General features: G+C 44.3%; 1 protein-coding gene and 1 long non-coding RNA gene across 2 annotated transcripts; one reads left to right on the top strand and one right to left on the bottom strand.

The window, feature by feature from the left end:
* Window positions 1-63,471: 63,471 nt before the first annotated feature.
* PARD6G (par-6 family cell polarity regulator gamma) lies at window positions 63,472-134,464 on the top strand. The gene is made up of 3 exons (XM_070453022.1): window positions 63,472-64,062; window positions 101,151-101,373; window positions 133,555-134,464. Exons 1-3 carry the CDS (start codon window positions 63,991-63,993, stop codon window positions 134,373-134,375), a joined length of 1,116 nt encoding a protein of 371 aa, XP_070309123.1. The 5' UTR covers window positions 63,472-63,990; the 3' UTR covers window positions 134,376-134,464.
* On the bottom strand, window positions 80,417-105,948 carry LOC139030414 (uncharacterized). The gene is made up of 3 exons (XR_011482795.1): window positions 105,798-105,948; window positions 82,652-82,739; window positions 80,417-80,717 (listed from the first exon to the last, which is right to left on the bottom strand). It is a non-coding gene; the product is annotated as an uncharacterized lncRNA (long non-coding RNA).
* Window positions 134,465-144,179: the final 9,715 nt, after the last annotated feature.

Here is a 144,179-nt window from a genome sequence, read left to right as displayed (position 1 = left end):
ATGAGTTTGTAAGTTTACCTTCTTCTGCAATTTTCTGGAAGAGTTTGAGTAAGTTAGCTATTAGCTCTTCCCTAAATTTTTGGTAGAATTCAGCTGTGAAGCCATATGGTCCTGGGCTTTTGTTTGCTGGAAGATTTCTGATTACAGTTTCGATTTCCTTGCTTGTGATGGGTTTGTTAAGATCTTCTATTTCTTCCTGGTTCAGTTTTGGAAAGTTATACTTCTCTAAGAACTTGTCCATTTCTTCCAAGTTGTCCATTTTATTGGCATAGAGCTGCTGGTAGTAGTCTCTTATGATCCTTTTTATTTCAGTGTTGTCTGTTGTGATCTCTCCATTTTCGTTTCTAATTTTGTTAATTTGGTTCTTCTCCCTTTGTTTCTTAATGAGTCTTGCTAATGGTTTGTCAATTTTGTTTATTTTTTCAAAAAACAAGCTTTTAGCTTTGTTGATTTTTGCTATGGTCTCTTTAGTTTCTTTTGCATTTATTTCTGCCCTAATTTTTAAGATTTCTTTCCTTCTACTAATCTTGGGGTTCTTCATTTCTTTCTTCTCTAGTTGCTTTAGGTGTAGAGTTAGGTTATTTATTTGACTTTTTTCTTGTTTCTTGAGGTAGGCCTGTAATGCTATGAATCTTCCCCTTAGCACTGCTTTTACAGTGTCCCATAGGTTTTGGGTTGTTGTGTTTTCATTTTCATTCATTTCTATGCATATTTTGATTTCTTTTTTGATTTCTTCTATTGATTTGTTGGTTATTCAGAAGCGTGTTGTTTAGCCTCCATATGTTTGAATTTTTAATAATTTTTTTCCTGTAATTGAGATCCAATCTTACTGCACTGTGGTCAGAAAAGATGACTGGAATGATTTCAATTTTTTTGAATTTACCAAGACTAGATTTATGGCCTAGGATGTGATCTATTCTGGAGAAGGTTCCGTGTGCACTTGAGAAAAAGGTGAAGTTGATTGTTTTGGGGTGAAACGTCCTATAGATGTCAATAAGGTCTAGCTGGTCCATTGTGTCCTTTAAAGTTTGTGTTTCCTTGTTAATTTTCTGTTTAGTTGATCTATCCATAGTTGTGAGTGGGGTATTAAAGTCTCCTACTATTATTGTGCTACTATTAATTTCCTCTTTCATACTCGTTAGTGTTTGCCTTACATATTGCGGTGCTCCTATGTTGGGTGCATATATACTTATAATTGTTATATCTTCTTCTTGGATTGATCCTTTGATCATTATGTAGTGTCCGTCTTTGTCTCTTTTCACAGCCTTTATTTGAAAGTCTATTTTATCTGATATGAGTATTGCGACTCCTGCTTTCTTTTGGTCTCCGTTTGCGTGGAATATTTTTTTCCAGCCCTTCACTTTTAATCTGTATGTGTCCCTTGCTTTGAGGTGGGTCTCTTGTAGACAGCATATATAGGGGTCTTGCTTTTGTATCCATTCAGCCAGCCTTTGTCTTTTGGTTGGGGCATTCAACCCATTTACATTTAAGGTAATTATTGATAGGTATGGTCCCGTTGCCATTTATTTTGTTGTTTGGGGTTCACGTTTACACCACCTTTCTGTTTCCTGTCTAGAGAAGATCCTTTAGTATTTGTTGAAGAGCTGGTTTGGTGGTGCTGAATTCTCTCAGCTTTTGCTTGTCTGTAAAGCTTTTGAGTTCTCCTTCATATCTGAATGAGATCCTTGCTGGGTAGAGTAATCTAGGTTGTAGGTTATTCTCTTTCATTACTTTAAGTATGTCCTGCCATTCCCTTCTGGCCTGAAGGGTTTCTATTGATAGATCAGCTGTTATCCTTATTGGAATCCCTTTGTGTGTTATTTGTTGTTTCTCCCTTGCTGCTTTTAATATTTGTTCTTTGTGTTTGATCTTTGTTAATTTGATTAATATGTGTCTTGGGGTGTTTCGCCTTGGGTTTATCCTGTTTGGGACTCTCTGGGTTTCTTGGACTTGGTTGGCTATTTCCTTCCCCATTTTAGGGAAGTTTTCAGCTATTATCTCCTCGAGTATCTTCTCATGGCCTTTCTTTTTGTCTTCTTCTTCTGGGACTCCTATGATTCGAATGTTGGGGCGTTTCACATTGCCCCAGAGGTCCCTGAGGTTGTCCTCATTTCTTTTGATTCTTTTTTCTTTTTTCCTCTCTGCTTCATTTATTTCCACCATTTTATCTTCTAACTCACTTATCCTATCTTCTGTCTCTGTTATTCTACTCATGGTTCCCTCCAGAGTGTTTTGATCTCATTTATTTCATTATTAATTTTTAATTGACTTTTTTTAATTTCTTCTAGGTCCTTGTTAAACCTTTCTTGCATCTTCTCAATCTTTGTCTCCAGGCTATTTATTTGTAGCTCCATTTTGTTTTCAAGATTTTGGATCATTTTTATTATCATTATTCTAAATTCTTTTTCAGGTAGATTCCCTATTTCCTCCTCTTTTGTTTGACTTGGTGGGCTTTTTCCATGTTCCTTTACCTGTTGGTTATTTCTCTGCCTTTTCATCTTGTTTAGATTGCTGTGTCTGGAGTGGGCTTTCTATATTCTTGTGGTCTGTTGTTCCTTTTTATTGTGGAGGTTTCACCCAGTGGGTGGGGTTGGACGATTGGTTTGTCAAGGTTTCCTGGTTAGGGAAGCTTGTGTCAGCGTTCTGGTGTGTGGAATTGGATTTCTTCTCTCTGGAGTGTAACGGAGTGTCCACTAATGAGTTTTGTGATGGGTCTCTGTGTTAGGTGTGACTTTGGACAGCCTGTGTGTTGACACTCAGGTCTATGTTCCTGTGTTGCTAAAGAATTTGCGTGGTATGTCTTGTACTAGAGCTTATTGGCTCTTGGGTTGTGGTTGGTTTTAGTGTAGGTATGGAGGCTTTTGGATGGTCTCTTATTCCTTAATGTTCAGTCAGGAGTTATCTGGTTTTCTCAGGTTTTGGGCTTAAGTCTCCTGCCTCTGGATTTCAGTTTTATTCTTCCAATAGTCTCAGGACTTCTCCAACTATACAGCACTGATAATAAAACTTCTAGGTTAATGGTAAAAAGATTCTCCACTGTGAGAGACAACCAGAGAGATTCATAGAGTTACATGAAGACTAGGAGAGGGAGGAAGGAGATAGAGGTGAGCAGGAGGAGAAAAGGGGGACTCAAGAGGAGAGAGACAGATCTACGTAGTTATCTGTTCCCAAAGTGTTCTCTGTTGCCCAGACACCCACAAAGATCACAGAATTGGATTGGGAAGAGAAGGGGAAAGGAGGAAATAGAGGTGTTCTGAGGTAGAAAACAGAGAGTTAAAAGTGGGAAAGTAATCATCACACTCCTGAATAGAAATGGGAACTGAATATTGGATTCTTAAATGTCCAAAATTTATATCACATACTGAAAAACAAAGATTAAAAATCTAGTGTATAGGTGAGACTCATTGAAATACAATATTTAAAAATAAAAACAAAAACACAAAAAAAAATTAGAAATGTGTATGAAGTTTGGTTTAAAAATAGGGTTTCTCTCTCTCTCTCTTTTTTTTTTTTGGCAAGGTTATAGTGAAATGAAAATGAAAATTAAGGAATAATAGAGGACTTTAAAAGGAAATAGAAGAGAAAAACAAGAAAAAGAAAAAAAATTTTTTTCCCTAATTAAAAAAAAGTAAAAATATATGAAAATGAAAGATGAGGAGTAATGGGGGAGTAATGAGGAATTTTAAAAGAAAATAAAAGAGAAAAAGTAAGAAATTTAAAAAAAAAAAAGGAAAGAAAATTTTTTTTCCTAATTAAAAAAAATGTAAAAATATATGAAAATGAAAGATGAGGAGTAATGGGGGAGTAATAGGGAATTTTAAAAGAAAATAAAAGAGAAAAAATAAAAAATAAAAAAAAGGAAAGAAAAAAATTTTTTTTCTAATTAAAAAAAACGTAAAAATATATGAAAATGAAAGATGAGGAGTAATGGGGGAGTAATAGGGTGTTTTAGAAGAAAATAAAAGAGAAAAATTAAAAAATAAAAAAAAAGGAAAGAAAAATAAATTTTTTTTCCTAATTAAAAAAATCGTATAAATATATGAAAATGAAAGTTGAGGAGTAATGGGGGAGTAATAGGGAATTTTAAAAGAAAATAAAAGAGAAAAAATAAAACAAAAAAAAAGAAAAAAAGGAAAGAAAAAAAATTTTTTTTTTAATAAATTAAAAAAAAATACATATATATCTAGGAATTCCTCTGGAGTTGTTGCGGTCAGTGTAGGTTCAGTTCAATTTCAGATAGCTCCTCTTTCCAGCTTACACTTCTAGATATCTATAGGCTCCTTCCGGTGTAGTCGGTGTTACCTTCAAGGATTTTAATCTGTTGCACCGGTCCTTTCTGAAGCGGTTCCCTTTGTTTATTTTGGCTTCTCTTAGGTGTCTAATTTCCGCCCTGACACAGGCGGGCGGAGGTGATCTCTTATTTAGGTTCGCTGGTTCAGTTCAATCCTGCTACGGGGAGGGTGGGGCACTGCAGACAGATACCGCTCTGTGTGGCTAGCACTCACCGGCCACCCTGGGTTTGCCCCGCTCACGGGTGTCAGTGCTTTCTCCGTCTACACTGCTCAGGCTCCCGGCTGCTCTATATGGAGCGGGCCCTGCGTTGAGTGCGGTTGCAGTTTTCGGGTACTCCACAGAAGCGCGGATTCGGTTGCGCCTGCGTTTTGTGCCTTTCCCAGCCTGAGCGGTTCGGGCAGTCAGGGTGCAGCGCGCCTTTTCCCTCCGTGTCAAGCGGCCCAGGCAGCCAGAGGCTTGCGCGCCCTCTCTCCGGGTACGGCGCGCTTTTCCCCTCCGCGGCCCCAGCACGCGCCGCCAGTCGGGTCTCAGGAAGTCTTTAGATAGGAACCAGGGGTCTGTTTGCAGTGTGGGAGGGGGTGGCTTCTCAGGGGCTGAGTTTGCCCTTTTCCCCTTCCCCCTGCCTCCTACCTCCAGCGGGGATGGGCCGGCTCTTTCCTGGACTTTCTCAGTCCCTTTGTTTTGCGAACTGCAGGCAGTGTGTTCCGACCGGTTAATTTTGTCCCACCATTTAAAAAAAGCTCCCTCCGATTGCTCTCAGGGTCTTCAGGCCGGTCCTTACCCTAAGCAATGCCGCCCGCTCCTCTCCGTTCTGCCCCCGCTTGTTGCTGGCGGGTGCGGGCGTCTGGGGTACTTTTCTGCTGGGAGTTGCTTTTAGGCACGTAATCTGTGGGCCTTATTTAATTTTTCCTCCCAGTTAGATTGCCGAAAACTTCCCCCAGTCCCGCCAGTGCGAGGGTTTCCTGGTGATTGGAAACTTCCTCTATTAAGACTCCCTTCCCGAGACGGGTCACCGGCCGTAGCTCTTTTGTCTCCCTTTTTATCTTTTATATTTTGTCCTACCTCCCTTTGAAGACAATGGGCTGCTTTTCTGGGCGCCTGATGTCCTCTGCTAGCAATCAGAAGTTGTTTCGTGAAATTTGCTCAGCGTTCAAATGTTCTTTCGATGAATTTGTAGGGGAGAAAGTGTTCTCCCCGTCCTATTCCTCCGCCATCTTGGCTCCTCCCACTAAAATTAATTTTTATTGAAGTATAGTATATTTATACTCTAGACACCCCTAACACTAAAAATAAAATTTGAGCCTGGCCTCCCAGGGTATGTATATCACTTAAAAATTTGTATATATAAAAGAATGAATACTGTTATGTCCATTGTAAAATTGCTAAAACATATATTTGAAAACTAAAGGTAAAATAAACAATATTTAAATTTTTATGCAATAAATTTAAAATAACAATAAAATTTTACAATATATTGCTGTCACTAATATTGTGAACAATATATCATTATCTATTTTAATTTTTTATTTTATATTGGGATATAGCCGATTAACTGGAGAAGGAAATGGCAACCCACTCCAGTGTTCTTGCCTGGAGAATCCCAGGGATGGGGTCGCACAGAGTCGGACACGACTGAAGTGACTTGGCAGCAGCAGCAGCCGATTAACAATGTTGTAATAATTTCAGGGAACAGCAAAGGGACTCAGCCTTGCATACACATGTATCCATTCTCCCCTAAACTCCCCTCCCATTCAGGCTGCCATATTACACTGAGCAGAGTTCCAGGTGCTTGTGGTGTGTATTTTAAAAATATGGTTAGTTAAATTCTGTCTCTTTTTTCCTCAGAACATAGTAAGCTAAAACTACTAAAGTTAACTCAAGAGTTGATGTTTAGCTGGAAAGATCATACATAGATCTATCATCTTTTATTCTAACAACCTCAGCAGTTTCTTTGCTTTGATTTGTAACAGCTTTTGCCATCTGGTAATGTGTCGTTTGAAAAGATATTTAGTCAAGCTTGTGAAGCAATTGATTTTTCAGTTATTAGCAAATTGGAATGTGGCTGGATTTCAAGTAGAAGAAAAAGTTGGAGATAGGGACTTTCTTAGGTATAACTAGTTGTTATCATAAGGAGGCAGGTTCAGAACAAGGAATTTAGAAAAAAAGTGTATTCTTGTTCTTTATCTTTTGCTAAGACAACTTTTCAGTATCTCTTTGGCCTGAGAAATATTGCCTTTTTCTCAGTTAGGAAAGCATAAGAATTGTGCCATCTTAGGCACTTGAAAGGTGCATGTAGGGGTGTGTCAACCCAAGTACTTAAAATTGATCATTTCAAATAACACAGGAGCTCAAAAATCTATTCCACTGGATAAAGAACCAAACTTTATGACTTTTCTCATCAGATTTAAGAAATAATTTCAATCTACTTGAATATTATAGTAATTTACAGCACGTCATTACCTTCACCCCACTGCTAATTTTAGCAATACTTATGTAGCTTCTTTGAGAATGTTGTAATTACAGCTAGAAAAAGATATCTCCAAAAAGTTACTAGAGTTCTCTAATTCAATGTGTGTCTTCAGCCTTCATTTTATATGATTCACCATGACTTAAGAATTCATCTTCTAGACATTTATCTTAACAAAATAATGCAAACTATAGAAAAATCTATATGCATAATTTTTTTATTGCAATGCTACTTAACCGAATTAGAACAATTGAAATGTTCCCATTTAGGAGAATGATTATGTAACTTGTGGTATTTACAGGTATGGCATATTCACTGTAAAATAACTTTTACAAAGAGGTTTTCCAGACATAGGATAAGGCCAGTAATAAATGGTTAAGTAGTAAAAATAGGGATATAGAAGTTAGTATCAGTTATTAACATTAAATTATAATTGTTAAAATGATACTAGTGTTACTCTGAGTGTTGGGATTATGGACTGTCAATATTTTTAGCTAATTTTTATGTTTTTTCTAAATTATTTTTGCAATGAATGCAAAATGCAGCATCTTATACTTCCTTTTTTAATTTTTTTGAAAGCACTTAAGTTGTGCTCTCTTAGCAAATTTCAGTGGCTCAGTGTTATCATCTGTGGTTACCATGTCATATGTTAGATACTCAGACCCTATTCATCTTGTAACTAAGAGTTGGTAATCTTTACCAAACTCACCCAATTTTCCCCAACCCCAGTTCTTGGCAATCACAGTTTTATTCTCTGTTTCTATGAGTACACTTTAAAAAAAAAAAAAAAGATTCTACATTTAAGTGATACCACGCAGTATTTGTTTTTCTTTACTTGCCTGATTTATTTTACTTAGCATAATTCCCTCGACGCTTATTCATTCGGGTGGAGAGGGAGGTGGGAGGGGGGACTGGGATGGGGAGTACATGTAAATCCATGGCTAATTCATATCAATGTATAACAAAAACTACTGTAATGATGTAAAGTAATTAGCCTCCAACTAATAAAAATTTTAAAAAAAAAAAAAGAATACTGGAGAGGCTTGCCATTTCCTTCTCCAACTTTCTGCTTTATCCATTTTTAAATCAGTTGTCTTCTTATTATCATATGGTCAGAGTTCCTTATATATTGTGCATATAAATTCTGTGTTAGTTCCATGTTTGCAAATACTTTCATCCAATCTGTGTCTTGACTTTTTATTTGCTTAATTGTGTCTTATGAAGAACAAACATCTTTAATCTTGATGAAATGAAATTCAACAATCTTTTCTTTTATGATTTATGGTTTTTGTCTTATTTTGAAAAAATCTTTGCCTAACCCAATCACAAAGATTTTCTCTAGTTTTCTTCAAAAAGTCTTATAGCTTTAGTTCTTATTGGGGTCAATAATCCATTTCATGTCAATTTTTATATATATTATGAGACAAAGGTCGAGACTCATTTATTTTTGCAGACTTCAGCATATAAAAAGGCCTCACAATACAGGAATCGGGTAGACTCCTGTCGAGTAGGAGCAGACTCCAGAGGGATACTGCCTTAGTCATAGAGCTAAAAGAGTTCTAAGAAGTCCATTTTAAACCTACTCTTAACAACAACAACAACAACAACAAAAACATTTTAAAACAAACCTCAAAGTGATCAAACTGATTCCAAGTAACTGTCAAATAGGAAAACTAACTGTTCTGCGCCATCTGTAAGCTTTGGAAATTCTTTGTCATCTTGCCCTGGCCTCAAGTACCTCCTTGTTATATACGCAAAAATTAACAGTCAAGCAAAGGCTGGAAGAGACACCTCTGGATCTCAAGAACTGAAGATACACTTTCTCCCTGTGAAAGTGCCTTTTCTCTGGTATTCTGCTTTGCAAATTCTAGTCTCCTGGACGACTCATACTCTGAGATGTCTCTTCAATCAAGAGACCTAAGGAATCTGTTTCCTTACCCTACAGATGCCTGAAAACTGCCTCCAGGCAGTAAACTGAAGTAGAGTTCATCTTGCTTATATCCAATTACTTCGAGATACACTTCCTGCTCTGTCTGTACAATATCTGAAAACTGGTAGTTCTTAAAGGTTGTCTGGTTTTCTTTTTTATAAAGTATGTGTGTATTGGCCGGAGGAGGGGGTTAGTAAATCTGCTCCTAGTTGTTCCATAATGGCCAGAGCCCAAATATGTCTTGAGCAATGTACAAGGATGACCATTGTTCAGAGAAAAACTCATTGAAATGTTTATATTTTAAATGCATCAGTGATCAGGAAATATATCTCTCTTTAAAGAGCCTTGCTTTTTACTTACACTTCAGAAAAGTCTTGCCATTCTTTCTAGTTGTTTCCAAATGATTCCTTTATTGACTTGGTTAACTTTCAACTTGCAAAGCTTGAGATGCCTGATATAAGAGGTAAATTCACAGTTAAAATTCATTATAAGTGTGTGAATGTCACTGTACTTGGCATGTAAGCAGTTGTTGAATGAAGAAGGATAATTAGAAAGTAGAAGTAGTGAGATAATTCAGGAAGAAAAGAAGTTAGAATGTCTTATAGTAAATAAGATAATTTGGGGGATAAGCTTCAAAATAATGGGAAAAAGGGAATTTAAAGTAGTTGCCATCCTACTGATTCTCATTCTAGATCCTTTTCTTTACACCACCCAATTTTTTTTCTTAATAAATCTTTTAATGGGCCACTTACATTGTTTTTTTTAGAATGATTATAATTTTATATTGTCCAAGAAAAACAGTTCTTGCCTGACACAACTGAAATGTTTCAATACAAACAAAGAAATTCAAACTAAGAATAAATAAAGACCATAATAATAAAAACATCTAAAATATCATCTGTTCTAGCTTAAGTATTTAGGGAACATATTTTTTGGCACAAAGGTACGTATGGAAACTTAGGAAGATTACAATAAGCATCATATATATAAAAAACTATAGTATGAGAATATAACAAACAAACAAACAAAAAAATTAGGTAGAGACATGGATGGACCTAGAGACTATCATACAGAGTGAAGTAAATCAGAAAGAGAAAAACAAATATCCTATATTAATCTTATATGTGGAATCTGAAAAAACTGGTATAGACAATATTATTTACAATGCAGAAGCAGAGACACAGACATAGAAAACAAACATACCGACACCAAGGGGAAATGCGTGGGGTAGAATGAATTGGGAGACTGGGATTGACATATATACGCTATTGATACTATGTATAAAATAACGAATGAGACCCTGCTGTATGGTACAGGGATCTCTATCCAACGCTTTGTGGTGACCTAAATGTGTTAAAAGCAGAGACATTACTCTGCTGACAAAGGTCCGTATAGTCACAGCTATGGTCTTCCCGGTGGTCATGTACAGTTGTGAGAGCTGCATCATAAAGAAGGTCAAGTGCCAAAGAGTTGATGCCTTTGAACCATGGTGCTGGAGAAGACTCCTGAGAGTCCCTTGAACAGCAAGGAGATCAAAACAGATCAATCTTAAGGGAAATCAACTGCGAATACTCACTGGAAGGACTGATGCTGAAGCTCCAGCATCGAACAGCCAACTCATTAGAAAAGTCCCTGATGCTGGGAAAGACTAAGGGCAGAAGGAGAGGAGGGTATCAGAGGATGAGATGGCTACATGCCATCACTGATGCAATGGACGTGAGTTTGAGCAAACTCTGGAAGATAGTGAAGGGCAGGGAAGCCTGGCATATATACTGCAGTCCATGGGATCTCAAAGAGTCAGACCCAACTGGGTGACTGAAGAGCAGCAATGGCAAACGGGAAGGAAATCCAAAAAAAGGGGGATGCATGTACATATACAGAGGATGCACTCTGCAGTACAGTAGAAACTAGCACAACATTGTAAAGCAACTATACTCCAATGAAAAGAAAAGAAAAGAAAACAACACCAATAGTGGTGAATGCAAACTAAATCATCCCTCAGCAGTTATGAACACATTTGGTCTATCTGAGGGAGCCATTCTTAGGGAGCCAACTTTTTAAAATCATACTCTGAGAATTCATGTGTATTTTGAAAAAAAATCTCTTTGAAATCTAGCTGAATTTCCTCCACATATTCAAGTTCGTTTAAGACTAGTAGATATAATGTGTTGACAAAGGTCCATATTGTCATGCCTGTGGTCTTCACGAGGACAGTACAATTAATATGATTTCTTATTTACTTAGACATTTTGTTCCAGCTTGATTGATTTAAATGTTTCAAATACTGAAAGTATGAATGAAGTTGACTGCTAAGGAACAGGCTTCCAAAACCACAATATATTCTCCAAAACCACAATATGCCATCTCATCCTCTGATGCCGCCTTCTCCTCCTGCCCTTAATCTTTCCCAGCATCAGAGACTTTTCTAATGAGTTGGCTGTTCCCATCAGGTGACCAAAATACTGGAGCTTCAGCTTCAGCATCAGTCATTCCAATGAGTATTCACAGTTGATTTCCCTTAAGATTGACTATTTTAATCTCCTTGCTGTCCAAAGGACTCTAAGGAGTCGTCTCCAGCACCACAGATCAAAGGCATCAATTCTTTGGTGCTCTGCCTTCTTTATGGGTCCAGCTCTCGCAACTGTACATGGCCACTGGGAAGAGCATAACTGTGACTATACTGACTTTTGTCAACAGAGTAATGTCTCTGCTTTTCAACACATTTAGGTCACCACAAAGTATTGGATAGAGAGCATACATTGAGCCAAGATGACACATGGCTCATGAAAATATCTTGTTGATTGTGGCCACAATGCAAATCACCCTATGTGGTGATTTTTTTTCCTCTCATTTTTAAGAGAAACACTGGATCAAATTGCCAACATCTGCTGAATCATAGAAAAAGCAAGGGAATTTTAAAAAAATCTACTTCCCTGATTATACCAAAGCCTTTGACTGTGTGGATCACAACAAACTGGAAAATTCTTAAGGATATTGGGATACCAGACCACCTGACCTGTCCCCTGACAAATCTGTATGCAGGTCAAGAAGCAACAGTTAAAACTGGACATGAGACAACAGACTGGTTCAAAATTGGGAAAGGAGAACATCAAGGTTGTATACTGTCACCCTGCTTACTTATCTTATATGCAGAGTACATCATGAGAAATGCTGGGCTGGATGAATCATCAGCTGGAATCAAGATTGCCAGGAGAAATATCAACAACCTCACATATGCAGATAACACCACCCTTATGGCAGAAAACGAAGAGCCATCAAGTCTCTTGACGAAGGTGAAAGAGGAGATGATCAAAGCTGGCTTAAAAATCAAGCATTCAAAAAACTAAGATCATGGCATCTGGTCCCATCACTTCATGGCAAATAGATGGGGAAACAATGGAAACAGTGACATGTTTTATTTCCTTGGGTTCCGAAACCACTGTGGATGATGACTGCAGTCATAAAATTAAAAGACACTTACTCTTTGGAAGAAAAGCTATGACAAATCTAGACATTATATTAAAAACCAGACATCACTTTGCCAACAATGGTCTCTCTAGTCAAAGCTATGGCTTTTCCAGTAATGATGTATGGATGTGAGTGTTGAACCATAAAGAAGGCTAAGTGACAAAGAATTGATGCTTTTTGCTTCTAAAGAAAGCCAACCCTCAATATTCATTGCAAGGACTGATGGTGAAATTGAAATTCCACTACTCTGGCCACCTGATGTGAAGAGCCGACTCATTGGAATAAAACCTGATACTAGGAAAGACTGAGGACAGGAGAAGCAGGTAACAGAGGATGAGATGGTTGGATGGCATCACAGACTCAATGGACATGAGTTTGAGCAAACTCCCGGAGATAGTGAAGGGCAGGGAAGCCTGGCGTACTGCAGTCCGTGAGGTCACAAAGAGTCGGACATGACATAATGACTGAACAATAACAACTTGTACTTGTGTATGTGTGTATGTATGTGTTATGCAGTATTTTACAAGACTACTGACATGACAGTAGGGAATGACATGACACTACAAACCTAGAACAATCAAGATGGTATGGTATGAGAACAAGAGATATACACACAGACCCATGGGACAAAATCGAGAGCTCAGAAATAAGCACATATACACATGGTCAATTCATCTGTGACAAAGGAGATGAGACCACACAATGGTGAAAAGGAGTCTCTTCAGTGAATAGTGATGGAAAACTGCACATACATGCACAAGAATCACACTAGAATCCTTTCTCAGGCCATCTACAAAAGCAACCTCACAATGAATCAAACACTTCAATGTAAGACCTGAAGCCATAAAACTCCTAGATGAAAACACAGGCAGTGTGCTCTTTGATGTTAGTCCTAGCAATATTTTCTGGTTCTGTCCCCCCAAGCAAGAAAAACAAAAGCAGAACAAATGGAACTCCACCCAAATGAAAACTTTTCCAATAGCAAAGGAAACCATTCACAAAATGAAAAGGCAACCTACCGAACATGGGAAAATATTTGCGAACTGTACATCTGAAAGGGGGTTCATATCCCAGATGGATGAAGAACTCAACTGAACCTCCAAATACCCAATTAAAACTTGGGACTGAACACTTTTCCAAGGAGTATGTACACATGGCCAAGAGACACATGAAACTACCAATATCACCTATGTCGATATTGATATCACCTATCATCTTGGAAACACAATCAAAAGAACAAGGAGGTATCACCTCACACCTTAAAAAAATGACTTTCATCCAAAACACAAGTAACCAGTATCAGCAAGGATGTGGAGAACCCTCATGCATTTTGCTGGGAATGTTCACTGGTACAGCCACCATGGAAAACAGTATACAAGTCCTCTAGAAATTAAGACTAGAACTACCATGTGATGCAGCAATTACACTTGAAAGTATCTTTCTGGTTAGACAAAACCATGGATCCAAAATGATATACACACCCTTATATTCATGGCGCTTTGTTGACAATAGCCAAGACATGGAAGCCATCAAAATGTCCATCGACTGACAAATGGATGAAGTCTTCATATATACACATACACACATACAGACACAATGGTATATGACTGAGCCACAAAAAAAATGATATCATCAGCTCAGTTCACTCACTCTGTCATGTCCGACTATTTGTGACCCCATGGAGTGCAGCACACCAGGCTTCCCTGTCCATCACCAACTTCCGAACTTGCTCAAACTCATGTCCATCGAGTTGGTGATGCCATCCAACCATCTCATCCTCTGTCATCCCCTTCTCCTCCCACCTTCAATCTTTCCAAGCATCAAGGTCTTTTCCAATGAGTCCATTCCTTGCATCAGGTGGCCAAAGTAGTGGAGCTTCAGCTTCAGCATCAGTCCTTCCAATGAATATTCAGGACAGATTTCCTTTAGGATTGACTGGTTTGATCTCCTTGCAGTCAAGGGAATTTCAAGAGTCTTCTCCAACACCACAGTTCAAAAGCATCAATTCTTCAGCACTCAACCTTCTTTATGATCCAACTCTCACATCCATCCATAACTACTGGAAAAACCATAGCTTTGACATCCCACAAAACAACTTTAAAACCAGTTCTCAAGGACTCTTACTATTCAAAAGGCCTGTGGTGGTTTAGTCACTCAGTTGTGTCTGACTCTTTGTGACTCCATGGACTATAGCCTGCCAGGCTCCTCTGTCCATGGAATTTTCCAGGCAAGAATACTGGAGTGGGTTTCCATTTCCTTCTCCAGGGGAACTTCCCAACCCAGGGAGGGAACCCGGGTCTCCTGCATAGCAGGTAAATTCTTTACTGACTGAGCAATCAGGGAAGTCTAATTTTATTCAAAAGACCTAAAAGACTGTAAATGACACCTGCCCTTCAAGTAATGTCCCTAGGAAAATCATCAAAAAATAATTCAAAGCAGGGCCCAATTTCAAGAGGTACATTGTACTCACACTGTCTAAAGTCCAAAAGCACTTGGAAACATACTATACATGACTACCTCCCAAAACAAGGGCAACCAAACCCACCACGAGGAATCACCTCATATTGCTCAGAAAGACCAGTATCAAAAAGATCTACTGAAGCTAAGTCCCACAGAGGGCTCAGAGAAAAAAAATCCTCCTTCCCTCTTCATTGGGATGTAAATGGGTACAGGAAATATGCAAAGCAGCATAAGGATTTCTTTAAAAGAAAAATAAACTAAGCATAGGATAACCTCTTGTGAAATGAAAATACCTCCTGCCATATTAATAAACAAGAAATGTCACAGAGATCAATGATTTCTGGCCTCCAAATGTGTATGAGGGTTCCCAAATCTGTGAGCCTACAGATGCTGGCAACTCTCAGGGTGATTGCTGAGGAGCTGGGGAGTGGGAGAAGCAAGGTGAACAAGGAAACAGGATTCACCCCAGATAGCTGAGATGCATGTGAATTCAGTGACCTCAGAGGCTCGCATTTTCCCATACACAGAATTGCTTAATTTGATACTTGATCTTTGATATTCAGATTGACTGCTGCCTTTGTTGCAAACTTGCATGTAGCCTCCTTGCATGCAGGACTTCCCCTCCTGCATCCTTGCAGCAGCTTTCTCAGAGCTACTGAGATGCTATCTCCTGGCCTCATAGTCCTAAACATTCCCACCAAATAAAATAACTCTCTACTTCCAGGTTGTGACTATAAACTTTAGCTGACACTTCTGATCAGGCTGTCCTACTCTCCCACTCCTGGGCTTAGATAAAGAGAAAATCAGAATTCAAGATGACACTGCAATCCTGTTTTCAGGGCAGCATGATTTACAAAAGCCAAGACATCAAAATCAAACCAATTGTCCAAAAACATAAACTGAAATCTAAGAGGTACCCCTCTCCACTGGAATCCTGCTAAGTCATAAAGCAGCACAGAATAATGCCAGTGGTCACAGCAAAGTCAGGGAAAAAAAATAACATAAGATAACCCTGATTGGTGGACTCTAAAAATCCATACAAAGGAACACATTTACACAAAAGAAACAGTCTTGTGAACTTACAAAATCAACTTATTATTCTCAAAAAGAAAATGTCAGGGCAGAGAGGGCAATTGAGAGGTTGGAATGAACCTCTACACTGTGGTGTTCCCAAAAACTAAAGAAAAAAAAAAGCCAAGGAGGGCCTTGGAATGTAGGAACAGAAAAAAAGAGACCCTATCGTCCTTCCCTCCCCCATGTTGTAACCACTAATGAATCTGAAGTCTTCCTGAGCAGTATAATTTGTCTCCCCTCCTACCCCACACAGGGAGAAGATATTTGCCTTTCTCCTCCGCCTATATGTGACTCGCCCAGTCAGCAAATGATCTACAAGATGCCTATCCTTCTTCTAGTACCCTGGGTATAAAAGTGGACTAAGGACTCCTCAGTTCTCCCTTGAGCCGACCTGCTATTCTAACAGCATCTCCCACTCTAATAAACTTTAATTACCTCTCACTCTGTCTCATGTCTGTAAATTCTTTTCCAACCTGTGCACGGGCCATGACATAGACACTTTAATAGATATCAAATGGAAAAGCCAAAAGGACCACAGAACAGGCTAGAGAACACACTGTAATCACCTTATAGGAAAAAAAGAACCTGAAAGAGAAGAGATGAATGTCCAAGTGGAAATGAATCAAGTTCTTGTACACCAGAAACAAAGAGGACAACACAAATGAATTCTACTCCAATACACATTAACAATGAAATTACAGCAGAAAAAAATCAGCATGAGGCCTGAAGACATGAGGTCACCTTCTGGTTTTCTACCATAAAACCACCGCAAAGCTGTGCAGATGAGCACTCCATATTCACAAGGCCCACGGGGCAGCCAGTAAGAAGCACTTCCCCTCACAAAGTGTCCTAGGGCTGGTCAGCGGAAAGGAAGTTCAACTTGGGCAGATCTTCAAGAGGTCAATTTCGACAGGTAAGTTTCAATCACACTGTTCTAAACAAGTCCCATGAAAACTTGTCAACATCACTAAGTGATAGAGAAATGGAAATTCAAAGTACCACAAGGTATCACCTCACACTCAGTCAGAATGGCCATAGTCAAAATCTTTACAGACAGTAAGTTTTGGAGACGGTGTGGACAAAAGGGAACTCACCTCCACTGAGGTTGAGGATGGGACTTGGTAAGAGCACAACTGTTGACAATGTGGAGGTTCCTCAAACCATGAAAAAGAGAATGAGATGGGAAGACTTGCTAACCATTGAAGTTGAGGATGGAACTTGGTAAGAGCCATGATGGAAGACAGCATGGAGGTTTCCTTAAATCATGAAAAAGGAGGATGAGATGGGAAAACTTGCTGACACCATACACCAAAAGAAATTCCAAGTAATATAAGGTTCCAAGTATAAGCACAGATCCTAAGAAATTCTGGAGGAATATTTCTGAAGGATATGCTTTGCCATCAATCTCATCAAATACTTTTTACATGCACTTTTTAGAATAATGGAAAATAAACCAGAAATAAGAAAACGGGACCTAATTAATCTCAACAGCATCTGCACAGCAAGTGAAACCCCAAAGGAAAGACAAAGACAACTCTCAGAATGGGAAAAATATTGGCAAACAAAGATACCCACAATGAATCAGTACGCAATACACACAAACAGCTCATGCAGCTCCATTAAAAATACAACTTCCCCACCGAAAAAGGGGGAGGGGGGACTATTGTTTTGCTGAAAGTTTTCACTTTCATCTCAGGTTCAAAGGATTTGTTAACAAAATAAGACACTTGTTCTATACAAATAAATAACACCAATATTTATTAGAGAATTATCTAGCTGACTTTAAATATTCTAACATTAAAAGAACAGAGTAATAAAAATGTTACTAAGTATACTAACATTAAGAGAAAAGAGAAATGAAAACAATAGAGGATATACCACCAAATTGGGTTTTGACCAACATCCAGACTCAAATAGTGTTAGGAAGTCCCATGTCACAGCACATCTGGAGTCCCAATTGGGAAAAGATCCCAGGCAGTACTTCCACTCTGTGGGTGAGAGTTCAAAGATTGCAGTTCAGTGTTTCTGCTGAAAACCCCAGGATGAAAACTGACACCTTCATCAATAGGTGAACAAATTGCAGGTCTGGTTTCATGTTAATGCTGTTTGTTTTGTCTTGTAAAACTTGGAATGTTGTTAAGCCTGAAGCTTAGCCAGCATTTACTTCTGCTTTATTGACTATGCCAAAGCCTTTGACTGTGCAGATCACAATAAACTGTGGAAAATTCCTAAAGAGATGGGAATACCAGACCACCTGACCTGCCTCCTGAGAAATCTGTATACAGGTCAAGAAGCAACAATTATAACTGAACATGGAACAACAGACTGGTTCCAAATTGGGAAAGGAGTACATCAAGGCTGTATATCATCACCCTGCTTATTTAACTTATATGCAGAGTACATCATGTGAAATGTTGGGCTGGAAGAAGCACAAGGGAAATCAAGATTGCCAGGAGAAATATCAATAACCTCAGATATGCAGATGACACCACCCTTATGGCAGAAAGTGAAGAACTAAAGAGCCTCTTGATTAAAGTGAAAAAGGAGAGTGAAAAAGTTGGTTTAAAACTCAATATTCAAAATACTAAGATCATGGCATCCAGTCCCATCACTTCATAGCAAATAGTTGGGGAAACAACAAAAACAATGAGAGACTTTATTTTCTTGGGCTCCAAAATCACTGCAGTGGTGATTGCAGCCATGAAATTAAAAGATGTTTACTCCTTGGAAGGAGAGTTATGACAAACCTAGATAACATATTAAAAAGCAGAGACACTACTTTGCCAATCAATGTCCATCTAGTCAAAGTCATGTATGGTTTTTCCAGTAGTCATGTGTGGTTGTGAGAGTTGGACTATAAAGAAAGCTGAGCACTGAAGAATTGATGCTTTTGAACTGTGGTGTTGGAGAAGACTCTTGAGAGTCCCTTGGACTGCAAAGAGATCAAACCAGTCCATCCTAAAGGAAATCAGTCCTGGATATTCATTGAAAGGACTGACGCTGAAGCTAAAGCTCCAATACTTTGGCCACCTGATGTGAAGAACAGACTCATTGGGAAAGACCCTGGTGCTGGAAAAGACTGAAGGTGGGAGGAGACAGGGATGACAAAGGATGAGATGGTTGGATGGCATCACCAACTCGATGGACGTGAGTTTGAGCAAGCTCTGGGAGTTGATGATGGACAGGGAAGCCTGGTGTGCTGCAATCCATGGGGTCGCAAAGAGTCAGATACTACTGAGTCATTGGACTGAATTGAACTGGGGCTTAGTCAGCCAGACCCCCTCCAAGGGCTCAACAATCTCAAGATTTGTCCTCTACCTTATCTGTGGTGCTGCAAGTTTTATACTCAGAGCAAGCAGTCAGGGCACTCACATTTAGGGCAGTGTCCAGACAGTTAGAAGCAAGGTCAGAGGCCTGTTCTGCTTTGTCTCTGAAGCCTAAACAGGATTATTTATTTAATTCCACTAACAAGGACAGTGTGGAGCTTCCTTAAATGATGAAGACATGAAATTAGAGTAATCCCTAACACCATACACAAAAATAAACTCCAGTTTAAGCGTGTGAATAAAATTCCTGAGGCAGAACATGCTTTGACATAAATTGCAGCAAACTGTTTTTCATCCACCATTTACAGTAATGGAAAAAGAAAAGAAATTAGACCTAATTAACCTCAACAGCATTTGCACAGCAAAGGAAATTCTAAACAAAAGAAAAAGACAACCCCCAGAATGGGAAAAATTATTTGCAAATGGAGATACAAGCATCTTCATTTGGAGATCAAGATTTCATCTCCAAAACATATGAAGAGCTCAAACTCAATATCGAAATCATAAAAACAACACAAACAACTCAATTTAAAAAATGAACCAAAGACCTCAATGGTCATTTTTCTAAATAAGGCATACACACAGCTATTAAGATGAACTCCCAGGTGGTTCAGTTGGAAAAGAATCTGCCTGCCAATGCAAAGAGATGCAGGTTCTATCCCTGAGTTGGGAAGATCTCCTGGAATAGGAAATGGCAAGCCACTCCAGTATTCTTGCCTGGAAAATCCCAAGAATAGAGGAAACTCATAGGCTAAAGTCCATGGGGTCCCAAAGAGTTGGACATGACTGAGCACATACAACAACAACAACAAAAGGCCATTAAGCACATGAAAAGATGCTCAGCATCACTAATTATTAGAGAAAGACAAACCAAAAGTCCAGTGAAATATTGACTCACACTGCTCAATGTGGCCATTTGAAAAATCTCCAGTGATAAATGCTAGAGTGGGTGTGCAGAGAAAGGAACTCACCTGCACCGTTGTTGGGAATGCAAACCTGTACAGTGACTAGGGAGAACTGCACGAAGTTTCCTTAAAGAACTAAACATACAAGTACCATGTTGTCACTGTTGTTGTTGTTCGGTTGCTCAGTGTCTGACTCTTTGTGACTCATGCATTGCAGCACACCAGGTTTCCCTGTCCTTCCTTCACTGTCTCCCAGAGTTTGCTCAAACTCATGTCCACAAATGATGGACATCTGTGATGCCATCCAACCATCTCATCCTCTGGCATCCCCTTCTCCCCCTGCCTTCAAACTTACCCAACATCAGGGTCTTTTCCAATGAGTCTGTTCTTCACATCACATGGCCAAAGTATGGTAGCTTCAGCTTCAGCATCAGTCCTTCCAATGATTACTCAGGGTTGATTTCCTTTAGGACTGGTTGGTTTGATCTCCTTGCAGTCCAAGGGGCTCTCAAGACTCTTCCCCAACACCACAGTTTGAAAGCACAAGAACCATGGGACCCTGCAATCTCATGCCTGGGTGTAGATCCGAAGAATACCAAAATTTTAAGACTCCTGCCCCGCTACCATCACAGCCACACTTGCAATAGCCAAGACATGAAAGCAACCTAAATGTAGAAGGACAGATGAATGGATAAAGAAGATGGGGTACATATACACAGTGCAATATTACTCAGCCATCAAGAAGGATGTAATAATGCCATTGGCAGCCACTGGGAGCAAAGGAGAGATGACCATGCTAAGTGAAGTAAGAAAGACAAGGAAAGACTAGTATCATATGATATCACTTCTAGGAAGAATCTGAAAATGGATACGAGTGAACTTCTTTCCCAAAGAGAAACAGCCTCACAGACTTAGAAAAGAAACTTATGGTTACCAAGAAAGAAACCTGGGGGGACAGGGAGAAATTAGTTGGCTCAGATTAACATATACATACTACTATTTATAAAACAATTCACAAGGACCCACTGTGTGGCACAAGGCACCTTACTCAACATTCTGTATAACCTATATAGGAAAAGAAACCAAAAGGGAATGTAAACCTCAATGTACAAGTGAATATAGTTGCTGTATAGATAGCTAGCTAAGTCATTTTAATTGTGTCCAACTCTTTATGATCCCATGGACTGTAGCCCACTAGGCTCCTCTGTCCATGGGATTGTCTAGGCAAGGATACTGGAGTGGATTTCCATGTTTTCCTCCAGGGGATCTTCCCAATCCAGGGATCAAACCTGCAACTCCTATGTTTCCTACATCGGCAGGTGGGTTCTTTACCACTAGGACCACCTGGGAATCCCCATACTTACTGTATATGGGGCAGGGGGACCCACAACATTATAAATCACCTACATGTCATGGCAGTTTACTCACCAAGCTATGTCTGACTGTTGTAACCCCATGGAATGTGGCCCACCAGGTTCCTCTGTCCATGGGATTTCCCATCAAGAATACTAGAGTGAGTGGTCATTTCCTTCTCCAGGGGGTCTTCCTACCCTGGGTTCAAACCCACATCTCCTGGATTTGCAGACAGATTCTTTACTGCTGAGCCACCAGGGATGCCCTCAAATCACATATATACTACAATTCAAAATATATCTTTTAAAAATGAGGAGATAAAAATGCTGTGTACAGAAACTATAAGACACTGTTTAAAGAAATCAAAGACAGCATAAACAGATGGAGAGATATCCTATGTTCCTGTGTTGGAAGAATCAATATTGTGAAAATGAGTGTACTATCAAATGCAATCTACCAATTCAATGCAATCCCTATCAAATTACCAATGGCATTTTTCACTGAACTAGGACAAAAATTTTCACAATTTGTATGGAAACACAAAAGATTCCAAATAGCCAAAGCAATCTTGAGAAAGAAGAATGGAGCTGGAGGAATCAACACTCCTGACTTCAGACTATACTACAAAGCTACAGTTATAAAGACAGTATGGTACTGGCACAAAAACAGAAATATAGACCAATGGGACAAACTCTAAAGCCCAGAGATTAACCCATGCACCTATGGGTACCTTATCCTTGACAAAGGAGGCAAGAATATACAGTGGGGCAAAGATAGTCTCTTCTATAAGTGGTGATGGAAAAACTGGACAGTCACATGTAAAAGAGAAAAATTAGAACACTTCCTAACACCATACAAAAAAGATAAACTCAAAGTGGATTAAAGACCTAAGTGTAAGACTAGAAACTATAAAACTCTTAGAGTAAAACATAGGCAGAACACTCTATGACATAAATCACAACAAGATCCTCTATGACCCACCTCCTAGAATACTGAAAATAAAAATAAACAAGTGGGAGCTAATTAAACTTAGTTTTGCACAGCAAAGGAAACTATAAACAAGGTGAAAAGACAACCCTCAGAATGGGAGAAGATAATAGCAAGTGAAACAACTGGCAAAGGGTTAATATCCAAAGTATACAAACAGCTTATGCAACTTAATATCAGAAAAATAACCCAATCAAAACGTGGGCAGAAGACCTAAACAGACATTTCTCCAAAGAAGACATACAGATGGCTAATAAACACATGAAAAAATGCTCAACCTCACTCGTTATTAGAGAAATGCACATCAAAACTATGATGAGATATCACCTCTCACCAGTTAGAATGGACATCATCAAAAAATCTACAAACAATAAATGCTGGAGAGGGTATGGAGAAAAGGGAACCCTCTTGTACTACTTGTGGAAATGTAAATTGAGACAGTCACTATGGAAGACAGTATGGAGATTCCTTAAAAAACTAGAAATAAAACTACGATATGCTCCAACAATCCCACTATTGGGCATATACCCTGAGAAAACCAAAATTGAAAAAGGCACATGTATCCCAGTGTTAACTGCAGCATTATTTACAATAGCTAGGACATGTAAGCAACCTAGATGTCCATTGACAGATGAATGGATAAAAAATCTGTGGTTCATGTATACAATGGAATTTTACTCAGCCATAAAAAAGAACGTATTCAAGTCAGTGCTAATGTAGTGGATGAAAATAGAGTCTATTATGTAGAGTGAAGCACATCAGAAAGAGAAAAATAAATGTCATGCATTAATGCATATATATGGAATCTAGAAAGAAGGTACTGATGAACCTATTTGCAGGGCAGCAATGGAGATGCAGACTAGAGAACAGACTTATGGACACGGGGGTAGGAAGGAGAGGGTGGGACTAATGGAGAGAGTAGCATGAAAACATGTACACTAACATATGTAAAATAGATAGCCAGTGGGAATTTGCTATATGACTCAGGGAACTCAAACCAGGGCTCTGTGACAACCTGGAGGGGTGGGATGGGGTGGCAGGTGGGAGGGAGGCTCAAGAGGGAGGGAACATATGCATACCTATGACTGACTCATGTTGATGTATGGCAGAAACCAGCACAATATTGTAATTATCTTTCAATTAAAAATAAATTAAGGAAAAATTATATCCTAAAAAAGTGGAGAAAAAATGCTGACTCTACTCCCCTCAGGTATGGTGACCAATGCTGAGGTGACACCCCTGGAGCCTGAGTAGGCTTGGGTTCCAAGGCTGCAGTGTCCTGGGTCTGAGCGAGTCCCCTGGGTCTGAGCGAGTCCCCTGGGTGCCGAGTCCCTGGGGGTGAAGTCCCACCTCCAGCCTCCTTCCTTACCGATTGCCCCCCACCAGAGATGACATCACCTTCTGCAGCGTGTTGTTGCAGGAACTTGGCTATGTCCAGGGGATAAAAGGTAAGGGGGAAGATGTCATGAAACACAAGAAGCCTTAGGTGTTTCTTCTGGAACATTCTGCTCTAAGTGACAGTCCATGAGAAGGGTTTTCTCACAGGCTCTGGTGGCCTAAGTAACCAGAGTTGAACAAGAAGAAATGCTGCCATCTTGTGGTCATTTCCCATAACAACAACTTCGAAATCTGTGCTGGTGGCTCTGAATATTCACAAGGCCTGTGGGGCTGGAAAAAACACCTGACCACAAGTAATCTCATGGGGTGAGTCACCGAAAACAGAATTCAAAACAGGGCCAATGTTCAAGAACCCACTTTCGACAGGTAAACTGTACTCACACTATATAAGATCAAAAAACACAAGGAAACATACTCCATGTGACTAATTATCAAGTCGGTGCAAATCAAAATGGAGGAATCCCTTTACCGTGGTCAGAATGGCCATCATCAGAAAGATCCACAAAGAATAAATGCTGCTGAGGTCGGAGACAGAAGGGGCTCTTCCTACACCCTTGGTGGGCTGTAAATGGCTGCAGCCACTATGGAAAACAGCGTGGACGTTCCTTAAAAACTCAACACACAGGTACCATATGATCCCGTAATCCCATTCCTGGGCTCAAAACTGAAGAAAGAAAAAATTTGAAGTGACTTGTGCACCCCTATTCAGAGCAGCACTAGAGCTAAGACAGACAATCAACCAGCATGTATAGAGACCGAAAAAGGAAAACTAATGGGATCCAAGACACTGGAATACTCCTCAATCATAAACCAAAAAGAAATAATGCCATTGGCAGAAGAACAGATGGACAAAGGCATTACCATATGCAGTGAAGCAAATCAGAGAGAGAGAGAAAAATATCTTAAGATATCACTTACAGGTGGAATCTATCAATCTATACAGATGAACTACTATACAAAACAAGAACAGACTCACAAACCTCAAAAACAAACTTATGCTTATTAAAAAAAAAAAAAAAAACTCACTTCAGTTCAGTTGCTCAGTCATGTCCGTCTCTTTGTGATCCCATGGACTGCAGCACACCAGGCCTCCCTGTCTATCACCAACTCCCGGAGTTTACCCAAACTCATGTCCATTGAGTCGGTGATGCCATCCAACCATCTCATCCTCTGTCGTCCCCTTCTCCTTCTGTCTTCAATCTGTCACAGCATCAGGGTCTTTTCAAATGAGTCAGTTCTTTGTATCAGGTACCCAAAGTATTGGAGTTTCAGCTTCAGCATCAGCCCTTCCAATAAACACCCAGGACTGATCTTTAGAATGGACCGGTTGGATATCCTTGCTGTCCAAGGGATTCTCAAGAGTTTCTCCAACACCACAGTTCAAAAGCATCAATTCTTCAGTGCTCAGCTTTCTATATAGTCCAACTCTCACACCCATACATGACTACTGGAAAAACCATAGCCTTGACTAGACGGACCTTTGTTGACAAAGTAATGTCTCTACTTTCTATTATGCTGTCTAGTTCGGTCATAATTTTCCTTCCAAGGAGTAAGTGTTTTTTAATATCGTGGCTGCAATCACCATGTGCAGTGATTTTGGAGCCCAAAAAAATAAAGTCAGCCACTGTTTCCACTGTTTCCCTATTTATTTGCTATGAAGTGATGGGACCAGATGCCATGAACTTTGTTTCCTGAATGTTGAGTTTTAAGCCAAATTTTTCACTCTCCTCTTTCACTTTCATCAAGAGGCTCTTTAGTTTTTCTTCACTTTCTGCCATAAGGGTGGTGTCATCTGCATATCTGAGGTTATTGATATTTCTCCCAGCAATCTTGATTCCAGCTTGTGCTTCATCCAGCCCAGCACTTCTCATGATGTACTCTGCATATAAGTTAAATAAGCAGGGTGACAATATACAGCCTTGACATACTCCTTTTCCTATTTGGAACCAGTCTGTTATTCCATGTCCAGTTCTAACTGTTGCTTCCTGACCTGCATACAGGTTTCTCAAGAGGCAGGTCAGGTGGTCTGGTATTCCCATCTCTAAGAATTTTCCACAATTTATTGCGATCCACACAGTCAAAGGCTTTGACATAGTCAATAAAGCAGAAACAGATGTTTTTCTGGAGCTCTCTTGCTTTTTTGATGATCCAGCAGATGTTGGCAATTTGATCTCTGGTTCCTCTGCCTTTTCTAAAACCAGCTTAAACATCTGCAAGTTCACAGTTCACACTATTGCTGAAGCTTGGCTTGGAGAATTTTGAGCATTACTTTACCATTGTGTGAGATGAGTGCAAATGTGCAGTAGTTTCAGCATTCTTTGGCATTGCCTTTCTTTGGGGTTGGAATGAAAATTGATCTTTTCCAGTCCTGTGGCCACTCCTGAGTTTTCCAAATTTGCTGACATATTAAATGCAGCACTTTCACAGCATCATCTTTCAGGATTTTAAATAGCTCATCTGGAATTCCATCACCTCCACTAGCTTTGTTCATAGAGATGCTTCCTAAGGCTCACTTGACTTCACATTCCAGGATGTCTGGCTCTAGGGGAGTGATCACACCATCATGATTGTCTGGGTCGTGAAGATCTTTTTTTGTACAGTTCTTTTGTGTATTCTTGCCACCTCTTCTTAATCTCTTCTGCTTCTGTTAGGTCTATATCATTTCTGTCCTTTGTTGAGCCCATCTTTGCATGAAATGTTCCCTTGGTATCTCTAATTTTCTTGAAGAGATCTCTAGTTTCCCAGTCTACTGTTTTCCTCTATTTCTTTGCATTGATCGCTGAAGAAGGCTTTCTTGTCTCTCCTTGCTATTCTTTGGAACCCTGCATTCAAATGGGTATATCTTTCCTTTTCTCCTTTGCTTTTCATTTTTCTTTTCACAGCTATCTGTAAGGCCTCCTTAGACAGCCATTTTGCTTTTTTGCATGTTTTTTCCTTAGGAACAGTCTTGATCCCTGTCTCCTGTACAATGTCACGAACCTCCATCCATAGTTCATCAGACACTTTGTCTATCAGATCTAGGAAGAGTGATAAATTAGGACTCTCACAGTACCACATACACACTAATATATATCCAATAGATAATCAGAAAAGGCATACTTAGTTGCACAGGGAATCCTACTCAACACACCGTAATAACCTATATGGGAAAAAGAACCCAGAGCAAGAATATATACATATCTATGTATATCTGAATCAAGTTCCTGAATAACTAAAGCAATGACAATCCATGCTACCACAATGTACAATAAACATAAAAAATATAACACAAAAAAGTAGGGCATGAAAAAATCTGTTGCTTTGTGGCCATTTTCTGTAACAACTTAAAAGCTGTGCTTATTGGCATTTAACATTCACAAGGCCTGTGGGGCTATCAGTAAAAAAAACACCTGCCTTCAAGAAATGTCCTAGGCGTAGTCATCAAAACAGGATTCAAAACACAGAGACTTTCAAGAAGCATTTTTCACTCACACCCGTTCAAAAAATCACATGAAAAAAATGTCAGTATCAATAAATATAGAAAATGGCAAATCTAAGCTACACCAATGTATCACCACACACGGTTCAGAATGGCCATTGGTAATAACTACAAATGATAAGTGCTGGATAGCGCATGGAGAAAACACTACAGTGTAGGAGAAAACTCCTACAGTGATGCGGGCAATGTAAATTGAGAACAGCCACTCAATTTACTGGAGGACAGTGTGGAGCTTCCTTAAACAATGAAAAGGACAATGAAATTAGAATACTCCCTAACACTATACACAAAAATAAACTCCAAACAGTTTAAAGATGTGAGTGAAAGGACAGGTAATACATGATGCTTGAGGAAAATATAGGCAGCACATGCTTTGACATGAGTCTCAGCAAGTTCTTTTTCATCCACCACTTAAAGTAATGAAAATTAAACAAAAATAATAAATGGGACTCATTTAACCTTAACAGTATTTGCACAGCAAAGGAAATCCTAACCAAAAGAAAAAGACAACCTTCAGAATGGGAAAAATTATTTGCAAATGAAATAGATTTCACTCCAATATGTAGAAATAGCTCATGCAGCTCAATATAAAAAAACACACACATAAATAACTCAATTTTAAAAATTGAACCAGGAGGGCGGTACTAAGATGGCAGAAGAATAGGATGGGGAGACCACTTTCTCCCCCACAAATTCATCAAAAGATCACTTGAATGCTGAGCAAATATCACAAAACAACTTCTGAACACTGGCAGAGAGCACCAGGCACCCAGAAAAGCAGCCCATTGTCTTTGAAAGGAGGTAGGACAAAATATAAAAGATAAAAAGAGAGACAAAAGAGTTAGGGACAGAGACCCCTCCCGGAGAGGGAGTCGTAAAAGAAAAGTTTCCAAACACCACAAAACCCTCTCACTGGTAGGTCTGTGGGGAGTTTTGGAATCTTAGAGGGAAACATCACTGGGAGGAAAAAATAAATAAATAAAACCCACAGATTACATGACTAACTGCAACTCCCAGAGGAGAAGTAGCCCAGACACTCCATCTGACACCAGCAAGCGGGGGGCTGGACAGGGAGGAGTGGGCTGCATTGCTTAGGGTAAGGACCAGGCCTGAATGCCCTGAGAGCAATCTGAGGGAGCTAACATGAGATAGCAACCCAAACTGTGGGATAGCCAGAGAGAGGGGGGAAAAAAGAGGAAAGAGAGAGAGAGAGAGAACTTTGCTGTGAAAAGCTCTAACTTAAGGCACTGCCAGGCCTGCTCTCAGAGCAAAGGACTGAGCAAATACCAGAGGAGAGCTAGCCAGCAGTGGACTGGCCCATCCCCTGCTGGAGGCAGGGAGGCAGGCAGGTGACAGCCAGAGCCAAAAGACAAGGGGCAAACTCGGCCTCAGAGACAGCATCCTCTACCAAACTGCAAACAGGCTCCCAGTTGCTAACCAAGTCTTCCTGGGGTCCTGGATGGTTAACATCTGCCAGCAGGGTTGCAGCCTAAGACCAGCTCCCCAGAGGATCACACGGCACACCTGAGACAGCACCCCCGCTGCGCACGCAGGAAGCCAAGCAGCTGGGACCAGGGAGGTGATAAGACGCACCGCCAAGCACCTGGTCATCTGAGCTGCTTGGACCTGGGACGGGCACAAAACGCAGGCCCAATCGAGTCTGTGCCTTTGTAGAGTACCCAAGAACCTGAACCTCAGTGGCTTAGACCTGAGAAGTGCACGCAACCCAGGGCCCACCTTACACAGTTCCCCTGCAGAGCAACCTGGAGCCTGAGCAGCGTAGACCGGGAAAACACATACGCCGCCGTGAGCAGGGGCAAACCCAGTGTGGCCCAGACACTGTGAGCACTCCCCGCACACGCCAGTGATATTTGTTTCCAGTGCTCCTCCCTCCCGCAGCACAATTGAACAAGTGAGCCTAAATAAATGACCACCTTTGCCCCCTTGTGTCAGGGCGGAAGTTAGATACTGAAGAGACTTGCAAACAGAGCAAACCAGAATAAACAAAGAAGAGGTAACCACTTTGGAAATGACAGATGCAACAGATTAAAACCCTGTATTTAGCATTGGCTACATTGAAATAAACCTATAGACCTTGAGAAGAAGTACAAGCTGGAACAAGGAACTATTTGAAACTGAACTGATCCCACACTGCCCTCAACTGCTCCAGAGAAATTTCTAGATATATTTTACTATTTCATTTCTTAATTTTTTTTATTTTTTATTTTTAAGTTCTGTATTACTCCTTTTAATTTTCATTTTTAAAACCTACTATTACCTTGCAAAAAAAAAAAGACGCTATTTTTAAAGCAAATTTCATATTTTTTATAACATTTGTGATTTTGTTTTGTTTCTTTAATATTGTATTTTTGAGAGGCTAACTCCTACTCTAGATTTTTAATCTTTGCATTTTGGTATTTGTTACCAATTCTGTACCTTTAAGAATCCAATCTTCAGTACCCATTTTTACTTAGGAGTGTGATTACTGGCTTGATTGCTCTCTCCCCTTTTGACTCTCCTTTTTCTCCCCCCGGGTCACCTCTATCTCCTCCCTCCCCCTTCTCTTCTCTACCCAACTCTGTGAATCTCTTTGGGTGTTCTGGGCTGTGGAGAACACTTAGGGAACTGATCACAGGCAGTTTGCTCTCTCTCCTTTTGACTCCCCCTCCCCTCCTCCTGGTCACCTCTATCTCCTTCCTCCCTCTTCTCTTCTCTATGGAACTCTGTGAACCTCTCTTAGTGTTCCAGACTGTGGAGAGCAAATAGAGAGTTGATTACTGGCTAGAGTGTCCTCTCCCCTTTTGATTAGCCCTCTTTTCTTCCTGGTCAACTCTATCTCCCTCCTCCCTCTTGTCTTCTCCATGTAACTCTGTGAACCTCTCTGGGTGTCCCCCACTGTGGAGAATCTTTTCACCATCAACCTAGATGTTTTATCATTGGTGCTGTATGGATGGTGAAGTCTTTTTTTTTTTTTTCATTTATTTCTATAGGTTGGAGTCTAATTACTATACAATATTGTAGTGGTTTTTGCCATACATTGACATGAGTCAGCCATAGATTAACATGTGTTCCCCATCCTGAAGCCCCTCCCACCTCCCTCCCCATCCCATCACTCTGTGCCTTCCCAGTGCACCAGCCCTGAGCACTTGTCTCATGCATCCAACCTGGATGGGTGATCTCTTTCACACTTGATAATATTAATGTTTCAATGCTATTCTCTCAGATTATCCCACCCTCGCCTTCTCCCACAGAGTCCAAAAGTCTGTTCTATACATCTGTGTCTCTTTTTCTATCTTGCATATAAGGTTATCTTTACCATATTTCTAAATTCCATATATATGCGTTAGGATACTGTATTGGTCTTTATCTTTCTGGCTTACTTCACTCTGTATAATGGGCTCCATTTTCATCCATCTCATTAGAACTGATTCAAATGCATTCTTTTCAATGGCTGAGTAATATTCCATTGTGTATATGTATCATAGCTTTCTTATCCATTCATCTGCTGATGGACATCTAGGTTGCTTCAATGTCCTGGCTCTTATAAACAGTGCTGCAATGAACATTGGGGTACACGTGTCTCTTTCAGATCTGGTTTCCTTGGTGTGTATGCCCAGGAGTGGGATTGCTGGGTCATATGGCAGTTCTATTTCCAGTTTTTTAAGGAATCTCCACACTGTTCTCCATAATGGCTGTACTAGTTTGCATTCCCACCAACAGTGTAAGAGTGTTACCCTTTCTTCACACCCTCTCCAGCATTTATTGCTTGTAGACTTTTGGATAGTAGCCATTCTGACTGGCATGTAGTGGTACTTCATTGAGGTTTTGATTTGCATTTCTCTGATGAGTGATGCTGAGCATTTTTCATGTGTTTGTTAGCCATCTGTATGTCTTCTTTGGAGAAATGTCTGTTTAGTTCTTTGGCCCATTTTTTGATTGGGTCATTTATTTTTTTGGAATTGAGCTGCAGGAGTTGCTTGCATATTTTTGAGATTAATCCTTTTTGTCTTTTCTTCGTTTGCTGTTATTTCTCCCATTCTGAAGGCTTTCTTTTCACCTTGCTTATAGTTTCCTTTGTTGTGCAAAAGCTTTTAAGTTTAATTAGGTCCCATTTGTTTAATTTTGCTTTTATTTCCAATATTCTGGGATGTGGGTCATAGAGGATCTTGCTGTGATTTATGTCGTAGAGTGTTTTGCCTATGTTTTCCTCTAGGAGTTTTATAGTTTCTGGTCTTACATTTAGATCTTTAATCCATTTTGAGTTTATTTTTGTGTATGGTGTTAGAAAGTGTTCTAGTTTCATTCTTTTACAAGTGGTTGGCCAGTTTTCCCAGCACCACTTGTTAAAGAGGTTGTCTTCTTTCCATTGTATATTCTTGCCTCCTTTGTCAAAGATAAGGTGTCCATAAGTATGTGGGTTTATCTCTGGGGTTTCTATTTTGTTCCATTGATCTATATTTCTGTCTTTGTTCCAGAACCATACCGTCTTGATGACTGTGGCTTTGTCATAGAGCCTGAAGTCAGGCAGGTTAGTTCCTCTAGTTCCATTCTTCTTTCTCAAGATTGCTTTGGATATTCGAGGTTTTTTGTATTTCCATACAAATTGTGAAATTATTTGTTCTAGTTCTGTGAAAAATACCATTGGTAGCTTGATAGGGATTGCATTGAATTTATAGATTGCTTTAGGTAGTATGCTCATTTTCACAATATTGATTCTTCCAATCAATGAACACGGTATATTTCTCCATCTATTTGTGTTCTCTTTGATTTCTTCCATCAGTGTTTTATAGTTTTCTATATATAGGTCCTTTATTTCTTTAGGTAGATATACTCCTAAGTGTTTTATTCTTTTTGTTGCAATGGTGAATGATATTGTTTCCTTAATTTCTCTTTCTGTTTTCTCATTGTTAGTGTATAGGAATGCAAGGGATTTCTGTGTGTTAATTTTATTGGATGGAGAAGTCTTGAGGCTAATGTAAGAATAAGACTGAAAGCCAGAGGCAGAAGGCTTAAATCCAAAACTTGAAAACACCAGAAAACTCCTGACTCCAGGGAACATTAATTGACAAGAGTTCATCCAAAAGCCTCCATACCTACACTGAATCCAAGCTCCACCCAAGAGCCAACAAGCTTCAGAGCAAGACATACCAAGCTAATTCTCCAACAATGCAAGAACATAACCCTCAGCACAAAAATACAGGCAGCCAAAAGTCACACCAAACCCATAGACACCTCAAAACTCACTACTGGACGTTTCATTGCACTCCAGAGAGAAGAGATCTAGCTCCACCCACCAGAACACCGACACAAGCTTCCCTAACCAGGAAACCTTGGCAAGTCACTCGTCCAACCCCACCCACAGGGAGGAGCCTCCACAATAAAGATGAACCACAAACTTGCAGCATACAGAAAGGCCACCCCAAACACAGCAACCTAAACAATATGAAAAGGCAGAGAAGTATTCAGCATGTAAAGGAACATGATAAAAGCCCACCAAACCAAACAAAAGAGGAGGAGATAGGGAGTCTATCTGAAAAAGAATTCAGAATAATGATAGTAAAAATGATCCAAAAACTTGAAAACAAAGTGGAGTTACAGATAAATAGTCTGGAGACAAGGACTGAGAAGATGCAAGAAAAGTTTAACAAGGACCTAGAATAAATAAAAAAGAGTCAGTCAATAATGAATAATGCAATAACCAAGATCAAAAGCACTCTGGAGGGAACCAACAGTAGAATAACAGAGGAAGAAGGTAGGATAAGTGAGGCAGAAGATAGAATACTGAAAATAAATGAAGCAGAAAGGGGAAAAAAAGAATTAAAAGAAATGAGGACAGCTTCAGACACCTCTGGGACAATGTTAAACACCCCAACATTCGAATTATAGGAGTCCCAGAAGAAGAAGACAAAAAGAAAGGCCATGAGAAAATACTTGAGGATATAACAGTTGAAAAATTCCCTAAAATGGGGAAGGAAATAGCCACCCAAGTCCAAGAAGCCCAGAGAGTCCCAAACAGGATAAACCCAAGGTGAAACATCCCAAGACACAAATTAATCAAATTAACAAAGATCAAACACAAAGGACAAATATTAAAAGCAGCAAGGGGAAAGCAACAAATAACTCACAAGGGGATCCCCATAAGGGTAACAGCTGATCTTTCAATGGAAACTCTTCAAGCCAGAAGGGAATGGCAGGACATACTTAAAGTGATGAAAGAGAAAAACCTACAATCCAGATTACTGTACCTAACAAGGACCTCGTTCAAATACGAAGGAGAAATCAAAAGCTTTACAGACAAGCAAAAGCTCAGAGAATTCAGCACCACCAAACCAGCTCTTCAACAAATGATAAAGGATCTTCTCTACACAGGAAATAAAGAAAAGGTTTATAAACTCGAACCCAAAACAACAAAGTAAATGGCAATGGGATCATAGTTATCAATAATTATCTTAAATGTAAATGGGTTGAATGCCCCACCCAAAAGACAAAGACTGGCTGAATGGATACAAAAACAAGACCCCTATATATACTGTCTATAAGAGAGCCACCTCGAAACAAGGGACACATACAGACTGAAAGTGAAGGGCTGGAAAAAGATATTTGATGAAAATGGAGACCAAAATAAAGCAGGAGTAGCAATACTCATATCAGATAAAATAGACTTTTTTTAAAAAAGGCCGTGAAAGGAGACAAAGATGGACACTACATAATGATCAAAGGATCAATCCAAAAAGAAGATATAACAATTATAAATATATATGCACCCAACATAGAAGCACCGCAATATGTAAGGCAAATGCCAACAAGTATGAAAGGGGAAATTAACAGTAACACAATAATAGTGGGAGACATTAATACCCCACACACACCTATGGATAGATCAACTAAATAGAAAATTAGCAAAGAAACACAAACTTTAAATGATACAATGGACCAGCTAGACCTAATTGATATCTATAAGATGTTTCACCCTAAAACAATGAATTTCACCTTTTTCTCAAGTGCACACGGAATCTCTCCAGGATAGATCACATCCTGGGCCATAAATCTAGCCTTGGTAAACTCAAAAAAATTGAAATCATCTCAAGCATATTTTCAGATCACAATGAGGTAAGATTAGATGTCAACTACAGGGGAAAAAAATATTAAAAATACAAACATATGGAGGCTAAACAACACATTTCTGAATAATCAATAAATCACAGAGGAAATCAAAATATGCATAGAAATGAATGAAAATGAAAACACAACAACTCAAAACCTATGGGACACTGTAAAAGCAGTGCTAAGGGGAAGGTTCATAACAATACAGGCTTACCTCAAGAAACAAGAAAAAAGTCAAATAAATAACCTAACTCTACACCTAAAGCAACTAGAGAAGGAAGAAATGAAGAACCCCAGGGTTAGTGGAAGGAAAGAAATCTTAAAAATTAGGGCAGAAATAAATGCAAAAGAAACAAAAGAGACCATAGCAAAAAATTAACAAAGCCAAAAGCTGGTTCTTTGAGAAGATAAATAAAATTGACAAACCATTAGTCAGACACATCAAGATACAAAGAGAGAAGAATCAAATCAACAAAATTAGAAATGAAAATGGAGAGATCACAACAGACCACACAGAAATACAAAGGATCATAAGAGACTATTATCAGCAACTATATGCCATAAAATGGACAGCTTCGAAGAAATGGACAAATTCTTAGAAAAGTACAACTTTCCAAACTGAGCCAGGAAGAAATAGAAAGTCTTAACAGACCCATCACAAGCACGGAAATTGAAACTGTAATCCGAAATCTTCCAGCAAACAAAAGCCCAGGACCAGACGGCTTCACAGCTGAATTCTACCAAAAATTTAGAGAAGAGCTAACACCTACCTTATTCAAACTCTTCCAGAAAAATGCAGAAGGTAAACTTCCAAAAGCATTCTATGAGGCCATCATCACTCTAATACCAAAACCTGACAAAGATGCCACAAAAAAAGAAAACTACAGGCCAATACCACTGATGGACATAGATGCAAAAATCCTCAACAAAATTCTAGCAAACAGAATCCAACAACATATTAAAAAGATCATACATCATGACCAAGTGGGCTTTATCCCAGGGATGCAAGGATTCTTCAATATCTGTAAATCAATCAATGTAATACACCACATTAACAAATTGAAAAATAAAAACCATATGATTATCTCAATAGATGCAGAGAAAGCCTTTGACAAAATTCAGCATCGATTTATGATTAAAAAAAACTCTCCAGAAAGCAGGAATAGAAAGAACATACCTCAACATAATAAAAGCTATATATGACAAACCCACAGGAAACATTATCTTCAATGGTGAAAAATTGAAAGCATTTTCCCTTAAGTCAGGAACAAGGCGAGGGTGCCCACTCTCACCACTACTATTCAACATAGCTTTGGAAGTTCTGGCCACAGCAATCTGAGCAGAAAAAGAAATAAAAGAAGTCCAGATTGGAAAAGAAGAAGTAAAACTCTCACTGTTTGCAGATGACATGAAAACCCTACATAGAAAACCCTAAAGATTCCATCAGAAAACTACTAGAGATAATCAGTGAATATAGTAAATTTTCAGGATATAAAATCAACACACAGAAATCCCTTGCATTTCTATACACTAACAATGAGAAAACAGAAAGAGAAATTAAGGAAACAATTCCATTCACCATTACAATGAAAAGAATAAAACACTTAGGAATATATCTACCTAAAGAAACAAAAGACCTATATATATAGAAAACTATAAAACACTGAAGAAAGAAATCAAAGAGGACACAAATAGATGGAGAAATATATCATGTTCATGGATTGGAAGAATCAATATAGTGAAAATGAGTATACTACCCAAAGCAATCTATAGAGTCAATGCTATCTCTAACAAGCTACCAACAGTATTTTTCACAGAACTAGAACAAATAATTTCACAATTTGTATGGAAATACAAAAAACCTCGAATTCCAAAGCAATCTTGAGAAAGAAGAATGGAACTGGAGGAATCAACCTGCCTGACATCAGGTTCTACTACAAAGCTACAGTCATCAAGACAGTAAGGTACTGAAACAAAGACAGAAATATAGATCAATAGAACAAAATAGAAAGCCCAGGGATAAACCCACATACCTATGGACACTTTATCTTTGGCAAAGGAAGGGAAGAATATACAATGGAGAAAAGACAATCTCTTTTAACAGGTGGTGCTGGGAAAACTGGTCAACCACATGTAAAAGAATGAAACTAGAACACTTTCTAACACCATACACAAAAATAAACTCAAAATGGATTAAAGATCTAAATGTAAGACCAGAAACTATAAAACTCCTAGAGGAAAACATAGGCAAAACACTCTCCAACATAAACTACAGCAGGATCCTCTATGACCCACATCCCAGAGTAATGGAAATAAAAGCAAAAATAAAAAAATCGGGCCTAGTTAAAACTAAAAACTTTTTCACAATGAAGGAAACTATAAGCGATGTGAAAAGACAGACTTCAGAATAGGAGAAAATAATAGCAAATGAAGCAACAGACAAAGAATTAACCTCAAAAATATGCAAGCAACTCCTGCAGCTCAATTCCAAAAAAATAAATGACCCAATCAAAAAATGGGCCAAAGAACTAAACAGACATTTCTCCAAAGAAGACATACAGATGGCTAACAAACACATGAAAAGTTGCTCAACAACACTCATTATCAGAGAAATGCAAATCAAAACCTCAATGAGGTACCATCTCATGCCGGTCAGAATGGCTTCTATCCAAAAGTTTACAAAAAATACATGCTGGAGAGGGTGTGAAGAAAGAGGAACCCTCTTACACTGTTGATGGGAATGCAAACTAGTACAGCCATTATGGAGAACAGTGTGGAGATTCCTTAAAAAACTGGAAAAAGAATAGAACTGCCATATGACCCAGTAATCCCACTACTGGGCATACACACCAAGGAAACGAGAATTGAAAGAGACACGTGTACCCCAATGTTCATCGCAGCACTGTTTATAATAGTCAGGACATTGAAGCAACCTAGATGTCTATCAGCAGATGAATGGATAAGAAAGCTGTGGTACATATACACAATGGAATGTTACTCGGCTATTAAAAAGAGTGCATTTGAATCAGTTCTAATGAGGTGGATGAAACTGGAGCCTATTATACAGAATGAAGTAAGTCAGAAAGAATAATACCAATACAGTATATTAATGCATATATATGGAATTTAGAAATATGGTAATTATGACCCTATATGCGAGACTCAAAAGAGACACAGATGCAAAGAGCAGAATTTGGATTCTGTGGGAGAAGGCAAGGGTGGGATGATTTGAGAGAATAGCCTTGAAACATATGTGAAATATGTGAAATCAGGTTCTCAGGTACTCCACAAAGGCACAGACTCAGTTGGGTCTGTGTTTTGTGCCCTTTCCAGGTCCAAGGAGCTCAGGCGACCAGGTGCTTGGTGAGTGCACTGTCCCAGGTGGACCATGCATCTTAATCACCTCCCTGGTCCCAGCTGCTCAATTTCCCAGATGCGCCACAATAGCACTGCCTCAGGTGTCCTATGTGTCTCCTCTGAGAAGCTGGTCTCAGGCTGCGACCCTCCTGGCAGATGTCAACCGTCCAGGATCCCAGGAAGACTTCATTAGCAACTGGAAGCCTGCTCGCAGTTTGGTAAAGGATGCTGTCTCTGGGACTGAATTTGCCCTTTGCCTTCCAGCTCTGGCTGTCTCCCGCCTGCCTCTCTGCCTCCAGCATGGGGATGGGCCAGTCCGCAGCCCGCTAGCTCTCCTCTGGTATTGGCTCAATCCTTTGTTCTGTGAGCCAGCCAGACTGTGCCTTGGGTTAGAGCTTTTCATGGGAAAGTTCTCTCTCTCACTCTCTCTCTCTCTTTCTCTCTCTCTCTCTGACTATCCCACAGTTTGGGTTGCTATCTTATGTTAGCTCCTTCAGATTGTCCTCAGGGCATTCATGCCCAGTCCTTACCCTAATCATGCAACCCACATCTCCCCCGCTCGCTGGTGGCAGACGCAAGCATCTGGGCTATTTCTCCACTGGGAGTTGCAGTTAAAGCGCATATTCTATGGGGTCGTTTTTTTTCCCCCTTCGAGTTATGTTGCTCTCTGAGATTCCAAAACTCTCCACAGACCGACTGGTGAGAAGGTTTCCTGGTGTTTGGAAACTTCTCCTCCTTCACGACTCCTTCCCTGGGACAGGTCTCTGTCCCTAACTCTTTTGTCTCTCTTTTTGTTATTTTGTCCTACCTCCTTTTGAAGAGAATGGGCTGCCATTCTGAGTGCCTGGTGTCCTCCACCAGTGTTCAGAAGTTAGTTTGTGGAGTTTGCTCAGCATTCAAATGATCTTTTGATGAATTTGTGGGGGAGAAAGTGGCCTCCTCATCCTATTCCTCCACCATCTTAGGACCCCCCCCCCCTTCTGTATACTCTTGCCACCTCTTCTTAATATCTTCTGCTTCTGTTAGGTTCATACAATTTCTGTCCTTTATTGTGCCCATCTTTGCATGAAATATTCCCTTGGTACCTCTAGTTTTCTTGAAGAGAGCTCTAGTCGTTCTTTCCCATTCTATTGTTTTCCTCTATTTCTTCGCATTGATCACTGAGGAAGGCTTTCTTATTTCTCCTTACTATTCTCTGGAACTCTGCATTCAAGTGAGTATATCTTTCCTTTTCTCCTTTGCCTTTAGCCTCTCTTCTTTTCTCAGCTATTTGTAAGACCTGCTCAGACAACCACTTACGTGAGACAAACCAGAGTTGGGCAGGAAGAAATGCTGCCGCCTTGTGGCCATTTCCCATAACAACAACTTTAAAACGGGTGCTAATGATCTAGCATTCAGAAAACTAAGATCATGGCATCTGGTCCCATCACCTCATGGGAAATAGATGGGGAGACAGTGGAAACAGTGACAGACTTTATTTTTCGGGGCTCCAAAATCACTGCAGATGGTGACTGCAGCCATGAAATTAAAAGACGCTTACTCCTTGGAAGGAAAGTTATGACCAAGCTAGATAGCATATTAAAAAGCAGAAACATTACTTTGCCAACAAAGGTCCATCTGGTCAATGCTATGGTTTTTCCAGTGGTCATGTATGGATGTGAGAGTTGGACTGTGAAGAAAGCTGAGGGCCGAAAAATTGATGCTTTTGAACTATGGTGTTGGAGAAGACTCTTGAGAATCCCTTGGACTGCAAGGAGATCCCACCAGCCCATCCTAAAGGAGATCAGTCTGGGTGTTCAATGGAAGGACTGATGCTGAAGCTGAAACTCCAATACTTTGGCCACCTCATGCGAAGAGTTGACTCGTTGGAAAAGACCGTGATGCTGGGAGGGACTGGGGGCAGGAGGAGAAGGGGATGACAGAGGATGAGATGGCTGGATGGCATCACTGACTTGATGGGCATGAGTTTGAGTAAACTCCGGGAGTTGGTGATGGACAAGGAGGCCTGGCGTGCTGCGATTCATAGGATCACAAAGAGTCAGACACAACTGAGTGACTGAACTGAATTGAATGATCTCTGAATATTCACAAGGCATGCAGGGCTGGAAAGGACACCTGCTCTCAAGTAAAGTTCTTGGGGTAAATCACCAAAAAAAGAATTCAAAACAGCGTCAATGTTCAAGAAGCCAATTTCAACAGCACACTGTACTCTCACTGTATAAGATCAAAAAGCACATGGAAGCATACTCCACATGACTAATTATCAAATCAATGCAAATCAAAACACAGGGAGGAATTACCTCACCATGGTCAGAATGGCCATCATCAGAAAGATCCACAAATAATAAATGCTTCAGATCTTGAAGACAAAAGGGAATTTTCCTACACTCTTGGTGGGGGTGTAATGAGTGCAGCCACTGTGGAAAACAGCATTCAATTCAGTTCAGTTCAGTCACTCAGTCGTGTCCGACCCCTTGTAGCCCATATACTGCAGCACGTCAGGCCTCCCTGTCCATCACCAACTCCTAGAGCCTACTCAAATTAGTGTTCATCGAGTCAGTGATGCCATCCAACCATCTCATCCTCTGCCATCCCCTTCTCCTCCCACCTTCAATCTTTCCCAGCATCAGTCTTTTCCAATGAGTCAGTTCTTCACATCATGTGGCCAAAGTATTGGAGCTTCAGCATCAGTCCTTCCAATGAACACCCAGACTGATCTCCTTTAGGATGGGCTGGTTTGATCTCCTTGCAGTCCAAGGGACTGTCAAGAGTCTTCTCCAATACCACAATTCAAAGGCATCAAATGTTCAGTGCTCAGCTTTCTTTATAGTCCAACTCTCGCATCTATACATGACTACTGGAAAAACCATAGCTTTGACTAGATGGACCTTTGTCTGCAAAGTAATGTCTCTGCTTTTTAATATGCTGTCTAGGTCGGTCATAGCTTTTCTTCCAAGGAGCAAGTGTCTTCTAATTTCATGGCTGCAGTCACCATCTGCAGTGATTTTGGAGCCCCCCAAAAATAAAGTCTGTCACTGTTTCCATTGTTTCCCCATCTATTTGCCATGAAGTGATGGGACTGGATGACATTATCTTAGTTTTTTTAACGTTGAATTTTAAGCCTACTTTTTCACTCTCCTCTTTCACTTCCATCAAGAGGCTCTTTAGCCCTTCTTCACTTTCTGCCATAATGGTAGTTTCATCTGCATAACTGAGATTATTGATATTTCTCCCAGCAATCTTGATTCCAGCTTGTGCTTCATTGAGGTTCCTCAAAAAGCTCAGCACACAGGTACCATATGATCCAGCAATCCCACTCTTGGGCTCAGATATGGAAAAAATAATCTGAAATGACTTGTGCACCCCTATATTCAGAGCAGCACTATTTATTAGAGCTGAAATAGAGAATCAACCAACAAGATCAGGGATGGAAAAGTGAAGACTAAGCGAGACAACTAGATACTGGAATACTCCTCACTCATTAAACAGAATTAAATAAATAATGTCCTTGGAGCAGCCGAGATGAACCAATACATGACCATACACAGTGAAGTCAATCAGAGAGAGAGAAATATCATCAGATATCACTTACAGGTGGAATGTATCAATTATACCAATAAACTACTATACAAAAGAGTAACAGACTTACCAACTTCGACAACCAACTTACAATTACCAAAAAAAAAAAAAAAAGAAGAATAAATTAAGACTTTTGCATTATCACATAAACTAATATATATCCAATATATACTCATAAAGGACATACCGGGTTGCACAGAGAACCCTACTGAACACACTGTTCAGAGAAAGAATAGATACACATCTACATATATCTGAATCAAGTTCCTGGACACCTAAAAAAACACATTGGGAACCTAAAAATCCACATTATTCCAATATACAATAAAGAAAGTCAATGAAAAAAAATATTCAAAATACCATACAATTGCACTCATTTCACATTCTAGCAAGGTAATGCTCAAAATTCTTCAAGTTAGGCTTTAACAGTACCTGAACCGAGAAATTCAATGTACACACTGGATTTATAAAAGGCAAAGAAACTGGAGATCAAATTGCCAGCATCCATTGGATCATGGAAAAAGGAAGGGAATTTCAGAAAAACACCTTCTTCACTGACAACACTAAAGCCTTTGACCATGTGGATCACAACAAACTGTGGAAAATTCTTCAAGAGATAGGAATACCAGACCACCTGACCTGCCACCTGAGAAACCTGTATGCAGGTCAAGAATTAACAGACATGAACTGTTGCTGGACATGGAACTGGACATGGAACAACAGACTGGTTCCAAATTGGGAAAGGAGTACATAAGGCTGTATATTGTCACTCTGCTTGTTTAACTTATATACAGAGTACATTATGTGAAATGCTGGGCTGGATGAAGCACAAGCTGGAATCAAGATTGCTGGGAGAAATATCAATAACCTCAGATATGCAGATGATGCCACCCTTATGGCAGAAAGTGACACCACCCTTATGGCAGAAAGCAAAGAAGAGCTAAAGAGCCTCTTGATGGAAGTGAAAGAGGAGAGTGGAAAAGTTGGCTTAACACTAAACATTCAAAAAACTAAGATCATGGCATCCAGTCCCATCACTTCATGGCAAATACATAGGAAAATAATGGAAACCATGAGAGACTATTTTCTTGGGCTCCAAAATCACTGCAGATGGTGACTGCAGCCATGAAATTAAAAGACACTTGCTCCTTAGAAGAAAAGCTATGACCAACCTAGACAGCATATTAAAAAGCAGAGACATTACTTTGCCGAGAAAGTTCTATCTAGTCAAAGCTATGGTTTTTCCAGTAGTCATGTATGGATGTGAGAATTGGACCATAAAGAAAGCTGAGCATCAAAGAACTGATGCTTTTGAACTGTGATGTTGGAGGAGACTCCTGAGAGTCCCTTGGACTGCAAGGAGATCCAACCAGCCCATCCTAAAGGAAATCAGTCCTGAGTATTCATTGGAAGGACTGATACTGAAGCTGAAGCTCCAATACTTTGGCCACCTGATGTGAAGAATGGACTCATTGGAAAAGACTGATGCTGGGAAAGATTGAAGGTGGTAGTGTTGCTGAAACCAGTACTCGAGAAACCAAGAGAGAGAGAACTCAGGTTTATTATGCCGCCGGGCCCAGGGGAGTTAACACTCCAAATTCTGAGCCCTGAACAAAGGGATTACAGAGTTTTTATAGACCTACTATAGTGGGCAACACTAGCTGTTAATAGGCTGGTTTAAACTAAGGGGTTTCATGCACGCGGGGAACAGTGGTCAAGATGGGGAGGTGGATGCCTGACCTGGACAGCCAGGATTAAGCAGGTTTGCAGGGGTTGGGTGGCTGCAAAGAGTGTGTGAGATAAACTCTGATTCCTAGTATCTCAAGTCCCCACTTTCTAAGACTGCTTGACCTATGTGATCCAGACTTTGCAAAGAGCAAGCTGAGTTACAGAGGCAGAAGGAGGTAAAATTTTAACTTTTCCTCTTCATTCCCTCCTCTTGATGCTTCTATCACTCATTGTAGAAAGCATCATCTCATGTTTTAGTAGGACATTCAGAGTTCCCCATTGTTTAGGGGGCTATATTGAGCTATTACCATTTGTAACTTTATGGATTCAATCTGAGAGGTTATGAACTGGGTAAGAGTATTGAGAATAAATACAAGGGCCAAACAAGAGCACCACAAAGAACATGAAGAGAGGACTGGTTAAAGGGAGAAGCCACGATGTCCAGCTCGAGATATTGTTCCAGTTACCCCAGGAATTTACTTGTTCCTCTCTCCTTTTTATGGTTCATTTCCCTCAGCTGTTGGGCCGTGTCCCTGACTATGCCTGATTGATTTACATAAAGGCAGCATCTTCATTCAAGGAGAGGCAGAGTCCTCCCTTTTCGGCTGCCAGTAGATCTAACTCCCTCCTACTCTGTAAAACCACCTCAGCCAGGGAATCCAGTTGGTCCTGTGAGGCCACTAAAGATTTGGCTACTCTCTCAATGTCATCTGTGAAGTCTTTGGATAGTGTAAGGTAAAAGGTGGTTGATGAAGCAATTCCTCGTATTCCTAAACCCATCCCAGCTGTGACTCCCAGACCAACTAGTAGGGGTATAAACTGGATGGCTCTTTTTGGCCATGTATGTGCTGTGAGAGGTACAGTGAGAGTCTGGTTGTTAGGGACAATATTCATCTGGGGAGTGAGGAAGGCTAAGGTGCAGATACCTATCTAATTGACAGGTAGACATAAGTAAGCATCTGCCCCGCAAACAAAGAAAAGGCCTTGATTGGGGCGGCACCATCTGTTACAGCAAGGGACACCAAAAGGCTGCAAAGCAGCCTGCACATAAGACATAACTGAACACTAGCAAAAGGTTTTCTCCCCATCTTTGGGTTGTCATGGCTATAGCAACTGAGCCTGTCATGAAGAGGGGTCAGTTATACTGTGGAGCAATTTAGTTAATAGGGAGAATTGATCATAAGAGACATCTAATAAGAATGGGGCTTCCCACTACAGTGAGATAACAGACAGCTAACCACAGCTTCTGACCCAAATCCCAGTCCCGGTGTGTGACTGAAGTTAGTCTTGTAGCAAAGAGCACAGCAATAATAGCAATCAGGAGTAGAGTCCGGGGTTGACAATGAAAATACATTGATATTTTGATAGCCAGACTCTCAAGCTTCCACCGTGCATTGATCAGTCAGCTGCTGAAGTGTGGCTGGAGCAAGGCTGTAGAATCCTCAAGCTTCTGCCGTGCGTTGTCTAGTCAGCTTCCAGAACGACTAGAGCAGGGCTCAGCGTCCTTCATGGGTGAGGGTCGTTGTTTTTGGAACCAGACCTTGATGAGGTTTTTGGGGTCCCTAACTGCTTTCCAAGTGTCCTCATCACAGGAAGCTGCTGCCTCCTTGACTCTGGTGTGGTGGATCCAAGGGATGACACCTATAACTTTATCAGCAGTAGGGGTTGCCAGGACGACCGTGTGAGGGCCTGTCCAAATTGGCTGAGGTTGTTCCTTTTTCTAATCTTTAACACATACCTCATCTCCTGGCTGATAGGGATGAACCCAATTACCCAGTGGAATGGGTGTCCTTTCTCAGGTTTCTCAGGTGATATGGCAGAAGACTGTTCCCAGGGCCTGGAGGTTGGGACATCTCCATATCAGCTAGTTGTTGGTGGTCTCCCTTGAGCTTTTTTATCACTGGGGGTGGTCTGCCATATAAGATCTCAAAGGGAGAATAGCCTAAGGACCTCTGGGTTCATTTACAGAGGGCGATGAGAATAAGGCAGCTTGTTCTGGCAGCACCATCTGGGTGTTGTCCAGGGTATATTCTTGTCGTACTACTACTTGGAGAAACAAACTTAACAAGAAAGTTAAAAATATATGGCCCAAAGATTAATAGAAGTAGGAAAGCTGCCAAGGCACTAGCTAGGAGAACCAGGTCCAGACATTGGTTCGTGACATTAGTGCTTCTCTAGGCATGAGAAGATGTAAGATGAAATCCTTACCTGAAAACATCTGACTATCCAAAGGCCTGTTTTTCTGGGTTTTCCCAGAGCATAGAATGCCTTATTTTTTGAACTCCTGAATTCCTTTCAAGGTGGTGTTGAAGGTTGCCATCTTGTAGTGGTCATGACTTAATCTTTGTAGAGGCAGCTGGCAAGGGCCAACTTCCAGTCAGCAGGGCCCCTTCATAGTCATATTTGACCATGTTTTGGGGGCATTTCATGGTCATTGTGTCCTGCAGTGCTGGGAAGGCTCATTCCAGAACTAACAAAGATTCCATTGACAGGCCACTCAATGTGCTGTCACTAGACCAGGCCTTGTAAGTAGCAAGTCTCTGGACCATACCTGTCTTACTAGCCTCTTGGTCCAGGAAAATATTTCCTCTTCTTGCTTCTTCCCATATCTAGAGTTACATTATTACAATTATTGATCTCATATGGAACTGCATATCAGCATTTTATCATAGGCTCAGTCAAACATTTGTTAACGTAAGAAATAATCCTCTGAAACAAGCTACATAGAAAATAATATAACTAGCAGTTATTAGTAAGGTCACAAGCAAGAATTTACGTCAAGAATTTTCATTGGTTGTAAAGTAATCAGCCTCCAACTAATAAAAATAAATGAAAAAAAAAAAAGAATTTTCATTGGGTATAGCCCAGTATACCCACCCCAGGTCATCTGTCTCAGTTAAATGATTATAGCCAAGTGTTAATCTCCTGGTTGTACATCATGGAGCATCTGACCTTTATCCAAAGACTGGTTACTGAGATAAGCTTTGGAAACAATCTTAGGGTGTCCTTTTTAATAGCTTAATTAAAACTTTTAGCAAAATAACATAGCAAGGAACTATCTCAGAGGTGAGTCTTAGTAAGCACAGACCTTAATTAACAAAACTAGAACTTAATATTTAATGAAACATGTTTGTTTCTTTTCTTCTCTTTTTTTTTTTTTTTTTTTTTGGAGAACTCATTGTGAGGGCATTAACACTGTACCCAGGTAAGGCTTTAACCCATCAAATAAAAATAAGGTCTGTCAGGGAACTGGGAAAAGCCAAGCAGCCATCTTGGATTTCCCATAGCCCTGGATCTTTGATTTTCAGTTGTTGTTTATCCATTTTTAATTTCCTGATTTAAGAGCAGACTATCACCATGTTTTAAAGTCATCAAGATAGCAAAAGTCTAACCATTTTGCAGAAGCAGAATGAGCTTTGTCCACATATACCATAATCTTAAATAATGTTTATTTACTTTACCAAAGTAACAAAAAGATTTTTAAAACAAATATAAATCACTTAAAGGCAAAGAAATTCATAATCTGTTATCAAAAACTGCACTTTAAGAAAACTTTGTTCTTTAAACAGAGAGAAGACAAAATTCCAGTCTGGTACCAGTTTACTGTCAATAACAAAATTTGTTTATCTGTTTAATCTTAGAAAGTCTTTTCACCGAGGAAACCAGATCTGAAAGAGACACGTGCACCCCAATGTTCATCGCAGCACTGTTTATAATAGCCAGGACATGGAAGCAACCTAGCTGTCCATCAGCAGACGAATGGTTAAGGAAGCTGTGGTACATATACACCATGGAATATTACTCAGCCATTAAAAAGAATTCATTTGAATCAGTTTTAATGAGATGGATGAAATTGGAGCCCATTATACAGAGTGAAGTAAGCCAGAAAGATAAAGACCAATACAGTATACTAATACATATATATGGAATTTAGAAAGATGGCAATGATAACCCTATATGCAAAACAGAAAAAGAGACACAGATGTACAGAACAGACTTTTGGACTCTGTGGGAGAAGGCGAGGGTGGGATGTTTCGAGAGAACAGCATTGAAACATGTATATTATCTAGGGTGAAACAGATCACCAGCCCAGGTTGGATGCATGAGACAAGTGCTCGGGCCTGGTGCACTGGGAAGACCCAGAGGGATTGGGTAGAGAGGGAGGTGGGAGGCAGGATCGGGATGGGGAATACATGTAAATCCATGGCTGATTCATGTCAATGTATGACAAAAACCACTACAATATTGTAAAGTAATTAGCCTCCAACTAATAAAAAATAAATGGGAAAGTCTATTCCATAAATCTTGAAGAACTAGCAATATTCTTCAAAAAGCATGAGAGTAAAACCATAGAAGACATGTTTAAAATCTGATTCTATTGCAATTGACAAAGAAACCTGGTCATAACACTTTAATATGATAACTAGAATTATAATTGACCATATTTTATCAGGGCATATCAGATCTATATGAATTTCACATAATTTTAGAATATCTATGTTAGTAACATCAACCATACAGTATAACCTGAAAAGATTTTTCATCCCTTTAACAGTACTTCCCATGTAATTTAACATGTCCAATGAACCCAGGTAGCTTAATAGCTCTTTGGGATGTGTCAGGGGCCCTCTGAAGCATCCCAAAGTTAGCTAGAAGTCAAGTTATTTAGGAAGTTTTGTCAATAAATATCAAAAGGGTTTACAATACTCAGTCAGGTAGGATCATATAAGTGAAAGTGAAAGAAAGTGAAAGTGAAGTCATATCTGACTCTTTGTGACCCTATGGACTGTAGCCTACCAGGCTCCTCTCTCCATGGGATTCTCCAGGCAAGAATACTGGAGTGGGTTGCCATTTCCTTCTCCAGGGTATCTTCCCAACCGAGGGATAGAACTCAAGTCTCCCACATTTCATATAAGTTACCATGAAATAATAGTTATTTACTTAGCCAATGTTAACAAAAGATTTCAAAGGTAAATATAGAACAGGTCAATTAAGAGGTTAAAAAAAAACTTAAATCTATTATTAAAAGCAGTTCAACATCTGAAGAAAGTATGTCCTCTTAACAGAGAGAAAGGCCAAATTAAAGTTTTTCCACCAGCTTACTTTAAGCTCATTTAAGTAAACTTAATTAAATTTATTTTAAATTTTGTCAGTCATAACCATGCACAAAACTTTTTCAGGGTCCACCTTCCACAAACCTTTTAATCACTTTCTGTAACAGCCACCTGTAAATCAGACCTACTTTATTTTCCCTTTATAAAATGTAATTTTATTTTTTATATTTTCTTTATTAAAAACATACATCCTACTTTCTTATTAGATTACCAAACATTAATACTAGATATTTAACATTGAATATTTCCCAGTTCACTTGAATCTGAAATTTACTTAGGTTAATTTTTCTTGTATTTAGAGTTGTTTGATTTGTAAGGGCTTACTCTTCTTTAGGCCAATTAAATTAGAACTCATTTAGGACTTCAACAATATTATCAGAAAAAAAAAATACAGTGAGACGTACATAAATCCAGACAGACTGACTGACAGAGATCTTATAGCTTTCTGTTTGAGATTTAAAATATATCTTTGACCCCTTTTTTTCCTTTGATTGCAGTTCTAATTTGCCCAAGGTTGAGGTCTCAGGCAAAGCTGGCTGTGTATTTCAAGGACATGGAAAGGGTTAACTTCAAGCTTTTCCCTGGGAAGGTTTTTTTTTTTTTTTTTTTTTACAAGCTAGTTGTTTTTAATTGCATATGCAAAAAGAATTGGCTTTGCAGTTTCCAAAAAGAGAAATTTCTCTCACTCTGTTCAATCAGCAATCACGCATTCATAATCATTCAGAGGCTATCACAATGCTTCCCTTACCCTGAGTCCCCAGGTCTCCCTATCTGATGCTCCCTTCCTGGGAGCCCAACGAGGTGATCAGTCTCCTCTTCTACCCATTGGGGTAGGTTCCTGCCTGAGGATCAGCCCTGGGGCCTTACCTTATCCTGTGGCCATCCCTAGTGAGTTGGTCCATCCCTCCAATGAGTACAGTTGGGGCTCAGCCGTCTGGAGAGTCAGAACACCAGTCCAAAAGAGAACCCAGAATACCTTCAGGTGATATGCCTCCTCATTCGCCTCAGGGTTCCTTCACTCCAGCCTGACCCAGCCACCCGTCTGGCGCCTCAAGGGGCTGGCGTGGTTGGAATCCTGCTGGGGCCTTCAGAAATGTTGCAGAAACCAGTACTCAAGAAACCAAGCACCACACTTGGAGAGTTGGAGAACTCAGGTTTATTACACCAGTGGGCCCAGAGGAGTTAACACTCCAAGCTCTGAGATTACAGAGTTTTATATAGACAGACTGTAGTGGGCAACACTAGCTGTTAATAGGCTGGTTTAAACTAAGGGGGTTCGCACGCTTGGGAACAGTGGTCAAGATGGGGAGGGGGATGCCTGACCTGGACAGCCAGGATTAAGCAGGTTTGCAGGGGCTGGGTGATTGCAAAGAGCAAGACAAGAGTGTGTGAGATAAACTCTAGTTCCTAGTATTGCAAGTTCCCACTTTCTGAGACTACATGATCCAGACTTTGCAAGGGGCAAGGTGAGTTACAGAGGCAGAAGGAGATAAAATTTTAACTTTTCCTCTTCAGGAGGAGAAGGGGATAACAGAGGATAAGATGGTTGGATGGCATTACAAACTCGATGGACATGCATTTGAGCAAGCTCCAGAAGTTGGTGATGGACAGGAAAGCCTAGCATGCTGCAATCCACAGTGTTGCAAAGAATCAGACACATCTGAGTAACTAAACTGAGCTGAAATGGACAGCAAAGAGATCAAACCAGTCAATCCTAAAGGAAATCAACCCTGAATATTCATTGGAAGGACTGATGCTGAAGCTGAAGCTCCAATACTTTGGAACCAGATTTGAAGAGCTGACTCATTGAAAAAGACCCTGACGCTGGGGAAGATTGAGGTAGAAAGAGAAGGAGCAAGATGGTTGGATGACATCACCAACTCAATGGACATGAGTTTGTGCAAACTCTTGGGTTTAGTTAAGGACAGGGAAGCCTGGTGTGCTGCAGTCCATGGGGTTGCAAAGAATAGACACAACTTAGCAACTGAACAACAAGAAAAATGAAATTACCAAAGAAAAAAATTGGAGCATGAAGAAATGCTGCCCCCTTGTAGCCATTTACTGTAACAGCAACTTTTAAGGTGTGTTTGTGGCTCAGTAGTGTCTGATTCTTTGCGACCCCATTGATTGTAGACTACCAGGCTCCTGTGTCCATGGAATTTCTCAGGCAAGAATACTGGAGTGGGTATACATTCCCTTCTCCAGGGGATCTTCCCGACCTGGGGATCGAACCCAGGTCTCCTGCATTGCAGGCAGATTCTTTGCCATCTGAACCACCAGGGAAGCATTTAAAAGGTGTGCTGATGGGCATTTAATGTTCACAAGGCCTGTGGGGCTGTAAGTAAAACTCACCTGCCCTCAAGATATGTCCTAGGCATGGTCATCAATTTTAAAAAATCCAATGCACAGCAGAAGTTCAAGAAGCCAATTTCAAAAGACATGTTTCACTCACACCCTTTTAAAAAATCACATGAAAAGAAAGATGTCAGCATTGCTAAATATTAGAGAAATGCAAACCAAACTACACCAAGGTATCACCATAGAGTGGTCAGAATGGCCATTGGCAGAAACCCTACAAAGGATAAATACTGGAGACAATATGGAGAAAAAGGAACCCTCCCCCACTGATGCCGGCAGTGCAGATTGTGAACAGCCACTCTGGAGGACAGAGTGAAGCTTTCTTAAACAATGAAAAGGCCAGTGAAGTTAGAATGCTCCCTAACACCACACACAAAATTAAACTCCCAACAGTTTAAAGATCAAAACCTAAGGATGGGTACTATAAAACTCCTCAGGAAAATATAGGGAGAACACCCTTTGGTGTAAATCACAGCAAGTTCTTTTGGGATCTACTTCTTACAATAATCAAAAACAAAACAAGAATAAGCAAATTCTATCTAATTAATCTTAACAGCATTTGCACAGCAAAGGAAATCCTAAAATAAATTCATTTCTTCTTCTCCAGAAGATAATTTAGGATGCACTGTAAATGTAACCACAAACTGAGTCAAATATTACAGTAATGCTTTCCTATTATCCAGACAAAACATATCTTAGAGATGTTTTCTTAGGAAACATATATATATGTGTATATATATGTCTGATATATATACAGATCTGTGTGTATATATATATATATATATATATGTCTGATATAGATAGATATATTACAGATATATATATATATATACATATATATCTGTAACAGATATTCAATCATAACAGAGTCACCCATTTGATTTTTTCCTAACCCCTACCTTTACAGATTAAAGCCTTGGTGACCAGTGACTATTTAATAAATACATTTAAGAAGCTGTTGGCAGATGACATGATCCTCTACATAGAAAACCCTAAAGACTCTACCAGAAAATTACTAGAGCTAATCAACGAATACAGTCAAGTTGCAGGATATAAAATTAACACACAGAAATCTCTTGCATTCCTATACACTAACAATGAGAAAACAGAAAGAGAAATTAAGGAAACAATACCATTCACCATTGCAACAAAAAGAATAAAATACTTAGGAGTATATCTACCTAAAGAAACAAAAGACCTATACATAGAAAACTATAAAACACTGATGAAAGAAATCAAAGAGGACACAAATAGATGGAGAAATATACCATGTTCATGGATTGGAAGAATCAATATTGTCAAAATGGCTATACTACCCAAAGTAATCTATAGATTCAATGCAATCCCTATCAAACTACCAACAGTATTTTTCACAGAACTAGAACAAATAATTTCACAATTTGTATGGAAATACAAAAAACCTCGAATAGCCAAAGTAATCCTGAGAAAGAAGAATGGAACTGGAGGAATCAACCTGCCTGACTTCAGACTCTACTACAAAGCCACAGTCATCAAGACAGTATGGTACTGGCACAAAGACAGAAATATAGATCAATGGAACAGAATAGAAAGCCCAGAGATAAGTCCACGAACCTATGGTCACCTTATCTTCGACAAAGGAGGCAAGGATATACAGTGGAAAAAAGATAACCTCTTTAACAAGTGGTGCTGGGAAAACTGGTCAACCACCTGTAAAAGAATGAAACTAGAACACTTTCTAACACCATACACAAAAATAAACTCAAAATGGATTAAAGATCTAAATGTAAGACCAGAAACTATCAAACTCCTAGAGGAGAACATAGGCAAAACACTCTCCGACATAAATCACAGCAGGATCCTCTATGACCCACATCCCAGAATTTCAGAAATAAAAGCAAAAATAAACAAATGGGACCTAATGAAACTTAAAAGCTTTTGCACAACAAAGGAAACTATAAGCAAGGTGAAAAGACAGCCCTCAGATTGGGAGAAAATAATAGCAAATGAAGCAACAGACAAAGGATTAATCTCAAAAATATACAAGCAACTCCTCCAGCTCAACTCCAGAAAAATAAATGACCCAATCAAAAAATGGGCCAAAGAACTAAACAGACATTTCTCCAAGGAAGACATACAGATGGCTAACAAACACATGAAAAGATGCTCAACATCACTCATTATCAGAGAAATGCAAATCAAAACCACAATGAGGTACCATTATACGCCAATCAGGATGGCTGCTATCCAAAAGTCTACAAGCAATAAATGCTGGAGAGGGTGTGGAGAAAAGGGAACCCTCTTACACTGTTGGTGGGAATGCAAATTAGTACAGCCACTATGGAAAACAGTGTGGAGATTTCTTAAAAAGCTGGAAATAGAACTGCCATATGACCCAGCAATCCCACTTCTGGGCATACACACCAAGGAAACCAGATCTGAAAGAGCCACATGCACCCCAATGTTCATCGCAGCACTGTTTATAATAGCCAGGACATGGAAGCAACCCAGATGCCCATCAGCAGACGAATGGATGAGGAAGCTGTGGTACATATACACCATGGAATATTACTCAGCCATTAAAAAGAATTCATTTGAATCAGTTCTAATGAGATGGATGAAACTGGAGCCCATTATACAGAGCGAAGTAAGCCAGAAAGATAAAGACCATTACAGTATACTAACACATATATATGGACTTTAGAAAGATGGTAACGATAACCCTATATGCAAAACAGAAAAAGAGACTCAGATGTATGGAACAGACTTGTGGACTCTGGGAGAAGGTGAGGGTGGGATGTTTCAGGAGAACAGCATTGAAACGTGTATTGTCTAGGGTGAAACGGATAACCAGCTCAGGTTGGGTACATGAGACAAGTGCTCGGGCCTGGTGCACTGGGAAGACCCAGAGGGATCGGGTGGAGAGGGAGGTGGGAGGGGGGACTGGGATGGGGAATACATGTAAATCCATGGCTAATTCATATCAATGTATAACAAAAACTACTGTAATGATGTAAAGTAATTAGCCTCCAACTAATAAAAATTAAAAAAAAAAAAAAAAAAAAAAAAAAAAAAAGAAGCTGTTGGCAAAGATGGCTCTTTTAAACAATAACTTGTAGTTATATCTCAGAAAATAATTTGCCTACAAAAAACACTTTAAGTATCGGGAAAGATTGCTTCTGTTTCCCTCGGCTGCAGGGATGGCTACAGTGGGGTGCAGTCTCCCCTCACGCATCACCCTGGGCAGGCCTAACCTTTGGTTACCCGCTGGCGCTCAGCTACAGGGCTGGCCCAAGGCGTCTTGAGCCTCTTCTGTCGAGGGGGATTCAGACTCATGCTCCCCTAAGAGTCCACAAAAGGTGGAGCTAGGAGATCTCGCTGCAGCCCCCAGGCACCGCATGGTCTCATGAGGAGCTACTGTGGGAACAGAGGCGGTTCAGGCCTACACTCCACATCAGTTCAATTTACCAACTCTGATTTGTGTACTGAACTGCTTTTCTTTTCTTCTTCTTCTTTTAGAAAGCTATTTTTCTGGTTTTATTTATATTTGTGTTTTTATTGGTGTCACCGTATGGTTTTCGGGATCTTAGTTCCCTGACCACACTGGTGCCCCCTGCAGGGGAAGCAGGGGAAAAAAACCACAAGGGAACTTCCTGGAACTGCTGTTCTTAGGGTGGTACTGCTGTGTCTTTCACCCTTTAATTTTACATAATAACCATTAGAACAAGTTTGTAGTTGAAGACAAAAGGATGATTTTTCACTGGGAATTAGCCAGTTATTTTGCAAATCCCTTGGGAATTTAAACATTGGTGGGTATTCCTATTTGCAAACAGTTATTTATGCAAGACTAAATGCCATGTTACATGGTTAGATGATGTTATCAGGCAGAATCCTCTTGCATACAACAATTTGCACCTGGAAGGACCCAGAAATCCCAGGCCTCACCTTGTCCCAGGCCCTGCACCCATCGAGGCTGGGGGCATATGGAGAGAAAGGTTTGCCCTGCACATCCTGTTCTAGGACCGCCGGCCCAGGATCCAGGCAGCTGCCTGTCAGTCAGCCAGCACACCCAATGGAAATTTACATCCAGTGGAAAGGACGGACAGAGAAACAGAAAATGACAATGTGGTGTGGCACGTGCTACGAGAGGAGACATTCAGGAGAACAACTCAGACAACAGGAGGGCCAGCGGGGTGTGCAGAGCCGACCAGACCTGGGTGAAGCTGTAGAGGCTCGAGGAGGTGGACACAAAGGTTTCCTTGCACAGCTACAGGGGTCGGTGTGACCAGGAAACGACCAGCAGGGGGGACGCTGAGGGGCTGACCAGGCACCAGGAGGAGATGACAGCTGGCCCAGCTCAAGACAATCAGCCAGCACCTTGGGTCACCCAGGCCTGCTCTGGCCTTCTGTTTCCCCACACATAGGCCACCGAGACAGCTCTGGGGAAAACTGTGTCCTCACCCACCTCCACCCAACTCCCTCCTCACCCACCTCAGATCTTACTGAGCCCAGAGCACCAGGGATGCCCACCATCCTCCCAGTTAAAGCCCACCAGGCAGCCCTCTGGGGTTCTGCCAACACACTCATATGGGTGGTCACAAGATGAAGCTGGAGTCCAAATCTCACAGTCCACTCATTTCACCTTGAGTTAGTAGGAAACAGCTCTTTACCCATGAATCATACTTTGCATTTGTACTTTCACGCATTTCTGGTCCTTTACAAAACACATTTTATTAGGGACTTTTACACCAAAGTGTCTTTTGCAAAGCAAATGTTCAGCTATAACATTTATTTCAATATAGTGTCATTTTATGTGCATAGATGTGTAGTTAAAGAGGGCTATGTATAAAACGAGCTGCTTAGTTTGCCATTTCTTTAAAGTATGAGGCACCTGAGGGTGAGCTTGCCTGCTGTTTAGGATTGTTTTCTTAGAGTACTGTCTTCCCACCTTCATCTCCAGACACAACGGAGATGACAAAACAGGTCTGCATGCTGCAAAATGTCTTCAGGAATCTTCAAACCCAGCTTCTGCCAGGAGTTCAAGGTTAGGAACCAGGACAGCGAAAGGGTGTGTGTGGGAGGGAACAGCAAGTCACCGAAACCAGGTGTCTGTGACCAGCCCACCTTCTGTCAGGAGCACCACCTGGAGCTGGTCTCTGCAGGGTCTAGCCCTTATGCTGAGACGGGGGGAAGCAGCTGACCCCAGAAACCACCAGCTAAGTGCCTCTGGGACCAACTGTCAGCTCCGAGCTAAGGTTAGACCATAACTATATTTACTTGTATATTTACTGTGACAGACAATGTGCTCAGTACTCTGGGTGACTGTATTCTCTCCTATTCTATCTATTTTCTATAAACCCACTTTAAGAAGGTATGATTGACATACAGAAAGCTGAGTTTGGAGATAGGTTACATCCATGAAGCCATGATCACAGTCTACACCATAAAAATTTAATGATAATTACCAGTATCATCATCATTTATGTGTATGGTAAGAATACTTAAGATAGGATCCATCCTATCTGTAAATTTTAAGTACACAGTACAGTATTATGAAGGACAAGAACCATATTTAACAGCCAATCTCCAGAACTTATTCACCTGGCATCACTGAAATTTGTGCCCTTGCACTAGCACCTCCCAACTTCTCAGGGACTCAGGAAGGGTGAAGTATTGCCTTGGGCATTTATAGCTGGGATTGTAGCAGCAGAAACTTGGTGTCTTCTTGCTCTGTCCAGACCTACTTGAGGTCGGTAAATGCCCTGCTCCCAGCCCCAGCCCCTTGCTCGCACACTCTGGTATAGAGCCCCGAGTTTGGACCCCACGCCCACCCATGCACGAGCAACAGGAGCCCTTGCTCCTTGGACCTCTCTGCTCCTCTTTCCTGGTCTTCTCTCCCCCTAACATGCCCCTCCTTGCTTCCCACCGGAGAAGGAGCAAGTGGAGAAAAGTGAAGCCAGCAGGCCACAACAACAGCTCACACGAGGGTATTTCCCAGCATGAGGGGCTGCTCTGTGTGCCCCGTGGGGTCACACATTTATCTTCACGACAACCTCTTGAGGGGAGTTCTCATCATTACGTCCACTTCACTGAGGCAGGGCAGTGCGGGAACATAGCCAACCTCGCACACAATGAGACCCAGACATCCTTAACCTGTGGCTCACCTGGCTCCAGTCACTGCCTCCTCGGGTTCTTGGAGACTCTGCTAGGTCCTTTCCACAAATCCCCTCAAGACTTACAGGCTCTTAACTAATCTATGTGGGCAAGTTACTTCAAGTTTGCCTGAAAAACAACCCCAGGCAGGTTTCTACCCAGCTATGAGCACACAGAAAACTGAAGACAGATGGGAGAGCCCAGGTTCCAGCAGACAGGAAGCAGCTGCTTTCGCTGGAAAAGCAGAGGCAGGCCTTGGGACTGGACAAGAGGAAGTGGGCCTGGGAAGGAGGGGCAGCGATACCCCCTCACAGCCCCGTTCTCCACTCGAGCACAAGTCCATAGCGGTGTGCTGGCTCCGCAGTCAACACGCTGAAGACGACATGCCCTGTGGGCCAAGGCCAAGTGCAAGCCAACGTACACAGGAGCGAAGAAAAATATAAAACAAAGAGCTGTGCTCTGAGTTTTTGAGACTGAACTGTGATGGGCAACACCAGCATCACAGCTCTCTAGCACATGTCTGTGCCCAGAGTAGCATTCTCCAAGGGCAATTGTGGACATTTGTGGAACATTGTTGCTGTTGTTGTTCAGTTGCTCAGTCGTGTCCGACTCTTTGTGACCCCATAGACTGCAGCACACCAGGCCTCCCTGTTCCTCACCACCCCCCGGAATTTGCCCAAGGTCATGCTCATTGCATCCGTGATGCTGTCCAGCCATCTCATCCTCTGCTGTCCTCTTCTCCTGCCCTCAATCTTTCCCAGCATCAGCAGCTTCTCTAGTGAGTCATCTGTTCCCATCAAAAGTTCAAAATCCTGGAGCTTCACCTTCATCATCAGTCCTTCCAGTGAATATTCAGTGCTGATCTCCCTTAGGATTGACTTGTTTGGTCTTCTTGCTATCCAGGGGACTGTCAGCAATCTTCTCTAGCCTTCTTTGAACCATGGTTCAAAGGCATCAATTCTTTGGTGTTCTGCCTTCTTTATGGTCCAGCTCTCACACCCATACATCACCACTGGGAAGACCATAGCTGTGACTATATGAACCTTTGGCAGCAGAGTAATGTCTCTGCTTTTCAACACACTGTCTAGGTTTGTCATCGCTTTCCTGCCAAGAAGCAATCATCTGATTTCATGGCTGCAGTCACTGTCCACAGTGATTTGAAGAAGCTGAGACCCATAGAACTCAAGTCTCCCAGAAAGGAGCATGCCCTGTCTACAGGTTGTAAGTTGTTTCAGAAGGTCAGCACTGCAGGCTAGGCCCCAACTTCACACAGGGGATCAAGTGTCAGGCAGGATCCCTTTGCAAAGCTGCCCCGCTAAGCTTCCACTCTAACATGGTCTTGATTACAAAAATGTATACTCATACAGATGTTTTTACAATACAGAAAATAATGGAGAGGAAGTCAAACTCCCTATGATTCCATCCCGAGATACTCGCCACTAACCTAGGGATCCATGTCCTCTCTGCCTCAGGCTGACTGACCCCTCTGACCTGGACTTTAGTCTGGGATGGACATCACATCCCACTCTACCCCTAGATGTCCAGGGCAGAGCTGGCAACACATTGAGGGTCGAGGTGGGGGTGTCTGTCTGGGAGAGCCGTCTGAAGGGGCATACTCTAAAGGGCCTGGGCTGCAGAGTGTGAGTCTGTGTCCTCGTCAGACCTCTGTTTATCAGCTGACCCCAAAGCCAAGTGACTAAAGGGTGCGCCACAGAGCAGCCACGACCTCACTACTAACTGGCCTAGTCTGTCTCTTTCTACCCCAAATTCTACACTGTGTATTACCAGTGAGACCAAGACCAAGCCTGCTAGCACCAAGCCCAGCAGCACCCCCTGACTTTTCAGACCCTGCTCTACAGCAGAGGGGAGGGCAGGGAATCTGGGGCTAACCAGGTCCCCGATTTCCAACTCCTGAGGCCAGGTCACTCAAACACTGGACAACAAAAGGTCCTTAAGTCTCACCAAGCTACAGGAGAGGCTTGTCCCTGACTCGTGGGCAGGGAGAGGAATGGGCTGTCCTTCCCTGCAGGCCGGCACTAGAGCATGCCTAGGCGTCTCCCCCTCAGAGCTGCTGACATTCTGGACTGAACCGCTCTGTGTAGGGCTGTCTGGGTCAGGGTGTCCCAGCAGGGAGGGCCACATGACTCTGCTCTGGAGCCCCGCACTTGCCCCCCTGCTCTGGTCAGCCCTGGGTGCCCTCAGGCAGAACTCACCAGGCACTCTGGAGTTGGGGGTGGGACTGGAGTCTCTTCTCCACTGCAGTTGGCATCCAAAAATCCTAACCTCTGATTCAGTAACTCATGTGAGGTTGACATTTCTCCTCTCTGTTATCAGGGTCTTAACAATTCATCTCTGTGTTTTCATTATTAAATCCCTTTTCATTCTGATGAAACACCTTTGGTCTTCAAATACATAGAAGTTTTTTTTTAAGATATCCTTTTTTTCCATTTATTTATTCGGCTGCACCGGTTCTTAGATGCAGCATGCAGGACCTTTAGTTGCAGGATATGCTCTCTGGGTTGCAGCCTGTGGGATCTAGTTCCCTGACTAGGGATCGAACCTGGGCCCCCTGCATTGGGAGTGTGGAGTCTTAGCCACAGGACCACCAGAGAAGTCCCTAGAGGTTAAGATTTTAAGTCTATTGCTACTTCCATTTTGGATACTGACGACTGTGAGGGCATACCCAGAACTTTGGGGAAACATATTTCCCTGGGTCTGTGGCATGTTTCCTTTGATACTGAGGGGATGGGGTACCAGTTTCAGATGGGTTATTTGAAGCCATAGACATGAGGAGGACTGCACCCCTACACCTGCCCGTTTTCCTTCTTGGTCTCTGTCTGCAACAGGTCTGTAACCATGTACACATGGGGAGTGTGCATCTCTGCAGCTGGGCCTTCCGTGTAGACACACCTCTGCTGGGCTGTGCACACTCCCAAAACCCTCTCCACATGATGCAGCTGTGGCCCAGGGAAGGTGCAGCCACTCTGACTGACAGACCTCTTTAAAGACTTCAAAGTGGGGCTACACGGTGTCCTTCTGCTGCCAGGATACGGCCATGACGTGGGTGAGGGAAGAGCCACGGAGCCCACCTCACAAAAAAGAAGGCCAAGGCTCGGCCGAGAGGACAGTCCAAGCTCACCTAGACCCAGGCCCCTCATAGGTGCCCACAGGACGCACGACTGAAGTAAAAGGCCTCCCCACGCTCCCAGCCCTCTGCTGAGGGCCTCCTCATTCAACTGCACTCACAGCTCTGGACACCTCACTGAGGCAGCCAGCTCAGTGATAACTAACAGAACCGCATCTTATGTCAGGCTTGTGGGGCAAGTGTGGACCTGCCAGCCACAGACACCCAAGTGAGGCCCAGTGAGGCCTCCCAAGGCTCCGTGACCCAGGACGCACAGGGAGGTTTTCAATCAAGCTTCTGGACTTTGAAGAGATTTTCCCACTGGAAGACTCTGCCAGGCAAGTTGATTGTCTACACTGAACCTACCACAGGCTTGAAGCCCTCACTGACCTTGTTCAAGGCTCAGCTGAACGCTCAGCCTCCACACGCAACCAGCCAGCGTTCCCAGCTTTTCCTCCTGCTGATCGCACCAACCAACGAGAGACTACAACATAGGAGAGGAGAGATGGATAGGCAAGGCCACAGCGGGCCTGGGGGTCACTGACAGCACCAAGCAGACATGGCGGGGCTCTGACCACGGGCCACCAGCATGGCAGAGGTGACCGCTGCTCCACCAAGTCCTGTGGCCTCAGCCTCCTCTCTCCCCGACCCGGGGAGCTGGCATGTGCCCTCAGCCTCTCTCCCTCCTTCTTAGAACTTTTGGGCGGGAGCACCCCATGAGCACGCCCGGAGCTGTTCCTACCCCCAGGGGACGAGCGGCAGCAGCAACCTGCGACTGTCTGTGGGGCCAAAAACCTGCATTCAGCTTAGGAAATTTCCCTCTGAGAGAAAGTCATCACTTCTGTAAACAGTTTGCTCTGCTACTGGCCCAGTGTGTATCTTTGACATTTTTTGGTTCTACCTGGAATGTATGAGACTTCTTGTAGATGACAGGCTGATCCCAGTCCTTTCTAGCTGTCAGAACAACGCTCATGCTCAGTGTGCTGTCTGGAATAGTCTCCTCTTGACTCTGTGGAAATCTCTTAGCATTTCTTCTGTCTGCCTGCTTACTTCGCTTGTTCTGGAACTCAAGCTCTGGCCAGCCTGCTGTTTCTCTTAAGAGCAGGGACTGTAAATCGCTGCCTCTCTGATCAGAGTCCCTGGCATGCAACAGCATATTTGTTAAAAAGAAATAAAAATTAAATTTAAGTACTGCATTTTGCAATCTGTATTGAAGAGGTTAGAGATATGTGTGCTTATGGCCTAGTATTTTCATTTTTAGGAGTTGATTCTAAAGAAATCAGAAATAAGTAAATTCAAGAAACAGCATTATATAAAATCTAAACATTGGAAACATTCTAAATATCCAGTAATGGAATGATTAAAATTATATCTATATTCAAATATTAAAAACAATATTTTCTAAGAACATTTAATGAAAATGCTTTTTATATAACATGAGGTAAAAATAGATCAAAATTTTGCAAGATATATCAATATATACACAGAGAAAGAAATAAAGATAAAATATATCATAAGGTAATAGAATTGATTGCTAAGTAGTATGACTATGAGTGATTTTAACTTTTTCTATTTGGTGTTTGAATTCTCCAGATTTATTTCACAATGAATTTATGGGCTTCCCTGATGGCTCTGCACGTAAAGAAAGAAAGTGAAGTTGCTCAGTGGTGTCCGACTCTTTGCAACCCCAAGGACTGTAGCCTACCAGGCTACTCCGTCCATGGAATTTTCCAGGCAAGAGTACTGGAGTGGGTTGCCATTTCTTTCACCAGGGGATCTTCCGACCCAGGGTTCAAACCCAGTTCTCCTGCATTGCAGGCAGACGGTTTACTATCTGAGCTACCAGAGAAGCCCCAGTGGGTAAAGAATCCGCCTGCAATGCAGGAGACAATGGAGACACAGTTAGATCCCTGGAGTGGGAAGATCCTCTAGAGGAGAGCATGGCAACCCACTCCAGTATTCTTACCTGGAGAATCTCACGGACAGAGAAGCCTGGCGGGCTACAGTCCATAGGGTTGCAAAGAGTCAGACATGACTGAAGCAACTTAGCACAGCACAGTGCACTTTAACAAAGGTACAGTAGTTAGTTTCACATTCTATTTCCTGTCATCTTATTTTGTGAATGCTAATCAATGCAGTATTCATATGTATTAGATCTTCATGTTGGCATACCACCATTTTCATTATAAAGGCTCATCATGTGTGTGTGTCCCAAAAAATAGAGCCTTTTACTTAAATATCATGTAAGAGATTCCAAAGTCAGGTGAAAAGAGTTTATACCAACTGAGTAAACTTAACAGGAATAAGGAATAACATTATCATTAAAAAAAATTTTGTCCATATGATTTTTTTTTAAATCCTCTCATCTGTGGTATCTCATTTCCATTAAATAGGGTAATGCCTTTGTCCCTAAAGCCACATAATCTTAAATTAAAAACCCCATTTTCTCTCTTTCACTGATATTTTAAATTTCATCCTTTCTATGTCACTTTGTTGTAGTTGTATCTCCTTTACCAATTTTGACTGGGTATTACTTAATGAACAAACCTGAAAGCCTTAAACTAGGTGTGTTTTATCTCATCCACGTTTACAGGCATGCAGATATATATACTCTCAGTTCCTATTCATTTTACATTGTGTTTTCTGTCTGTGGAACTGCTTTCTGGCTGCAGGGGCTCTGCACTACAGTCTGCAGCTCCTCCTGCTGCACAGGCACCTTTAGTTGCCCAGCAGCATGTGGGACCTCGGCTGCCTGGCCAAGGATAGAAACCCCGTCCCCTGCATTGGAAGGTAAATTCTTAACCACTGGGCCACCAGGTAAGTCCCTATCTAGAGAATTTTATAAGTATTTCACAATATGTTTGCATTAGTTTCACACTTTATATATACATAGAATGTTCTGAAATTTTGGAAAGGCTATATTTTTGTTCTGTTTTTTATTACATTTAAAACCATAAATTTAACTAATACACCCTTCTGTATGTATAATTAACACGTTTGTATTTCTTCTTCCTTTTTCTCCTATGAATGCAACTACAAAAAAGTGATATAATCTACTAAATTGGATTGTAAATTTGTGTAGCACGCTTCACAGCAGTCTTGAAGCACCTACTTGTCCTGTGTTCTTGGATTCATCAGAGATTCCTCAAGAGCGAGGATTTCGGTTTCCGCAGCCCGGCTTCCAGAGCGCTCTAGATAGGAAGCACCCATGTCATTGCTCACAACTGACGACGTCTTTCTTCTAACAGTTTCTTGCTTCTACCAGCCCTGGCAGAAGTCTTCCTTCTCATCAGACAGGCCTATAGCTGCTTCTGACCCTTCCGAACCCTTTTCCTCTGGCCTGTGCTAGACTACGCCTTAGGATTTTGCCTCCCTGCAGAACCTCTGCCCAAACCATCTACCACCTGGCAGCTCTAACGGACAGGTGGATCCAAGGGGGTCAGGCCTCCTTGAGTCCGGTATCACTCAAGACAACGTTAAAAATCAGCCAAAACACACCCCTTTCCTGGACGACAGGGGGATGCTAACAAAATCTTGGCGGAAGCGAGCAAGGGAGAAAAAGTGTGGGCGCCGAGCTGGGAATAGGGCGTCCCGGGAGGGTCAACCGGGCTTCTCTCCTCGGCTCTTGATTTTGCGGACGGGAGTGAGCACCCACCGGGGAGAGGCGTCCTCGGGGGCGGGCCCGTGGGCGGGGCTCGGGGAGGGGACTGGCGGCGACTTCTCCGGGGGCGGGCCGACGAGCCCTGGGTGGGGCGTCTGATGAGTCCTTGGGACAGGGGGGCGGGTCCACTAGACTCGGAGGGTGGGTCCTCAGGGCGCGAGGCTGGGCCTTGAGGCTCGTGGGGCTGGTCCCAGGGATGCGAGCCGGGTTTTCTCGGCGCCGGGCCGGTCCTCCGGGAACCGGGTTGGCGGCTGGTCTTCGGGGCGCCGAGCGGGACGTGGGCCCTTGGGGCTCGTGGGGCGGGTCCTCCGGGCTCCGGGCGGGTCCTCGGGGGACCGGTGCTCTGGGCCCGGGGCGGGGACTGGCGGCGGGTATTCTGGGCGCTGGGCAGGGATTGGTGGTGGATTCTCCGGGCTCGGGGCGGGACGTGGGTTCTAGGGTATCGGGGGGCGGGTCCTTGGGGCGGCGCGCGCCGCCGTACCCCGCTCCTCCCGCGCGCGGCCCCTGGAGTGCCCAAGGCGCGCGGCCAGCCCTGCTCGGGCCGCTGCACTCGAGCTGCCCCGCGGCCGAGCGAGCGCGGGCCGGGGCCGGGGCCGGGGCCGGGGCCGCGGCGGCGGGTGGCGCACCCAGGATCCTTCTGCAGTCCCCATAGCGAAGAGCGAGGGCGAAGCCGAGGCTAAGCGGGGCCGGAACCATGAACCGGAGTTTCCACAAGTCTCAGACCCTGCGCTTCTACGACTGCAGCGCGGTGGAAGTCAAGAGCAAGGTGAGCCGGGGGCCGGTAGTCTGCGCAACCCCCCCCCCCCCCCCGCCCCACGAATGAATGGGGACCCCGAAGGGGACTGGGCGGCGCGAGAGGGGCCGGCGCCGGCCACAACTTCGGAGCGCGGCGCGCGTCCGTGAGATGCGCCGGGGGGTCCCGCAGTCCTTCCCGCCCCTGCGCGCGCACAAAGCCCGGCAGCCCGGTAAGGTTCGGCTCGAGCCTCGGCGCTCGGAGGGCCGCGCGGCCGCCGGACCCTTCGCGAGAGTGGCTCTTTTGTTCCACAAGCCGGCGGCCATCCGCACCGCGCGGTGGAGGGGCGATGTTTCCGGGGCGACCCGGGGGCTGAACGGATTCGGGGCCCTGGAGGGGCCTTGGGGGCCCGGGCCGGGGGAGGGCCCTGGCTGCGCCTCCTCCTACGCAGCGGAGGAGCCTCGGAACCGGCGAGGGGGAGACAGGCAGCGGGTCCTCGATCCCCGGACCGGACCCCCGGTCCCCAGCACGGCCCTGCGTACCAGCCCCTCAGCCTCCCGACGCGCCCAGGCCCAGATTCCCCGGGCGCGCCGGACCGGCGGCCCCTCCCGCAGCCCGCGCCCCGGCCCAAGCGTGCCCAAACTTGCGGGTGGCTGTGCGCGTTTGGATAATTGGCTGATAGGATCTGGCGCTTCTGCCCGTTGCGGGGGCGGCACCTTCGCGGCAGAAGCTTTTGTCTGCTAGGGTCTCAGGGGTGGACCTTGCCGCAGAGGAAGAGCAGCAGTTGTTCAGGGTCCTGGAGGAGGGGCCCTCGGGCTTACTGCTGCCTGGGATGCGGCTTTCGCCCTTTCTCTGCGCTCCCCCAGCCTGGCTTGGTCAGGCAAGGAGGAGAACCTGAGTGGTGGCAGAGGGGCCAGACCCGAGGGTGGGCTCTGACCTCCACCTCTGTGCACACTTGGTCGCCGGCGTGTGTGCTGTCTGGTTAGTCTCTGGGAAGACTAACCCGGTGGCCTCTGTCTGGGCTGCCCGTACCGATCAAGGTGGGGTCCTTTGGCGTAGGATTTCCAGGGCTTCCTCCGAGGATGGGGGTTCTCTGCGGGAACCCCACAGAATGAGTTGTGGGATTTCATCACATCTTGTTGGGCAGTCTATTTATGAAGCCTCATATCTAATTATCTCCAATGCTAATTCTGTGACCCTGACCCAGCACTCATCTCTTTTTAGCCCCAGAACGCCCCACACCCCCAAATCAAAAGTGAATGCTGTGAGTTGGGGGGGGGGGGGGGGGAACCGACAAGCCTGAGTGGGAGCACCAAATAACTGACGTTTCTTCAACTCAGTGGGAATGTGTCTTCTTAGAACTCATTGTCCCTTGACAATAGCCACTAAGCACCCTTGGTGTTTCGCTTTAACTATTTGTTTTGAGATCATCATAGATTAACAGGCAGTTGTGAGAAAGAACACAGAGACTTCCCCACAGGTACCATCTTGTATCACCGTGTCACATCCAGGGCCTGCGGGGTTTTCAGGTCACAGTTTGTCATGCATGCATTCTGAGGCCCAGCAGTCTCCGCGAGGACCACTTCCATCGTGAGGGGACCTCCTGGCAGCCTTTCACCCTTGCAAGGTGGCTGTTTGGTTTTAAGTGATGAACAGCACAGGCTGTTCACGAATCTCACTGGCCGAATTCCCTGGGCTCCGCGGCCATGGTGGCCGGCATCTGCCTGATCAGATGCAACTCTGGAGGGCTAGCCCTGGAGGAAATGCCCTCACCAGCCTTTATCCTGTAGTCCTGCACTCTGGACACCGTGGACCCCTGAGGCCTGTAGAGTATGAGTCTGCCTTTGCGTCTCCTGGGGACGGGAAGCCGTGGGTGTTCTGGTGGCCCAGTGGGTTACCTCAGGCTCCCCCTCCTCCTTGACCCCCAGTGAAGAGGAGGGCTGCCCCATGGCCTGAGCCTGGGTTCAAGTTCAGATGCAGTAACTGCTCCGCCAGGGGTGAGTGGCGGGGGGGGACGTTTTGGTTGAATTTGGGAACAGTCCTGGAGGGCCACACCAGGCTGGGCCCTGCTGGGCTGGCTGGTTATACACACACCACCACCGCCCCAGACCCTTTAGGATAAGGTGGCTTGTCTTACTGTTTGTCCAGTGGGGCCCCACGGCTCCCCGTTCTGTACCGCTCTCTCACCCACTCACAGGGTCCACCTCTGCAGGGAGCCTTATTCCAGCTGCTCTTGTCAAAATATGGGAGGCAAACCATTATGACAGTGAAGTCTTTATCCAATCTAAATGGTTCGCCGTAACACCTGGGTTTGCATATGGAGAAAATCGTGCCAAAATCCAGCCAGTTCTGCCACCAACCTTGTGAGCTTTCAGGCACGTCATTTAACTTTTCTGAGCCTTAGTTATTTCATCTGTACAATGGTTACTGAACCTATTCTGTAGCCTGACAGGATCAAATGAGGCAATGAATGGGCAAGCACCTCTAAACTGCAGAGCACCCACAGTTGTAAGAGCTAAGCACTGCAGATCAGGACTCTGTGGCATTTTAGGATTTCGGGTCTGAAAACTGTCTCTCATCCTCTCAGAATTGTTAGCCCTCTGCCACAGCTGGTCAATTCCCAAAGCCTTGAGACAGAGAAACTGTCTGGACCTGATGGCTCTTCCCCATCAGGTAGCCCCTAACTCTACCCAGCATTTCTGTCAAATACTTGTGATTTGTCTGTTCCTCTCCCAGCCAGCTGCATGCACTTCTGACTCCCCAGTTCTGGTAACGGCGCTGCCATTTCACACTCAATCTGACTTTTTCCTCTCTTCCCAGAAGACCTGCAGTGGGAAGGGGCTATGCAGATGTCTGGGGAGAATGTCTCAGGCCAAGGGGAGCGGTCTTGGCCCTTCAGAGGGATAGCAGGAAGTCCAGTGCTGGGGAGGAGCCTACATGGAGTTGACTGGCTGTGTGAGGGGAAGACAGAAGGCCACACAGGGCCATTGTGAACTCTAGTGGCTTTCACTATATGACTGTCTCATCAGCCCCACCAGTATCTGCATACACCTGAAAAGTCTAAAGGAACACAGCTTCCCCATCTCCACAGTGCACTCTACACTGCGCCCCCCCCAACCCCCGGCCTTAAGTGAGGTCCATGGTGTCCCAGCTTCCTTAGCAGGCAGGTCTCTTCCATCTTCTCTTTGGCCTCTGGGGCCCTGGTTACGTGGTTTCCTGCACCTGAAGTGTTTTCTCAAAGAATAGGCACTATCCTGACATTCCTCCTGCCAAGCCATCTGACGTCTTTGCAGGCCAAGCATTCTCCATCCCGCGCCCCTTCCCCACGTTTCTCTCATTTTGTGGCCTTGGTACTGATGACGGGGGCCCAGGGCTATGTGACACACCCGTGGCCTCTGGTGTCCATTGTGTGGGGGAAGAATAACACCACTAAAGGTTTTAATCCAGTTTTGGCTGCTTGGTTTAGATACTGAAAAGTGAAAGTCGCTCAGTCTGACTCTTTGAGACCCCATGGACTATACAGTCCGTGGAATTCTCCAGGCCAGAATACTGGAGTGGGTAGCCTTTCCCTTCTCCAGGGGATCTTCCCAACCCAGGGATTGAACCCAGATCTCCTGCATTGCAGGCAGATTCTTTACCAGCTGAATCACAAGGGAAGCCCAAGAATACTTGAGTGGGTAGCCTATCCCTTTTCCAGCATATCTTCCCAACCCAGGAATTGTACTGGAGTCTCCTGCATTGCAGGCAGATTCTTTAACCAACCAAACTATCAGGGAAGCCCAACTGCTGGAGGCTTTTCTGGATTCTAAACAAATACACTATCATTGTAGAAAATGTAGAAACCACAACAGGCACAAAGCGGAGGTAATTCTCACATTCCAAGTGTGGTCGCATGTCCTTCTGACCCTTTATGTGCATCTGTACATGCAGATGTCTTCGTTTGACAGAATCAGGGTCATGTTTTATAGGTATATTTTTCTGTAGCCCTCAACTTTCCACTTTCAACTTAACAGTGAAGTGTTTTGTTTTATGTCATTAATATTTTCAGAAGACATATTTTTGAAATGACTACATAGTATTCCATCTTATATGTGAACAATAATTAACCTAACCAATATCCTATTTGGGTTATTTTCCATTTTTTTAGAGTAAACAATGTTGTGAATAACAACTTTGCATTTGAACGTTTGTGTAAACAGTACATATAGAATATATATCATATAAAGTATATAAAGCATCTCAGGGATTGAAGAAGGAAATGGCAACCCACTCCAGTACTCTTGCCTGGAAAATCCCACGGACAGAGGAGTCTGGTGGGTCACAGTCCATGGGGTCACAAAGAGTCTGACACGACTGAGCACACCAAGTTTATAAAGATATTGATTCTCTTACTTCACTGCAGGACTTTTATTATTTCTTTAGGATAGATTCTTAGAAATGAAATTACTAAGTGAAAAATATGCAAATTTTTAAGACTTTGAATACATATTGCTGAATTTTCTTCCAAAAAGTCTCTTCTATAAACGTATACACCCTGCTTCATGTCTATCCCCTCCCTCCCTCCCTCCCTCTGGTATAGCCTCCAGTACTGGGTATTTTCTTATTCTTTCCAAATTAGATAAGTGAAACAGTACCCCACTGTTTTAATTTCTAGTCTTGGGTTATTGGTGAATAGAAAATTCTTATGTGTGTCAGATATCTCTATGTCTATTTTTAGCTGCCATATTCTTTCCTGCATTCTTTTGTCAGTGATCTTATTCTTCATTGAGTTATGGACCTGCTCATCCATGGGAGATTTTCCAGGCAGTGCAGATGCTGCTAGGTGTCAGTGTACCCAGTGGTCCCAGATCTTGTCTCTGCCTGGCCATGCCTTTCCATCTGGGGGCTGGAGCAGGGGCCATTCCCTCCCCACTCAATGGTTGGGCACTTGCCTCCTGTGGGCCAGTTGAGAACCGCCTGACATGGTTTGACTCACCTCTGTGTGCGGCTACACCCTTTTAAGATTCTGGTTTTGTTGTATCGTGCACGTCTGTGTTTAAACAGGTTCGGTGACTTGATTTGGGAAGTTGAGTCCAAAGGAGACTGTCATCAGAGACTCAGGTGGGGAGTGTCATCTGGTGGGCATGGATGGTGGTGCTGCCCACACCCTGTGAGCAGCAGAAAGCCCCTGTGGACCTTCCTGGGGGCACCCAGTTAGCAGAGGTTCCAGCCCTTTCCTGGTACTCATGACATTTCAAATAGAGGGGTCTTCCAATTTTAGGGCAGGGAAGGCATGTCAGGGATTTGGAGATGCAACCATTCAAGTTGCTTTGAGGAGTCAGAAGGTTAGGGTCAGGGTTAGGGTTAGGGCTACTGTTTGTGAATCAGCAGAAAGAGCGGTATCTTGACCCTTTCCCACAGAGGGGCCTCCTGGACTTTTAGAGGCAAGCAAGGAGGGAGCCCAGAGTGACATCAGAGCATCGCTGAAACGGACCTCGGGGGCCAGGAAACTGCAGCATGGTTAGAGTCCAGTGGGCTGCTTGCCTGCTCACTGCTCCCCACCTCCTCTCACAGGTTTCTCCTACTGTGATCCTGAGGAGCAACGAGAGGTGCTGTACACCTTCCAAGCCCCAGTACATACCCTGCGACCCTCCTCTGAGGCGCCCCTGAACACAGGGTCCAGGTTGGACACTGCCCTCTGTGAACAGATTGCCTCCAGAAGTATTTCTTTATACATATATATATAGATAGATAGATAGACTTCCCAGTTGGCACTAGTGATAAAGAACCACCTGCCAGTGCCTGATACATCAGAGATATGGGTTTGATCCCTGGGCTGGGAAGATCTTCTGATGGAGGGCATGGCAACACACCCCAGTATTCTTGCCTGGAGAATCCCATAGACAGAGAAGTCTGGCAGGCTATATAGTCCATAGGGTCGCACAGAGTTGGACATGACTGCTTGGTTTAGATACTGTTTATATATATATATGTTTTTTAATTTTCCTGCACCAGGTGTTAGTTGCACTATGAAAGATCTTTTAGTTGTAACATGTGGGATCTAGTTCCCTAATCAAGGATTGAACCCGGGCCCCCTCCAATGGAAGCATGGAGTCTTAGCCAGTGGACCATGAAAGAAGTCCCAGAAGCATTAAAATAAGTTTAACCACATATATATATATATTCATAAATACATTTTAGTTGCAAATAATAATTCATTACCCTCCATCACAACCTTGCCAGATAGGTTCTGTTATCACCCCCATTATACACTGAAAAGTCCGGGGGGTTCCACTCAGCTGGCCCAGGTCAGAGAACTCAGGCAGTTCGGCTCCAGACTCCAGTCTCTACCATGCACTGTCTGTGGCCCTAGTGAAGGAGAATTCCTGCCCTGCCTCCTCTGACAAGCCCTCAAGTCCAGTCCAGATGCTGACACAGGTATTCCTACGAAGAATGAGACAGACCCCTCGGGCTCTCTGGATCCAAAGTTTGAAAGTGTTAGGACTAGTGCTCTGAGGAAGGAAGTTCTATTTTGCTTCCATCCCTGCAGCAGGTTTTAGCTGTGTGACCTCAAGGGAAGTACACTCTTCAGTAGTTATTCTTAAAAGTCTACCATCCATTTGTGTATTCATTTACTGAGCACCTACTGTGTGCAAGGCATGGGGTTCATGCTGGGATACAAAGGTAACAAAGGTAGCCACTATTCCCAGCTTAAAAGTGAATGGCCCAACGAAGGTCCAGCCGTGTGTGGGCAGACTGGAGTGGGTGGGGGTGGGCATCCTTTATCTTGATGCCCAAAGTATCGCCAGAGCCACAGGGTCGCAGCTGGAGGCTGAGGTCTTCAGTCCGCCCACCGCCCGCCTGCGCAGCAGGAGCAGTCGTGGTGCTCAGGCCTCCAGGAGCTGCTCTCAGCTTCTTTGGAACCAGCGGCAGCGGTACCTGCGTGGGCCACTTGGAGCTGAAGCTCCCTCTCCCCTCCTTGCTTCCAGGAGCAGCTGGGCTCCGGTCTCCAGTTTTCCTCACCTGGGGACTCTAGTTCTCTCCCAGCCCTGCATTTCTCAGTAGTATGCTTCAAGGAAAGATTCCGCATCTAAAGTGACCAGCAGGGCTTTGCATGCAGTAAGTGCCCAGTAAATGTCACTCGAGTTAAATTCAGATGAGGAACAACGGGTTTTCCAGATAGCTACTAGTGCAGGAGATAGTGAAGAACAGAGGACCCTGCTGTGCTGCAGCCCATGGGGCCTCAAAGAGTCGGACACGACTTAGAGACTGAACAGCAATGGCTAGTTCAGCAGTGGTCTTTTACAGTACTTTAGAAAGGAACTGCTTTTTGAGGAAGGTGACCAAAGTGGGATTCACTGACTGACTTAGCCCCAGGGCATCTCTGAGAGGGCTCAGGGGCCTTGTCCCCCCACCACTAGTGCCATGGAGGGAAGGAAAAGAAGCAGTACAAGATGAGCTAAACAAAAAAGAGGAGTTTGGAAGTCCGAAGGAAGCTGATTTAAAAGTCCACGTTGGGGGCTTCCTTGGTGACTCAGGCAGAAAAGAATCTGCCTGCCAATGCAGGAGACACAAGTTCGATCCCTGGTCCAGGGAGATCCCACAGGCCAGAGAAACTAAGCCCATGAGCCACAACTACTGAGCCTGCGCTCTAGAGCCTGGGAGCCGCAACCAGAGAAGCCCATGCAGTGAGCAGCCCACACCCCACAACTAGAGTAGCCCCTGCTCACTGCAACTAGAGAGAGCTCACGCAGAAATGAAGACCCAGCACAGCCAATTAAATAAATAAAATTTTTTTAAAAAGTCCACGTTGATAGTGTTGCCTAATTTCCTTAGTTCTAGACTCTAGGCTGACAGCTTCAGGGGCTCAGGGCACCTCCTCAGAGCCAGCCCCACACATCTCCCTGCGCGGTGCTCACACCCCTTCCCTGGAGACAGCACCAGCCTCCCCTGGCTCCTCCAGAGCTGCCAGCCTGCCCTGTTACCCACAGGATGGGGTGGGGCAGGACTGGGCACTCACTGTTACGGCTGGGGCATCAGTGACCTTTGAAACCTCTTCTCCCCATCCCCTCATTCAGTGCTCCTCTGGTTCCTGGGCTCTGGGAGGTGTGTCCCACACCCCACTGTCCAGCTCTCTGACTTCCAAAGGCTGTGCTCCTCTGGGGCTCTGTGAAGATGCTTGTTGGCAGAGAAGACAAGGGAATGGCTCCTTTCACCATCCCCAGCCAGAGCATCTACTCTATATTTTGGGGAAAATGTGTAGCATTTTACTTGAGGAAGGTTAAAAAAAAAAAAAATGTTGCTGCTTAAAGAGTTTGAAAACCACCTGGACCCTTCTGCACTGCCCATCCCTGTTAATTCTTCATTTGTCGGCCTCCCCAGGTCCACGGGCGGCCCTTCTGCACCTGATCCTCTCCTGCATTTCAGTTCAGTTCATTCAGTTGCTCAGTTGTGTCTGACTCTGCGACCCCATGGACTGCAGCACACCAGACCTCCCTGTCCATCACCAACTCCCAGAGTTTACCCGAACTCATGTCCATTGAGTCAGTGATGCCATCCAACCATCTCGTCCTCTGTCATCCCCTTCTCCTCCTGCCTTCAATCTTTCCCAGCATCAGGGTGTTTTCAAATGAGTCAGCTCTTCACATCAGGTGCCCAAAGTATTGGAGTTTCAGCTTCAACATCAGTCCTGCCAATGAACACCCAGGACTGATCTCCTTTAGGATGGACTGGTTGGATCTCCTTGCAGTCCAAGGAACTCTCAAGAGTCTTCTCCAACACCACAGTTCAAAAGCATCAATTCTTTGGTGCTCAGATTTCTTTATAGTCCAACTCTCACATCCATACAAGACTACTGGAAAAACCATAGCCTTGACTAGATGGACCTTTGTTGGCAAAGTAATGTCTCTGCTTTTTAATATGCTGTCTAGGTTGGTCATAACTTTCCTTCCAAGGAGTAAGTGTCTTTTAATTTCATGGCTGCAGTCACCATCTGCAGTGACTTTGGAGCCCAAAGAAATAAAGTCAGCCACTGTTTCCACTGTTTCTCCATCTATTTGCCATGAAGTGATGGCTAATAGAGTTTTGCCAAGAGAACACACTGGTCATATCAAACATCCTCTTTCAACAACACAAGAGAAAACTCTACACATGGACATCACCAGATGGTCAACACCAAAATCAGATTGATTATATTCTTTGCAGCCAAAGATGGAGAAGCTCTATACAGTCTGCAAAAACCAGACTGGGAGCTGACTGTGGCTCAGATCATGAACTCCTTATTGCCAAATTCAGACTTAAATTGAAGAAAGTAGGGAAAAGCACTAGACCATTCAGGTATGACCTAAATCAAATCCCTTATGACTATACAGTGGAAGTGAGAAATAGATTTAAGGGGCTAGATCTGATAGAATGCCTGATGAACTATGGACAGAGGTTTGTGACATTGTACAGGAGACAGGGATTAAGACCATCCCCAAGAAAAAGATCCTCTCCTGCACTTGCCCAGAAAGCTCTGCTGTGCCTCGAGGCTGAAACTGCTGCCTTTCAGAGACCTGCTCACATGTGAAACCGGAGTCATTCCTGTGTGGAGTTCAGTGTGCATGGCAGTGTGTGTGTGTGTGTGAGTTGTGTTCAACTCTTTGCAACGCTATGGGCTGTAACTCACTCACCAGGCTCCTCTGTCCATGGGATTCTCCAGGCAAGATACTGGAGCAGGTAGCCATTTCCTTCACCAGGGGGTCTTCCTAACCCAAGGAGCAAACCCTGGTGTTCTACATTGCAGATGTATTATTTACCATCTGAGCCACCAGGGAAGCTATGCATGACAGTGAAACACACTAATCTCAGGTGCGCAGCCTGATGAAATTTTGTTTGCACACCTGGTGAACACTGTGCACATCACAGTAAGTGTGCAACATTCCAGTGTTTGAGAAGGTCCCTCCATGTCAGCGCCCACTCCCAGTGTAACCACCATCAGGCTCTGTCACCAGTGAGCATGCTCAGACTCAATGTCACAGTGCACTCTGTGTCCAGAGGGTCCACCCAAGTGTGTGCATCCAGAGAGCAGTTTTTTTACATGGATTCAGAGTATTCCTTATGCATCTGTCTGTATGGATGGAGATTCAGGGGCCCAAAGCCTCCTGTGAGCTCCTCTTCAGCACACTTGTGGATTCCACTAGCGGTTCTCGATGCTGCTGTGAGCTAGCTGGGCGTAGCCCTAGTCAGCCTCCTCCCAGCCCAGTGTGCTGCCCCGGAGCCCTGTACAGACCCCAGCCCTGGACTTGAGTGGACCGGGGTGGAGCAGCTGCTGTCGGAGGTTTGAGGGTTCAGGAGTTCCTGAAGGCCTCAAACCACAGCTTATTAATTACTTGTCGATTAATAAATCAAAACAAACCAGGGATTTGTTTACAGAATTGAAAGGCTTTCCTAGCCCTTCCTTTAATTCTGCACTTTGACTCACAGCTTTCATGTCGTCCTGTGCATTCTATCACCCTCTGCAGCCTTCCTGGGGGCCAGGTGTCATGCGAGGGGCTGAAACACCAGGTGAGCAGGGGCGGGCCTGGTGCTGCTCAGTGGGTCCAGGGCAGCACGGGCCTTTTGAAAGTTGTCTGAGTTTCACGTATGGAATGAAGACCCCACAGCAGCCTTGATGGTGGTGGGCTGCGGGGCCACGCGTTTCAGGTGGCCTTCACTTAGGGTTTGCCTGTGTCGTCCTGCAGCTTCCCACTCGCACACCTGAGGGTGTTGGTGAGTCACATCCTTTGCCTTTGGGAATTTCTTTGCGCCTCCTAAAAGTCCTGCCTAGTGATCAGGTATGTTTATCTTCCGCTTCATCGCGTCAGTGTGTCTGTTGAAAGCTGGACTGTATGTCCATCGGTCTGCAGAGTGTATCTCCCTGTGCCTTTGCTTCTGAGACAGGACACAGGGGACTGATCCACAGGTCCAGAAAGCCCCCTCACACGGCCTGTCCTGGGAGGTGTGCTGTTGTGCATGGGCCCTGGGTAGGGGCCATGGAAGAGAACCACGTGGGCCGCTAAGGCTGTCGTCTTTACACGGCCGGCTGTGCTAGAGGAACTGGGAGACTAAAGCACTGTTCACATCCTGTTTTCCGTGGCTTGGGGGCTAAGCCACTGGCTCCCCGCCCACACGTCGTGACCTTGCTTCCCTCGCCAGTCTGGAATAATACCCGGGTGTTGCTATGGGACGAAACAAATGCTCTGCCTGTAGCGTGGCCCCTCTCGTGGAGGAGGAGCCCCGGGCTCTGGCAGCAGCTGCAGGGATGAGCAGGGCCCCCAGCCTTCACAGGAGCTCGCTCCTTTTGCTGGAAGGTGATGCCGAGGCTCCAGGGGTCGGGATGCTCTTGTGAGAAATGGTGTGTTGGGGCAGCTGTGTTCCACCCTCAGGAAAGGAGCTGCCCTGGAGCAGCTTTGTTCACGTGGAGCTGGAGCCACTGCACTCTCCCAGCCCAAACTGGGGACAGTGTCCCAGGAATGTGACCCACTGCTTGTCAGTGGTGAGCTGAGGGTCCAGGAGGGGCTGGGGAGGGAGGGAGAATGACATGCAAGCATCCACACCAGGTGGTCGTTGTCTGTCTTCTCACAATGCCTCTGCTCTGCCCACCTGGCCACAGCCATGCATCGGAAGAGGGACAGCACTGGCCCTGGAGAGTAAGTCAAAGTGCACTGTTGAGGTTGCCCTGTGGATCTTCCTGGAGGGAATTCTGGGGGACCACAGTCTTTGGGCTCCCTCCCTGCCCCAGGAGCTCGGTCCAGCCTGGTAGGAGCAGTTGCCACCCAGTCACATCACCTGAGTCCTTCTCTTGGCTCATGGTTATAACGTCCTTTCTTAGAGCATCAGCTCTGTGCCAGCCCTTCTACTGGGCAGTCAGCTCAGGTGCTTCCATGATGCTTGTGACACCATACCTGTGGGCTGCAGAGAGGAAGATCTGGGGTCTGGACCAGGCTGCTAACTCGCTCCAAACAAGGCTCCAGCAACCTTCCATTGCTCTGCCATTCTGCTTCTCACCTAGTTCTCGTTATCCCCTGATTCCACCTCGTGGAAAACGGACACCACCTACCTGGTCCGGACTGATCTGCAGCCACAGCATGTATCACTCTTCCTCCCTCCCCAGCCCCTCCAGGACACCAGCTCAGGGCTGCACTGCCTCTTGAGTATCCCTCCCACATCCTGGGAATCCCCTTCTCCGAGGCCGCCCCATGCACTTTGGCCTGTGTGCAGTCTGCTGGGGGCAGAAGGGGTGCTGTAGGCAGAGCCCCCCCTCTGCAGCTGTGCTCAGCGTATCAGCAATGACCAAGCAGAGGCCCCTTGGGCTGCAAGGGTGGGGTGGGCAGCATCTGCTCAGCTCAGCTCTGAGTCCCCATCCAGAGATTGGGGTTAAGGTCATGCCCCTGAGCACCACTTTTCTCTCACAGAGTAATAAAAAAGTGGTTTCCTTGTGAAAAAAAAAAAACCCTGAAAAATAACTGCCAGTGATGGAAGGGACAGGGCCTAAAAAAGTCATGACTCGTATTCAGAAATTAGGAAGGTGGCTTAATTGAAGAGGGGCATGCTCCTGTCAGGGCATGCTTCCTGCTCTTTTATAAGCCACACGGGCAGAGGTCTCCCTGTGGGTGCTTGCAAGTCTGGGGTTTGCGAAGGGCTCAGGCAGCCCTGGGTGCCTGTGGAGCCTTGCGTGCCCTGTGCACCTTCTCCGCGTGCACTTGGCCAAGAAGAGCAAAAGCTCTGGGACAGGGTGACTGAGTGCAAGCTGCTGTTCGATGGACTCTCACTCGGAACAGGACACAGATTTGATTCAGGACTCACAACAGCCCTCTGGGGAATATACTGTGTCCTTCTTTTACAAAGCAGGAAATATGCTTGGAGAAGTTTAAATGATCCAGAGTCACCAGCCAGTTCAAGGTGAGTCAGAAGTTTGAACCTAGGTCTCCATCCGGGGCCTTGCCTCTTGCTACCTCTGCCTTCTGTCTGCTAAGGCACCACTGGCCCAGGCGGCGTCCCCCTCAGCCCATCCCTTCCCGGGACACTGCCTCTTTTCCAGGCGCTTTTCCTGAGCTCAGGTCCAGATGTGACCTTGCTTCCCTACTCAGGCTGGGGCTCCAGGAATGCCTGAGTGCATTTCTGTTCTGGGAAAGTGCTATGAAGGAGAGACAGATGAGCAGCCTGGCACTGACCTGCACACTCCGGCCCAGGTGGACCCTCCAGCCTGCCAGCTCCACCTCAACAGCAGGGTCTCCCTGCACCTTTACCTCAGCTTCTAGAGCAGCTGGTTCTGGTCTGTGCTCTTCCGCCCACCATGTGTGTTAAGTCACTTCAGCTGTAGCCAATTCTTTGCAACTCTGTAGACTGTAACCCACCAGGCTCCTCTGTCCATGGAATTCTCCAGGCAGGAATACTGGAGTGGGTTGCCATGCCCTCCTCAAGGGGATCTTGAGTAACATTGAGTTAATTTTCTTATTGGTAAGTTTGTAAGAGAATACCAGGTATTAATTTAATACTGAATATTTCCCAGTTCAAGTGAACCTGAAATTCATTTAACTTCTCTTGTATTTTGAATTGTTTGATTTGTAAGTACTTACTTTACTTCAAGCCAATTAAATAGAGCTCATTTACAAATTAACCATAGTAATATTATCCAAAGACATATACTGAGACATACATATATCTAGACAGACACGAGAGACTTAGCTTCATTTTCTAAACTTAGTCATGAATCAGATATCACAATGTAAAATTCACGACTTTAACAGTTGGAATAAATAAAAATTTTAAAGGCTTCTTCTGCCCCCCCCATGCCCCCCTTTGTCCATGCTGTCAGCTGGTCTGGGTGTTGTCCCTTCCCACATGGGGCGTCCCTGTCCCATGCAATTCTCACACCCACCATTGGTGCTTGTTAGATCTTGTCTAGATCTCTCCTGTATTAGCCTCAGTTCCTTACTAGCCTTGTGCTTGTGCACAGTTGCTGAACCTTCTGGGTCTCAGCTTCCTGGTCTGTAAAGTAGGAACAGCGCTTCCTGGTCTGTAAAGTAGGAACAGCGACACCTCTGGGGTGCTGTGAGGAGAGCTTGGCCCGGACCACACCTTCTCTCCCACCGTGGAAATCCCTGCCAGGTCGGGACCACAGCCGTGTCCCGAGATCTCTCTGCTCCCTTCTCGGCCCTGCCCCACTCCTACATTCAGCAGTCCTGGATCCACAGGTGCAGATCACACTTGTGACTGTGTGGAGCACACGCAGGGCTCACACAGCCCCCGGCTGCTTGGCAGCCTCACGCAGGAGCCGCTGCTTGTCTGAGCAGTTCTGCAGGTGCTGACGGCTACGCCATCACTGCTCTGGATTGAGGTGGGTGGACGGGGCACAGCAAGGGGCCAGGCTTGGCTGTCCGCTCCACCCCATCTGACTCAGCTCTGTGGCCTGATTTTAAACTGTCCCGACGTGTCCGCCCCAGAGGTCACCCCCTGGCAGGTCCCACGCTCTGACAGATGCCTCGTGAGGTTGGCAGCCTGTGCTGCCTGATCGTCCCATAAATGGCCGTCTCTCCGTGGTTTTCTACCCGGCATGCGTGTGTGCGCATGCTCCTTGGCCCTGTCCTGAAGTGTCCCTGACGTGTTCGTGCTCCTTCACAGTTGGATGTGTTGTGTTGATTGTGACTCCAGGAACCACCCCGATGAAGAGCAAGCAGGACGTGAGGCATCACAGCCCACGGGGCTGCCCTGAGGCCCCTGGCGCGCAGTGAGGTCCTGCCCCCCTGGTCCCGGGCCATGGTGTGGGGTGCACTCTGGCCCTCTCTTCATCTGATTACTACTTTCCTCATACGCTCAGTTTAAACCAGAGCCTACGTCTGTCATACAGCGTCTTTGTGTACTTTTCTCAGCTTGTCGTTACACATTTGCACATGCGATTACTGTTCAACATCTCAACATTGGGCTCTCAAACAAACCATCAGCCTCGTGAAGACAATCAACACTAGCCCAGGGCCATACTGGGCATTCAGTGCAATCTTAATGAATGAATGAATGGGTACTAAAAACTAGCCCATAACAGTAACTAGCAAGATGCTTACTGGGGTGTTCATGACACAACTTTTTAGATTTTAGTGTGCACCTGAGTCCCTGGGGATCTTGTTAGACTGCCGATTCTGAGTCCCTAGGCCTGGGGCCTATGGCCATGCATCTCCAGCAGGTTCCAGGTGTTGCTGGCGTTGCTGGTTCAAGGAACACACCTTAAGCAGGAGCTGGAATGTGTCGCAGTCAGGAGTCCAGGCCTGGGGCTGGGCCTTGCTCCTTTGTTCTGTGTTCAGCCCAAGTACAATTTTTTTTTATCTGATTGGGTCACATTGTAAACTTACCCTTGGGTTGTGTTTTCTCTCCATATTGTAAAGGCTTCCTTGAGTACTTCAACCCTTTCTAATACAGCACTTCTGTTGGCTTCATCCTGGGAGCATGCTTCATCTGTTTGATAAGCTTTTACAGTTTCCACTTTTCACCTTTGTGCATATTTTGATGATGATTTTCCATCAGAATCTTACCTGTGCTTCTGATGTTCTGTGATTGCTTTCACCTGAGAGGCCTGGGGTGGAGCCTTGGTATGGATGGGGCTTCGGGGTGGGGCCGCGGTGGGCGGGGCCTCGTGTGGGGGCGGGGCCTCTGCTGCAGGGTCCGGAGTGCTGGGCTGGGTTTCTATCTGCAGCGAGGAGCTTGGAAAGATGAGTCATGTGTGGCCTTCCTTTTAACTCCGTGTTGTAAAACGGGATTTTTAATTACAAGGGGTCGTTGGTCTGTGAAAGAACACAGTAGCTCCCTCGATGCCCTGAGTATGTTCACGATAAACACAGCATTTCACAACAGAACAAGCTGAGGAATCCTGGGTGCTTCAGCCCCAGGCCCCTGCCAGGGAGCAGTCGGTGGGTATTGGAATGTCTAGGATCCTCCTTGGTCCCTCAAGACTGGGGCAGTTTCAGGATCACTGGAAGAGTCTAGCCCTGAAAGATTTTCCAAGGAAAGTACTGCTATCATAGTAACAAGATGTCCCTGTGGGCACTTATAAGACAGGAGCCAGACGACTTGACCTTTCTCGTGTTCAGGAGCACCTGCAAGTTCAAGACACCTACCTACCTCACAAGACTGTAAGCATCCAGCAAAAGAATGTTTTTCAAGTATAACAGATAAGTGAAAAAAATCAGAGTAGACCAGTGTGGACAGCGTGCTGCTTGTCAGAGAAGAGGGAAAGTGGATACAGGTCACAGATACTGCTTTCACGTGCACGAAATGCCTTTTGAAGGAACAGAGGACTGAAATCATTGGTTCCTGTGGAGACTGTTCACTGAATACCTTTTGAATTTTGAGCTGTGTGGTTCTATTCCATTCACACCATAAAAAAAAATATACCAGGTTCTGTGATCCTAATTTTTCTTTTAAAAGAAAAAAAAAGCATGTTGGAGAAAGTTGAGGAGTGTCCTCTCCCCCATGCAGAGCTCTCAGTCACTGGGCCTCCCCAGGTGGGGCTGGGACTGCTGCAGGACAGTGAGCCCTGGGCGCCCAGGGCTCCTCAGTGTCACAGCAGACACTGGACCTTGATTTCCTTCCTTCTTTTCTGTCCACCATGAATCTTGCTGTGTTCTCCAGAGTGACTGTGTTCACCAGCACATGTAATCAGCTCTGTGGATTGCCTCCAAGGTGAAGATTACCATGAGCTGTACGCAGGAGGGAAAAGAATGTTATTGTGTTTTTTTAAGAGTATTTTAAGGAAATGATGAAGGATGATAGAAATTCAGAGTTGCAGACATTTGTCCTTAAAGTTCAGTTCCCCCTTTTTATGAAAACCAACCTGAAAGGGGAGGTGAGCTGGGGGTTGGGGGTCGTTGAGTCAGATGTGGTGGCAGAGAGTGACCAGAAACATCTCTGGATATCAGTCACAGGTATCGGGGATCGAGAAGGAGGCAGCTTGAAAGCTACAAGAATGCGGTGTGCTGCCTGCCCCCAAAGAGCTGTCAGAGCCACAGCCCTGTGTGCACTGTCACCTCTCACACCTCTACCCAGGGATGCAAACAGTGGCCCTGGGGCCACCACATGGGGTCAGGTGTAGGAGCCCTCCCCAGACAGAAAGACAACAGCATGAAGGCCCAAGGTGAGAAGACAATACCATTTATAATTTTCCTTCCCCTCCTTTGATGTTAGATCAGCAGGAGGGTGCTTTACTCAGACTAGGTTTCTTTGGGAATGGTATTGTGGTATTAAGCCAGAAGTGCATCTTAATCATCAAAAACATGCTAGAGTTTTTAAGTGAAAGTAGCTAAGTGACTTCAAGATGAAACCTGGGGACCATGATTTCAGTTGTAAAAGAATGAGCGTTTTGGTTGGTTTGAAGTGGCAGTAGCTCAGTGCTGCAGACGGAACATAGGACCAGAGTCAGGAGATGGGGTCTGTTTCCAACCTGGAATCCAGGAGCTCGATGGCTCTGGGCAGATCTCTCTCCAAGCCCCTCATCATAGGAGTTCGGAAGCGCGCTTCTAGGGGGAACTTATGCTTTAGTTGTGGGCATGAAGACAACCAGTAAGACTTGCAGTGCACACCAAATGAGCCTGGCATGAGCTGAACTAAATATGTTTCCATACAAAAGGGATTTGTTTAAGCACATGGATAACTGTAGAGAGAACTCCTTGGGTCTCAAGAAAAAGAAAATTTTACATTTTTAACCTGGAAAGTAAGAGATAATTATGGTAGTGGTAATGAATGAACCATAGAGTGACGTGACTTTGGATGATGAAAATACATTTGTATTGTCAGAGACTTGTGGCTCCAAAAGCATCATTCATAAAAAGTTTTAGCTTCTACACTGGACAAGAGGGCCTGAGGGCCTTTTGCAGTTTGGGGTCAGGGTGGAGATGGGCATGTGAAGGAGGCAAGTCCTACCCTGTTCAGAGTGCCTGCCCTCTGTCTTCCCTACCAGTTCAACACTGTTGGACCAACTCAGACTGGAAAAGCTTGCCCTTCCAGCTTGGATGAAGTCTCACATCCTGTTCTTCTCTGCAAGGGCCAGCAGTAATGGGAGTGGGGGCTTCCCTGAGTTCTTAATACGTCTTCATCATCTAAACTGTGTGCTGATGGGGGATGCCTGGACCCTTAGTCTCTTAGGGTTTTCCATCTGCCTGGAGCAAAAGCAGGGCCTCCATGAGCACCAACCTGTCTACCACAACCTTCTGGAGTTTCCATATTTCTCAACACAAACTTCCAAAAAGCCTTCAATTGGCTGTTAAAAATAATTATCCTTAGGCTTCCCTGTTGGCTCAGTGGTAAAGAATCTGCCTGTCAATGCAGGAGTTGTGGGTTCCAACCCTAATCCAGGAAGATCCCACATGCTCCAGAGCAACTAAGCCCATGCCCCACAACTAACTGAAGCCCAAGAGACCAAGAGCCCATACTCCCTAAGAAGAGAAGCCAGCACAGTGAGAAGCCCATGCACCACAACTAGAGAGTAGCCTCTGCTCGCTGCAACTAGAGAAAAACCCAAACAGCAACGAAGACCCAGCACAGCCAAAAATAAATAAAAAATTTTTAAAAATTATTCTTTGAAGTGAAAGGTAAAAAAGCCCTATAAACTACAATTCATATGAAATAAAATTCATACCTTTGAAGTATAAATTCAGTAGGGTCTAGTATTTTCAGAGTTGTGCAGTCATTACCATTATATTTAATTTTAGAACATTTTCTTCACCCTAAAAAGAAACCCCATACCCATTAGCAGCCATTCTAGTACTCTAGTCCCTAGAAACTACTGCTCTACTCTCCTTATGGATTTGCCTATTCTGTGTATCTCATATAAATAGGATCATACAGCATATGATGTGATGTGTCTCATGTCTTTCATTAAGCATAATGTTTTCAAGGTTCAAATTTGTCATACTTAATTCCTTGTCATGGATGAATAATATTCAGGAATAAGAGTATGTATGACTTTTGGTTTAGCCATTCATCAGCTGAGTAGTTTTCACTCTTTGGCTATTCTGAATAATGCTGTTATGTACGAGTTTTTGTGTGGACTTATGTGTTTCTTTATCTTGGGTACATGCCTCGGGGTGAAATTTCTGGGCTATATGGCAATTCTTTGTTCAACATTTTTAGGAACTGCCAAACTGATCACCAAAATAGAGACATATTTTATATTCCTACAAAAATGTATGAGAGAGTCCAGATTCCTCCACATTCTTACCAACACATTGTCATTTCTCTTTTTTTCCACATCAGATGGCACATAGGATCTTACTTCCCTGACCAGGGATCAAACCCATGCCTCCTGCAGTGGAAGCGTAACATCTTAACCACTGGACAGCCTGGGAAGGCCCTGTCCCCTGTCTGTTTGATCATAGTTATGCCAGTGGATGACATGGTGGCTTATTACAGTTTTGATTTGTATTTTCCTAATGACTAATGATGTTGAGCATCTTTTCATGTGTTTATTGGCCATGTGTATATCTTCTTTGGAGAAATGTCTATCAAGTCCTTTGCCCATTTTTAATAAGGTTGTTTGTCCTCATTGAGTTTTAAGGGTTCTTTATGTATTTTTGGTGCAAGTCCATTATATATATAATTTGAGAATTTTCTCCCATTCTGTAGATTATCTTCTCACTTTCCTGATGCACAGAAGTTTTCAGTTTTAATGAAGGCCAATTTATCTAATTTTTTTCTTTTGTTTCTTATGCTTAGTATCATATTGAAGAAGTTACTGCCTAACCAAAGTAATGAATTTAATCCTATGTATTCTTCTAAGAGGTTTATAATTTTAGTTCTCACATTTATGTCTAGGATCCAGTTTTAGTTTATTTGTATATAATATGAAGTAGGAGTCCAACTTCATTGCTTTACCTGTGAGTATCAAATTCCCACAGCACCACTTGTTGAAAAGATGATTCTATGCCGCCATAGAATAGAATTGTCTTAGAATTCTTATCAAAATCAGTTGATCACAAATGTAAGGGTTATTTTCCTGGACTCCCAATTTTATTTTATTGATTATATGCCTCCTTTTATGCCAGCAGTACACTGTAAGTTTTGAAATTCAGAAGCGTGAATCCCTGCTGTTCTTCTTTTTCAAGAATCTTATGGATTTTCTGGGTCCCTTGCATTTCCATATAAATTTTAGGGACAGCTTGCCAATTATTGTAAAAAGGCAGCTACGATTTTGATAGGACTTGAAATGAATCTGTATTGAATTTGGGGATTATTGTCATCTTAACAGTATTAACAGTCTTCCAGTTCATAAACATTGTATCTTTTTTCCCCTTCCTTCCTTCCTTCTTGCCCTCATTCCTTTCATGCCATAAGTAACCATCTGCTTCCTGAAGATGCTTGCCAATAACTTTGAGAAAAATACTTGGCAAAATGGGAACTCATCAGAGAATTATAGGTAATATATTAGAAATGAAGAACAAGATAGCTACTATTCCAAAAAGTCTTACTTTATGAATTAAAGACTGTTTATTTTGTCCTTTTTACATGTCTGTATCTGTGCTCACACTATTCAGGTCTTCTTTAATTTTTCAACAATACTCTGTACACTATAGTTTTCAGTGTATGAGTCTTTCACTTCTTTTGTTACGTTTATTCCTAAATATTTTAATCTTTTCTGATGCTATTATAAATGAAATTTTCTTAATTTCATTTTCAGTTGCTCATTGCTAGTGTACAGTAATAAAATTTATATTCACATGTTGATACTGTATCCAGCAATCATACTGAACTCATCTATTTTCCTTAGAGCTTTCTACATATAAGAATGTATCATTTGGGGATAGACATATTTTTAATTCTTCCTTTTCAATCCAGATGTCTTTTATTTTCTTCCCTAGGTGCGCTGGGTAGAACCTGTAGCACATGTTAAACAGCAGTTGTGAAAGTGGAAATTCTTTCCTTGTTCCACATCTCAGGGTGAAAATCTCTGTCGTTAACCATTAAGCATGAGGTGTTGGGACCCTCCTCATGGCTCAGATAGTAAAGAATCAGCCTGTAGTGCAGAAGACCCAGGTTTGATCCCCAGGTCTGGAAGATCCCCTGTAGAAGGGAATGACTACCCACTCCAGTATTCTTGCCTGGAGAATTTCATGGACAAAGGAGCTTAGTGGGCTACAGTCCATGGGTTGCAAAGGGTCAGACACAACTGAGCAACTAACACACTTTCAAGGTTTATTTGGAAACAGCAAAATATTGCAATTTGAGCATGCAATCTATGGCAAACCACAGGCATGTTCAGAGACCAAAGAAAGGGAATCTGCTTTTATGGGGAAAATGGGGAAGTTGCAGGGTATGTTCTAAGTGAAAGTTCATGGGAGGAAGGTAGAAGTTCAGACTGGGATGGCTTCTCATTGATTGAGCTATGATGTTTCTCATTGGCAGGACTTGCTGAGCAAGGAGAAATTCTTCCTTTGGGATAGTAATGTAGTCACTTCCTGTTTGGGAGTACAAGGTATGCTTCTTCCTGTGGGGTGTGCACATGAAGATCAGTGCGTGCAAATGATGGTGAGTGGTAATGCATGGGAGCTCCCTCTGCAGGTCATTCCTGACACTAATTTTAGTTGAGGTCTCCTTTATTAATTTCCAGAGGGTCAGTTCAGTTCAATCGCTCAGTCATGTCAGACTCTTTGCAGCCCCATGAACCGCAGCACGCCAGGCCTCCCTGTCCATCACCAACTCCCAGAGTCCACCCAAACCCATGTCCATTGAGTCGGTGATGCCATCCAACCATCTTATCCTCTGTCGTTCCCTTCTCCTCCTGCCCTCAATCTTTCCCAGCACCAGGGTCTTTTCAAATGAGTCAGCTCTTCACATCAGGTGGCCAAAGTATTGGAGTTTCAGCTTCAACATCAGTCCTTCCAATGAACACCAAGGATCAATCTCCTTTAGGATGGACTGGTTGGATCTCCTTGCAGTCCAAGGGACTCTCAAGAGTCTTCTCCAACACCATATTTCAAAAGCATCAATTCTTCGGTGCTCAACTTTCTTTATAGTCCAACTCTCACATCCATACATGACCACTGGAAAAACCATAGCCTTGACTAGATGGACCTTTGTTGGCAAAGTAATGTCTCTGCTTTTTAATATGCTGTCTAGGTTGGTCATAATTTTCCTTCCAAGGAATAAGCGTCTTTTAATTTCATGGCTGCAATCACCATCTGCATTGATTTTGGAGCCCAGAAAAATAAAGTCAGCTACTGTTTCCACTGTCTCCCCATCTATTTCCCATGAGGTGATGGGACCAGATACCATGATCTTAGTTTTCTGAATGTTGAGCTCTAAGCCAATTTTTTCACTCTCCTCTTTCACTTTCATCAAGAGGCTCTTTAGTTCTTCTTCACTTTCTGCCATAAGGGTGGTGTCATCTGCATATCTGAGGTTATTGATATTTCTCCTGGCAATCTTGATTTCAGCTTGTGCTTTCTCCAGCCCAGCGTTTCTCATGATGTACTCTGCATATAAGTTAAATAAGCAGGGTGACAATATACAGCCTTGACATACTGCTTTTCCTATTTAGAACCAGTCTGTTGTTCCATGTCCAGTTCTAACTGTTGCTTCCTGGCCTGCATATAGGTTTCTCAAGAGGCAGGTCAGGTGGTCTGGTATGCCCATCTCTTTCAGAATTTTCCACAGTTTGCTGCGATCCACACAGTCAAAGGCTTTGGCATAGTCAATAAAGCAGAAATAGATGATTTTCTGTAACTCTCTTGCTTTTTCAATGATCCAACAGATGTTGGCAATTCGATCTCTGGTTCCTCTGCCTTTTCTAAAACCAGCTTGAACATTTGGAAGTTCACGGTTCACATATTGCTGAAGCCTGGCTTGGGGAATTTTAAGCATTACTTTGCTAGAGTGTGAGATGAGTGCAATTGTGCGGTAGTTTGACCATTTGGCATTGCCTTTCTTTGGGGTTGAATAAAAAGTGACCTTTTCCAGGGCTGTGGCCACTGCTGAGTTTTCCAAATTTGTTGGCATATTAAGTGCAGCACTTTCATAGCGTCATCTTTCAGGATTTGAAATAGCTTAACTGGAATTCCATCACCTCCACTAGCTTTGTTTGTAGTGATGCTTCCTAAGGCCCACTTGACTTCACATTCCAGGATGTATGGCTCTAGGTGAGTGATCACACCATCGTGATTATCTGGGTCGTGAAGATCTTTTTTGTACTGTTCTGTGTGTTCTTGCCACCTCTTCTTGATATCTTCTGCTTTTGTTAGGTCCCTACCATTTCTGTCCTTTATTGAGCCCATCTTTGCATGAAATGTTCCTGTGTATCTCTAATTTTCTTTACCTATGGATTTTCATAGAAGCCCTCTATCAGGGTGGAGAAGTCCCTTTATATTCCTAATTCATTAAGTATTTTAGATCATTAGAATGTGTTAGATTTTATCAAATGCTGTCTCTGCATCTACTGAGATGATCATGTTGCTTTGTTCTTTATTACTATTATATACTACATGATGCTCAGGTGTTAAACTGATCTTGCATCCCTGTGATAAATCTCACTGGTCATAATGTATTGTTCTTTTTGTATAGTTCTTTACTGGATATGGCCTACTAGTAATTTGTTGAGAATCTCTGAGTCTATTCACAATGGATGTTAGTTTGTAGTTTTCCTGTAATGTCTTTTTCTGGCTTTCACAGGGTAATACTTCAAAGAATAAGTTGGAAAATGTTCCTTCTTCCTCTTTTACGTTTTAGAAGATTTGTGAAGAATTGGTGTTACTTATGTAAATGTTTACTAGAATTCACTAGTGAAGCCATATGGACTTGGGCTTTTCTTTGTGGGCAGTTTCAAAATTACTAATTAAATATCTTGTAATAAGTTTAATCAGGTTGTCTATTTCTTGTTGAGTCAGTTTTGGTAATCTGTGTATTTCTAGGAATTTATCCTTTTCACCTTGGTTATCAAATTTGTTGACATACAGTTATTAGTAGCATTCCTTTGTCATACTTTTAAAAAGAAAACTTTTAATTTTAGAACAACTCTAGATTTATACAAAAGTTGCAAAAATAGTAGAGAATTTCCATATGTATACCATGTCAAGTTTCCTCTGTTATTACCATGTAATGTTAATAAAATCTAATGGTACATGTGTTATAATAGATCTGTAAATATTGATACATTTCAATGGAATGCATACTTTATTTTTCTTTAGTTCTTATCTAATATTCTTTCTAGTTTCATGTTTCAAAATCCTGTACAAGATACATTATATTTGTTGCGCTGTCTCCTTCGGTTCCTCTTGACCATGAGAATTATGCTCTGTTTTTTATTACCTCTATAAGTTGAATGTTGAATTTAATCCATATGTGGAACCCCTAATCCCCAGTTTGATGGCATTTGGGAGTTAATTAGGGTTACATTAGGGTCATGAGGGTGGGGGCCTTGTGATGCAATTAATGGCCAGAGGAAACGACACAAGAGTGCTCCAACATGTGAGGACACACAGTATGAAGGCAGCCACCAGCAAATCAGGAAGAGAGGTCTCACCAGATACCAAATCTGCCAACACCTTGACCTTGGACTTTCCAGTCTCAAGAACTGTGAGAAAAAAAAAAAACTGTTATTTAAACTAGCCAGTCTATGGTATTTTTGTTATAGCAGCTCAAGCAGGGACCTGAGCAGTTTAAGGAGTGTCGGTCACTTCTTAAAAATCCGCTATCCTTTGTGGATTGTCCTTCAGTGAGATTTGCCTGTTTGGCTTCTCATTACTGTGCAGAGAGTACTGGTTTGGGGAGGAAGACCACAGAGGTAAAGTGCCATTTTCATCACATCTTATCAAGAGTGCACACTGTCAACACGGCCCATTACTATTGCTGTTGACCTTGATGACACTGCTGGGAATGTTTGTCCCATTTCTCCACTTATTCTTTCTCTCACTTTCCATACAGTATTTGGGATGAGCTCTGGGTTATGTTCTATCTCCTTGAAGGTGTGTATCTACATCAATTATTTGGAGTTATTCTGCATGAGAGAATAACTCCCAATTACTGTTCAGCCATTTATTATGTCATTATGGACTTGTGGACATTTATTTTGTACATTGAGTTTAATCCAGTACCACTACTGATTTTGTTACTCATACTATTCCAGCTTCAGCAATTGGGAGCTTTTTCAGTTGGTTCCTATTTCTCTTTGACATACCCCCATGATTAGGTGTTTTGTTTTCAGCATTTTCTTACTGTCTGGTATTATAAAATTTCCCAGGCTCATCTTGTGTATTTTGTATACCATTCTTCAAGGAGTTTCTTGGGTGTTAGGTATGATTGTTACTACTGCGATGCTTATGATCCTTCTTAATTCCTTAAGCTCAGTAGTAATGTTTCCTCTTTCATTCCTAATTTTAGTACTCCAAATCTTTTCTTCTTGACCCCCCCACCTAAAATTTTTCAATTTTGTTGATCTTTGATCTTTTCGAAGAACCTATTTTTGCTTTTGTTATTTTCTATATTTTTTCTCTATCACATTTCTCTATCTATATTTATTCTCTATTACATTCTGTTCTAATCTTTATAATTTCTTACTTTCTACTTGCATTGGATTACTTTTGTGCTTTTTTAGTTTCTAATGATGGTATTTTTCAAAACTATGGTTTTCCAGTAGTCATGTATGGATGTGAGAGTTGGATTATAAAGAAAGCTGAGCACTAATCAATTGATGCTTTTGAACTATGGTGTAGGAGAAGACTCTTGAGAGTCCCTTGGACTATAGGGAGATCATGCCCATCAATCCTCAAAGAAATCAGTCCTGAATATTCATTGGAAGGACTGATGCTGAAGCTGAAATTTCAATACTTCAGCCACCTGATGCAAAGAACTGACTCATTTGAAAAGACTCTGATGCTGGGAAATTGAATGCAGGAGGAGAAGGGGACGACAGAGGATGAGATGGTTGGGCGGCTTCACCAATGTGATGGACATGAGTTTGAGCAAGCTCTGGGAGTTGGTGATGGACAGAGAAGCCTGGCATGCTGCAGTCCATGGGGTTGCAAAGAGTTGGACAGATTGAGCGACTTTTTCTTTCACTATGGCTATTTATAGCTGTGAATCTCCTCTAAGCACTGTGTTAACCAAGTCCCATAAATTTTTGTATGGTGTGTTTTCATTTTCTTTAATCTCTCTGTGTTTGCTAATCTCCATTGTGATTTATTCTTTAACCCATTGGTTATTTATTGAGTGTGTTGTTTAATTTCCTCATATTTGTGAATTTCCCCAATTTCCTTCCATTGTTGATTAGTAATTTCATTCCATTGTGGTTGGAATTATGCATATTTTATATTATTTCTGTCCTTTCAAATTTATTAAGGCTTGTCTTAGGGTCTAAAATATGATCTATCTTGGAGAATGTTCCATGTGACAGATTTGCCTAGCTTTTGTTTATTTGGGAATGTCTCATTTTTCCTTCATTTTGAAGGATATTTTTGCTGGATATAGAATTCTTGGTTGATTTTCTTTTCCACCCACAACTTGGAACATGTCATTCCGCAGCATTTTAGCCTCTGTGGTTTCTGATGAGAAGACAAGTGTTAATTTATCGAGGATCATTTGTACACAACAAATTGTTATTCTCTTGCTGCTTTCAAGATTTTCTCTTTGGCTTTGGGTTTTGATAGTTTGACTATAATGCATCTAAATGTGGGCCTGAGTTGATCCTACTTATAATTTGTTGAACTTTTGGATATATAAATTAAACTTTTATCAGATCTGGGAAGTTTTTGACCAGTGTCTCTTCAAATATCCTTTAGCCTTTATTTCTCTCAGTCTCCTCTAGGACTTCCAGATGTGTTTCCGGGTATGCTTGATAGTATGGCACAGATAGTACATCTCTAAGACTGTTCATTTTCCTTCATTTCTTTTATTTTCTGCTTCTCAGACTGGATACTCTCAATTGACCTATCTTCAAGTTTGCTGATTCTTTCTCGCCATGTCTAATCTACTGTTGAGATTAGGGAATTTTTCATTTCAGTTTTAATATTCAACTCTAGAATTTCTAGTTGGTTCTTTTCAAACAAAAGATTTTCATCTCTATTATTCTCTATTGGTGAGACATCATTTTATGGTTTCATTTAGTTCTTTGTATATGGTTTCCTTTAGTTATTTATAAGTATTTATAATAGTTTATCTAAAAGTCTTTGTCTAGTATGTGCAACTTTGGGGCCAGCTCAAGGACAGTTTGCATTGAGTGTTTAACTCTATTTAGACTTTTTTCCCTATTTCTTTGTATATCTCATAATTTTGTTGAAAACTAAATATTTTAAATAATATGATATGATAACTCTGAAAGTCAGGTATGATATGATAACTCTGAAAGTCAGACTGTTCCCTCAAAGGTTTGTGGTTGTTGCTGCTATTTGTTCAATAACTCTCCTGGGTTAATGCTGTAAAGTGTATTCTTCCTTGTATGTGACCACTGAAGCTCTGCTCATTTAGCTTAATGGTCATCTGTTTATTGGACAGAGATTTCTTTAAATGATTTGAACCAATAAGTCTCCTGTCCTTTGGGTTATATGTATGTACTGGGGTACATCTTCAGCACTCCAGCAGTTTACAGCTTTGCTTTAGCCTTCAATTCCTGATTGCACAGAATCTCACAGTCAGCCAGCTATGAGAGATTACAACATTCTCAGGTCTTTCCTGACCATGCCCACAGTCCTGCACATGTATGTGCACTTATATATTTCCAGGAATATATCAGAGTTTATCAAAGCCTTCTTCGGACAACTCATTCCCCAGCATTTCAAAAATATTCCTCTATTTTCTATTGTAGTAAATTACACATAATATAAAATTTACCATCTTAGCCATTTTAGGGGTACAGTTTAATGGTATTAATGTATTCACATTGTTGTGCAGTCATCACACTATTATACTCATAACTTTTCATCTTGTTAAACTCAAACTCTGTACTCGTTATGGGCTTCCCAGGTGGCACTACTGGTAAAGAATCTGCCTGCCAGTGCAGGAGCCTCAGGAGACATGGGTTAGATCCCTGGGTTAAGAAGATCCCCTGGAGAAGGGCATGGCAACCCACTCCAGTATTCTTGCCTGCAGAATCCCTGGCAGGCTACAGTCCATAGGGTCACAAACAGTCAGGACTGAAGTGACTTAGCATGCATGCATGCATGCATGCATACCCATTAAACAGTAACTTCCAGGGGTTCCCTGCAGTCTAGCCATTAGGGCTTTACGCTTCCACTATAGGAGGCATGGGTTTGATCCCTGGTTGGGGAATTTTTTGAGGAACCTCCCTACTGTTTTCTACAGTGGATGTATCAGTTTACATCCCTAACAACAGTGCTCTAGGGTTCCAATTTCCCCATATCCTCACCAACACCTGTTTTCTGCTTTTTTAATATTAGTCATCCTAACAGGTGAGAATCACCAGCATTCCTTTTTATTGTCTTTGTCCTAGCTGGTACCTTGACTCAGGTATTTTTGTGGCAATTCCTATGCCCTATGCAGTAATCTTCATATATTACAACCCCATGAAAAGAATTTTGAGAATTACCTGTATAGTGAAGTGAAGTGAATTGAAATCTGCTCAGTCATGTCCGATTCTTTGTGACCCCATGAACCGTAGTCCATGGAATTCTCCAGGCCAGAATACTGGAGTGGGTAGCCTTTCCCTTCTCCAGGGGGTCTTCCCAACCCAGGGATTGAACCCAGGCCTCCTGCATTGCAGGCAGATCCTTTCCCAGCTAAGCCACAAGGGAAGCCCAAGAATACTGGAGTGAGTAGCCTATTGCTTCTCCAGGGAATCTTCACAACCCAGGAACTGAACTGGGGTTTCCTGCATTCCAGGCGGATTCTTTACCAACTGAGCTACCAGGGAAGCCAATATATTTTGAAGTTTACATCTAAGTTTTCTTGTAATAAATGTAGTTTATTACCCCAGGGGCTGTAGACTACCAGGCTCCTCCATCCATGTGATTTTCCAGGCAAGAATACTGGAGTGGGTTGCCATTTTCTTCTCCAGGAGATCTTCCCAACCCAAGGATTGAACCCGGGTCTCCTGCATTATAGGCAGATGCTTTACCATCTGAGTCACCAGGGAAGTCCCTAATAAATGTAGTTACAAAAGATACTTTCTGGGGATTCCCCTGGTGGTCCAGGGGATAAGACTCAGAGCTCCCAATGCAGGTGGCCTGGGTTCAATCCCTGGTCAGGGAACAAGACCCCACATGCAGCAACGAAGACTGAGCATGCTACAACTAAGACCCAACACAGCCAAATAAATAAAGATTTAAAAAAAAAAAAATAATTTCTATCACGTTGTAAAAATTCCATTTAAAAATGAAACTTGTACCATATAATCTTTATTCATTAAACAATTGCTGCTGATTGTTCTTAACAAATGTCCTAAGGAAAGGGCTTTTCCCAACAAGTGAGTTCTGACTCAAGTCAAATAAAGACAAACCCTGTGAACAGGGCTTTTCTAGGGACCTGTGAAACAGGTTTAATGATGACAGCTCTATGCATATGGGGCTCTGTGGTGAGCTCCCAGTTCTGGCCCCTGTAAAACTATTAGGCTGCTGGTTTTCAAAGCTGAGGAACAGAGGACAGGAAGTTAAAATACCATAAAGCTTGCCATTCTGAGATTCAGCTGCTTTTCTGGAATAAACACACCTTGCATTGTTGCTTCCAAACCTTTGATTAATTTCCAGAATCCTCAAAAAGTTGAGTTTTTTTACTCTCTTTGCCAGTGCTCTCATTGCTTTTATGGAGGAGCAGCTTTTTGCTGATCATTACTCCACTGTTTTAGAAATACTTCAAGGTTAACTTTTAGGACAACAAATAACTTGTGTTTCCCAAGTTCTTAGATTTATTGGGTTTCTACTACTCTTTTTGCTTCCTTGCTTCTTGGCCAAGGAAAAGCTTCTCAGTGACAAAGAATTTTATTGGAAACATAGTTTACTCAATAGCATATTATGTTTGTAGCAACTGAGTTCTAGATATTATTCATTCAACAAGCATTTGTCAGAAGTATCCCTTCTTCCTGAAGGAAAAGAGTGTCAAAATAGGTAAGATAGATATAGATAGATAAATCTTTGTTTTGAAATTATAATGGTCATTTTATTACTTATTTAATATTTTAAAGGAAATAAAAGTGAGTTTCATTTAAAGACTGATTCACTTTTGCTCACTGACTTCCTTATTTCATTTGAGATAACTAAAAATTTTACAGACGTGAACTCCACCCTCCCCTGCCATTTTTACTATTCTATTGTAGGAATAACAGGTATGGTCAGCTGTACAATTCAATAAATATTATCAAGATAATAATGGAGTAAGAATTTATTTATCTGGAAGCTTTGGGAAATAAGGAGTTGTTACATCTGTGAATTTCCAAATAATTAATGATGTTAGTTTGGGGGAAATGCTTGATTCTTTCTTTTTATTTACTTATTTTCAAAATAGTAGGTTGGGACTTCCCTGGTGGTACAGAGGATAAGAATCCACCTGCCATGCAGGGCACATGGGTTCAGTCCCTGGTCCAGGAAGACTCCACATGCCAGAGAGCAATTGAGCCTGTACACCACGACCACTGAACACTCAACTACTCGACTACTGACTACCGTACTCTCAACAAGAGAAACAACTGCAATGAGAAGCCCACGCACCACAACACAGAATAACCCCCACTCACAGCAACTAGAGAAAGCTCACACAGTAATGAAGACCCAGCACAGCCATAATTAAAAAAAAAAAAATTAGTAGGTTGGTTCCTAGGAAACTTCTAGAAATTATCGTCCTTATCAATGATAAACACACAAATGATCCACTGTTGGGAGATTTTTCAAACTACTTCCTGAGTCCTTTTGATATGACCCTAATAGTCTTTGATAATTCCTTGCCTCTTAGAAGGATGAGATTCATAGGCTCATACAAATTTCTTGACTAATATCTAGAATTAGCCAGTTTGATAAGGAACCCTAGATCTTTTTTGAAAAATTGTGTTAGAATACACAGAACAAAATACACAAAGCTAATGGAGGTGATGGAATTTCAGCTGAGCTATTTCAAATCCTAAAAGATGATGCTGTGAAAGTGCTGCACTTAATATGCCTGCAAATTTGGAAAACTTAGCAGTGGCCACAGCCCTGGAAAAGGTCAGTTTTCATTCCAATCCCAAAGAAAGGCAATGTCAAAGAATGCTCCAACTACCGCACAATTGCACTCATCTCACGCGCTAGTAAAATAATGCTCAAAATTCTCCAAGCCAGGCTTCAACAGTATGTGAACCATGAACTTCAGGTATTCAAGCTGGTTTTAGAAAAGGCAGAGGAACCAGAGATCAAATTGCCAACATCCATTGGATCATCAAAAAAGCAAGAGAGTTCCAAAAAAACATCTATTCTGCTTTATTGACTATGCCAAAGCCTTTGACTGTGTGGATGACAACAAACTGTGGAAAATTCTGAAAGAGATGGGAATACCAGACCGCCTGACCTGCCTCCTGAGAAATCTGTATGCAGGTCAGGAAGCAACAATTAGAACTGGACATGGAACAACAGAGTGGTTCCAAATTGGTAAAGGAGTACATCAAGGCTGTTTATTGTCACCTGCTTATTTAACTTATATGCAGAATATATCATGAGAAATGCTGGGCTGGAGGAAGTACAAGCTGGAATCAAGATTGCCAGGAGAAATATCAATAACCTCAGATATGCAGATGACACCACCCTTAAGGCAGAAAGTGAAGAAGAACTAAAGAGCCTCTTGATGAAAGTGAAAGAGGAGAGTGAAAAAGTTGGCTTAAAGCTCAACATTCAGAAAACTAAGATCATGGCATCTGGTCCCTTCACTTCATGGCAAATAGGTGGGGAAACAGTGGAAACAGTGACAGACTTTATTTTCTTGGGCTCCAAAATCACTGCAGATGGTGACTGCAGCCATGAAGTTAAAAGACGCTTACTCCTTGAAAGAAAAGTTATGACCAACCTAGACAGCATATTAAAAAGTAGAGACATTACTTTGCAGACAAAGGTTCATCTAGTCAAGGTTATGGTTTTTCCAGTGGTCATGTATGGATGTGGAGCTGGACTATAAAGGAAGCTGAGCGTCAAGGAATTGATGCTTTTGAACTGTGATGTTGGAGAAGACTCTTGAGAGTCCCTTGGACTGCAAGGAGATCCAACCAGTCCATCCTAAAGGAAATCAGTCCTGAATATTCATTGGAAGGACTGATGCTGAAGCTGAAACTCCAATACTTTGGCCACCTGATGTGAAGAGCTGACTCATTTGAAAAGACCCTGATGCTTGGAAAGATTGAAGGTGGGAGGAGAAGGGGACGACAAAGGATGAGATGGTTGAATGGCATCACTGACTCAGTGGACATGAGTTTGAGTAAACTCGGGAGGTGGTGATGGTCAGGGAGGCCTGGCATGCTGCAGTCCATGGGGTTGCAAAGAGTCAGACATGACTAAGTGACTGAACTGAACTGAACTGGAGTTGATTTAAAGTATGGGGGTGTGGAGTGTGTGTAGGTTACATTCAAATATTGCAGCATTTTATGCAAGGCACTTGACCTTCTTAGGATTCTGCTGGAACAAAGGTAGGACTGTGCTCACCACTTTTCAAAGCCTTTTTACTCTGTGGATGGTGTCCTCTGATGAATAAAATTAGGTTTTTAAGAATTCTACTGTCTTTTTTTAATTTTGTTACCTGTGCCTTTGGTGTCATATCAAGAAATCATCACCAAACTCAGTGTCCTGAAACTTTCACCCTATGTTTTTGCCCAAGAATTTTATAATTTTATGTCTTATATTTAGGCCATGGATCCATTTTGAGTTAATTTTTTATAATGGTGTTAGGAAGGGTCCATCTTCAATATGACAAAACCATTTTATTTTTTAATTTTATATTTTTACTTTTCCATTAGATCAGATCACACAAGTTTCCTCTAAATGAAGGAATTAGCTGGCACAATTCATTGCCATATAATTCTTGGTATAATTACAAGAAATTGAAAAAGTGAGTGGCTTTAATGACTGGGCAATAAATCTTCCAAGTCACATACTTTCCAAATCTGTTTTCAGCAAACTTGAATGTGGTCCTAACTGAACTGTCGTCTAATTGACTGTTGAAATAATTCCAATCTTAGGCTGCTCTATGGATATTTCTGGCACAAGACTTGGTGAGACTCCCAAGCTGAGCATCTTTGTGCCTTCAGAGCTCTCACTGCTGTCTCCTCCTGTCACATGAAAGGCCTCTAATACCAACACCATGACAGTGAGAAGCAGCAGAAGAATCAGTGCTACCTGTGCCACATTTAGCAATCAATACTTCTCATTAAACTGAAGATTTTTATAATGTTTACTTTGGAAGACTAATGATCATTTGTCAAATCTTATAACTATGTTCCAATTTGATTTAATAATTGCAAAGACTCAATCTAGAAACTACTGTAAAAATCTTTTTTTTTACATTACTTGATTTATAAATGTGATAAAATACACATGCATAAAATTTACTATCTCAGCCATTTTTTAGCGTATAGTTTGAAGTGAAGTGAAGTGGAAGTCGCTCAATCATGTCGACTCTCTGCGACCCCATGGACTGTAATCGGCCAGGCCCCTCTGTCCATGGAATTCTCCAGGCAAGAATACTGGAGTGGGTAGCGGTTCTCTTCTCCAGGGTATCTTCCCAACCCAGGGATAGAACCCAGGTCTCCCACATTGCAGGTGGATTCTTTACCAGCTGAGCCACCAGGGAAACTGACTATACAGTTTAGTAGTGTTAATTACATTCACATTGTTGTGCATCTACTCCAGAACACTTTCCATTTTTTCAAAACTAAAACTCTATACCCAATAGAAACAACTTTGAAATATTTTCACAAAGAAAGACTTATGGCCTCAGGGGTAATGTTTAACTTCAATTTATCTAATTTTGTTCTAGAGAAGAGTGATAGGGTAACCAAGCATAAATTAATAGGATAAAATATCAGTATTAAATTCTCTTGGGGCAGTGCAATGGAAACCAGAGATCAAAGAGAAAAAAGAACCTTGTTGGATTTTTTTATTGTTATAAAAGAGCTCGTTCATTCTATTTTAAAATGCATGATGGTAGTATCAAATGACTATGACATTTAGATTTCATTGACTATATTTAAAAGATCATATGATAAGATATTTATTTTTAAATAAAATATTGACAGCATGCTGGAAATTAGGGCTTCCCTGGTGGCTCAAACAGTAAAGAATCCACCTGCAATGCGGGAGGCCTGGGTTCTATCCCTGGGTTACGGAGATCCCCTGGAGGAAGGCATGGCAACCTACTCCAGTATTCTTGCCTGGAGAATCCCTTGGACAGAGAAGCATGGCAGGCTACAGTCCATGGGGTCACAAAGAGTCAGACACGACTGAGTGACTGAGCACAGCACAGCTGGAAATTATATCCTTTGCAACTATTTGTTTTTATTATGAAAAATTGAGATGCCAACTTAAACGTGTATTATCCCTTTTATACTGGTAGGTTTTCCAAAATTCTTGATGGGATATGTCACATATGAAGACCACTGCATTAGGGGAGAGGGATCCCTATGGAATATCTGAACCAAAACTGAAATTCACTGGAGACTCACATCCTAAGGTGTTCAGCATCTCACTGTGGACTGTGTCTCCACAGCAGGACTCATGAAAGGGTAGCTGCTGAGCTTCACCCTGTCATCTGTTACATTATTCCATAATCAAACCTGTAAAACAGCTACCAATTTCAAGGAAAGTTTTAAGAAAAACTTGCATTACTGTGCCTGGCCTAGATTAGGAAGTAAGTTACACAACTGTATCAAAAGTCTATCTTTCCCACCCAGCACCACAGAATAAAAGACAAAATGGGAGGAGAGGTTTACAAATCATGTATCTGATAAGGAATTATACGTGTGTGTGTGTGTGTGTGTGTGTGTGTGTGTGTGTGTGTATATATATATATATAGAGAGAGAGAGAGAGAGTAAAAAATGTTTGAAAAAAATGCTTTTATCATCTCACATTTCACACTTCTTTTTGCCCAACTTTGGAACTCATTCAGCATGTGAAGCATAGCCAACATATAGCTGGATTGACAAAGCCAGCCTCTTTATCAAACACAAACCAGACTTGCTTTCTGTCAGGAAAAAGTCAGAATTCATCTGCATTTCCAATTAACATGTATTTTGAGGAAAAGTACTAAAAGAACTATGAAACAAATTGGATTTCATCTGAGATTAATACCAAGTACAGTCAGGATTATAAAACTGCAGAACTAACCTATCTAATACATGCTGCTTCTCATTACTTAAATTATAAGATGTGGCCTAAGGCTAGTAGTGGGGAGAGGGACAAGATGTCTGATGTCCCTTGGAGGGAAGTGAGTGTGTTGTGTCCAGTTTGGGGGAATATTTGACTGAGAATTATAGGTAAAAGTCAAAAATATTCTTACTGGTTTCATTAGATATAATTAAACTCTTCTTGTGTATTTAGTGAAAATGAGGCAACTGCTGATAAAAACTAATTGCTCTGGAAATTAGCATATGTGAGATATCAAACAGGAAAGATGATGGGTGACTGTTATTGAAATAAACATCATGATGTGACTAGATAACTGATTATGAAAGAAATCACATTAAACTTGTGTTGTCTGATTGATCTCGTGTCTTGAAAAGTTTTGCCAGCCCAGGATGTCTCCCTGTGTGTAAGAGGGGGTGTGCCTTGCTCCCTGGCAGCCTGGCAGCCTGCTCATGTGTGCATGCTTGGAGAAAATATTGAGATGTAATGGGGAGAGGGCAAGGGGATAGAGGAGAGGAGAGCGTGCCCCTGGACCTCAGCGTGTTGAGCAGGCTTTAGTTTAATTAGCCACTGAAGGTGGCTTTTCCCAAACTTGAAATTTTTTATTCCAGGGGCAATGAAGAATGGTGTTTTCCTTTGCTTTTTAAAAGGGAAATGGGATCTGACACTGTTTCTCAGAGATTTGTGTAAGTTGAGGTCTGGAGATATTCCCTTTAAGTCAGTGGTTTTATCTTTGTGATTCTCAGACCAGCAGCATCAGCTTCTCCTGGGAACTTGTGAAAAATGCACATTCTTGGGCTGCGTTCCAAATTAGCCAGTTCCAGAACTCGGAGGTCCTCCATGACTGATGCCTCCCCAAATTTTAGAGCCACTCACACCTGCATGGTTTGAGTTGTGTTGCCCTTGTAGTTGACATAATGTCTAGGTGATGTAACTATTAGTTTTATGTAAACATTAGACATTTCATTTTTGTGTGTTTTGGAACCAATGTAATTAGTTTTCAGTTATATAGAAGAACACAGTCTGTCCTGCCTGATGAATAAAGTTCCCTTTTGCCAAGTGAGGAACAACAGTGTGTCCTAAGCCAGCAGCCTCAGGCCAAACAAATAGGCGGTGTCCTTAGATCACTGGAGAGGTCAGCCTGTGGGAGGTGACCCAGGGTACGCCTAGCAGGTGGGCTGGAGATCTGCAGGCAACACTGTGGGCATTTGAGCCAGAGCCAGAGGCTGACAGGAAAGAGGTGGGCCCGGCATGTTTCCCAGAGCAGGGCAGTGAGCTGCATCTTTTTTAAAGGGACCTGCTTTGTCTTTTTAGCCAGAACCCATGCTCCTGCCTCCCAGAGGTTTGTGAAGCATGGTTTTTACCAGGTTCTTTTCTTCTTTCAATTTTGCTGCCACTTCTGATCCTCTTGAAGTGCAGCCATTTGGTGTTTTTAAAATGCAAATCATATCCAGTCATTTCCTTCCTTAATATTAAAACTGCCCAGGACTTCCCATTCCCCTTAGGGGAGAGTTCAGAAGTTGCAGCTGGCCCTTGCTTCACTCGCTCCTGAGTGTGTGATGGCTGTTCCGGGCTGTGCAGATACTGTGCCCCAGCCTGGGAATGCCCCAGGATCCCCAGTGAGGCAGGGTCCGCCACCCTACAGCCTGAGCTGCGCACCTCTCCTGGGGTCTGCAGGACAGGGGTCCGTGCGCATGAACTGTTCCCCCGTGCTGCCGTCTCCCTTCCCTCGTGGGCTCCACGAGGACTGGGGTGCCGATGCCGCTGTGTCCAGGCCTCCGGGAGGCCGTCATGACGCCTCATCTCCGATGCCCGTCCCTGCTGTTCACGTGCCCTCTGTTTCCTCCCAGTTTGGAGCTGAGTTCCGAAGGTTCTCTCTGGACCGCCAGAAGCCCGGGAGGTTTGAAGACTTCTACAAGCTTGTCGTGCACACCCACCACATCACCAACACCGAGGTGACCATCGGCTATGCGGACGTGCACGGCGACCTGCTGCCCATCAACAACGATGACAACTTCTGCAAGGCCGTCTCCAGCGCAAACCCCCTACTCAGGGTTTTCATCCAGAAACGAGGTACTCAAGAGGCTGAGCCCGTGCTCCTGCTTGGCGCTCATTTAAAAAATAAATACACTTTCCAATTTTGTCTGTCATTTCACAACCATGTTATTCTGATTTCTTTTTATAATTTATTTTTTAATTGGAGGAAAATTGCTTTACAGTGCTGTGTGGTTCCTGCCATACAAGAACACAAATTTTATATATATATATATATATATATATATATATATATCCCCTCGTCTTGACCCTCCCTCCCCTCCGCCCATCCCACTTACTGTCTAGCCTTTGATGACAGACTGAAGAAATTAAGATCGATTTGGTTAACATTAATTTCTTAGAAAATATTCTTAACAATATTTAAACTGCATTTTCCACCTGAAATTGTGCTGACTCATGATTTTTAAATACTGAGGGAAAATAACATCGATATTTTCAGTTTTTAACTGGAGTCATTAGCCTGTAACCCAAGAATTAAAGTAAAGGTTGTTAGTATATGTTTTCCACTGTCTTTTTAGCATTGGAAAAAAAATGTAAGCTTTAGATTATAACTTTGGTTGGTTTTTAGCTCTGAAGGCCTGTAACAGCAGTGTAATTTATGTGAAAATAAATCGCTAACACAGGTTAATGGTTGAGGTGGGGGCATTCCAGTGGATTTGCTCCTCAGAGCTGCACATTAGACTTGTTTTCTTGTCTCTGGACTTGGGAGAACCTTAACAATTCTAAATACCGTCCTGAAGAGAAGGACACTAGAAGGGGAGGCCTGGTGTGGGTTAGGGCGCTTTCCAATTCCCACGTGGTGACTGCCCCTCCTTCCCTGAGGGGCTCTGCGCCACCCTGGGGGAGCAGTGTGGTGGGCGGGGGCACCTGCTCACCGTGCTCGCTTCTGCAGTCTCCACCGTCTGCGGAGGAGGGAGACTGGCTTTCGTCCATGGGGCTCTTCCCGGAGGAGACCGGAAGCAGCCGCAGTGCGCGGGCGGAAGGCCCTCCGGGACGTAGCCCAGAGTCGCTGGCGTGGGGCCAGGGACCTGGTTCTCTCTCCTCCTGAGTCCCTGCTTGACTGACAGTGTTCTTACATCGCTCGCCACCAGTTGTCCTGTGGCGAGAGGGCCACACGTGCAGAGCGCGCTGAGCGTCGGCCAGGTCTGGTCTCGTGTGTGCGGTGTTGAAGGGGACGTGGAGGAGGGCCCGCAGGGGGGCCGCTGACCTCACCTCGATCTGGTTCTCTGGCACCAGATCAGAAGCGCTGCGTTTGCGGCCCTGGCTGAGCCAGGGTGTCCTGCTGCTGGTCCCGAAAAGTCAACACAGCTGCCACTTCCTCGCGGTGACGGGGGTGGGGCGGGCGCAGGCGCTCCTGTGCAGCCGCAGGGGCTTCGGGCCCTCCACGGCCCCTCCTTCTGTGTGGCTACACCTGCACCCACTGCCCCTCACGTCTGCGTGCCTGTTCTCCTGCGACCCTCTCAGCCAGGCCTGATGATTAGCCTGCATCCCGGCCATCCTCCCATCGCTTTATTCTGGCTTCTCCGTGTTGTATCGTCAGTTGCTCCCAGGGCTAGTGTGTGGTCCAGATCCCAGGTCCACAGCTCTGCCGGCCATCCCAGGTCGTGGCGTCGTCTCCCGAGGAGCAGAAAGTGAGGTGTGGGTGTGAGGCCGTGCACACGTGCACACGGGAACGGGTCTCTGTGCCGCTGGCACGTGCAGTAGGATGGGAGGCACTACGGGCGCCCTTGTAACACACGTGTGCCGTCGGCTCACCAGGGGAGGCGGGACGCTGCCCGCGGGGCTCTGCTGCTGGCGTGTGGGCTCATCCTGTCCTTTGTACTTTTGCTTTTTCCCTGGCCTCACGGAAGTGGCCCAAAGATTACCAGCTGCCCCAGGGCTCTAACCCTCTTGTAAGCGTTTCCAGCTCGGGGGCTTCGCCTCCAGCCGCTGCCTTTCTGTTCGGTGACCTCAGGGGGCACACTCACCCCCGCCCCCAGCACTCTCTCAGGGACCCTAACAGCAGGGGGCATTCACATCTCGAAGGTCTCTCTCAGGGACCCTGACCGCAGGGGGCGCTCACCAGCCCCCAGCACTCTCTCACGGCCCGGCGTCCCCTGAGCCTACCGTTCTCTCCGGTTTTGTGGGGGAGCCCACCTTGGGTTGTCAGGCTTCAAGAGGAGAATGTTCCCACGGTGTAGGAAGCTTGGCCCCTCGATTCCGTCTAATCATCGCCGGGAGAGGCAGGGGTAGCTGCGCTTCTCCGGATGGCAGGCGGGAAGCAGCACCACCCTGATGCCCACCGTGCTCAGGAAAGGCCCAGCAGCCCTGTGATGGGGCCGGCCTTCCTGGGGGCCTGAGAGTCCTGGAGGGAACACTCCAACCCCACGTCCTTTCCCACAGCATGGGCTCTGAGCTTTGGGTCACAGAAGTGCTATTTCTATGATTTTACTGTAATCACACCTGCTTTGTCATCTACTTCATAACTTTCTGTACATTGATGGTGGATAAACAGATAAATGAAATTCGGTGTATCTGCCCACTAAGGTTTTATTCAGCCACAAGAAGAAGTGAAGCGCTCTGGGGTCCAGCCTGCAGTACAGATGGGAAGGAAGGCCTCGTGTATGAAAGCAGCCTGTGTTGTAGGACTCCACGCACGATCCACCGCGTCGTGTGCAGGTTCTGTTTGTGACCAGTTTATCTGTAACAGCGTTTTCACGGCTATCTGTAGACACGCACAGGTTGCCAACGCACGTTCCCACCGAGGCAGAGTAGGCGCTGCTCTGCCTACCTGTTCAGCTCACACTGTGAACTGTGTGCTTTTCACGGTTTATTTAGTGCCACATTTTCCACATTTTTTTTAATGTATTCAAACACATATAACATAAAATTTAGCAGTGTAGGGGCTTCCCTGTTGATTCAGTGGTAAAGAATCCACTTGCCAATGCAGGAGACACAGGTTGGATCCTGGATCCAGGAAGATCCTACATGCCGCAGAGTCCCCAAGTCCACGTGCCGTAACTACTGAGCCTGCGCCTAGAACCAGGGGCGCAACCAGAGAAGCCACCACAATAAGAAGTCTTTACACCACAATGAGAGAGTAGACCCCCATCTCCACAACTAGAGAAAAGCCAGCACAGCCATGGAGACTCAGCACAGCCAAATAAACAAATAAAATTATAAAAAGAATAGTTTAGCATTGGGACCATTTAAGTGTTCAGCTCACTGGCATTAAATAAGCTCCTGCTGTCGTGCAGGATCATCAGCAGCCACCACCATCCACCCCTGTAACTTCACCTCATAAAACTGAATCACTCTACCTGTTAAACACTGACTCCCCATTTCCCCTACCTCAAACCTGGCAACCACCACTTTTTGCCTCTATGATTTTGACAAATCTGAGTACCTCATATAAGTGATATTAGACTGTACAGGCTTATTTCAGTGACTGAGCAAAATGCCCTCCAAGCTTCATCCATGCTGTAACCTACGTCACAATTTACTCTTCCTTTAAGGCTGATTAACAGTTCATTCTATGACTACCACATTTTGCTTTTCCACTCATCAGTTGATGAACACGTGGGTTTCTTCCACGTTAAACTATTGTGAATAATGCTTCTGTGAGCATGAGAGACAAACAGCTCTTTGAGACCCTGCTTTTAATTCCTGAGTTTGAAATTAGAAATGCAATTGCTAGGTCACATGGTAACTGTATTTTTTATTTTTCTGAGGAAGCCCCATACTGTTTTCCTCAGTGGCTGTTCCATTTTACATTCCCACCAACAGGGAGTAGGGGTTCCGGTTTCTCCACATGCACACCAACACCTGTTTTCTGGTTTGGGGGTAATAGCCATCCTGATAGATGTGAGCTGGTAGCTCACTGTAGTTTTGATTAGTGCTTCCCATTATTAGTGATGTTGAGCATCTTTTCACTTGTTTAATCATCATTCATATGCCTTCTTTGGAGAGATATCTATTCAAGTCTTTTGCTCATTTTGCGCTGGGTGGTTTGTTTCTAGTTATAGAGTTTCGGTTCTCTCTTTATCTGGATATTAATCCTCATTCAAATACATTATTTGCCAACATGTCTTCCTGTTCTGAGGGTTGTCTTTTACTCAGTGGACTGTGCCTTTTCTAAGATATAAATGTACCTTTATCTGTGCCACATCTTAGTTGTGGCATGCAGGACATTTAGTTGCAGCATGTGAACTCTTAGTTGTGGCTCCTGGGATCTAGCTCACTGACCAGGGATCAAACCCAGGCCCCCCACGCCCATAGCCCTCACATCTGCAGGTTCCTTTCCTTCTGCATTTACTAGACTTATCCCTCCTCTGTCCAGGGCTGTCTACTGTTACACGCTGTGCAGGTTTTCCCCTTGGATGGGTAAGAGATGTCACTGTACCTTTCACTTTAATGCTTTGCCCACTTAAGAATAACAGCAGTCTCCGGAATGAAGTACTCACAGTGGAGGAATCCAAATCTGGTCAAAATCCGCTCCCAGCACACTCCACACACCCCCACCTCCGAACACTCCTGTCCTCCCCGGGCCTGTGAGAACAACGGGAGACTGGCCCAAGGTGGAGGGAATGCAGGAGGAGACCAGCAAAGGCACTGGGAGTGTCTCTATTTTCAGAAGAATAAACAGGAAGTGCAGACAGTCACTTGTCACCACTTCCCCACAAAATAAACCCTCCCAGTACTAGCGACCCCTGTGTTCCTATCATCTATGAGATGGGCCTGTACCCCTCAGGCCCCAGACCACAACTAGAAGAGGGGCCCTAATGGAATTTCAGTGGCTCTCTGCCCCTGTGGTAAGGGGCCTCCCACAGTGCCAACGGAGGCTTAATAACTTACGTATACCAAAAGATTTCCAGCATAATTAGAGGACTTTCAACTATTTACTTTTCAAATAAACATAAATGTGGGTCATTTGATTGTGTTTGTTAACTGTTCTTGGCATTCTGACATTCTTTTGGGTTCCTAGAATGAGGAAGATACATTTTAAAACTTTTTTGGTTATCAGAAACTGCATGATTGGGGGGTAGGGTAGGGAGGTAAGGGTATTTGCTTGTGATGTCACTTAAGTGAGTTGTCAGAAAAAGTAATTAAGGAATGTTCTTAAAAATCAGTTGGTTGCCAATTTGGTTATAGATACTGGCAAAATCTATAATTTCTGCTTTATAAATGCTTTTCTTGGATTCTGCATTAAGTAGTAGGAGGTGTGTTTGGTTCTGGAGTTAGGGGTTTACTGCTGAGCAGGAAGCACTCAGTGAGTGTAACATTTTAAGTTGCCACAACTGAATTTCTATATTTTTTTCCGCATTTTATTCTGTTTCCTAAGATACTGCCTAAGGTTTTGAGGCTGTGTGTTGAGGGTAGGGTAAAGATGTAATTTCACTGAATTCACTTCCTCTCTGTGCCCACACTTTCCAGAACAGGCGTAGAACCTGCAGGTGAACACCCTCTGCTATGGGAGATGTTTCACAAGACACATTTGCTTTTTTGTCACTGATTTCTAGAAGTTTACATGTTTGGAGAATTTCCTTTTATTTTCTAATTATAAAAAAGGACAAAAACTCTCCCACTGCTCTACCGTGGGAACATGCAGAAAACAAAACGCCTGAACCCCACGTTCACCCTGGAGTGGGAGTGGATGTGGGGGAGAATGTGCTGACGCAGCTCATTAAAAAGCAAACAGAGCCCAAGCCACACATCGTCCAGAAGAGTCCAGGGCTTGTCGTGGGGAGGCTGGCCACTCTGCAGGCACCATCGGACAGCCAGGGCCACCCCATCTCCTGGACATGCTCCCTCCATCCATGTCAGTGCATTTTCCCCTCCAGTTGGGCCTTTGGGACAGAGGGGAGACAGAGCTGGCTGATCCTGTTCTCTGACCGCCCCACAGACACCTTGTGTGTAAACAGTGAGCATTTACACAGATGGAATTGGAATCTACTCCCTTCTTACTTACTTGCTAGTCATATATACTTTTCAGTGTTTTCAAGCCCATAGTATATGAATAATTTGGATTCTTTTTAAAATCTTTACACATCACAAACACATCCTAGGTCATTAAGTCCTTTGTAAAACATTGGTTTTAAAAACATGTTTTGTTTTGCTTTTTTCTGGGATGTCCCTGGTGGTCCAGTATAAGAATCCACCTGCAATGTAGGGGACACAGGTTCAATACCTGGTCCAGGAAGATCCCACATGCCACAGGCAACTAAAGCCCATGTGACACAGCTTCTGAGCCCGTGTGCCGCAACTCCTGAAGGCCGAGCACCCAAAGCCCGTGCTCCCCGACAAGAGACGCCACCATAGTGAGAAGCCTGTGCACAGCCACGAAGAGTAGCCCCAGCGTGCCACAACCAGAGAGAGCCCTTGCACAGCAATAAAGACCCAGGTCAACCAAAAATTAATTAATTTAAAAAGAAACTTTAAAAAAAATGTATTATTTATAACATATTTGTAAAAGAAAATCCAAACAACATGGAAATAACTCCACCACCCTGAGGTGACCACTGTTAGTTTGGTGAGGCGCCTCCAGACCCCTTGGTGTAGATACAACTCGTTGGATACAGTTTTATATAAACAGGGTCATAATACACATACTGCATTGATTATTTTAGTCTCGCATCACATTTTTTACTCCTTGTAGACTATATAGTATTTACCATCTTTTTACCAGACATAGCAATTGTATGAATGTAACAAACTGTGACTAATCCCATATTAATTTAAACTGTTCCAATTTTTCACTATAGTAAACTGTGTTGTACCTTTTATGTACATGTCAGATTCAGGATTAATTGGTAGAAATGTTCTTGCTGGATTAAAAGGCATATTTTTAACTAAAGTGTATTTATGCCAGTGAGCCTCTCTTTAGCAGGGCATTAAAATGACATTTGAATTGGGTCTTTTAAAACACACCTTTGAAGACTGTTCTTATGTGGCATGAAAACTCATGAGTTTTGAGTTGACCCTCCTGAACGCTGCAGTGAGGCCAGCAAGGGTCTAGCGGTGCTGTGGGGTGAGGGGCTGCCCTCGGCTAGGACAGCACCACCTGGGGCCCCTGGGGACTCCAAAAGTCCAGCCTGCCCCCACCACCCCACCCTGGGAGGAGTTCAGGGAGCCCCTCCCAGCCAGGTCTCCCTGGTGGACCTTCAGGACGGGGCTCCTGGGGAGAGACCGTGCAGGGCGGACTATACCTACTGAAGCAGCGTGCTTCCACAGGGGCCAGAGGCTCATGGGGCTGAATGTGGTCATGGTGTTGTCTTCCTGTCTGGTCCGAGCGGGTTTGTGACAATTAACACGTGTATTTAAGCTGGTTCTCAGTGAGCATGAGCTCAAGGATTTCCAGTCTGATGGGAAATAAGGCCCAAAAACAGAAGCATGGTTGAGGCTTTCTTTTCATGTTTGAGCTGATAATCCTGGTTGTCAAGCTGCCAGTGTGAGTAGGATTTCTCTTTGTAAAAATCTGTCTAAACACAAAGCAGCAGAGTCCTCTGATAACATAACAGGGCCGTGTTTCTGTTTCCAGAGTGAGTTAGGGTTATGTGCCATTGCCCATTTTTAGAAGGGAGAGATTCTTTGGCCTTCTGGAACAGCCCTGCCTGTAGACTCTGCGACTGCACCACCAGCCTCCCCCGTGTGCCTGGCACTGGGGCACCTCCCACGGAGGCAGAGCCCCAGGGCTCACCCAGCATTCAGGCCGGCAAATATGGCTGCTCCTTTCTGGACTTGCTGAGTCTCCAGCGCTGTGGCGAGCAGGTTGGTCCTGTTTGTCCTTTGCGGGGCGGGTCGTGGGACCACTGCAGCTCCAGAGAGGGGCCAGGTCCTGCAGGCTGTGCAGGTTGTGCCAAGGCTGATGCAGAACCATGGAGAGGTTTAAGCAGATGCTCTGGGAACTGATGAAGTGTCCTTGTTTATACAGTGGCTGGTTAAAACAGGGATTTCCCTGTAGTGCAGTGGATAAGAATCTGCCTGCCAATGCAGGAGACGTGGGCTTGATTCTTGGTCCAGGAAGATCCCACGTGCCATGGAGCAACTAAGGGCGAGAGCCACAACTACTGAGCTTTGTGTCACAGCTACTGAAGCACAGGCACCCTAGAACTCACATGCTGCGACTACTGTGCCCACGCACCAGAGCCTGTGCTCCGCAGCGGGAGAAGCCATCCCAGTGAGAAGTCCCTGCATCGAAACAAAGCGTAGCCTCTGCTTGACACAGCAAGAAAAAAGCCAAGCAAAACAGTGAAGACCCAGAGCAGAAAAAAAAAAAAAGCAGTGGCTGGCTAAAACATCTTTTGTTTAGGTGAGAAATAGTTGATGAGTATTAACCTTAAATATTTAAAGATCTTAAGCATTTTGCATTTGATGCATTTTTGCTGGAAAAAAGCCCCAGATACTGGAAACTTAAGTCTTCTTTCTTACCCATCTAGTCTACACCTGCCTGTGTTCTCACGGTCAGTGAGCTGAGGAAGCTGTTTTCATTCCTGTTAGTAACCACTTTGAATCCAGTTAAATGACATTCCATTTGGAGGGAAATCTTTCAGGGAGAGAATGAAGACAGCTAGAGGAGAACCTGCACTTGGTGTGGGCTCTATAGGAGCCCCCAGGGAGAAGGCTGCACCTCGGAGCAGCTCCCGTGAAAGCGCCCCACACAGAGACACTAAGGGTGCTCTTGGGACAGGCCCCTTTAGCTCTGTGTGGCTTCTCATGGCAGAGGTCAGCTGTGGAGACCGGAGGCAGGTGGAAATCCAGGGGGTGTGTCTCCATGGTGATCCAGCCTCAGTGGGGCTCACCAGCGGGGAGGAAGGAACAGTTGTGAACAGGCAATGAAAGGAAGGCCGAGAGAAGGAAGCCCTGCTTTCAAAGAGTGGCCCCAAGCCCGGGATGAAGCCGTTCTGTGCTGCCTTCCTCCAGCCCGAGCTCACAGCTCTGGAGATGCTTGGTGCTCCTTTTCACCTTTTCCTTCTCCTTCCTTCCCAAACTCTGGCCTGGCTCTCAGCGCTGCAGACTGTTTCTCAGTCTTCTGCCTGTCTTGCCCCCTCCTCTTAGGCTGCACTGTGCTGGGCTGGCTCCCTGCCCATCACTCCCTCCTGGTTCCACAGCTTAGAGGCAGGACTGGCCCCTGACGCACCGCCTGGCCCCACAGCAACCTCGGGGATCCTTGTCACATTCATATTACAGTGCATCAAGGTGCCTCATGTGGGCATCTCACACCGTGGCTTCTGTATGTTTATGTTGTTGCCTGGCTCCATCGCAGCCTGCTTGTTTCCCTTTAACATCCATTCCTGCCTAAGATCCATTGCTGTTACCTGCCTGCTCAGGGAGCCCTTAGAAGTAGCTCCCACGTGGTCTGGAGACCACCAGCATCAGTGCCCCAGGGAGGGGAGGGGCTTGTGAGACGCATGTCCCAATTGCAGCCAGGACCCCCGGGTGAAGGTCAGAGCTGCTCCTCCAGCACCTCGTGTTCATGGCCCCAGAATGCACCTATCCCTTCTACTCTCATAACAAGTGTTGGTTTAACAGTTTGTTGTTGACCAAGGACTTTTCAGCTATCATGTGACTCTCACAACAAACCAGGCTATATGATTGTTCTCATTTTGTGCATGATGAAACTGAAGCTTCAGAAAAGGTCAAAGCTTCCAAACATAATTCTCAACTGAAGTTGTTTGGAATCTATTTAAAATAGCCCCTGGTGAGGGCTTATCTGGCACCTTTCAACAAAGGATGTACAGGGGTGACATCCAGGCATTTCACTGTGATGGGTATGACATGTGACTGTCGGCAATCAGAGGAAGCCCCCGCCTTAGAAGCTGGAACTGAGGTGGGCCCCCACCTCATGACCATGTTGTCTTCCTGTCGCCAGGAGAGCCCTTATTTAGAATACAGTCAACTTCAATGGGACCTCAGCGAGAGGTGGTTATCATGGGAATGGCTTACCTGTGCTGGTTTGGAGTCCAGAGATTAACATTTCCATCATGAACTTTTCTCTTTTCCAGAGACGTAAGCAAGATTTGGATTTCCTCTTGCATAGTGATCTGTCTTCCTGTTTTTGCCCTTTACTCTGTACTTTCCACCCTCTCTGGTGGGAAAGTGATTCAGCCCAGAGCCGTGTCTCCATTAGACTCCACCTGCACCCGGGGTCTCATAAACCTGAGCTATCTTGTAGCATTTAACAGATGAAGGCAGACATTAGGGCGACACTGATGGTTGGCTCTGGAGCTGCTCACTCCTGCATTGTCTTCCATGGGGAAACCAGGGCAGGCCATGCCCCCAGCCCACCCTCCACACCCCCCCCCCCCATCTTGCAAGAACCACAGAGGGAGGGAGATGACCTGGAGAGCTGCGCCTTTTCGGCCTGCAGAGGAGAGTCCTGACACCACCCACATCGAAGGCTGTTTCATTGTGAGAAAGCATAGGCAACATCACACTGACCATTTTACCCGTTTTTGAGCTTGCGGGTCAGAGGCACTCAGCACATTCACATTGATGTGCAAACACCACCCACCTCCTGAACCTTTTCGTCTCCCAGCTGGAACTGCACCCATTAAAAATAGTGTGTTTTAGTGAGTTAAACCAAATGCTAAAAGTACCTCTGTCCATGTAAGTATAAATCCCTATAAAATGCCCATAGGGCACATTGATAGCTGATAAATGTCTACGGTCTTGTTAGAATCTCTAATCCAAGGTGAGGGATTACACTTTTTCAAACAGTAAATCACTTAGGAAATGTCACTTGCTAGTGGAGTCGTCACATCTCTGCAGAGATCCCAAGCCCTCCTGGGGGCTATGTCCGCGGCCGACCACCCCCTGGTCCCCGTGCACTGGCTGCCCTGGCCTGGAGGCCGGCAGTCGGGACTGTGCTTCTTGGACTTCAGCTGCATGTGGAGTCTCAGCAACTCCAGGACACGGCAGGGTGTCAGCGGTGACTCAGAGGGTCGAGCGCCCTGACTGGTCTTCCTCTTGCTGGGACCCCACTGAGCCGGCAAGTGCACTCTGTGTCATGACATGTGTTTACGTGTTGGAAGTAAAGGCCCATGAGACACAGGGACCCCTCGGCCAACAGCTGTGCTGCCTGTCTGCTCCCTGCAAACCTTCCTCCTTCCACCTCCCAGACTCAGGAGAGGGGAGTCAGGTGACGGCCAAGCCCACATGGCTCCCACCGGCGGCTAATAAGCCTTTGACCTTGGAGCCACCCCAGTCTCTTTAAGCATCTTTCTGTGGATGAGATTTCTTTGTGCAGTTGACACTGAAAACAGCAGATGCATGCTTCTGATGCTCAGGAGCCTCAGAGGGCAGAATCTGAGACTGAGGTTTAGATTCAGGGTTTGTTAGCGTGAAGAAGAGAACCCCGAAACCATCTCTCCAGCAGCTTTCTGGTGGCCCTCATTGTCGAGGTGCGTGGGCCACACTTAGCTAGCGCACACTGACAGATCTCCTGCGCCGGTAGAATCAGTGGAATCGCCATAATTCAGAAGGTGAGGGGACCCTGCACTGGGTGCGGCAGCTCCCCGGGCTTTGCACGAGGAGGTTTCCAGATCCCGCAGCCCTGGGTCTTCCTCAGGCCCCTTGGGAGATCCCTGCCGACCACACTCTGTCTGAGGTGCTTCTGAAACTAAAATACGTCTTCCTCACCTTTGTTACTTTCTAAGTCCTCATCCACTGGTGCGGCAGACCTGTTAGCCTCATGTGCTGTGAGCTGCTGCTGTCACTCTGCAGACACTCTCTGCCAGGCCTCATGGTAACTGACTGGCAGGGGTCCTGGCGTCCCCAGGACGGGGGTGAAGGGAGTTGCAGAGACTGCGTGTGTTTCACCAGGAGCCAGGTGTCAGGTTCAGGCCCTGTTTCCTCCAAAAGGAGGTGGTTTTGTCGTGTGGGCTGCAGGGGCCGGGGAAGACTGCTGGGGCTGCGGAGCCTTACAGGCAAGTCTGGCATCCTCGAGTCCATGGTCTCTCTGAGGGGGCTGACCTGTCCCTCCTTTACAAAGGACAAACCTGAGTCCCAGAGAGGTTTGTGGCTTCTCAGAGGTTCAGGTGTCTCTGTGTCTCCTCCCACGGCTGGAACTGCAAGTGAAGGAGACTGCGGCTCTCCGGGGCGGTCAGCAGAGGAGCTGGGCACTTGCACAAGCCTGGCCCACAGGCTGCAGTTTCCATGGGCCTAAAGGCGGCATCAGAAAGTGTCCCTGGACAGACCATAAATTCCTCTGGAATGCAAGAAGGACGCACACTGTGGTTCCTGGCTGCCATGGTTTTTCCGTCTTGGATGCCCCTGCTGTCCAGCCCCTCTGCTGACCTGGCTTGTTGCCGGGGTACCAGGCAGCTCTTCAGAAACAGCAGGAAGATGACCTATTCAGCTCTTAAAATCTGGGTCCTCAAGATGTACTGAGGAGAAAACACAGGGTGCAGAATTGTGTGCACACGATGTTACACTGAGCAGGGGGTAAAAGTCTGTGTTCATACCTGCTCATATTTGCACAGACAGACTCTGGGGTGATTGATAAAGGAGCCTCAGGGTGGGGGTGGGGAGCAGCTGAGGCCGTGGGGTTTGCTCCTGGGTGATGACCATGCTCTGGAATTAGGCGATGGTGACGGCTGCACAGCTGAATGCATTGTCATCGAGGGCTGCGTCAAACATGGCTCAGCCAGCAGTGAAAGCGTCTTCTTGAAGCAGGTGTTTCACTTGACTTTGAGCCTCTGCCATGTATATAACACAGGCTGGTCTTTGACTCTGCTCTGGATTCTTGGACTGAGGGCCCCTGTGAAGCTGTATCTTCTGAAGGGTCTTCAAGGTGTATGGAGTAGAGAAGCAGGGGAGGGCTGGCCCGAGTGTGTCCAGGGTCCTGGGTCTGCTCGCAGGCATTCATCCTCGGGGGCTGCTGGTGAGGCACCCGGGTGGCATGGGCAGCCTTTGCTCACGGAACAGACATCTGCCTGTTGGCATCACGCAGTGCCCAGAGGCCTCTGCTGAGAAAGGGCTGCTGCTGTGTGTCGGCACTCAGCTGGCGTGTGCTGTGAGGCTCACAGTGCCTGGAGGGCACAGAGCCGGGCCAGCTGAGGGCAGGGGCGAGGGCCTATACACCCCACCCGGCCACACTGTGGCACGTCCTTGCCCTCCTCTGCTGTCGGGCCCAGCCGTGGGAATTGCGGAAGGAGGTCTGCTCTAAGTATGGGCTTTTCTGCCAACAGTTATTTTCAGCTGTTTGAATTACAGTTGTCCCCTCTGGTAACCACTGTAGCGTCCTGTAAATACAGGCTGAATCACAGCCCCAGGCAGGGAGGGTGGACACGTGGATGGCTCCACTCCTCCTGGTAGGGCCAGCGACCCCTGAGGCTTTAAGTAGCTGCTCCGTGGCAAGGGAGCCATCGAACGTGGCCCTTTCTCTCTGATTCAGTCCTGATACTCTTCCCACACCCTCTGCTCTGCAGCTGAACCAGAAGCCCACCATGAGCTGGTGGCAACCCACTGGCTCCAATGCGGTCGGAGAGCCAACTTTTCAGAAGTGTTCAACCCCGTTCTGCCCCTGGCAATCCCATCCTGCTCCTCAGACAGACTCCTGAGAGGCCCTGTGTTTTCCTTGGAAATTGAAGGTTCATTTTTCATTTCATCTGACCTCTTGCCTACTTCATAAAAATTATTAAGTGTGAGAGGTGGGAGATGGGGACAGCTCTTCCTGGGGTTGAAGTCCACAAAGTGGGGGGCCTGAATTGGGCTTAGCCCCCAACATGGTGTGCTAGGGCTGGTGAGACGAGACCCAGGGTCTTTCATGACTGTTAGTCTTGGGGTGTGGTGTCTGGACCACGAGCCAGCACAGCAGCCCCAGCTGGAGGTGAGGGTGGAGGAGGTGAGGTTGGAGAAAGTGAGGAAGGAGGAGGTGAGGGCAGAGGAGGTGAGGTTGGAGGAGGTGAGGGTAGAAGAGGTGAGGGAGGAAGAGGTGAGGTTGGAGGAGGTGAGGGAGGAGGAGGTGAGGGTGGAGGAGGTGAGGTTGGAGGAGGTGAGGGCAGAGGGCAGGGCTGGCATCAGGGCCCCTGGTTCCAGGCTTCTGAAAGTGTGCCTCTTGGGAGAGACACCAGCTCCACCTCCTGATGCTTCGTGAAGCGATGGGTCCACAGGACGGCCGCTCACAGCCCGCTCTCCGGTTGCTGAGCTGGAGCTGTGGCTTAACCACACTGTAGGAACTGAGTCTTCAGTTGAGCTTCTTGGCTGAGGTCAGCACCTCAGGCCCAGAGGCAGGAGGCTCTGGAAAAGACCTGCCTGGGGACCCGGGGAGAGGGAGCGGGGCACTCGTCAGGGCCCCACCATTAGCCCTTCTGCAGTGACACTGGGGCCTGTGACCTGCGGCGGGCAGGACACAGTCCTGGCAAGGAAGGACTGTTCTCCTGCAATGGCCAGAGGGTGGGAGGCATGTTGCTGCAGGTTGGGGTGTGCGCGCCCAGCTGAGAAAGATGACTTCACCTGCCCTGGCCTCAGCAGCCCTAAGACACACCTGAGTGATTTCAGATCCTGGAGTAACCAAGTAAAAATGTTCCCCTCTAGTCAAAAATATGACTGCAGCCCTCCTACCAGGCCCTCCCCGTGGGCTAGGCCATGGGCACAAGGCCGGGAGGCTTGGCAAGAAGTCCTCCCACACGAGCTTGAGGCGGGAACGCGAGTTCCGATTGGTGCTCTGTGCTCAGTCCCCCTTTGTGGCTTCTGCAAAAATGTAAGAAATCGGGCCGTTGGCTCTGTGTTTCCCTTGACTCGGCATGTTCTTTATTAACCATCTGCCCAGGCTGGGTTGTCCTCCTCCCTCTTCTTCCCACGAGGAGGAGCAAATGGCCTGCAGCCTTCAGGCTGTTTGGAGTTGACATGGCCCCCCAGGTGGGAGGGGAGGCTGGGGCCGAGGAAGGAGAGAGCACGCCCTCCTGGCAGCCTATGCAGCATGGCTTGGGGAACGACATTCAAGGAAGCCATGCTGGATACCCCGAACTGTGTTCCCTGCCCCGTCCATCTTAGATCCACGCCCTCTTGGAGCAGCAGAGCACTGGTCCTCAGCCTCTCCCACGTACCTGGTCTACACTGCAGGCCCTGGAGTCAGCGCCAGGAGTGACCCCAGAGGACCCATCCTCCTCTATCTTGCAGGCTGATCCTCACCACAAACCCAACCTCTTCTCTCCTCCCAAAGCCCCTCCTCCAGGAAAACTCTCAGGATTTCCTGTCCTCTGACCAGAAAGACATCATTGTGTGTTGCTGGGGCTCATGGGCAGTTGGGGTCACTGGATTTAGAGATGCTGCCTGCAGTGACATCACAGAATCAGGCCTGGGGTGGCTCACCGTGTGTGTTGACCCAAAGCTCAGCAGCCCCACTTCCAGGAAGAGCCCAACAGAAGCACGCAGAGTGGGGGCCCATGGGGGGCCCCCACATACAGGGGGGTCACATGGGTACAGAGGCCTATCCCTGCAGTGTGCACTAGACATTGCATAGTGACAAAGACCTGTCCCACACGGATGGTGCTCAAGGTACAGTAAATGAAGAGAGCCGGCCATGAACAGTGCACACGCAACACAGACTGAACTCTGTCCCAGAGCCGCACATTGAAGCCCTAACCCCAACGTGAGGGTCTTCAGGAGGCAACTGAGGCTAAATGAGGTCACAGGAGGGGGCCTGTGTCCTTCCAGGAAGAAGAGGAGCCACCGGGGCACCCCCGCACTGTGAAGAGGCCCCACAAGAACGCAGCACCCAGTGCAGCTGCAGCCCCCGGACTGAGAATGAACTGCCGGTGCTGCTTTGCACAGCAGCGCCAGCTGGCAAGCGAGCACCGCTCCCCGTTCTGCACAAAACAGGAAGCGTTACTGCATGTATTTTCTGCGTTTGTGTCATGATGGTTAATCGTACGTGTCAGCGTGACTGCCGTGAGCGACGCCCAGAGAGGCTGTGTCTGTGCGCATGTCTCCAGGAGAGATGGGCATCTGAACCCGGGACTGGCTGGGGCCAGTCTCCACCACCCCACCGGCCAGAGGACCAAATGAGGACAAAGGTGAAGCAGGGGGTCCTCTCTTCCGGGGCTGGAGGGTCTGCCTTTCCTGCCCTCAGACATGGGGGACACCCAGCCTCCATAAACACCGCCACGAATTTCCTCTCCTGTCTGCGTCCACATGTGCTATCAGCTCCATGTCTCTGGAGAACCCCCGCCACACAGACACGTGTTAGGTACACGAAACAGCCTGGGAAAGTTTGCACGAGACATTTACTAGGAAGGAGCAGGACTGTCGGGGCGTTTTCTTTCTGTTTTGTGTATTTAATCCACTTGATCCAATCTGTTTAGTGTCAGCTCCCAACAGGTGCCGAGCACTTTCTCTCTACATTGAGTGAATGAACGAACCAGCAGGAGGGAGTGAGTCTTCCTGACACTATCTTCACTCCTGCCACCTCTGGAGCAGTGTGCAGGCGAGCACCAGGGTCCCGTACCTAGTGGCGTCTGCATCTAGCCTTAGAGGGAGGTTCCCTGGGCCTCGGGAGTCCTGATGACCGAGGAGGAAGGGGTGGGATGCTCTTAGCCAGCTCGGCCTCCAGGAAAGGGTGTTCCCAGCTGACGTGGCCTCTCCAGGCCTCAGGAAAGTCACCCACATGGCTCCTGGCCCCCTGACCTGCCTGTGTCTGTGGGCCTGAGGCTGGGCCCTGAGCACCTGGAGTGGGTTGGAGAGAGCGGTTCAGACTTCCTGGCTCCATGCGCCTTTGCTTTCTTGCTCTGGAGCCCCGGGGAGGTGGAGGGTGGCTCAGAAGGAGCAAACCACTCCTTGGGCTACAGTGACCCAGCTGGGCCTCAGCCTGGCTTCTTCCATGTCCTGAAGCCATAAAGCTTCACTGGTCATTGACCTCAGAGGTCCCACCAGCAATCTGGACCCTGAATCTCGGTGGAGAATCTTGGGTGCTGCGCAGAACTGGCCACGCAGGACCTAGCACTGCTCACAGTGGGCTTTGACGACATCTCAGCTGACTCTTTGGGGAGCGGATCAAACATCTCGCAGAACTTGGGCATGGCTTCCTCTTGGCAAAGAAAAGTGTTTCAGAGTTGACTTTATTTTCACTTTGAGGTGCTTTCAAGATTGATCTGTTTGAGGAAATTTTTAACAGAAAACACGGAGTCTTGTCTTCCTGGTAAACTTGTTCAGCCTCCTGGCAGGCGTCACCCTCACACGAGGCTGGGAAACTGGGAGGCAACGCCGTGCTTAACTTTTCAAATTAGGACTCTGTGCATTGTGTGGTTGCATTGCTCATATTCTCATCATGCTGGTTCCAGCAACTTCTATTAATGCATGGTATTTTGTGTTGGGCCTCTTCTGCAGGGCAGACAGAAAACAGCTCCTCAGACGAGATCCCCCACACATGGTATTATTTATGTTTCTGTTTTTCAGAACCAGGGCCATAGCTACTTTTGTTTGCTGCTTTACTTAGAAATGCACAGGGACATGACCCTGGGTTAGGCGATGTCTTCCTAAATATAATACCAAAAGCACACCCAACAGAAGGGAAAATAGATAAACTGGAATTCATCAAAATGTAAAACTTCTGTGTATCAGGGGACACTATCAAGAAAATGAAAACCCAAGTCATATATGTTATATTTGTATCTAGAATAGAAAGAAAATTCTCACCAATGACAAAAAGGCAAAGGATCTGAACAGACATTTTTCCAGAGAAGATATTCAGATGCCAATAAGCACATGAAAAGATGAAGACAATGAGAAACAAATGTGGAGAAACTAGAGCCTTCAGGCCCTGCCGACAGGAATATAAAATAGCATAGCCACCACGGAAAATAGTTCAGCGATTCCTCAAAAAGTTGAAATTATGGTTACCATATGACCCAGCAATGTCACTCCTAGCTATCTACCCAAGAGAAATGAGCACGTGTGTCCACACAAGAACATTCACACTGCACAGTTCACGAAGGCCAAAAGTGGAGACAAGCCAAGTGTCCATCAAGGATGCATGAATTTTTAAAATGTGGTCCATCTGTACAGTGGAATATTATTCAGCTGTAGATAAGAAATGAACTTGAAAATATAATGCTCACTGAAAAAAGTCAGACACAGAAGGCCACATACTGTATAAGTCCACTTATATGAAGTGTCCAGACTATAGAGACAGACAGGAGATGAGTATTTGCTTGGGGCTGGAGGGAGGAGGGCATTTTGAAGGGTGGTGTTTCTTTCTGGGGTAATGAAAATGCTCTGGAATTAGATAGTGGTGGTGTTTCCACAACATTGGGAATTTACTAAAAACCTCAGGATTGTACATTTTTTAAGTGGTTTAAATGGTGAATTTTACGTTATGTGAATGTTATCTCAAGAAAGCACTTTCAAGGCAAACGCTCAGGGGAGGAACATGGGCTGGTGAAATACACAGCTGGGCGGTGCCACCTGATGCTCCGTGCTGACACCCCTGCCATGGACTGGGGCAGGCGTGGGGGCCTGCAAGCTCCTCTGTCTTAGAGATTTTGCAGGGGAGGAGGGTGGTGTGGAAACATCCTCCTGGGGTGGGGATACCCTCTAGCTGCATCCATGCTCACCTGCTCGAGGGGTTCACAGGGGAGCAGGCAGTCACGGCCTGAGACAGTTCTCATGGGAAGAAGATACACCGACAGTGGTAACCAAGCAGTGGGTTATGGCTTTGGGGTTTTTCCAAGGAAAATTTAAACTCTATCCTGCTGATTCCTTCCTTGTGTCTCCTTGTATATCAGGGCCAGCAACCCACACTCCGTGCCCTGGACTTGGGGTGGGGAGCAGTCTAAAGAATTCTATGTCCAAGTTACCAAAAACAGTACCCAGGGGAAAACTAGAACAGCTGACCCTCTGTATCCATGGTCTCACGTCCACGGATTCAGTTGAACTGAGGACTGAAGAGGATGCGGATGCAGAACCCACAGACATGGAGGGCTGACAGCACTGGGCCATTTAAGGGGCCTGAGCCCTCAGACACCCAGGAATGACTTACTTTGTTTTGTTTTGTTTTTCGTCAAAAGAAAGCTTGTTGTCAAGTGCCCAGCCTTTCTGAAGCTCACATGAGAGGAGTTTACTTGGAAAGAACATGTTTTAAATTGAGAGGGAAGCAGGGCTGGCAGACTGGCGAGCTTGTTAGGGAGGGTTTCTCCCAACTGGTGCTCCAGCCTCCACCCCCACCACCACCGTATGAGTTGGAGGTGCTCCTTCCCACCTTCCCAGCCCTCGATGGGCACCTGTGCCCCACCTGTTTTCAGGTTTTTTGGCTGTCTGCACACCTAGCTGATGGGTGTGTCTCAGCCCACCTGCATGCAGCTGATTCTCACCTGAGCATCCCAGGGCAGCTTCCAGACCCGTCACCTGCTTGGCAGATGTAGGACCTGAGGTGCTACTCTGCCACAAGTTGGTTATAATTGAGTACTGCTAATAATAAGGGACCAAAGAGTCTTACAGTTTATCAAAAAGGGTGGATCCACAGGTGTGATTATAAGGAAGCTTTGTCACTCAGTCAGCTTTTGGGGTTGGGGGAGGAGGCTGCTGGCCGTCCCACAACCCAACCTATGTGGGAGACAGAGAGGCTAGGAAGCTGGTTAGTCCCTGGCCCCGATGTAAGTGGAGGCCGCTGCCTGGGACCTGCTGACCACCATCTACAGTTTGGTCAACCGAGAGCCAGTCTCAGGGTTGACAGAGCCTGTCTTGCTGAAGTTGCAGGGGGGTGGGCGGGGGCAGGGGGCAGGCAGGCAACTGGCATCTCTTGTGGAAGGAGGAGGGGGAAAAAAGAAAACAAGAAAAATCAAGCAACTGGGAGCAGAACACAAGCATACAAGACACCTCTGTGCTGGTTAAAACAGATGTTGGCACCTGAGAAGCACAAGCCCCAAAGGCCAACGCTAGTTCATGGACACAGTTCAGGGCCCTGCTGCCCTGGGATGTGGAGCTCACGGCCACTAAGAAAGCCACACCCCAGGAGCCCTGTGAGCGGCCCTCAGCCCTGCCTCCAGGTACCCTCCTCCCAGGCTCCTGACACTGGTCTGCAGGGGTCTCTGCAGATGGCACAGACAGTGGACCTGTCTTCCTTTGTCCCCCAGATGGCCCAGTGACCCAGGGCTACCAGGGCTTCCCTGCTGGGATGATTAGCAGAGATGCTTAGACACGTGCTGAGTGTCCATGGCGAGCCCCCTAGAGCCTGTGCACCCCCTGCTAGAACAGCTGTGTCTGCTGTCGGGAGGTGCCACACCCTGAAGCAGCCCCTTCTTCCCAGAAAGAATTGAAATGCAGGTTTACCTCTAGGAGGGGTCCTAGGACCACAGCTCCAAGAGGGGTCCTGACTGGCCTGAGCCCAACCCCAGCCCCACCCAAGATCTTGGTTCCAGAACTAGCTGAACCATTGCAGGGCAGGAATGGACAGATGGACACACACTGGCAAGTGCCGGGCTCACTCTCGGCTCCCAAGCCATGCATCCTTGATCCTTAGAGCAGTTTACTGCTAGGAGATCTTTAAGACTCACTGCCCTACACCTGACTCTGCATTTATTTTGAGTCATTTCTTTAAAATCCTCTTTAAACTTCCTTTGATTCTGGAACCAGCCCTGATAAAAGCAACCATGATGCCAGAGCAACACCTGGCGCACGATCAGTGTGTGGCCCTTGGGTGCCACTGGAGGTGTCTCACCATGCTTCCTCCCACAGGGGCTCAGCAAGCCCAGGGACTGCACTCCTGGGGGAGGTGGGGGCTAACAGAACAGTTTCCTTTGAGGAAAACGGGGGGTGGGGCTGAGGGGGCCAAGATGGAGCATCTGGAAGTGGCATCTGAGTCCCTGCAGCCCAGCAAATTGAATGAGCTGGGGGTAGAGAGAGCTGAGTGCATGGGGTTGAGGGGGACCCTACAGGGAGTTCTGGTCACTGCAGGAACTGAGTTTATCAGGGGCACTGAGGGAAAACAGTCTAAGGAGACAGGTCTTGAGGCTTCAGGACAAAGCTTGTGAGGAGAGAAAACTGCAGGAGTTTCAGATTTCTTTGCAATATGTGGCACATTTTATTTTTCAGCTTATGTGGCAGACTTTTTTTTTTTTTTTTCATTTAAATGTTAACGTTTCCAGTGTCTCTAAGAATAGACTCGTTCTGACTTGTGTTTGATCCAGCGGCGGAGCTCTTCCGGGAGGTTTGCATGTCTGCTTAATCATGGGCAGGGGAGCTGCTGGGCCTTAGCTACCCTGGACAAGCTCAGACTGGAGGCGGTGTTTGCACGCAGCTGGGTGATGGCTAATTAAAGTCCCCATGTGAGCTTCTCAGCCTGTGTGGTATGCGTCACTGAAAGGTAGAAGGATGTTCTCAGGCCACTCCCCCTCCCCACCTTTCCCCTCTGTCCTCTCATTTCTGTGTCTGGAATCCCTTTCATTTGTAGAATTCTTTTACGCAGAAGCCAGCGGTCTGCTTGCACCACTTCCTGTGCTGTGGGTCTGGGTGCTCCTCCGGTGACCATGCAGCAGAGTCACGGGGGCTCTCTTGTGATCCTGACAGTGATCAGACTCATTCCTGAGCTCTTCCTTCTCTCCATGACGCTTTAAAGCCAGCTAACTCTGTTGGGAGGAAAGGAGACCGCCTCAGCTTGTGTCTGGAGAAACTAAGTCAGCAGCACAAGGCGGAGGACAGCGGACCCAGCTTACTGGACGGCAGTAGGGGCACCCAGAGAGGCCCTTTCCTCCCCGCAGGCCTAGCCTAATCGGCAGAAAAAGCTGAGGACACCCCGCCAAGCGCTGAGGCAGGGGCTTTCTGCCAGGCGGGCAGAATGCACCTTGGTTTCTACATCTGTCTGGAGCTTCCCAACTTGAGCAGTTACAAGAACAGCGGGGAGTGGGTGGGTGGAAGTGTGGCCTATAGGCGTGAGGTGTCTGGGTGCTGAGGTCCAGCACGGCTTGGCCAAGGCCACAGCCACCTGCCTCCCACACTTTGAGGGATTTTATTGTCTCATTGATCTGTGTCTGTTCTGTGCCAATACCATTTGGTTTTGATTAGTATAGCTTTATAATAGCCTGGACTCAAGGAGCATGTTACCTTCAGCTCTGTTCTTCTCAAGATTGTTTTGGTTATCCGGGTTTTCTGTGTTTCCACACATATTTTTTAATTATTTGTTCTAGTTCTATGGAAAGTCTCATGGGTATTTTGACAGGGATTGCATTAAATCTGTAGACTGCCTTGAGCAGTACGGTTATTTTCACAGTATTATGACAACTCTTCCAATCAACAGCATGTGTTTCCTTCTGTGTCATCATAAACTTCTTTTGCTAGTGTCTTCTAGTTTTCCAAGCACAGGTCTTTTACCTCCTTGGATTTATTCCTATGTAATTTATTTCTTTTTTGATATGACTATAAATGAGACTGTTTGCTTAACTTCTCTTTCTGATAGTTCATTCTTAATACATAGAAATGAAAGATTTCTGAATATTAATTTTGTATCCTGCAACTGTACTGAGTTAATTGATGAGCTCTAGTAGGTTTTTGGTGGCATCTTTAGGATTTTCTATGTAGAGGATCATGTTATCTTTAAATAGTGACAGTTTTATTTCTTCTTTTCCAATTTGGATTTCTCTTTTGTTTTTCTTGTCTGATTGCTCTGGTTAGGACATCTAATACTATATTGAATATAACTGGTGAAAGTTGGCAATCTTGTTTTCTTCCTCATCTTAGGGAAAGTGCTTTGAGCATTTCACTGTTGAGTATGATGTTAGGTGTGGGCTTATCCTATATAACCTTTCTTCAGTTCAGTTCAGTCACGCCCAACTCTTTGTGACCCCATGGACTGCAGTACGCCATGCCTCCCTGTCCATCACCAACTCCTGAAGTTTACCCAAACTCATGTTCATTGAGTCAGTGATGCCATCCAACCATCTCATCCTCTGTCATCCCCTTCTCCTCCTGCCCTCAGTCTTTCCCAGCATCAGGGTCTCTTCAAATGAGTCAGCTCTTCGCATCACATGGCCAAAGTATTGGAGTTTCAGCTTCAACATCAGTCCTTCCAGTGAACATTCAGGACTGATCTCCTTTAGGATGGACTGCTTGGATCTCCTTGCAGTCCAAGGACTCTCAAGAGTTTTCTCCAACACCACAGTTCAAAAGCATCAATTCTTCAGTGCTCAACCTTCTTTATAGTCCAACTCTCACATCCATACATGACTCCTGGAAAAACCATAGCCTTGACTTTTGTTGGCAAAGTAATGTCTCTGCTTTTTAATATGCTGTCTAGGTTGATCATAGCTTTTCTTCCAAGGAGTAAGCATCTTTTTATTTCATGGCTGCAGTCACCATTTGCAGTGACTTTGGAGCCCCAAAAAATAAAATCTGCCACTGTTTCCACTGTTTCTCCATCTATTTGCCATGAAGTGATGGGACCAGATGCCATGATCTTAGTTTTCTGAATGTTGAGCTTTAAGCCAACTTTTTCACTCTCCTCTTTCACTTTCATCAAGAGGCTCTTTAGTTCTTCTTCACTTTCTGCCATAAGGGTGGTGTCATCTGCATATCTGAGGTTATTGATATTTCTCCCAGCAATCTTGATTCCAGCTTGCACTTCATCCAGCCCAGCATTTCTCATGATATATTCTGCATATAAGTTAAATAAGCAGGTGACAATATTCAGCCTTGACGTATTCCTTTTCCTATTTGGAACCAGTCTGTTGTTCCATGTTCAGTTCTAACTGTTGCTTCCTGACCTGCATACAGGTTTCTCAGGAGGCAGGTCAGGTGAGCTGGTGTTCCCATCTCTTTCAGAATTTTCCAGTTTGTTGTGATCCACACAAAGGCTTTGGCATAGTCAATAAAGCAGAAATAGATGATTTTCTGGAACTCTTGCTTTTTCGATGATCCAGCAGATGTTGGCAATTCGATCTCTGGTTCCTCTGCCTTTTCTAAAACCAGCTTGAACATCTGGAAGTTCACCATTCACTTATTGTTTAAGCCTGGCTTGGAGAATTTTGAGCATTACTTTGCTAGCATGTGAGATGAGTGCAATTGTACAGTAGTTTGAGCATTCTTTGACATTGCCTTTCTTTGGGGTTGGAGTGAAAACTGACCTTTTCCAGTCCTGTGGCCACTGCTGAGTTTTCCAAATTTGCTGACATATTGAGTGCAGCACTTTCACAGCATCATCTTTTAGGATTTGAAATAGCTTAACTGGAATTCCATCACCTCCACTAGCTTTGTTCATAGTGATGCTCCCTAAGGCCCACTTGACTTCACATTCCAGAATGTCTGGCTCTAGGTGAGTGATCACATCATCGTGATTATCTGGGTTGTGAAGGTCTTTTTTGTACAGTTCTGTGTATTCTTGCCACCTCTTCTTAATATCTTCTGCTTCTGTTAGGTCCATACCATTTATACCTTTTATTAAGCCCATCTTTGCATGAAATGTTCCCTTGGTATCTCTAATCTTCTTGAAGAAATCTCTAGTCTTTCCCATTCTATTGTTTTCCTCTATGTCTTTGCACTGATCGCTAATTGCTGAGGAAGGCTTTCTTATCTCTCCTTGCTATTCTTTGGAACTCTGCATTCAGATGGGTATATCTTTCTTTTTCTCCTTGATTTTGGCTTCTCTTCTTTTCACAGCTATTTGTAAGGCCTCCTCAGACAGCCATTTTGCTTTGTTGCATTTCTTTTTCTTGGGGATGGTCTTGCTCCCTGTCTTTTGTACAATGTCACAAACCTCTGTCCATAGTTCATCAGGCACTCTATCAGATCTGGTCCCTTAAATCTATTTCTCACTTCCACTGTATAATCATTAGGGATTTGATTTAGGTCATACCTGAATGGCCCTGTGGTATTCCCTACTTTCTTCAATTTAAGTCTGAATTTGGCAATAAGGAGTTCACGATCTGAGCCAAAGTCAGCTCCCAGACTTGTTTTTGCTGACTGTATACAGCTTCTCCATCTGTGGCTGCAAAGAATATAATCAATCTGATTTCGGTGTTGACCACCTGGTGATGTCCATGTGTAGAGTCTTCTCTTGTGTTGTTAGAAGAGGGTGTTTGCTATGACCAGTGTGTTCTCTTGGCAAAACTGTTAGCTTTTGACCTGCTTCATTCTGTACTCCAAGCCCAAATTTGCCTGTTACCACAGATGTTTCTTCACTTCCTACTGTTGCATTCCAGTCCCCTATAATGAAAAGGACATCTTTTTTGGTTGTTAATTCAAGAAGGTCTTGTCAATCTTCATAGAATCGTTCAACTTCAGCTTCTTCAGCATTACTGATCGGGGCATAGACTTGGATGGATTACGGTGATATTGAATGGTTTGCCTTGGAAACGAACAGAGATCATTCTGTCATTTTTGAGACTGCATCCAAGTACTGCATTTCAGACTCTCTCGTTGACTATGATGGCTCCTCCATTTCTTCTAAGAGATTATTGCCCACAGTAGTAGATATAATGATCATCTGAGTTCATTTCACCCATTCCAGTCCAAATTTTAGTTCACCGATTTTTAAAATGCCGACGTTCACTCTTGCCATCTCCTGTTTGACCACTTCCAATTTGCCTTGATTCATGGACCTGACATTCCAGGTTCCTATGCAATATTGCTCTTTATAGCATTGGACCTTGCCTTCATCTCCAGTCACATCCACAGCCTTGTCTAATTCGATGAAACTATGAGCCATGCCATGTAGGCCCACCCAAGACGGAGGGGTCACGATGGAGATTTCTGACAAAATGTGGTCCACTGGAGAAGGGAATGGCAAACCACTGCAGTATTCCTACCTCGAGAACCCCATGAACAGTATGAAAAGGCAAAAAGATAGGACACTGAAAGATGAACTCCCCAGGTCGGTAGGTAACCAATATGCTACTGGAGATCAGTGGAGAAATAACTCAGAAAGAATGAAGAGATGGAGCCAAAGCAAAAACACCACCCGGTTGTGGATGTGACTGGTGATGAAAGTAAGGTCTAACCTTTCTTATGTTTAGGTATGTTCCCTCTATACCCACTGTGGAGAGTTTTTATCATAAATGTTGAATTCTGTCAAAAGCTTTTTCTGCATCTATTGAGATGATGCTATGATTTTTATCCTTCAAATTTGTGAAAATGGTATGTCACATTGATCGATCTGTGATTGTGGAACCATACTTGCTTCCCTGGGATGAATCCTGTGTAATCGTGGTATATGATCTTTTTAATATATTGTTGGATTCAGTTTGCTAACATTTTGTTGAGAATATGAGTGTCTATGCTCATCAGAGATATTGGCCTATAATTTCCTTTTTTGATATCTTTTTCTTGATGAGTCTTACTAAAAATTTATCAATTTTATCTTTTCAAAGGACCAGCTCCTAGTTTCATTTGTTCTATTTTTTAAGCCTCTATTTCATTTATTCCTGCTGATCTTTATGGTTTATTTCCTTCTCCTAACTTTGGGTTTTGTTTGTTCTTTTTCTAGTTCCCTTGCGTGAAAGGTTAGGTTGTCTGAGATGTTTCTTGTTTCCTTAGGTAAGCTTGTATTACTGTAAACTTCTCTCTTATGTTTGCTGTGTCCCATAGATGTTGGATCAGTGTGTTTTTATTTTCATTTGTCTCCAAACATTTTTTTATTTCATCTTACTAAAGATCCATTGGTTCTTTAGTAGTATATTGTTTAGCCTCTACATGTTTTTGTCTTTTGCAGTTTTTTTTTTTTTTCTTGTAGTTGGTTTTGTAGTCTCATAGCATAGTGGTTCGGAGAAGGCAATGGCACCCCACTCCAGTACTCTTGCCTGGAAACTCCCATGGACAGAGGAGCCTGGTAGGCTGCTGTCCATGGGGTCGCTAAGGGTCGGACACGGCTGAGAGACTTCACTTTCACGCGTTGGAGAAGGAAATGGCAATCCACTCCAGTGTTCTTGCCTGGAGAATTCCAGGGATGGGGGAGCTTGGTGGGCTACAGTCTATGGGGTCGCACAGAGTCGGACACGACTGAAGCGATTTAGCAGCAGCAACATAGTGGTTGGAAAAGATGCTTGACATGATTTCAATGTTTTAAAATTTGCCAAGACTTATTTTATGGCCCAGCATGTGATCTATCCATGTGCACTTGAAAAGAATGCATATTCTGATGCTTTGGGGTGGAATTATATAAGTCCATGTAATCTAATGTGTCATCTAAGACCAGTTTCCTTAATGATTTTCTGTCTCATCTGTTTATGTTGTTGTTGTTTAGTTTCTCAGCTGTGTCTGACTCTTTGCAACCCCATAGACTGCAGCCTGCCAGGCTCTTCTGTCCATGGGGTTTCCCAGGCAGGAATACTGGTGCAGGTTGCCATTTCCTTCTCCAGGAGGTCTTCCCAACCCAGGGACTGAACCCACATTTCCAGCATTGGCAGGCAGATTCTTTACCACTGAGCCACCAGGGAAGCCCTTGTTGATGTTAGTGGGATGGTAAAGATCCTCACTATTACTGTGCTACTGTCAGTCTCTCCCTTTATGTCTGTTAATATTTGCTTTCTGTATTTAGGTGCTACTGCATTGAGTACATATATATCTACAACTATTACATCTTTTTACTTGAGTGATACCTTGATCATTACTTAATGTTGTTCTTTGTTACTTGTTACAGTCTATCTTAACGTCTATTTTGTCTAGTATTCTTATCTTGGCTTTATTTCCATTTCCGTTTGCATGGAATAAATTTTTTCTATCCCCTTTCAGTCTGTGTGTGTTTTTAGATATGAAGTGAGTCTCTTGCAGCATATACATGGCTCTTGTTTTTGTAGGCATTCAGCCATTCTGTATCTTTTGATTGGAGGATTTAGTCCATTTACATTGAAAGTAATTATTAATAGGTACATACTTATTGTCATTTTAGTTAATTTTGGATTGTTTTGTAGCTCTTTTTTTGATCCTTTCTTCTTTTGCTCCCTTGTCTTTTGATAGCATCCTTAGTGTTATGTTTGGAAAACTTTCTCTTTTGTTTGTATTATAGGTTTTTGGTTTGTGGTTACCATAAGGGATGATAAATTGTTGATCTCACAATTCCAAACACATTTAAACAACTCTGCAGTTTTACTCCCCTCCCCCCACAATTACTGTTTTGACATCACATTTTACATATTTTTTTTTTCTATCCCTTAACTACCTATTGCAGATACAGATGATGTACTACTTTTGTCTTTTAACTTTCCTACTACCATTGTATGTGGTAGGTTTACTATCTTTCCTATATATTTGGTTTTACTGGTGAGCTTTATTCCTTTAGTAGTTTTCATGTTTCTAGTTGTAGTCTTTTCTTGTTTGCTTAAAGAAGTCCTTTTAACATTTCTTGTAAGGCTGGTTTCATGGTGCTGAACTCTTTTAGCTTTTGCCTAGCCTGTAAAACTTTTGATCTCCATCAGATCTGAATGAGAACGTTGCCAAGTAGAATATTCTTGATTGTAAGTTTTCCCCTTTCATCAATTTAAATATATGGTGCCACTCCCTTCTGGCTTGCAGAGTTTCTGCTGAAAAGTCCCTTGTGTGTTGCTCTTGCTTTTGCCTTTAATAGTAATGTTGCCATTAATATTCTCTTTATCTTAATTTCTGCCATTTTAAATACAAATTATCTTGGTGTGGTCCTCTTTGGATTGATCCTGCATGGGCTTTCTACTTCCTGGACCTGGATGTCTGCTTCCTTTCCCAGGTTAGGGAAGTCTTCAGCAAGTATATCCTAAGTGTATTTTCAGTCCCTTTTTCTCTTTCTGAGATCCCTTTGATGCAATTGTTAGTACAGTTGATATTATCCTAGAGAACTCTTAAACTGTCCTCATTTCATTTTTTTCTGTTCAGCTTCCACTACTCCAATTTCCACTACTTTGTCTTCCAGCTTGCTGATCCATACCTGCGTCATTTAATCTGCTGTTGATTCCTTCTAGTGTATTTTCATTTTAGTTATTGTATCTCTCTGATCATTCTTTTTCTTGCTCTTTGTTTAAAACTTCTAACTTTTCAATCTGCCCATCCATTCTTCTCCCAAGTTCTTTGATTACCTTTATGATCATTACCATGAGCTATTTACCAGGTAAACTGCTTATCTCTATTTCTCTTGGTTCTGTTTTTTGTTTGTTTGTTTTTCATTTGGAATCGTTCCTCTATTGCCTCATTTGCTGTTTTTATTTCTGTGTATCTCATATGTTGGTTGCATTTCCTGATCTTAGTGAAGCAGCCTTTTTTAGGAGGTGTCATATGTTCCTCACAGCACACACCTCTCTGGTCACCAGAGCTGTATGCTGCATGAGGGCTTGTGGGCCCTTTTGTTGTGGCAGGATGACTCTATGGGCAGTCTGGTAGGTGCAGCTGGCCCCATCTGCTGGTTTGCCAGGCTCTACTCTGGGTGGAGACCGCTGGCCTCCAGGTGGCAGAGCCAGGTCACAGGGCAGCTGGCTGCAAAACCCTGGCTGCTCACAGGCCTGGTGCTCACTGTTGGGCAGAGCCTGGTTCCGGGATGGATAGATGGCTACAGAACCAGAGTTCCTGGATCTAGTGTTGGCCTATTGGTGGGTAGGTTCTCCAGTATCCCACAGCTGATACTGGCCTGCTGGTGAGTGGGACTTTCTCCTTGGGCAGCTGGCTGAGGAGTCTAAGGTATCTCAGAGCTGCTGTTGGCTTTAAGGTGGGTGATTCTGGGGACTGGGGGTCCAGGGGCGAGTTCTGGCTCACTGGTGGTTGAAGCCAGGTCCTGAGGCCTCTCACTGAAAGGTCATTGGGATTTCATAGCAGGTTTCATCCCCCTGTTGGGTTGGGGGCGGACTGGTGTTGACGATTGGATCCTGAGATATCCTAAGACTGTTGTCAGCTTGCTGATGGCCTGAGGCCCGATAAGGCAAGCTGCAGTAATTCTATGGCCAGGGTCTACCCACTGGCAGGTGAAGCTGGGTCCTGGAGTCTCTGGTTGCAGTGTTCCTGGGGCTGGTGTCTGTCTGCTGGTGGCCAGGACTCAGGGGGCTCTGAGGCTCATTGGTGAGCAGAGCTGGGTCCTGAGTCTCTAGCTGCAGTGTGCCTAGGGGAACACTGGATGTAGCTCCAATGTGTGATACCAGGGCCTTCTGGTGGAGAAGGTGTTTGCAGGAGTGGCTCTGGACTCAGGGGGTCTTTAGGCAACCTGCATGCTGGTAGGTAGGTGGTGCTGTGTCCCTGCCCAGCTCCCACTGCTGGTGCCTACAGACTGTTAGGCAGGGGAGGGGCTGGGTCCTGAAGCTAATAAGCTAGAGGGAGAAGTCAAAGATGGCACTTTCTAGTGCTAGAGTCCAAGTGACAGAATGAGTTCCCCTAAATGACTGCCACCAGCATCTGTGTCCCTAGGGTGATCTGCAGTCACCTCCTACCTACCCAGGAGACTCTCTGAGATCAACATTTGGGTCTGCCCCAGCCTCCTTTCATATTACTGCTTCTGGGTTCTGGAGTATGTAAAATTACATTGTGTCTTAATTAAGTTTGATTATATTGTCATCTTGGGTCTCTTTGACTTCTTCTGACTTAGAGGCTGTTGAGCATGGGCATTTATATTTGCACATTTCATCACATTTGGGAGTTTTTAGACATTATTTCTTCAGATAGTCCCTCCACCCTTTTCTCTTCTCCTTCTGAGACTCTCGCAAACTACATGTCAGTTTGCTTAATGGTGTCCAGGTGATTGCTTAGGCTCTGTTCACTTTCCTTTAACCTTTTGTTGTTTTTCCTCAGAAAGGATAACTTCTACTGTTCTGTCTTCAAGTTCACCAATTCCTTCTTCTGCCTGCTCAAATCTGCCTTGGAATCCCCCATTCACTACTTTCCATTATTGTAATTTCATCTCCAGAATTTCTATTTAGTTTCCTTTTAGGTTTTCTGTCTCTCTATTGATATTTCCATTTTGTTCACACATTGTTTTCTTGACTTGCCAGTATCTTTTTGTTTTTGATCATGTCTTAGGCCATTGTTTTAAAGTCTTTGTCTAGTAAATCTGCCATCAGGCTGTTTCAGGGGCAGTTTCTATGATGATTTTCCTTTGAGTGAGGGCACACTCTTGTTTCTTTGCAGGTTTTGCGATTCTCTGTTGTTGTTGAACAATGGGGATTCAAAATGTGATAGCTCTGGAAATTAGATTGTACCCCTTCCCCAGGATTTGCTACGGTTGTTATTTTTTTAATTGCTGTAGACTGTCTTTGTGCTGAGTATCAACATTAAAGTGTGAACTTAAGGTCTTCTAAGGTCCTTTCTGAGCCTTTCCTTGAGCATGCACAGTCACTTTCTAACTTTCCCTATATATGCAGCTGTTTTTAATTTCCTGGGACTTGAAACTTCGGCTCCCAAAATGGGAAAAGGTGAAAAATGAAGGGAGAGAAAGGGTGCCAGTCCTCTCGCTCTCCGGGATGTTCCTTCAGGTGGAAGGGGAGGGGCTTGCAACAACACAGGGAGGTGCAGCAGTCGCCACCCACCCCTCTACAACTTTGTGATGAGAAGGAGAAATCAGCAGTCAGGGCAGATACCTGATGTTTGGAGGACAGGTCCCACAAACCGCTCCAGGATCAGTGCACAGCTGCCTGCCAGGATGCTGGGGGTGGACTAGGCAGCTGCTACTGTGCTAAGAGTTGAAATTACCCAGAATTGACTGCCATTAGCATCCAGCTCTGCCCTTAGAAGTTGAGCCTTCAGCAGACTCTCAAGTTCCAAATTAGTTACATCAGACAGACTCTGCCCCTGCAGTTGTTGTCCAGGTGGGGCCCATTACTGGTGTCTGCTCCCCTGTCACTGCAGAACCCAGTCAGGCACATTTAACGCTTGCATCTGTTGTTAGTTGTCTTAACCTTCCAACTATTTTTTTGGTTGCCTGTATAGCTGAATTTAGGGAGGTGATTGTGCTTGAACGTGGCATCCAACATTTGCCTGGTGAATATTGCTGGGCCAGTTTGGCTGATGCACAGGATTGCTGTAGGCTCATCAAAACCGCTAGTGAAGTTATTGCAGTAGCCTGCATGTCATCCAGGAAGCCGAGACTCTCCCAAAAGCTGACGTGTGACAAAATGAATTGATGATTCAGCTCCAAGGCATGCGTGGGAGCTTTGTGTTTTAGTTGGTTCTTTACACCATTTGATTTCCTCACCGTCTCAGACTTCCTGGGGTCACACAACACATGAGAGAGGTGGTGGGAGGAGAGCTGCAGAAAGTCAGGACTTACCTGACGCTCTGAGTGTTCAGTGCAGCCTGACTTGTGCTTCCCGGCTGCCCCCGATCTGTGCGCTCACTGTCCTCTCTGTGCCCTTCCAGAAGAGGCTGAGCACTGCAGCTTCGGGGCGGGCTCGCTGTCCAGGCGGCGGCGCCCGCTAGCCCTGCGGGAGGACGGCCCCCGCCGGCGCACACACCTGCACATCGGCCTACCGCACGACTTCCGCCCCGTGTCCTCCATCATCGACGTGGACATCGTCCCCGAGACGCACCGCCGCGTGAGGCTGTACCGGCATGGCTGCCAGAAGCCGCTGGGCTTCTACATTCGCGATGGCACGAGCGTGCGTGTGGCCCCACAGGGGCTGGAGAAGGTGCCCGGCGTCTTCATCTCCCGCATGGTGCCTGGCGGCCTCGCCGAGAGCACCGGGCTGCTGGCCGTGGATGACGAGGTCCTGGAGGTGAACGGGATCGAGGTGGCCGGGAAGACACTGGACCAGGTCACGGACATGATGATCGCCAACAGCCACAACCTCATCGTGACGGTCAAGCCCGCCAACCAGAGGAACAACGTGGTGCGGGGCAGCCGCGCCTCAGGCAGCTCTGGCCGCTCCTCGGACAGCACGGCCAGCCGCCACAGCCTGCCCATGGCCCACGTCCTGCAGAACTTGCCCCCGGACGAGATGGAGAGTGACGAGGAGGCCGACGTGGTCCTCGAGGGCGTGCTGGAGCCTCGGCTGGCGCCCAGGCCGCCTCCAGGCAGCCTCACGCGTGTCAACGGCGCGGGCCTGGCGCCCAGCCTGCACAGCCCGGGGCGAGAGGGCAGTGTCCAGAGGCTTCTCAGCTCGCTCCGCTCTGACCCCCGCCACAGCCTGGCCCTGCCCCCGGGAGGCGTGGAGGAGCATGGGCCGGCGGTCACCCTGTAGGGCCAGGCACCAGACAGCTCAGTTTACCAAGGAGAAATACTTCTAAAATTTTATTCCAATTTTAAAATAAGAAAAAATTGTATACTTCATTCCTCCTATTTGTTGTTTTACTTATCCCTCCCATTTCATCCATAACCCTATTCTTTCAACTCATGAATAGAAAAAAAGCTATTTTTATAGTTTCTCCGTAGAACATAAAATACACACACATGCACAGTCTATACTAGCCCAGGTATAGGGCCCAGCACCTTTGTGAAGTGGTAGAAATGACCTAAATGCAGAAAATATTTCATTTTTAAATTTTAAAAACATACTTTTTTAAATGAAGCCTTTAAATTACTTTTGTATTGGGTTGGCCAAAAATCTCATTCGGGTTTTTCTGTAAGATTCTCCGGGAAAGCCTGAAGAAAGTTTTTGGCCAACCCAGTAAATAGTTGTCACATTTTCACTGTGCTTTCCTGCAGACTTGCACTGATCCTGCTGATGGGCCAGAAGGCTGTGAAGGCAGAATGTGGCAAGAAGGCAGAGACTGGAATTTAAGAGCAAGTGCACACAAACCTGTACTAAGCATGACTGCAGAGGATAAATTTTAGAATTTCAGAGTTTGTAGTCCTGTCTCAAATAGCCACCTCACTGGGAAGAGAGAACCCATGTGAAGTGGTCATGGTGGTTGTGGCGGCGGACTCGCCCTGTGGGCAACTTTGTGAGGCCTCTGAAGGTGAACTCAACTTTGGAAGAGAGTGGGAGGGGCAGCTCACCATCTGTGATCAAAAGCCATCACCTACTCCAAGGTAAACACCAGTCGGCTCCTGGGACTGTGACTCTGAGGGCGGTTATGATATGCTTCCATGAGGAGTGGTGGCCAAGCCAGCCACACGTCACTCGGGCTTCTGAGAGGTCTCAGCCATTCAGATGTGTGTGTTCTGCATCTTTGCTTTTAAATAACAAGTCACATGAAATGTAAAGATTTTTAACACAGAGTAAATTCATTATCATTTCCCTTTGATATTCTACCAATATTTACATATTTAGTCATCTTAAAGTTTATTCATGTTTCATCCAAATTTTATATGAAGTGTATTTTTTGCTTGAACCCAGTGTTGAGGAGAAAATGTTACATTTATCCTTTGAAAACTAAACTTTTTCACCCAAAAAGTTTTCATGTAAATACAGGTATTTTTGTAGGTTGCCCTTTGGGAAACTATGCAGCTGCTTCTCCTGTGGTCTAGCACTCCCTGCTGGTCAGTGGCAGAACTGACTTAATGGATGTCAGTTTGATAACAGATGTCAAACAGTGTATGTTTTTATTTCTCCTGAATTCATTAAGTGAAAAGAAATTATTTTTGGAAACTATTTATTGGACATAAATAGCTTTTACTGAGTAGCTATGGTCTCCTGCACCTTTGTTTTTGTTATTTGTATGCCAGGATCACTGTCTGTTTTGGTACTAAAATACAGGGAAGACCAAAGATGCTCCCCCTCTGAGGTCTAGGACCCCCCAAGTTTATGGCCTCCAATAAACTATATGAGCATTTTGGGGCCCCAGGAGTAGGAAGTATTTCTTTTACTATGACAAGTGTCATAGAACCAAAACTCTAAGGTAAAGATTCTATCACTAAGTTATTGCTGGTCACTGAATATCTTCTCAAAAAACAAGATGTGTTACCAAGAAGGAAAGTTATATTTCTTACCATATCTTAAGTTGTTAAACAAATGTGAATAATTTTTTAAAGGAAAAAAAGGCTTATGCTGAGATTTGTGTGCTATTGTTCATAATTTTAGGAGTTACAAATTGTCTTGAGCAGCTGCTTGAGTGTATTTTTCTACCCAAGTCTATATTTCTGCAATTTTCTTCTTAAAAAAAAGAAAAAGAAAAAAAAAAAACTATGTTGTATACACATGAAAGTTTTCTTGGTTTTTATATATCAAAGAATAAAAACTCTTTCTTTGCTTTTAATATTTTCCAGCTGGTTCTAAATATCAGAGAGAATGTGTGTTAACGATCAGCAGAGATAAACCTACCCTCAGGATGAAATGCCTCTAATATTTACCAAGTGCCTCTCGTGTGCCAGGTTTGTTCCCTTAATGCTCACACATTCTTCACAGGCAAGCAGCAGTAGTCCCATTTTACAGAGGGGAAAATGGGATCAGACTGAAGTAGGCAGTAGGGCATTTCAAATGACAAATTGCACTCGTATTTGACAGGAGGTGGTTGTGTCTTAGGTCCAGAACCTTCTTTGGAAGTCAATATGAAAAAGCTTTACTGAAAAACTAACCATGCAGCTTTTTGGAAATACACCCTGGTTTGAAAAATTTCCAATAACACTTATACATCTAGTAGTGTCAATGATAAATACATCAAGATCCACTCATGCAGTAAATTACAAATGTCAAGGTGACAGCAACAAGCACCAACAATTCCTGGAAGAAATAGCACATATGCTTTACCAGCATGAGGCATTGCACTACACCCTCCCTGACGCTGGGCTACAGACAGCCCTTTCCATTGGGAGGGAACACCAGCAGCACTTCTAGAGTGATCCCATACTTGTGAGGGGCAGCTGGAGAGGCGGGTACTGAGGCTGGATCCACTCGGGGGTGGAGTCAGAGATGCAGGTACCTGGCTGACCAGCTGGGGAGTGCAGGTCACGTGACCTTGTAGTGCCACATGTTGCCAGCCCCAGAGCCTGCGACACTTGAGGAGAACCAGCCTTGCAGCCGACAAGGAGACCCTGTCCACCAATCAGTGGTTATGTAGTGTCTCAGTTTTACACAGAGCAGTCAAAGACTGGCAGTGGCATCTTGTGGTAAGTCACAAAGATGTCTGGAAAATGCTGGTGCTGAGATCCTAATTTAATATCAGATAACCTTCAAGAAGTGTTTCCTGATGGGCAGAAATACTATTCGGTGGTTAACTTTTTCTTCCAACATCACACCTACTCCTTTCTGCCTCTGACATCAACTTGCTACATATTTCTTATCCCAAAGACCTCCCAAGTCAACACACAAGTTCCTTTTCCATGTTTCCTCATTTATCTTATTTTCTTCAGGATCTTCATAAAAAGGTAACTTTCAGGAATTGAGAACTTTGCTTTACTAGACAGTTTCCTAAGGAATGGTGCCCCCTCCAGGAAACAAGCACCATTTTCCACATTCCCTTTCCCAGGGAGCTTTATAAGGAAACATTTCTTGAGTTGAACCCTCTTGACCCCAAGCTAGTGTGGCGGGGGAAGAGCTCTCTCCACACAAGTGTTGCTTCTAGTGGATCCAGCAATTGTGTCAAGCAAGCCCACATGTGTTTCATGGCAAACCAAGAGTCTGTGTTATTCCTCCAGAACCAAATCACAGTCTTCATACAAGCCTATCCACACAAACTGAATATAAACTGAAGCAACTACCCGAGAAGCACTGCAAATTCCACACAGAATGGAATATTACTGTACCCACACACAATGGAATATTACTACACAAACACACAGTGGAATATTACTACTACACACACAATGGGATATTACTATGCACACACACAGTGGAACATTACTATGCACACACACAATGGAATATTACTACACACACACAATGGAATATTACTGTACATATATGCACACACACCAATGGAATATTACTGTACATACATGCACACACACAATGGAATATTACTACACACAGACACACAATGGAATATTACTATACACAGACACACAATAGGATATTACTACACACACAAATGGAATCTTACTACACACACACACAATGGAATCTTACTATGCACACACACAATGGAATATTACTGTATATATGCACACAATGGAATATTACTACACACACACAGTGGGATATTACTACACACACACAATGGGATATTACTACACACACACAGAACAATGGGATATTACCACACACACACAATGGGATATTACTACACACACAAATGGAATCTTACTACACACACACACAATGGAATCTTACTATGCACACAGACAATGGAATATTACTGTATATACGCACACAATGGAATATTACTACACACACACAGTGGGATATTACTACACACACACAATGGAATATTACTGTACATGCACACACAATGGGATATTACTACACACACACACAATGGAATATTACTGTACACACACACACAATGGGATATTACTGTACACACACACACACAATGGGATATTACTGTACACACACACACACAATGGGATATTACTGTACACACACACACACAATGGGATATTACCACACACACACACACAATGGGATATTACCACACACACATACACAATGGAATATAACTACACACACACAGACACACACAGTGGGATATTACTACACACACAATGGAATATTACTGTGTACACACACACACAATGGGATATTACTACACACACACACAATGGGATATTACTACACACACACACAATGGGATATTACTTAGTCATAAGAAAAAAAGGAGTCACTGCCATTTGCAGCAACATGGGAGGACCTAGAAAATACACTTAGTGAAATAAATCAGATGGAGAAAGACAAATACTGTATGATATTTATTTCTGGAATATAAAACTAATGAATATATATATCAAAACTAAAACAGACTCACAGATAGAAAAAGTAAACTAGTGGTTACCTCTGGGGAGAGGGAAATGGGGAGGGGCATGTTAGCAGTATGGGACTAAGTTATAGAAACTACTGTGTATAAAATTCATAGCCAGCAAGGATGTATTGTACAACGCAGGGAATTATAATCATTACTTTGTAATAATTTTTAATGGGGTATAATCTATAAAAATATGTATTCACTATGTTGTACACTTGAAACTAATGTAATATTGTAAATCTATACTTTAAAAAAAGCAGCAAGATAAAAACAACTTATATACAAGAGAAGCCCCAATATACCATCAGCAGTATTTTCAGCAGAAACTTTGCAGGCCAGTAAGGAGTAGCACAATATATTCAAAGTGCTGAAAGAAAACATTTCCAACCAATAACACTCTTTTGGCAAAGTTATCATTCAGAACTGAGAGAGAGAGATAAAGAGTCTTCCAGACAAGCAAAAAGTAACGGTTCATCACAAGTAAACCAGCCTTACAAGAAATGTGAAAAGAACAATTTTTAGCTCTAATTAGTAAAAATAAAATATATGAAAGTCTAATTCTCACTGAAAAAGGTAAAGGTAGTAGATTGTTGTTGTTCAGTCACCAAGTCGTGTCCAGCTCTTCAGGACCCCATGGACTGCAGCACACCAGGCTTTTCTGTCCCTCACCATCTCCCAGAGTTTGCCCACGTTCATGCCTAACTTGAAATTATGAGCCATGCCATTTAGGGCCACCCAAGATGGATAGGTCATAGTGAAGAGTTCTGACAAAATGTGATCCACTGGAGAAGGGAATGGCAAACCACTCCAGTATACCAGCTGTGAGAACCCCATGAACTATATAAAAAGGCAAAACGTGGATTTATCATTATAAAGTTAATATGAAGGTTAAGAAACTAAAGTAGTTAAAATAACTCTTAACTACAACATATACATAATAGAAAGGAATCTAAGAAGAACACTAAAGAAAGTCATCAAACCACAAGGGAGAGAGTAAGAAGAAGCAGAGAAACTACTAAACAGTCAGAAACCAGGTAACAAAATGGGCATGTGTATATACCCATCGATAATAACTTTAAATTTAAATTGGTTAAATTTTCTAATCAAAAGACAGACTGCTCAGGGCTGGTGTACTGGGATGACCCAGAGGAATGGGATGGGGAGGGAGGTGGGAGGGGGGTTCAGGATGGAGAACACATGTAAATCCATGGCTGAGTTATGTCAATGTATGGCAAAAACCACTACAATATTGTAAAGTAATTAGCCTCCAACTAATAAAAATAATTGGGGAAAAAATAAAATAAAAATAATTTAAACTAAAAAAAGAAAAAGACTGACTTAAAAAAAAAAGACAGTGGCTGATGAATTAAAAAAAAAAAAAAAGACCCATCTATATGCTATATACACATCAGATGTAAGAACAGACATAGGCTGAAAATGAAGGGGTGGAAAAAGATGTCCCATGCAAGTGGAAACCAAAAGAAAGCTGCAACAGCTATACTTTAAAACAAAATAGACTTTAAAACAAAGTCTGTGATGAGAGACACAAAGGGCATCACACAATGATAAAAGGATCAGTCCACAAGAGGATGTAACATTTGTAAATATTTATGCTGGAGGAGGAAATGGCAACCCACTCCAGTATTCTTGCCTGGGAAATCCTATGGACTGAGGAGCCTGGCGGGTTACAATCCATAGAGTTGCAAAGAGTAAGACACAACTTAGCAACTAAACAACAAGAAGTACTATTTATGCACCCAACATAGGAGCCTCTACATATATAAAGAAAATACTAACGGCTTGGTATAATTATATACATAAAATTTTCATTAATATATTTACATAAATATATATATATATATACACAAAGGAATACTACTCAGCCATAAAAAAAAAGAATAAACTCTTGCCATTTGCGACAACATAGATGGACCTGAGGGCACCATGCTAAGTGAAGTCAGTCAAAGACAGACACTCTGATCTCACTTATGACTGGGTCAATTGGATTTAATCACATTTTCCAACTGGTAACACTGTTAGATGACACACCCCTTGTATTTTCAAAGAACTGAGTGAACACGTCAATTTGTAAAGTACAGAAAAACACCAAGAAGGGAGTCATGGCTCGTCTTGCAGGGGGTGCAACTTGCCCTTCTCTCAGGCCATGTGCACCTCACAGCTGACCCTCACCGGAGCCCGTATGCCCTGAGCATTAAGTGAAAGCAAATGCGTGAGGCCTTTGGGCACCCATGTTCATGGCCGCCTTGTTCATGGAAGAACAGGTAAACAGAAAGTGGAAATACATACAACGGAATATCATTCAGCCTTTAAGAGGAAGGACACTCTGACACACACCACAACATGGATGAATCTGGAGGACACTGCTAAGTAAAATAAGCCACTCATAAAAGTACTAGCACTGAATGATTCCATTTAAAGGAGATCCCTAGAGTTGGCAAAAATCATACAGAGAGACAAAAACTAGAATGCTGGGTTCTAGGGGCTGGGGGAGGTGAGATTTGGGAGTCAGTGTTGAATAGAGACAGCATTTCAATTTAGGAAGATAAAAATGTTCTGGCAACTTGCCTGGAGATCCAGTGGCTAAGACTCTGTGTTCCCAGTACAGGGGACCCAGGTTTAGTCCCTGGTCAGGTATCCCACATGCCGCAAAGAAAACCAAAGACCCTGTATGCCACAACTAAGACCCAACTCAGTCAAACAAATAAAATGTTTTAAAAGTCCCATCAACCCATAAAATAAATATTTTTTTTAAATGTTCTGTGGATGGGACATGGAAGCAACCCAGATGCCCATCAGCAGACGAATGGATGAGGAAGCTGTGGTACATATACACCATGGAATATTACTCAGCCATTAAAAAGAATTCATTTGAATCTGTTCTAATGAGATGGATGAAACTGGAGCCCATTATACAGAGCGAAGTAAGCCAGAAAGATAAAGACCATTACAGTATACTAACACATATATATGGAATTTAGAAAGATGGTAACGATAACCCTATATGCAAAACAGAAAAAGAGACTCAGATGTATAGAACAGACTTGTGGACTCTGGGAGAAGGCGAGGGTGGGATGTTTCAAGAGAACAGCATTGAAACATGTATATTATCTAGGGTGAAACAGATCACCAGCCCAGGTTGGGTGCATGAGACAAGTGCTCGGGCCTGGTGCACTGGGAAGACCCAGAGGGATCGGGTGGAGAGGGAGGTGGGAGGGGGGACCAGGATGGGGAATACATGTAAATTCATGGCTAATTCATTTCAATGTATGACAAAAACTACTGTAATGGTGTAAAGTAATTAGCCTCCAACTAATAAAAATAAATGGAAAAAAAAAATGTTCTGTGGATGGATGGTGGTGACAGTGGCACAACACTGTAGAAGTATTTAATGCCACCAAACTGTAAACTTAAGTGTGGTTAAGATGGTAAATTTTATGGTCTGTATATTCTAACACACTGTTTAAAACTGGGGGAAAAAAAGGAAAGGAGTCCAAACTTCTGGTCCTAAGCCGTCTAGGAATATGCTTTGGACTCTGAGCTGATTTGTTCATTCGGCTCCTTCCCTGTCTCTTAGGCTGCCTGAGTACAAACATCCTTTTGCACACACCCTACCCTGTTGACCTGTGGTCTGGTAACCAGCAAAATGTGGAGCATGAATCACTCTGGGCTCCGTGCTTGAATGGGCCTTAAAGATCACATGACACTTTCCTGGAGTACATTAATTTCCCAACAACGGAATCTAAGGATAACGCTGGTCCTTCCAGATCAAGGAACAAAGAAGTAGCTGATTGAAGCATCGTTTGGAGCATTCCAGGGAGAAACAGAAGGGCAACGAGGTCGGAGGACGAGAAGTAACTTGAATGTGATGTTTCCTAACTGAATGCAGAATTCAGTACCCAAAGGAAAAGCACGGAATGAACCCCAGACCCCTACAACAAAGACGGGACTTATGCACCATATTCCAACTGTTTAAAAAAAGAGAAAAAAAGTTCTTTTCAGACTTCCCTGGTGGCTAAAGGTTAAGAATCCGCCTGCCAGTGCAAGGAATGCGGATGGTTCCACAGGCCGAGGGACAACTGAGCCCACGCACCACAACTGCTAAAGCTCAAGCGCCCCAGAACCCAGGCTCCCCACAAGCCTCCGGATGACAGAGAAGCCAGCGACCGCAAAGGAGAGCAGCCCCCTCAACCGCACCTCGAGAAAAGCCTGAGTGCAGCAAAGGAGACACAGCGTGGCCACTAGACAAATAAATGACGTTTCACACGTGCTTGGCACAAGGCCAGCCGGCATCCACCTTGGGAGAGGCGGCAAGCCGGGAGGAGGTGGTCCAGCCGCCCGGGACCAACCGGGACTTGGGCCGTGGGGTCTCCCGGAGCCGGAGGCGCAGACTGGGATTTTCCCCGCAGGTGAGGCCGACGCGGGAGAGCAGGCAGCTCCGGGCCGCGGGCACGGGCCACTCATGAACACTCAGACCTGACCGCCAACCCTCCAGGCACAGCCTGTGCAGCCCTCTCATCCCGGTGTTCGTAGCAGGGCCCGCCCGGTGGCAGGCCGCGGGCGGAGATACCCCAGCCCAGTCGGTGATCCGCTTGGGCTGCAGCACAGTCCAGCTCGGAAAGCGGCTCCTTCTCACCCTCCTTAACCTCTGCAGGGTGTTTCTGCCCTTCCCAGGTTGAAAAGTGCAGTTGGAGAATATGAAAGCCAATATACCTTGAGTCAGTTGGCCAGTCCCTTCCCTCCGCGGGGCTCACGGGCTGGGGGCGGCGGGCCCCTTTCCTGCTCACGGGCCGCCCCCCGGAACCCCCGCTTCACGCGGCTTCTTGGTGCTCTCGGCACGGTGGTCCGGCCTCGCGCTGCACGGCGGGGCTGCACGCCCCACTCCAAGTCTACCGGCCAGAGCAAAGGCACGCATCCCTCCGGGCGAGCTGACTCTTCCGCAAGTAGGAAAGCCTAACCTCTCTTCCACAGGATCTACAAGAGGTTCAGGTGAGCGGCCTGCAGGCATTATGCAAATGCACACTCTCTGGAACCATTTCTATTGAAATGAAAAAAAAACAATAAAAAACTGTGAATAAAAAACCTGTTTCTTATTGGGACTCTCAAAACTTGCCTTTAAAGAAAGGCTCATTTCTCATCAAATGAGAAGGCACAAGGAGTATGAGCCTGTGTTAAGAAAGCTGCTC

This window comes from Odocoileus virginianus, chromosome 22 (assembly GCF_023699985.2).
Source record: "Odocoileus virginianus isolate 20LAN1187 ecotype Illinois chromosome 22, Ovbor_1.2, whole genome shotgun sequence".
Classification (NCBI taxonomy): Eukaryota; Metazoa; Chordata; class Mammalia; order Artiodactyla; family Cervidae; genus Odocoileus; species Odocoileus virginianus.
The sequence above is the reverse complement of the archived record's forward strand: the minus strand, read 5'-3'. Positions and strand labels throughout refer to the sequence as shown.

Excerpts from the sequence above, each read along its gene's own strand:
- PARD6G (XM_070453022.1), top strand. The coding sequence starts at position 63,991 with ATGAACCGGAGTTTCCACAAGTCTCAGACCCTGCGCTTCTACGACTGC. Across the intron at positions 64,063-101,150 it reads CGGTGGAAGTCAAGAGCAAG|TTTGGAGCTGAGTTCCGAAG; the intron begins GTGAGCCGGGGG and ends GTTTCCTCCCAG. Across the intron at positions 101,374-133,554 it reads GGTTTTCATCCAGAAACGAG|AAGAGGCTGAGCACTGCAGC; the intron begins GTACTCAAGAGG and ends GTGCCCTTCCAG.